Raw genomic sequence first — 137949 nt, 5'->3', positions numbered from 1 at the left:
GAAGATATTTTTTGTACAGTTCTTCTGTGTATTCTTGCCACCTCTTCTTAATATTTTCTGCTTCTGTTAGGTCCATACCATTTCTGTCCTTTATTGAGCCCATCTTTGCATGAAATGTTCTCTTGGTATCTCTAATTTTCTTGAAGAGATCTCTAGTCTTTCCTGTTCTATTATTTTCCTCTATTTCTTTGCACTGATCGCTGAGGAAGGCTTTCTTATCTCTCCCTGCTATTCTCTGGAACTCTGCATTCAGATTGGTGTATCTTTCCTTTTCTCCTTTCCTTTTAGCTTCTCTTCTTTTCACAGCAAGACCTCCTCAGGCAGCCATTTGGCTTTTTTGCATTTCTTTTCCATGGGGATGGTCTTGATCCCTGCCTCCTGTACAGTGTCACAAACCTCCATCCATAGTTCATCAGGTACTCTGTCTATCAGATCTAGCCCCTTAAATCTATTTCTCACTTCCACTGTATAATCGTAAGGGATTTGATGTAGGTCATACCTGAATGGTCTAGTGGTTTCCCCCCTTTCTTCAATTTCAGTCTGAATTTGGCAATAAGGAGTTCATGATCTGAGCCGGCCAGTCAGCTCCTGGTCTTGTTTTTGCTGACTGTATAGAGCTTCTCCATCTTTGGCTGCAAAGAATATAATCAATCTGATTTTGGTGTTGACCATGGTGATGTCCATGTGTAGAGTGTTCTCCTGTGTTATTGGAAGAGGGTGTTTGCTATGACCAGTGCATTCTCTTGGCAAAACTCTATTAGCCTTTGCCGTGCTTCATTCTGTACTCCAAGGCCAAATTTGCTTGTTACTCCAGGTGTTTCTGACTTTCTACTTTTGCATTCCAGTCCCCTATAATGAAAAGCACATCTTTTTTGGGTGTTAGTTCTAAAAGGTCGTGTAGGTCTTCATAGAACCGTTCAACTTCAGCTTCTTCAGCATTACTGGTCAGGGTATAGACTTGGATTACCCTGATATTGAATGGTTTGCCTTGGAAACAAACAGAGATCATTCTGTTGTTTATGAGATTGCATCCAAGTACTGCATTTCAGACTCTTGTTGACTATGATCGTTACTCCATTTCTTCTAAGGAATTCTTGCCTGCAGTAGTATATGTAACGGTCATCTGAGTTAAATTCACTCATTCCAGTCCATTTTAGTTCGCTGGACCTAACATTCCTTGATGTTGGGTCCTTGATTCATGGACCTAACGCTCCAGGTTCCTATGCAATATTGCTCTTTACAGCATCGGACCTTGCTTCTATCACCAGTCACACCCGCAACTGGGTGTTGTTCTTGCTTTGGCTTCGTCCCTTCATTCTTTCTGGAGTTATTTCTCCACTGATCTCCTGTAGCATATTGGGCACCTGCCGACCTGGGGAGTTCATCTTTCAGTGTCCTATCTTTTTGCCTTTTCATACTGTTCACGGGGGTTCTCAAGGCAAGAATGCTGAAGTGGCTTGCCATTCCCTTCTCCAGTGGACCACATTCTGTCAGACCTCTCCATGACCCGTCTGTCTTAGGTGGCCCCTCGCAGCATGGCTTAGTTTCATTGAGTTAGACAAGGCTGTGGTCCTTGTGATCAGATTGGCTAGTTTTCTGTGATTATGGTTTCAGTGTGTCTGCCCTCTGATGCCCTCTCTCAGCGCCTACTGTCTTACTGGGGTTTCTCTTCCCTTGGACGTGGGGTATCTCTTCACAGCTGCTCCAGCAAAGCGCAGCCGCTGCTCCTGACCTTGGACGTGGGGTATCTCCTCTCAGCTGCTCGCCTCTCCAGCACCACACAGCCACCGCTCACCGCAGTTACATCAAAGAAAAATAAATACTTGGGCGTAAGCTTAGCAAAGTGCACAGAGAATCTGTATGCTAAGAATTATGCAACAGTAAATGAAGAAACCAACAAAGACCTGAAAAAATGGAGGTATGTACTATGTCTGTGGATCAGAGGACTCGGCATAGTAAACATGTCGAATGTTTTCGGATTGATCTGCAGGCTTAATGCAATTCCCATCCAAGGTATTTTTGTAGACATAGACGGGGAGAAAATATTTGCAAGCCATGTACCCAACAAAGGACTGGTATCTGGAATATATAAAGAGGCTTCAAAACTCAACAGAAAAAAAAAAAGTGCAGTTAGAACGTGGACAAAAGACATAAAAGGGCCTGTGCATCTTGACTGTGGCGTGGACACACTCGTGTCAGGCACACACACGTGGTGAATGCGAGTGAGACTGGAGGAAAGGCTCATGGGTCGCACTCATATCTGTGCTATGGCCGTGCTTGTGGACACCCTGGCGTGCTGCGATTCATGGGTCGCAGAGTCAGACACGACTGGGCGACTGAACTGACTGACTGAACTGAGTTGGGGGCAAACTGGGCAAAGTGTACAAGGCATCCTGGTGTTATTTCTTACAACTGCATTGAACCTCAAAATAAGAAGCTTAGCTTTTAAAAGCTTACATAATGTGGAAAGTACATTCATTTGGAAACAATGGCTTTTTCTGCTCACATTTAATGAGAGAGTTTGTTTACATTCTGGACAAGTTTCTTAGGGTAAGCACCTCCGCGGTTCAGGTTTGTCTCGCACTGCACCAGCGTGCACACGCGTGTCTCTCTGTGCCTGGAATCCCGGAGCACAGCTCTGGAGCCATCACATCTCGGAAATACACACCCTTTGATCTCCACACAAGCATGCTGCTTCTGAAAATTATCTAGAAATGCTTATTTAAAATAACATTCAACACACAGAATTATGACCAAAACTGAGTTTCCATTTCTTTTTTTCTGAATCAAAGACAGACTCCTATCAGCATCCCACACAGCCATTCACTGAAGCTTCTCCAGGCCAGCGTGTCGTTCTTAAACTGTCTCTTGCTCATACTTAGGCAACTGAAGGGGTCTCTGCCAGACTGGAGCAAAGGCAGCGTCATGGTATCAGGGAAGAGACCTTGTGTTTCTCCTGCCAGACTGGAGCAAAGGCAGCGTAATGATATCAGGGAGATCTCATGTTACTCGACGAGTTGCCCCATCTCGTTTGCTCGGTGCTTACTTGGTTTTTATCTCCTCCCCTCAGGAGACTGCCAGCTATATGAGGGCAAGAACCAGTCTGTCCACACCCAAAGCCCTGGAGGGGATGGGGCCAGCAGGTGGCTGTGACTGAGGACACTGAGGGGGTGGGTGCATTTTCTCCCTGTGTCCCCCACCAGCAGCCCCTGCGTCTCCAGGCCCTAGCCTGCCTGGCAGGTTCTCCAAGGGGGCCCACGAGCTCACCGATGGGGCAGGACCTGCCAGACCATCTGGTCCTAAAGCACAGCATCCCCTCTCCTGGAGTCTGAGCCCCTGCTGCACACACACCCTAATACCACACACCTACGTACCACCCTGGCAGGGGCTGAGTAAGCAAATCAGAATCTGGGTTCTCCAGCTCCTCCAAAGGACAGTGACTTCCATGTGGGAGGCCGAGCAGGGGTCTGTCTGCTGAGAATTTTTTATAAAAATTGCCCTGGAACATGAGCTTATTGACTTAAATGCAGCAAGGCTCTGACTGCCCAGAAAGAACCCCTCAGGGGCCACCCCCCATCTACCCCCGGTCCCTTTCCAGTGTAGCTGGGGGAGGTCAGCACAGGTTCACATACACCCCAAAGTCCTGGCAAAAGTATCTGGGACCCAGCTTGCCAGCCCTTCCCACAGAGGACCCTGGGCCCCCCCACCTGTGCTTCTCAGAACCATTCAACCTGTTGAAGAAATAGGAGCTGGTCTCCTCACTTTTGTATTTGTCTGTACAAGATGGGCAACTTTCTGTGTATGCGTGGCATGAGGTCGTATCGAGTGGGCAGAGGGAGAGGGAGGGAGGGAAGTAGCTGAGTGATGCCACGCGTGGCCGGGTGTGCGTCACGTCTGTGTGTCTGGTATGACCCAGTGTGTGTGCACGCTGTGTTGTGTAAGGCTGCGTGGTTAGCGGCTACTAAGGTATGCAAGGTGTGAGATGGGTTTTGTCTTTTGTGTGTATATAGTACGTAAAAGGGTTACTTAATTTTTCTGCCTGAATGGAAACAATAGGCATCTCATTCTTTGATGTTAAATGAACAGTTAGATCAGAAACGGTGAAGGGTCTGAGACAGCTCTCCCTGCAGCTAACAGGGTGACCCAGCACAGTCTCCCATCTGTGGGACCACACCCAGGTCAGAGGCAGAGTGTTAGTTCCTTGCAGCAGCGGTAACGCCCAGACCAGCTCCTCCAGCTCCTCCCCACCTGCATGCAGAGGTGTGTGTTTCAGGAGAGCCTTGAAACTAGGAAGTCTGATCGCGTCTGGGATGGCTTGGGGACCGCCCATCCTGCCTTCCAGACAGAGAGAAGTGTTCATTGACCCTGGAATGTAAGCAGATCTTCCCCTGGAGGGGACGTTCCTGTCTACCCTGGAATGTCTCTGAGATGGACCTTCCTGACTCAGCTGTAAATGGCCTTGCTCGGAGTGCCTGGACCACACAGAAACAGAAACGAGATTTTCGTGGAGAGCTGCTAGGATCTATTTCTTAAAAATACTTATAGATGGAGATCTAAGTTTCTTACTGTGGATTTAGCGTGATGAATATTTTAGCATGGTGTTCTGAGTTGGAAAAGTATGGGTGTGTGTGTGTCTGTGTGTGTGTGTGTGATTGACTAATTTATTTGCTTAAAGTGTGAGGTGGATGTCTAACTTTTTTCTCTGTGTGACTGAAATTCATACTCATTCACACTCAGATTCATACTCTGCCCATCGTATGGCGTGGTGCTTTGTGCATGGTATGAGACAGTCATCGAATTTTCTGGTGCATTGGAAACAGTATCTTTTTGAGTGTGTGCTGTAATTGAATGTTTTGTATATGATACGAAATAAAGACGGAGAAGGAACCCACTCCAGAATTCTTGCCTGGGAAATCCCATGGGCAGAGGAGCCTGGCGGGCTACAGTCCGTGGGGTTACAGAGTCGGACATGACTGAGTGACTAACACACAGCCACGTGAAATAAAGACCCCTTTTTTATATGTATTTGGGGGGGGAGGGCATCTGACCTCTCCTATGTGTTTCTGAGATGGATATATAACTGTTCTCATTTTTTATATGTATGATGGGGGAGGGCGTCTGACCTTTCCTATGTTTCTGAGATGGAGATATAACTGTTCTCATTTTTCACATATATGATGGGCGAGGGCGTCTGACCTTTCATATGTGTTTCTGAGATGGAGATATAACTGTTCTCATTTTATATATATATGGTGGGAGAGGGCGTCTGACCTCTCATATGTGTTTCTGAGATGGATATATAACTGTTCTCATTTTTCACATATATGATGGGCGAGGGCGTCTGACCTTTCATATGTGTTTCTGAGATGGAGATATAACTGTTCTCATTTTATATATATATGGTGGGAGAGGGCGTCTGACCTCTCATATGTGTTCTGAGATGGATATGTAACTGTTCTCATTTTTTATCTATATGGTGGGAGGGGGCGTCTGACCTCTCATATGTGTTTCTGAGATGAATATATAACTGTTCTCATTTTTTATCTATATGGTGGGAGAGGGCGTCTGACCTCTCATATATGTTTCTGAGATGAATATATAACTGTTCTCATTTTTTATCTATATGGTGGGGGAGGGCGTCTGACCTCTCATATGTGTTTCTGAGATGAATATATAACTGTTCTCATTTTTCACATATATGATGGGCGAGGGCGTCTGACCTCTCATATGTATTTCTGAGATGGAGATGTGACTGGTCTGCGTGTTGTGTAAGATGGTCATTTATGTAAATCTGCGTGCATATTGGGGTGGCATGTTATCTGATTTAATGTTTCCACCATGGAGATAGACATGTAGCACTTTAATTTCTATCAGGTCTAAATATTTAGTGCTTTCTTTTGTAATCCTCTTTTTTTAAACAACAGCTGTATTGAGACAAAATCCCCATGCCAATACCCCCGTCATGGATCACAGCCTTGTGGTGGAGGGGCTTGTGTAACTGAATGAAGCTCTGAGCCATGTCGTCTAGGGCCACCAGAGACAGACGGGTCACGGTGGAGAAGTTCCACTGTCCACTGGAGGAGGGAATGACAAGCCACTCCAGCATTCTTGCCGTGAGAAACCCAGGAGAAGCATGAAAAGGCAGACAGATATGGCACGGCAGATGAGCACCCCGGGTCAGAAGGCGTCCAACACGCTGCTGGAGAAGAGCGGAGGGCAGCTACCGCTAGCTTCAGGAAGGATGCAGCAGTTGGGCCAAAGTGGAAGTGACGCTCAGCTGCGGATGTGTCTGGTGGTGAAAGTACAGTCCAATGCTGTGAAGAACAATATTGCATAGGAACCTGGAATGTTAGGCCCATCAGTCAAGATAAATTGGGCAAGAAGGAAAAGGCAAAAGTGAACACCAACAGGAGTCAGTGAACTAAAATGGATGGGAATAGGCTGATTTAATTCAGATGACCATTATATCTGCTACTGTGGGCAAGTATCCCTTAGAAGAAGTGGAGTAGCCCTCATAGTCAACAGTTCAGTTCAGTCGCTCAGTCATGTCCGACTCTTTGCCACCCTATGAACTGCAGCACGCCACACTTCCCTGTCCATCACCAACTCCCGGAGTCCACCCACACCCATGTCCATCGAGTCAGTGATGCCATCCAGCCATCTCATCCTGTTATCCTCTTCTCTTGACCCCAATCTTTCCCAGCATCAGGGTCTTTTCCAATAAGCCAGCTCGTCGAATCAGGTGGCCAAAGTATTGGAGTTTCAGCTTCAACATCAGGCCTTCCAATGAACACCCAGGGCTTATCTCCTTTAGGATGGACTGGCTGGATCTCCTTGCAGTCCAAGGGACTCTCAAGAGTCTTCTCCAACACCACAGTTCAAAAGCATCAATTCTTTGGCACTCAGCTTTCTTTATAGTCCAACTCTCACATCCATACATGACCACTGGAAAAACCATAGCCTGACTAGACGGACCTTTGTTGGCAAAGTAATGTCTCTGCTTTTCAATAGCTATCTAGGTTGGTCATAACTTTCCTTCCAAGGAGTAAGCGTCTTTTAATTTCATGGCTGCAGTCACCATCTGCAGTGAGTTTGGAGCCCAGAAAAATAAAGTCAGCCACTGTTCCCACTGCTTCCCCGTCTGTTTGCCATGAAGGGATGGGACGGGATGCCAGGACCTTCGCTTTCTGAGCGCTGAGCTCTACGCCGGCTTCTTCACTCTCTCCTCTCACTTTCATCAGGAGGCTGTTTCGTTCTCCACTTCATAGTCAGCAAAAGCGTCTGAAATGCAGTGGTCGGTGCAACGTCAAAAGCGACAGAATGATCTCAGTGCATTTCCAAGGCAGACCGTTCAGCATCGCAGTAATCCAAGTCTGCACCTCAACCACTAATGCCGAAGAAGCTGAAGCTGACCACTTCTGTGAAGCTCTACAACACCTTCTAGAATTAACACCAAAAAAAGATGTCCTTTTCGCCATAGGGGAAAAATAGTAGGAAGTCAAGAGATACCTGGAGTAACCGGCAAGTTTATCCTTGGAGTACAAAACAAAGCAGGGCAAAGGTTAACAGAGTTTTGTCAAGAGAATGCACTGGTCACAGCAAACACCTTCCGACAACACGAGAGAGAGCAGACATCGCCAGATGGTCAACACTGAAATCAGACTGATTATGTGCTTTGCAGGTGAAGATGGAGAAGCTCTATACAGTCAGCAGAAACAAGACCTGGAGCTGACTGTGGCTCAGATCAAGAGCTCCTCATTGCAAAACTCAGACTCAAATTGGAGAAAGTAGGGAGTACCACTAGGCCGTTCAGGCATGACCTAAATCGAATCCCTTACGATTACATGGTGGAGACGACGAGCAGATTCAAGGGATTAGATCCAGCAGACAAAGTGCCGGGAGAAGTATGGACGGAGGTTTGTCAACGTTGCGCAGGAGGGAGTGAGCAAAGCCGTCGCAGAGACAGAGAAGCGCAAGAAGGCAGAGTGGTTGTCTGAGGAGGTTTGACAAATAGTCGAGGAAAGGCAAGGGGGAACGGGAAGGACACACCCAGCTGAGCGCAGAGCTCCAGCAAATGGCAAGGAGACACAAGAAGGCCTTCTTAGATGAACAGGGAGAAGAAATAGAGGAAAATACTGGGATGGGAAAGACTAGAGAGCTACTCAAGAAAATCGGAGATTTCAAGGGAACGTTCCAAGCAAGGATGGGCACAATAAAGGACAGAAATGGTAAGGACCTAAAAGAAGCAGAAAAGGTTAAGAAGAGGTGGCAAGTTCTTCTTGTACAGAAGAATTATACAAGAAAAGTCTTAGTGACCTGAATAACCACAATGTTGTGGTCACTCATCTAGAGCCAGGCATCCTGTAACATGAAGACAAGTGAGCCTTACAAGCATTACTTCAAGCAAAGCTGGAGGAGGCAATGAAATTCTGGCTGAGCTGTTTCAAATTCCAAAAGATGATGCTGTGAAAGTGCTGTGTTCAGTATGTCAGCAAATTTGGAGAACTCAGTAGTGGCCACAAGACTGGAAAAGGCCAGGTTTCATTACAATCCCAAAGAGGGCAATGCCAAAGGATGTTCAAACTACTGCCCAATGGTGCTTATTTCACATGCTAGCGAGGTTATGCCCCAAATCTTTCAAGCTAGGCTTCAGCAGTACTTGAATCAAGAACTTCCAGATATACACACTGGATTTAGAAAAGGCAGAGGAACCAGAGATCAAATTGCCAACATTTGTTGGATCAAAGAGAAAGCAAGGGAATTCCAGAAAAACATCTGTTTCTCCTTCATTGATTGTGCTAAAGCCTTTGACTGTGTGGATCACAACAAACTGTAGAAAATTCTTAAAGAGATGGGAATACCAGACCACCTTACCTGCCTTCTGAGAAACTTGTATTCAGGTCAAGAAGCAACAGTTAGAACCAGACTTGGAACAACTGACTGGTTCAAAATTGGAAAGGGAGTAAGACAAGGCTGTATATTGTCACCCTGCTTATTTAAATTACATACAGAGTACATCGTGCAAAATACCTCAGGCTGGATGAATCACAAACTGGAATCCAGATTGCCAGGAGAAATGTCAACAGCCTCAGATATACAGATGCTACCATTCTAATGGCAGAAAGTGAGGAGGAACTAAAGAGCCTCTTGATGAGGGTGAAAGAGGAGAGTGAAAAAGCTGACTTGTAACTCAACATTCAGAGAACTAAGATTGTGGCGTCTGGTCCCATCGCTTCATGGCAAATAGAAGCAGGAGAATTGGAGACATTGATAGATTTTATTTTCTTCGGCTCCAAAAATGACTGTGGATGGTGATTGCAGCCACAGAATTAAAGGATGCTTGCTTCTTGGAAGGAAAGCTATGACCAACGTAGACAGCATACGAAAGAGCAGCGACAGCACTTTGCTGGCAAAGGTCCATACAGTCAAAGCTATTTCTGTCCAGTGGTCATGTGCAGATGTGAGAGCTGGACCATAAAGAAAGCTGAGTGCCAAAGAATTGATGCTTTTGAACTGTAGTGCTGAGAAGACTCTTAAGATCTCTTGGACTGCAAGGAGATCCAACCAGTCCATCCTAAAGGAAATCAACCCTGAGTACTCATTGGAAGGATTGATGCTGAAGCCGAAGCTCCAATACTTTGGCCACCTGATGCGAAGAACTGACTCATTGGAAAAGACCCTGATGCTGGGGAAGATTGAAGGCAGGAGAAGGGGACGACAGAGGAAGAGATGGTCGGATAGAATCGTCAACTCAATGGACATGAGTTTGAGTGAACTCCAGGAGATGGTGGAGGACAGGGAAGCCTGGTGTGCTGCAGTCCGTGGGGTCACAAAGAGTGGGACAGGACTTAGCAACTGAGCGCCAACAGCGAGTGTCTTTTGTGACTGCCCTGCTCACCGAGACTAATGCTTTCAAGGTTCATCTGTGTTTCTGCATGTTAGTTCTTCCTCCCTTTTTATTGTCAAATGATATTTCATTCATTATGTGGATTTACCACATTATCCATTCCTCAGCTGATGGACTGTTTCCACCTTGAGACTTTTATCAATAACAGACACTTACACGTCAGTTTTCGGTGGACATTTGTTTTCATTTCTCTTGGGTCTGACCTAGGTGTGAAACTGCTGGGTCATATGCTAACTTCATGTTTTAATTTTTTTGAGGAGCTGCCAGACAGTTTTCCAAAGTGGCTGCACCATCTTACATTCCCATCAGCAGTGCCTGAGGATCCCAACTTCTCCACATCCTCGGCAACACTTGTTTTTGCCTGTCTTTCCCTTTTTGGCCTCACCACGCAGCACGTGGCATCTTAGTTCCCTGACTAGGGATCGAGCCTCTTCCCTTCCCACAGTGGAAGCATGGCGTCCTAACCACCAGACCACCAGGTCAGCCCCTTGCCTGTCCCTCTGACTCTAGCCGTTCTAGCGGGTGAGAAGTGGAGTCTGCGGTTTCGGTCTGCATGTCCCTGCAGGCTGCTGCTGTTGAGCATCTTTACGCGTGCTTACTGGCTGACTGCGCATCTTCTTCAGAGAGACGCCTACCCAGGCAACTGGTCCACTTTCTGACTGAGTGTCTGCCTTTGTGTTGTGGAGTCGCGAGCGTTTATGCGTTGTCTGCCTTCTTGCATATTCTCTTCCTGAGGAAGATGTGTTGATAGGTCTTTATTTATTTTTGGTTGTGTTGCCATGTGCAGGCTTTCTATAGTTGCAGGGAGCAGGGCCTACTCTTCATCGCGGCATGGGGGCTTCTCATTGTGGTGGCGTTTCTTGTGGTGGAGCTCAGGAAGGAGATGCATGAGTTAATGGGAGTTAGCAGCTGTGACAGGTCGGCCCCGTGGCTGCGGCATTCGGGATTAGCTCCCTGCAGCATGTGGGATCTCCCCAGACCAGGTATCTGCCTGCGCCCCTGCACGGCAGGCAGACTCTCACCCACTACGCCACCAGGGAGGTCCTCTTACATGCTGCTCATGTGTTCTAGGCACAGATCTCTGACCAGATTACGGTTTGCAAAGCTTCGAGCTTCTCTCCACTTTCCCGATGGTGCCCTTTGACACGCACGGCTTTCATTCTGACGAAGCCCAACTTATCCGCTCTTCCTTGTGCTGTTTGCGCCTGTATGCCGTCTAAGCAACTGTGGCCTAAGCCAGCATTTGCACCCATGCTTTTCCAAGAGTATGAACGTTTGAGCTCTCACAGTTAGGCCTTTGGTGTCTTTGAGTTAATTTTTTATACATATGCAATAGCAGTCCAAGTTCATTCTTTTGCATGTGAATATTCCGTTTTCCCAGCACCATTTCTTAAAAAGATTATGCTTTCTCCATTGACTTGTCTTGGCTTCCTTTTCGAAAACCAGTTGACCCCACATGTGAGGGCTCATTTTTGCACTCTCAGTTCTAGTCCATTGATCTGGATTTCTGTCCTTATGCCAGTACTAACTGTCTTGATTACTGTAGCTTTGTAGGAAATTTTGAAATCAGGAAATGAGAGTAGTCCAACTTTGTTCTTCTTTTTCAAGATTGTTTTGGCTATTCTGGGTCTTGTGAATTTCCACACTCATTTTAGGCTCACATTATCAATATCTGTGAGGAAGCCATCTGGGTTTTGATACAGGTTGCAGATTAGCTGTGAGAACATTCAATCTTAACAACCTTGTCTCTGAACCTTGAACTGTCTCCACATTAGTTCAGGTCTTCTTCAATTTCCTTCAGAAATGTTTCCTAGCTTTTGGAATACAAGTATCATACTCTCATTACATTGATTAGTGATTTGTTTTTTAATTAACACACTATACTTTTTGGAGCAGACTCCGGTTTACAGAAAAATTGGTCACAAAATACAGAGTTCCCACATGTCCTCTGTCTTCCAGCCGCCACACATTACGTCCCCTGTTATTAACATCGGTGTGCTTGTTATAATTGCTGAACCAATGTCGATACGTTGGTATGCACTGGTCTATACTGCTACTACACAAAGTTCGCGGTTGACACAGCTTACATTCTGCGGGCCTGACAACTGTGTGATGGCGTGTGTCTGCCGTCACAGTCTCACACAGAGCCGCCTCCCTGCCCTGAAGGCCACCTGTGCTCCACCTGCTCACCCCTCCCCACCCAGACCCCTGGCAACCACTCATCCTTTCTTTATCTCCACAGTTTTGCCTTTTCCAGAATGTCATAAAGTTGTAATCATACAGTATGTAGCCTTTCCCACTGGCATCTTCTACTTAGAAGCACACACTCAAGGTCTCTCCATGTCTTTTCAGGGCGGCTCAGAGGGTAAACACTATGCCTGTCTTTTTAGGGCCTGAACTCGTTTCTTGTTAATGCTGAGTCATATTCCATTGTCCGGGCGGATCACACTTTATCCGTTTACTGAGGGTATTCTGCTTGCTCCCAGTTTGCATAGCTGTCGTTAAAACTGCTGTAAACATCTCTGTGCGAGTTTCAGCCCTTTGGGTAAATGCCAAGGAGCACGACTGCTGAACCTGATGGTGAGAAAGCCTTATTTTCTCAGAAACTGTCGGGCCGTCTTCCAACGGGACTGCCCCACCCTGCATCCCCACCAGCAGCGACGAGAGGTCCTGGCGGTCCGTGCACTCGCCAGCGATCGGCGCCATCAGCGCTCTGGGTTTGGGCCGCTGACGAGGCGTGCAGCGGCACCAGGATGCTGCTTCGGTTCGCGTTTCCCTGATGACATATGATGTGGTCTCTCTTTCCTCATGCGCACTCGCCATCGGCGAGTCACTCGGCGAGGTGTTTGTTCAGGTCTTTTGCCCATTTCCAACTTCGACTCCCAGAGGCCTAGCCCCCCTGCGGCCCCACCACTGGGGGCCTGGCTCCCGCTCAGGAGCTCACGGGGCTCCTCCTCCCCTTGCTGGAGACACCTGGGGCAGAGACTGGGCAGAGTCTGCAGCCCCTTGAGGGTGCTCGTGGGGGTGGTCAGCAGGGCCGCAGGGCCGCAGGGCCGCAGGGGCCACAGGGGCCGCAGGGGCGCAGGGGCCGCAGGGGCCGCAGGGCCGCAGGGGCCGCAGGGCCGTGGCCGAGGCACAGAGCACCCGCTGCAGCAGGATGAGGCTCGGGCTTTTAGGCGGCACTGCCTTCGATCAGGAGGCACGGACGTCTGGCCGTCTCTCTTTGAGGTCGGCATTCCCACCGCTGCTGTTGCTCAATGACTAAGTCACGTCGGACTCTGTGTGACCCCCTGGACTGTAGCATGCGAGGCCCCCCGTCCTTTATTATCTCCTGGAGCTTGCCCAAACTCATGTCCATGGAATCAGTGATGTCATCCAACCATCTCATCCTCTGTCATCCCCTTCTCCTCCTGTCCTCAATCTTTTCCAGCATCAGGGTTTTTTCCAATGAGTCAGTTATTCACATAATGTGGCCAAAGTATTGGTGCTTCAGCTTCAGCATCAGTCATTCCAATGAATATTCAAGACTGATTTCCTTTAGGATGGACTACTTTGATCACATGGCAGTCCAAGAGACTCTCAAGAGTCTTCTCCAACACCACAGTTCAAACGCATCAATTCTTTGGTGCTCAGCCTTCTTTACGGTTCAGCTCTCACATCTATACATGACCACTGGAAAAACCATAGCTTTGACTGTATGGATCTTTGTCAGCACAGTGATGTCTCTGCTTTTTAATAAGCTGTCTAGGTTTGTCATAGCTCTTCTTCCGAGGAGCAAGCACCCTTTAATTTTGTGCCTCCAATCACTGTCTGTTTTGGAGTTCACGCACATAAAATCTGTTACTGTCTCCACTTTTTCTTCCACCTATTTGCCATGAAGCAATAGCACCAGAGGCCATGATCTTAGTTCTTTGAATGTTGAGCTTTAAACCAGCTTTTTCACTCTCCTCTTTCACCCTCCTCAAGAGGCTCTTTAGTTCCTCCTCGCTTTCTGCCATTAGAGCGGTGTCATCCATCCGGTTCTAACTGTTGCTTCCTGAACTGCATACAAGCTCCTCAGGAGGCAGGTAAGGTGGTCTAGTACTCGCATTTCTTTAAGAATTCTCCACAGTGTGCTGTGATCCAGACATGGAACCATGGACCGGTTTCAAATTGGGAAAGGAGTACATCAAGGCTGTATATTGTCACCCTGCTTATTTAACTTCTATGCAGAGTACATCATGCAAAATGCTGGGCCGGATGAAGCCCAAGCTGGAATCAAGATTGCCAGGAGAAATATCAATAACCTTAGATATGCACATGACACCACCCTTATGGCAGAAAAGTGAAGAACTAAAGAGTTTCTTGATGACAGTGAAAGAGGAGAGTGAAAAAGCTGGCTTAAAACTCAACATTCAAAAAACTAAGATCATGGCATCCGGTCCCATCACTTCATGGCAAATAGATGGGGAAACAATGGAAACAGTGAGAGACTTAATTTTGGGGGCTCCAAAATTGCTGCAGATAGTGACTGCAGCCATGAAATGAAAAGATGCTTCTTGGAAGAAAAGCCATGACCAACCTAGACAGCATATTAAAAAGTAGAGACATTGTTTTGCCAACAAAGGTCCGTTTAGTCAGAGCTGTGGTTTTTCCAGTGGTCCTGTGTGGATGTGAGAGTTAGACCATAAAGAAAGCTGAGCACTGAAGAATTGATACTTATGAACTGTGGTTCTAAAAGACTCTTGAGAGTCCCTTGGACTGCAAGATCCAACCAGTCAGTCCTAAAGGAGATCAGTCCTGAATGCTCACTGGAAGGACTGATGCTCAAGCTGAAGCTCCCATAGTTTGGCCACTTGATGCGAAGAGCTAACTCATTTGAAAAGACCCTGATGCTGGGAAAGATTGAGGGCAGGAGGAGAAGGGGACGACAGAGGATGGGATGGTTGGATCGCATCACCAACTCGATGGACATGAGTTTGGGTGAACTCCGGGAGTTGGTGATGGACAGGGAGGCCTGGCGTGCTGCAGTCCATGGGGTCACAAAGAGTCAGACTTGACTAAGCAACTGAACTGAACTGAACAGCATTGGGAGGTGGCTTCTTTACCACTAGCGCCACCTGGGAAGCCCAAAATCTTTGACTGTCTTCAGTTCAGTTCAGTCACTCAGTCATGTCTGACTCTGTGACCCCATGCACTGCAGCACGCCAGGATTTCCTGTCCATCACCAACTCCCAGAGCTTGCTCAAACTCATGTCTGATGCTATCTAATCATCTCACCCTCTGTCTTCCCCTTCTCCTCCTGCCTTCAGTCTTTCCCAGCATCAGAGTCTTTTCCAAAGAGTCAGTTCTTTGCATCAGGTGGCCAAAGTATTGGAGCTTCAGCTTTAGCATCAGTCTTTCCAGTGAATATTCAGGACTGACTTCCTTTAGAATGGGCTGGTTGGATCTCTTGCAGTCCAAGGGACTCTCAAGAGTCTTCTCCAACACCACAGTTCAAAAGCATCAATTCTTCAGTGCTCAGCTTTCTTTATGGTCTAACTCTCACATCCAAACATGACTATTGGAAAAACCATAGGTTTGACTAGATGGGCCTTTGTTGGCAAAGTAATGTCTCTGCTTTTTAATATGCTGTCTAGGTTGGTCATAACTTTGTGACCCTATGGACTGTAGCCCGCCAGGCTTCTCTCTCCATGGGCTTTCCCAGGCAAAAATACTGGAGTGGGTTTCCCTATCCTTCGCCAGGGAATCTTCCCGACTCAGAGATAGAATCTCTGTCTCCTGTATTGCAGGTTAGACGTTAAAACACACTGGTTCGAACCCTGGGTCAGGAAGATCCCCTGGGGAAGGGAATGGCAATCCACTCTAGTATTCTTGCCTGAAGAATCCCATAGACAGAGGAGCCTGGCAGGCCACAGTTCATAAGGTCACACACGACTGAAGTGGCTTAGCATGGCACGACATAGTCAATGAAGCAGAAGTATATTTTTTTTCTGGAATTCTCTTGCTTTTTCTGTGATATAACAGATTTTGGCAATTTGATTGCTGGTTCCTCTGCCTCTTCTAAATCCAGCTTTTACATCTAGAAGTTTTCAGTTCACATACTGTTAAGCCAGTCTTGAAGGCTTTCGAGCATTACTTTGCTAGCATGTGAAATGAATGCAGTTGTATGGTAGTTTGTGGCAGCATTCCCATTAGGGCTTTGGAATGATAGTATTTTAACTCTGTACTTCTTCATTTATCAGCTGGGATATTCATAAAGAAAACTGATCTCACATCAGGTGTTCGGTTACCTTGAGATGCAGTTTGTATGCAAGGCCAGGAAGATAACTGATTTTCTCCCATCATCCCTCAGGTTTGAAAATTATGAGTTGGTTCCTCAGGGCCTTACACTACCGCTGCGCTGGGTTGTTAAGGAGCATCATGTATTCATAGTTTAGGTACTGTAACCCGTTGCTGCTATTATTCTTTTCGATGCTCAGTGGCCCACATGTGGCTCCTGGCTCCTGTCCACAGGGGTCTGGGCCACGCCTTTGCTTTCTGGCCCCCTTCATTTCCTGACCCATGCCCAAGAGTGCCCAGCCACCTCCCTGCCTTTGGACACGTGGATAGGGTATAACACCCACGGTAGAGCCTGTTTTCCGGCTCTGGCGCTGGCATCAGCCACCTGCCCTGCCTTTGGACACGAGGATAGGGTATAACACCCACGGTAGAGCCTGTTTTCCGGCTCTGGCGCTGGCATCAGCCACCTCCCTGCCTTTGGACACGAGGATAGGGTATAACACCACGGAGGCGGCTGGCGCGGCACCCACCCCCGCCACCGGTAGGTAACAGAGCCTGTTTTCCGGCTCTGGCGCTGGCATCAGCCACCTCCCTGCCTTTGGACACGTGGATAGGGTATAACACCCACGGTAGAGCCTGTTTTCCGGCTCTGGCGCTGGCATCAGCCACCTCCCTGCCTTTGGACACGTGGATAGGGTATAACACCCACGGTAGAGCCTGTTTTCCGGCTCTGGCGCTGGCATCAGCCACCTCCCTGCCTTTGGACACGAGGATAGGGTATAACACCCACGGTAGAGCCTGTTTTCCGGCTCTGGCGCTGGCATCAGCCACCTCCCTGCCTTTGGACACGTGGATAGGGTATAACACCCACGGTAGAGCCTGTTTTCCGGCTCTGGCGCTGGCATCAGCCACCTCCCTGCCTTTGGACACGAGGATAGGGCATAACACCCACGGTAGAGCCTGTTTTCCGGCTCTGGCGCTGGCATCAGCTGCACGTTGGGCCCGGTGACTGGCGCTCTCCGCCGCTCGCTGGCCAGCCTGCTGGGCCCGACCCAAGGCGCTGCCCTTGTGGAGTGCTTTCTGCCTGTGCTTTCTCCTCGGCAAGGTCGGACTCTGGGCACCCTGTTGTTCCCTCCACGCATCTCTGCTGTAGGCTGGTGGGGGCTGCCTTCCTGCTGAGGGTTAGGTTGTCTGGCCTGGGGCCTGGCCCACGAGGGCTCCTGGGCTGGTGAGAGATGCCCCCTGTCATGACCTCCCAGAACACGTCTTGGTGCCTCTCAGAGCTTCTGCGCAGCTCCAGACAGCTTCCTCCACGTGCATCCTTATCAGGGCTCAGCCCAGGACTCAGGTTCTCCACCCAGTTCTGGAGTGCCCCTCTGCAAGGCCCTCCTATCCTGTGCCCTCCCCGCAGCCTCGGCACCCTGGCCTCCGAACTGTGGCTTGCCCCATTTGTCCATTTCTCGGGTCACAGCCTGCATGGCCTGGCGTGGCCCCGTTTCCGGTTGTGTCTGGTGGGAGGGTGGCCGCAGTCCCTCCACGCACATGCTGGCCTTAGGAAGCAAGGCGGGAGGTTGTCTCTACCTGCTTGTCATGGGGCCTCTGGGTCGGTGTTGGCCACCTGACTGTTTCTGGGCTGCTGCACCACCCTATGTTTTATGAGGGGCCCAGGGAGACTGAAGCCCCACTGCTGCCACCATCTGCACAGATTTCTAGTCCAGACAGATACGTGGAACAGGCAGTAACCCCCACAGTCTGGGTACCCTTTTCTCCTGCTTGGCCACCTTAATGCTATGCCCTGGACACCATCCTGGAGGCAACCCCATGACAGCATGCACAGGTATCTACACCCTTATTGCAGACGCAAGAACCCCTGTGTAGAGGGTCAATGGTTTATTAAGTACTTGCATCCATTACGGACTGTTCCAGCTTTTCTGTTATAAATTACCTTGCAGTTAGCAGCCCTGTTGTATCTTTTGTACTTTGTATCTTTGGGACTTCCCAGGTGGCTCAGTGGGTAAAGAATCCCACTGCAATGCAGGAGACACAGACTCAATCTCTGAGTCGGGAAGGTTCCCTAAAGAAGGATAAGGAAACCCACTCCAGTATTTTTGCCTGGGAAACCCCATGGAAAGAGAAGCCTGGAGGGGACAGTACATAGGGTCACAAAGAGTCAGACACCAAAGAAGTCCCTGAGCACGTACACACACAGTGTATCTTTAGGGTATTTTCCTACCTGGGGACTCTGAGCCAGCCAAAGGGTGATGCCCATATTGTTGTGCTCCCCTCTTTGTTGCCACCAACAATACCTGAGAGGAGAGTCTTGCCAACAAGATAAGTTGTCAGGCGCTGTGTTTCTATTGCCAGATTGGTCAAGAGAGGCCTCAGGAGATATCCGAGCACAGGTCTGGGGGCACAGTGCCACTCAGGCCTGGGAGCAGCTCAGCCGTGGCCTTGAGGTGTGAGGGCCCAGCATGTCCCGGAGGGCCAAGGAGGCCAGGCCAGAGTCAGGGCTGGACCCAGGCCCAAGGCAGGACCTCTGGGAGCTGGAGCAGTAACTGGGGCTGAGGAGAGGCCTGGCGCACTCTGACCTGGACGCTGGGGGTCAGCTTGTTGGCTCCTCGGTCCAGGAGAGACCAGGGCTAGTGGGGTATGGCAGCCACCTAGACAGGACAGGTGGGCCCAGGCCAGGAGCTGCGGAGGCTGAGAGCCACGGCCGCATCAGGCACATGTGCAGACAGAGCCGAGAGGGCCTCCTCACGAGCCAGATGTGGGGAAACAGCAGTGGAGGAGTCAGGTACGAACCCAGGTGCTTGTGCGCCAGTAGCAGAAAAGATGGAGCCCTGCGGGCCAAGATGGGGAAGCTTGCCACCTGCAGTCACCGAGGGACAGGTGGTGCACAGGCCCAGGAGGGTCACGCACATCGGGACAGAGCTCAAGAGCATGGGGCAGAGTGAAAGCACTGGCCAGTGTGGCCGCAGAGAGAGGAGACGAGGATGGCCAGGGTCCGAGAAAGTGCCAGTTAGAGGGCAAATCGCGGGACAGCCAGCCGAGGGGCTGAGCTTCCAGGAGCAGAGAGCAGCGTGGTGGGTCAGAGGTGCTGGCAGACGTAGCTCACAGAATCTGGGGTGACCTGGGCCCACAGCATTTTTCTGGGGGAGGGCAGAAGCCTGCAGGGTTAAGAGACCAAACAGGAAGGGAAATTGGGTGGGCCAGCGTAGACGGCTCTCCTGAGGAGTTGTGTTACGAAGAGAGCAGAGAAGCACGTGTCTAGAGAGCCCATTTCATTGTGTTCTGTTCTGTTGTTCAGACAGACAGCCTCACTGGAATGGTCCATCAGGGAAGAGGAGGACATTCAAAAGGAAGGGAGCGGGCCAGGGGGAGCCTGGGCAGGGTGTGGAGGATGGGCGTCTCTGGGGGTGGCTGGGAGGCAGAGGGGAGGGGACCGCTCACCTCTGGACAAAGAGGAGGCACGGGCGAGGCGGGAGGGTGGTCTCCTCGCCCTCCTTGCGCCCTGGCTTCCGGTCCCTTCTCTCTCTCCTGCCCTGTTGAAGTTACCACACGGTGTGAGCCACACATGTCAGTGGGCTGTGACCTATGCGCACACTCAGGGGCTCACACCACCATCAACACAGCACACAGGGCCTTCACTCTAGGTGTCCTCAGGCCCCGTGACCTCTGCTCTTGTGCTTTGGCTCTGAGTGAGGCCCCTGGATGGTTTCAGGCCGAGGAGGGACATTCTGCAGCTAATGTGTCATGAGAGTTACCATTTCGTGTTGAGAATAGATCTGGGGCCTAAAGAAAGAAGCAGGCCAGTCCTGAGATGATACGCCAACTGGCGAAGCTGATGGCCTTGGACCAGGGTGGGGGGGGAGCTGCCGCAGATTCTGAGGGGTCCACCGGCAGCGTGTGTCGGGGTGGCAGGAAGGAGCCCACCTGCGATGGGGCTGTGGGAGGGTCAGGTGTGGACCTTCTGCCCTCGGAGCCTGAGCCTCTCAGGCACTGCAGCAGAGATGTGGCTGGGCAGCTAGACACAGGAGCCCAGGGTTCAGGTCAAGGTCTGGGCTGTTGTCATCAAGGAGGTTACCCTGGAGAACAGGCGGGCAGCCCAGATGTCTCGTCTGCACCCTCAGCAAGAGACCCCAGGCCTGGAACAAATCTGGGACTGTTGCTGTGCCTCACACGCCTGCCACTGGCTCTGCACAGTGTCTGAGGGCGGTCAGATGCCTTGGAGTCGCCTCCCCTACGTCCAAGGCTGATCCCAGTCTGCTGTAGCCTGGGCCCCCTCTTCCAACCTGGGTCGACTGAACTCCCATTTCTCGGAAAACAGAAGCATCTAGAATAGACCATGCATTGGGGCAGGGTGTGGACCACCCCCATGTGAAGGGCTGCCAAATGCCCCCACATCCAGGCCCCAGTCCTAGGTGGGGACTGGGGTTCACAGAGCACACCACTCTCCCCTCTACCCCATCACCACTGCTGAGGTACCACACCATCTTCCCACGCACTGTAGTCACGATCCTCTTGTACCCAGTCACTACAACTGAGGTAGGAAACTGTCTTCTCACACAAGTGGTCACTGTCCCCTTGTACCCAGTCACCACCACTGAGGTAGGAAAAACTGTCTTTTCCTTCTGGCACCCAAACTCCATGTGTGGCTTGTCTACAGCCTTGAAAATTTGTCTTTGCCCTCTTCCATTGAGCAAAGCTTTCCCCAACAATGTGTCCCCACTGCACTGGCCACGGCCCCAGAGGTGCCTCACCACCCTCATGCCTCCACCAGCCAGATCACGACACCCACTCGTGGGGGCCTCCTCCTCAGTCTGCCAGACCCCCAAGTAGGGTTCTTTCTCACTGGCTCCTCCTGGACTCCCTAGTCTCTCCACTGGGAGGGCTGCAGGGGGCTTGGTCCCTCGTCCTCACTCACCCCCTTAACCGTCTCATCATCTCCAGCCGCTGCAAGTTCCCGCTGCACCCCTGCAGCCCCCAGCCTCAGGGCAGTCCCAGTTGGGGGTCAAGTGACATCACCCTCCCCAGATGGTCAGCAGCTGTCCATCCCCGCCTCCTCTCATGCCAGCTACCCCAGCAGTCCCACCCACCCTACAGCTCCCCACCTTGTGCCGCACCCTGGCTCTCCCTTGCTCTGCCTCTCACCCCAGCCCCGCCCCCACAAACACAGGGTGGCCGGAGGCCAAGCCCAGGTGGACAGCCCTCTGCTCAGACACTCCAGGAGCCTCTCCATCTGACCTGGTCGCCAACCTCTCTGCGCCCTCTAGCTCTCACTTGGTCTCTGGAAGCATTCTCCACACTCCCTCCCGCCCCGAGGCCTGAGGTTGGCTGGACTCTCCACGGGCGAGCCGCCCCCAGCCGGTTACTTGCAGGGCTCGCTGCTCCTCAGGACCTTTCCGTGCCGGTTCACTCTAAGGTAACCATCTCCGGACACCCGCTGCCTGCCCCAATCGGCTTGTTTCCCACAGGACACCACATTTACCCTGTCCTTTGTGATTCTCTCCCCCCACTGCAGTGTGGACCCCACGAGGGCGTGGACGTCATGATCACCGCTTTACAGCTCCAGGGCAGGGCCTGCAGAAAGGCGGACCCACGGACGGGTGGCGGGGTCAGCCTTGCTGCCTACTGTCTGAGAGCTCAGAGGCCGCGTTTCTGTCTGTCCGCGGCGCCCTCGTTCCTGCCTGATTCCCAGGAAAACAGGAATGCAAGAACGAGCCTGCCTTCCTCGGAGGAAACCCTAGGTCTGGGGGCGGGGTCCTAACGCCTGCTGTCTGCGGGACCCAAAGTTCCGCAAGCCGCGCCTCCGCCCCGCGCTGCGCCTGCCGGCCCCGCCCCGCCCGCCCCGCCCCGCCCCGCCCTCGCCCGGCCCCGCCCCGCCCCGCCCCGCCCTCGGCCCGGCCCCGCCCCGCCCTCGGCCCGGCCCCGCCCGCCCTCGGCCCGGCCCCGCCCCGCCCTCGGCCCGGCCCCGCCCCGCCCTCGGCCCGGCCCCCGGGCCGGCCCCGCCCCACGCCCAGCAAGGCCCCGCCCCATCTCTGGCCCCGCCTCCCCAGCCCCTCAAGCGTCTCACGACCCGGCTTAGTCTCTGCACAGAGCCCGGCCCCGAGGCTCCCACTGACCCCGCCCTCCGTCCCCACCCACAACCTCTCACCACGCCCCCGTCCTGGGTTTCGCGGCAACCCTCGCCTCTTCAGGCCCCGGAGCCGCTCCAGCCCGGACGCGCCTGCGCCCTCTGGCTCCGCCCTTGCCACGCCCCGTACCGCCCCCTCCAGGCCCCGCCCCTGCCCCGGCCGCTGGTGGGAGCCGGGCCGCGCAATGCGCATGCTCCAGGCGCGGCGCCCCCGACTCTGCGGTCGGCTCCGCTCGGGCATTTCCGCCTCTTTGTTTTAAACTCCGGACGGGTTTTTTTCTCCTGCTCCTGGGGGGGACCCGGAGGGAGCGGCGCCCCCTCCCCCTGCCCGCGCTGGCCCCGCGTGCGCCCAGCTCGCCCGCAGCTGAGACGGCAGGTCAGTGAGTCCGCGCCCCGCCTGGCCTGGCCCGTGGCGCCCGCTCCACAGGCCGCGGCCTCGGCCCGTGTCCGGGTCCGGAAAGCTCCGAACCCCGGCCCGCGCCCCTGCACCCTCGTCGGCCCGGCCTGCGGCGCCCCGACTCCGCTCGGCAGGCCCAGGCCCGGGCCGGACCCACGGGGGCCAGACCTAGGGCAGGGCCCGACCTCGGGACGGGTCTTCGGGGAGCGACCGGGGATGACTGGATCCCAGGACCGGCCACTGGGGGGGGACCAGACCCTTGGACAGGTCACCGGGGAGGGACCGGGGAGGACCGGACTCCTGGACGGGCCACCGCAGAGGGGTCAGGGAGTATCTAACCCCAGGGTGGGTCATCAGGGAGGACTGGACCTTAGGACCCGCCGAGAAAAGACTAGGAAGTACTGGATGCCAAGACAGATCCCTTCTAAGAGAGCCCGACCCCGATGTGGGTCACGGAGGAGGGCTGGGACCTTAAGACTCAGCAAGAGTCAGCTGGACCCCGGGACAGGTCACCGAGGATGGCCAGGACTTAGGGACAGTTGGGACTAGGACAAGTCACTGAGGAGCCGTGGACCGTAGGGTGGGTCACCTGGGGGCAGTCTGTACCCCAGGACTGGCCTGTGGGAAGATCAGGACTTGAGTAACCCCACTGGAGAGAACTGAGACCCCAGGACCGCTCTCCAGTAGGGCCAGGATTTCGAAACTGGCCTGTGAGCGCTTCTGGGACCCTGGGACAGCCTGTCCTTCCCAGGATCCAGGACCCTGGGGCTGTGCCACGTGGAGGCCTGTCTTGTGACAGGCTGCAGGGATGACCCAGGTAGGTCGTGAAGAAGAGCTGGACGCTGGGCAGTCCTGGAGAAGGCTGGCTCTCAGACAGGACCGGGACTGCGATGAGAGCTGAAACTTGGAGACAGGCCCCCAGGAAGGCTGCGACTCTTGAATGAGTTGCTGAGAAGCACCCAGGCTTCAAGGGTGGTCTTTGAGGAGTGCTGGGACCCCAGGCTGGACCCCCAGGGGCCTGGGCCCTGGGGCAATTTCCAGAGTGCCTGGAATCCACTCAGCTCACTCGGCTGGACCCCAGCTGCTATAAAGGTCTGGATCATCAGGGATCCTGGGTATGTAAGCCCCACAGGTGCAAACCAGCCCTCTCTGTGAGGCCCCTGAGCGCCTGGGCCCCACAAACCTGACCTTCAGCAGTTGCTGCCTGGGCTGGCCCCGGGGGTAGGCTGGGTTGAGACTGATGGAGCTCCTACTCCCCGCTGCCCCGTGCCTGAGCCAGCAGGGCGCCCCTCCCCAGACCGAGGAAGCCGCCCCCACGCTGCTCCCCCAGCCACTCTCCAGGGCTGCCATCTCCTTGCCTGCACCCTGGCCAGTGTCGGTCGTCCGCAATCACTCCTGCCCTCCCTGCCCTCCGGGGGTGTCACAGAAGCGCCCCATTCTCCAGGTCTGGAGGTGTTTTCGGTGTCCAGGGGCTTCCAGGAGGGATGGGATCCAGAGTTGCGGGGAGGGTTTGGGGGCCATTGGTCCAGTGTGTGTCAGGTGAAACATCAGGCGCCTTTTCCACTCCAGGAAGAGACCCTGGGGTGGGGTCTCTGCTTCTCCAAAACCTTATGTCTGACCTCACCCAGACCTTGCCTGCGGTGTCCTTTACTTTGAAAGTAGGGATGGAGACGTGCTGCCTTTGGGCCAGGGAAGGCTCCAGAGTGTCCAGTGGATGAGGCTGCCCAGGTGGGCACTGTCTGCCTGGCGTGGGGCCCGCGTGCAGCGAGTACATTCAGAGAGGTTGCCCTGTGTTAGCATGGGGCGTGACTCTGGAACCCAAGGGAGATGCTTGAATGATCAGTTCACTGTTTCATTTTGTGCCGTAACTTCTCTTCTTGGTTACTTAGGAGAAACCCCCTTTGCGTTTTCAGTGTAACATTTTATAGGACCTAATCTTAAATGGAGTCCATGAATAGTCCAGCCTAGAAAGTTTTATTTGTCAATTGGAGAAGGAAATGGCAACCCACTCCAGTGTTCTTGCCTGGAGAATCCCAGGGACGGGGGAGCCTGGTGGGCTGCCGTCTATGGGGTCGCATGGAGTCGGACACGACTGAAGCGACTCAGCAGCAGCAACCATGCTTGGGACCTTCTTGCTCAGTGCTTGCTTCTGATTTTGTTTGTTTGTTTAAACGTACACTTTACTTTTTAAAAAACTTAATTTTCTTTGAAGTTTTGGAAAAGGCTTGTGAAACTGGGCATTCAAGTTTGAGTAGGCTCTTTATTTTCTCATTTTTGGATTTTTGAAGGTGTGATAGCACTGGATGGTTGTATTATTTATATATTACTGTCCTGCAAGTTACCCCAAAATGTAGTGCCTTAAAACCACATCGGCTATCTCACTGTCTGAGGTCAGGAGTCTAGGCACAGCTTAGCTGCAGAGTCTCACAAGGCTGCAGACAGGGTGCTGGCTGGGGCTGTGGTATCTGTCTGTAGGCTCAGCTGGGGGAATCTGCTTCCAGGCTGCTTGCTGGAGACATCCATAGGGCAGCTTGAGGGAGCCAGTGACTGACTGGGAGAGTGAGCAGGAGGCCGCAGTGTTCATGACCTAATCTTGGCTGGGATATGCCGTCCCTTTTGCCATGTTCTTTGTTACCACGTTCTGTGTTTCTTAGTTGCCAGGCCCTGCCCATGCTTGAGCAGGAGGAACGCCACAGGTGATTCCTGGGAGGGGCTGGGGGCCGCTGGGCCATCCTAATGCCTGGCCTCCATTAGGTGCTAGCTGCTGAGGAGTGCCCTGCAGGGTGAAGGGACGGGACTGTGCGGAGCAGTGAGGTCAGCCCGCGGGCGCAGCAGCTCAGCTGTCCCGAGCTGCCCGGGCTGCTCTCACGTCGCCGCTGCGCTGCTGGAGCGGTGCTGGAGCTTGCGCGCGCTGGGAGAGAAGCTACAAATAGGAGAGGTTTCTAGGCTAGCCTAGAACACTCGTGGCAAACCGTAAGCCCCCGCCCCACACCCAGTTAAACTGTAGACGTGTATCAGAGATGTAGTTTGAAGCTTCAAGTGCAGTGATTTCAGTTGTTTCTAGAACTTTGATTCCTGCCAGTTATTTTGCTCTGTAATTATAAACTGATGTTTCTAAGACATTTTTGAAGTGTGAGGTCCAAGATGTTGTGCATATTTGACCCTCGAAGAGAAGAATGCTCCAGGCACCCGTGTGCTGGGGCCTGGTCCTCAGCCCATACCTCCCCTCCTGGGTGCCTGGACCCCGGTGCCTGGGGCAGCGCCACAGCACTGTGAAGGCTGTGAAGGGCACCCACGTGGGGCCACTGCCCTTGACTGGTCACCATGTGGAGGGGGTGTCCTCTCTGCCACCCTGCTCTCTGGACCTGCTAGGTTTCCACCTTGCTGGGGTGAAGCAGGGTCCTTTCCAGTGATTACACTTACTTATTTGGGTTATAAACAAAGTTTGTGTTAGCCTATACTATTACACTAATTTACTGAATGACAGGATTTGTTATTTCATAGTTTTATTTGGTTAATGGTCAGATCGAACTTGAAAGTTAATTTTCTTTTCTGTTGCAATATGTTGAGGTTTGAGGACAGCTTCTTGCTGCCTTTCTGACATTTGCTGTTGCAAACATGCTGCACGGTTCATTGTGCTTCAGAAATGGAGCCATTCTTCCGTTCTGCAAGGTGATAGCTTTTCACTGTTGTAAAAAAGTGCGGTATTTTAAAAGTAACTAGACTGTCTTTAAAAACTAGTTATTAGGCTTACTTTCTTTTTTTGAAGAGAACTTCTCATGCTTAGGTGAATTTAGAGAGTGGAGGTTAACAGGACTTTTTTTTTTTTTTTTTTGCAAACGCGTCAGTATTTGCTGGACTTCGCCAAGCGAACAGCAGATTCCAGGCGTTTGACACGGAAAAGCAAAGAGCAGAAATGAGCCCACAGGCCTCCCTGAAGCTCCCGGCCGACCTGTGGGTCCTGCGCGTCTCACGGCAGCCCAGTGGGTTTGGGGGAGGTTCTTGTCAGCTGCTATGTTTGCTTATTGTCAGCAGGGCCTGGCCTGTAGAAGGTGCTCAGCTAACTAAAAGCTGGCCTGCTCCCTTCTGTGGCCCTGTTCCGGAGCTGCTGTGAGCATTAACGCCCTCCATGGATCACTCAGGAGGACCTGCTTGCCTGCAGCTGCCTGGTGAGAACACGCAGGTGCAGGGCGCGGTCACAGGTGGTGAGGGGCCGAGAAGGGTCAGCCTCTTCTGCTCTTGTTTTAAGTGATTTAGTTCTACTTTAAAAAAAAATTATTTATTTACGGCTGTGCTGAGTCTTTGTTGCTGCCCAGGCTGTTCTCTGGTTGTAAGCGGGGCCCCCTCTCCCGTCGAGGAGATTGAAGACCACTCTCCCGTCATGGGGCGGGATTCTCCATGCAGGGGCCATCTCCAGAGCACAGGTGCAGCAGTTGGGGCGCACGGGCTTAGTTGCTCCGGGGTGTGTGGAATCCTCCCGAATAAAGGATCAACCCTATGTCTCCTGCGGTGGCAGGTAGATTCTTTCCCACTGAGCCACCAGCAAGGCAACTTTAATTTTTATCAAAGTTTCTGAGGAAAAAGAAACACAGTGGAGAAAGAACGCATGAGACAATGAGCTCCCTTCTACCCTAGCCCCTAGCCCTAACCCTAGCCCTAGCTCTACCCTAGCCCTAGCTCTACCCTAGCCCTTCTACCCTAGCCCCTAGCCCTAACCCTAACCCTAACACTAGACCCTAGCCCTAACCTTAACCCTAACCCTAGCCCCTAGCCCTAACCCTAACCCTATCCCTATCCCTTCTACCCTAGCCCCTAGCTCTAACCCTAAACCTAACCCCTAATCCTAACCCCAACCCTAACCCCTAATCCTAACCCCAACCCCTAAGACTAACCCCTAGCCCTAGCCCTACCCTAGCCCTAGCTCTACCCTAGCGCTTCTACCCTAGCCCTAACCCTAGCCCCTAGCCCTAACCCTAACCCTAGCACCTAGCCCTAGCCCTAACCCTAACCCCTAATCCTAACCCCAACCCCTAATCCTAACCCCTAGCCCTAGCCCTACTCTAGCCCTAGCTCTACCCTAGCCCTTCTACCCTAGCCCTAGCCCTAACCCTAACCCCTAATCCTAACCCCAACCCCTAATCCTAACCCTAACCCTAGCCCCTAGCCCTAACCCTAACCCTAGCCCCTAGCCCTAGCCCTAACCTTAACCCCTAATCCTAACCCCAACCCCTAATCCTAACCCCTAGCCCTAGCCCTACCCTAGCCCTAGCTCTACCCTAGCCCTTCTACCCTAGCCCTAGCCCTAACCCTAACCCTAGGCTCAACAGTTACATATGTTTTCCACATTTGCTTATCAGTTTCTCTAAACACAGTTATTGTTGAATCATCTGATGGCTCACATGGCAAAGAATCCGCCTGCAATGCAGGGGCCCTGGGTTCGATCCCTGGGTTGGGAAGGTCCCCTGAAGGAGTGCTTTGGCCTGGAGAGTCCCGTGCACAGAGGAGCCCGGCGGCCCCTTAGTCGACTGAGCGACTGACCGCAGCGAGCGCCCTGCTCCCCTGACCCCAGCCCAGCGGTCGTGTACGTCTTGCCACATGCGCCTGTTGGTCTCTCTAAACACAGTCACTGTCGACTCATCTGAAGTAGCTGCAGACCGTCTGCCTCGCTGCTCAGGTGACTCACAGCACAGGACGCTGGTGAGAAGACGGTCTCCACGCGGCTGCGGCATTGCGGTCACACCGAGAAGTGGACGCCACTCCGCGTACCGGCTGGCTTCCTGTCCCCTCTCAGCTCTCCCCGCGTGGCTCAGGAAGGTCTTCCTGAGCGTTTTCCGTCTGGGAGGCGGGTAGCTCCCCGCGTGGCACTGGGGTCCTCCCACCCTTTCGGGCTCCCCACAGCACAAACTTTTCCAGACCACCCATCACTTGTGAGTTTTTCTGATTCTTCACTCAGGGTGCCGTCCACCTTTGTCTGTGTCCCCTGTTCACCCCGAGGACGGGGCCTGGGCCCCTCCTGGGTTGAGAGGGGCCTCGCGGAGGCTGCGGGGACTCCGTGCCGTGCCGGCGGGCCGTGCGTCCCGCACTCGGCGCTGCCGGCACTCCTGTGCCCGTGGACGGGGCCGAGCTCTGCCCTGGGAGCGGCACCGCTCGTGCCTGGGGGGCTGCCTCGGCCGCCCCGTCTGTGTCTGACAGAGGCTTCCGTCACGGGCGCACGGTGGCGAGTCCCACTCGGGTCAGCTGTGTTGCTTTTAGCAGACTTCACGAAAGGTTTAGTGGGTGGAAGGTTTTTGAAATCGTCAGGGGAAATATGAGTTCTGCCGTGGAGGAGCGCTTCCTCTGGGTGGAATAACTTCCTCCGGACCCTGGAGACGGGAACTGCGAGAGGCAATTGTCTTCCCTGTTTCACAGCAGCCGCCCCAAGAAGGAACTGGGAGACGGGGTCTCCACACCGCTGCCGGGACGAGACCCCACAGACAGGGTGCTTCAGGGAGGCTGAGGTCCAAGCTCAGGGTGCCAGTGGGCTTGGTTCCTGGCCTGGACGGGCCTTCTCGCCCTCACAGGCAGACTGGCAGCAGGCTGGCCCCTTCCCGGCAGGATGCTCACCCGTCAGCCCCGACTCATGAGTCAGCCTCACAGAGGCCCCACGTGTGGAGACGGGATTGGGGCTTTAACACATGAGCTTGAGGGGCACAGTTCAGTCCACACCACGGGGCTCTCGTCTCTGGAGCTGGGAGAACGGGTGCCGGCTGAGAGCATTTCCAGAGGTGGTGGCTCCTTTGATTTTCATGTGTGTGGGCAACTCGCCCTTTCTGCTAGAGGCTAGCAGCTTTCATTTCTCCAGACCCTATTGCCTCAGTTTCTGTTGCTGGAAAACGAATTGCCACGAACTTAATGGCTTGAAAGGGCAGCCACTCAGGTGTCACAGCTCCCTGGGTCAGAAGTCCGGCAGCATGCCGCTGACTCCGCTGCCCAGGGCCCAGGCCGAGGTCGGTGTGCGGGGCGGCCCTTGTCAGGGACTCACCAGCAGGCCCACCCTGGCCCGAGGCCCCGAGGTCCTTTGCCTGGGAGCCGAGGGCTGCCAGTGCGTGCTGCGTGCTGCGCGCTGCGTGCTGCGTGCTGCGGTGACCTGCTCTTCTGCCACTAGCTGAGAAAACTCGGCTCTGAAAGACGGCGCGGTTTGATCAGGCTTCTGGGTACTTGCCCTTTTGTAAGGTCAGCTGATCTGAGGCCTTAATTACATCTTCAGAAACCCCTTTAGCAGTAGGTGGGATAATTAGAGCAGAGGTGTGTGTCTCGTGGGGCCCAGGATCTTGCGACCATCTCAGAATTCTGCCTTTCATAGCCTTCCCTCTGGCCCCCCAAAATTCATGCTCCCCAAATGTGAAACCCACTTGCCCCTCCCTTCCAAGGCTCCCAGAGTCTCAGCCCCTGAATCCCCTGTCTGGTGTGACCCACCAAGGGCGTCTGTGACCCGAGTGAGGTGGTGTTCTCCCTGGGGCTTCCCGGCACCGCGGGCAGGCCGGCTGGCCGTTGTAGCTCAGACGTGGGCTGGGGTGACGAGGAGTCGTGTTGAGGCACAGGTCTGAGACCCCATGGGGAGCTCAGCCCGGTCCCTGGTTCCGCCTGAGGCGGTCTCTTTGGTGGAGGGGTCACGTGTCCTCCCCTGAGCCGGGTTTGCACAGCTGCCTGCCAGTGGGGTCTTGGGGCCTCAGCCCTGAGCCGTGCTTTCTGTGCTCCTGTGAAACTTGGACCTGAGTGGGCAGCGGGCGAGACTGTGAGTCAGGTCGACCCTCTGGCTGCACCTCCCTCCTGCCTCACTTTGCCTGCTGTCCCTGTCCTGGCCCACGTTCTCGAGGGTCCGGCCCGTGCCCTGCACCCTCCTTGGTCCTCTGTCTGCATCCCTGGTCCCGGCTGGAGGCCGCATGCTGGGCTTGTGGGGCCCCTGCCCCTGTCTGCACGGCTCCGCCTGCCCAGGTCGGAGCGGGGACGTCTCTCCACACGCCGTTCCTCGGTCACCGCCGGAGCGGCCGGCCGGCGCTCCCTGCACTTCTGCTGCCACGCAAGCCCCTGCTGGCTCGTGCCCTGCTTCAGGGCGCCCTGTGCACGCTCCTGAGGCCTCTGCCAGCCAGCAGGGTCAGTCGTGGCTGACTGGATGTAGAATTCTACGTCCCAAGGGTCTTTCCTTGGACTCCTTGGAGTCGGGCGCTGCAGGTGAGGAGGCTGGTGCCTGCGATCCCTCCTCCCGGCTCCTCCTGCCCCAGCGCCTTCAGCACTCTCCCTCGCGCCCTCGATATCTTCAGGTTCGGGGACCTGCGTGCACGTGGGCAGCACCGGGGCCCTTGCCGTCTGACTCTCCCAGCTAGGGAGGCACGCGAATCATTTTCTCCAGGTCGTGAAGTGTCGCCTGTGAGTGAGTGCGCGGATGCCCTAGGAGCGTGCGTGCTCCCGGCTCCAGACTGTCGGAGCTTCCTGTCTGCTCCCCTTGGAGCCCCTGTTGGTTGGACATGGCAGTCCTTCTGTATCCCGTCTTTTCCACCCTTCGGACAGATTTTCTCAGTTTTATCATACAGCCTGTCTGTTGGATTTTCAGCGTTCCCGGTCGCGTGCCTGACAGTGTAATCTAGGTGTGAGTAATAACAAAGTGGTCAGTTGAGGGTTGGAGGGGGAAGGCTCGGAGTCATTCGTGTGGGTGTAGATCTTAGGATGGTCTCGAAGAGCTTACTGGGGAGGGGATGCTCAAGACAAGACTTGCTGGGAGTGAGCCAGCACGTGGGCCCTGGAGCGGGAATATTCCGGCTGAGATTACAGTCCTGCAAGGACCCCAGGCGGGACTGCAGGTAGAGTGTCCTAGAACTGCAGGGGCCCGTGGGGCTGTGGAGCTCCCTGAGCTTCGCAGGACTTCACAGTGGAGGTCCCCCGAGCCTCACTGAGGGGCGCGCAGCCAACGTGGACGACCTGGGAGAGCAGCGCTGCTGTGAGTGCACAGCCCTGGGCCGGCCGTCCTACGGGACTCCCGCAGACGCCTTGCTGCCGCCAGACAGCCTTTGGGTCCCGTGACCCAACACGTGCTTGCCTGGTGACAGTTGTGTGAGTGAGGTCACCAGGGCCCAGCGTGGACAGGCCAGCCGTGGGGAGAAGGCCTTGGGGGGCCCGACAGAGCAAGGCTTTTCCCAGGCACGTGCTGGGGACTCGGTTCGGGTGGCCTGGCCTGCTCCCCCAGGTGGAGGGGTGGGAGCTGAGTATAGGGCTCCGCTTGGCGTGGCTGTTCAGGAGAAGAGGGCGTGTGCAGGGAGCAGGGGCCACACTTCGTCAGCTCTGCGTGAAGATAAATGGATAGGTTTCCTGGAGTTCTTAGAGGGCATCAGGAGTATCTCAGGCTGACTGGACACCGGCTCTGGGGCGGGCTCCCTGCTGGACGTGGCGTGCTGTGGTGAGGAACACACCCCTGTGGGGTCACAGGGCACAGACCTTGGGAAGCTGACAGCAGGGGGACGAGACGACAAACGGGCTCAGCCTCGAGCATGGGTGGCCCATCCCAGAGCCTCGCTGCTCCCTGATGGCCCTTTGAGGGTGGACTGCCGGGCATGCACACAGCTGAGAGGTGGGCGAGGCCACTGGGGACGGAGCTGGACACGGGTGGGCCCCGACGTGGATGGAGGCCCTGGCGTGAACGGGGAGACTGACGGGGAGCGTGGGGAGGGCTTGGCTCATCCACAGTCGGGCTCCTGCGATTGGTTTCTGGGGGGCATCGGGGTTGCTTTTCTGAGGTTGTCAGGCGTGCCTGTGGAGAAAGAATTGGTGGTACACGTGGTTGGGGGCGTTCTGGTGGTTCTGCCGTCCATTTGGGAGCCACAGTGATGTCCAGGGAAGGCCCGTGGGCACAGAGGCTGGTGGGGGCTCTGGTGTTGGGATGAGGATGAAGTGAAGGGGCAGAAGACTGGCCCCCCAGCGCAATGGAGGCTCGGACGGGGCAAGCGGGCACAGGTGACGTCCTCAGTGGGTGTTTCCCCAGCGGGCCATCCACACAGAGCTGTGGCCACTGCTCCTCACGGCACCCTCGGTCCCACAGCCCTGAGGGACAAGGGCAGGTGTCTGTGGGCAAGGGGGCTGAGAGTCGGGGTGGGCACCACTCACAACAGAAAGGGTGAGCTGCCCATCCATGTGGCTGCTCGGTTAGTCTCAGGAGGCTGCCTGGCCCTGTCTACACAGCGTCCAGAACCAGGGCCCACGGGGCCCTTTAAAGTATGTGTCACTTGTCAGACATTTCCCAGGGAAGCTGTTTAATACATTTTCAGGCTACTCTGAGCAATTCTGTGGCAATAAATTTGATGACCAGTTCCCTAGGAAAGTAAAGCTTGGCAGCAAATTAAAGCTTAGCAGTAAAGCTTAGACTGCAAAACAAATTAAAAAACGGTAAGGTTCTCATAAGGTATGTCAGTAGAAGGCAGCATGACCAGGGTGGGCTTGAATGGGGAGGTGGTTCTTTCTCGGGGGTCCGGAGGGCAGGGAGCGGGGACTGGCTGTGGCCAGAGCCTCCAGGAGAAGCCATGGGAGGCCCCTGGTCACACCCGGCCACAGCCACAGTCAGAGAGCCCGGACTGTGCTTGTCTTGGCACTGGTGTGGGGAGGCATCCTCGCAGCAAAGAAGGTCTGAGGATGCCTGTGAGTGTGGATGAGGCTGTGTGTGTTTGCAGTGTCAGGCGGAAGTGAGCACGAGGGTGTGTGTGTGCAGTGTCAGTGGAAGTGAGGATGAGGGTGTGTGTGTTTGCGGTGTCAGTGGAAGTGAGGATGAGGGTGTATGTGTTTGCAGTGTGAGGCGGAAGTGAGGATGAGGGTGTGTGTATGTGTGCAGTGTCAGGCAGAAGTGAGGATGAGGGTGTGTGTGTGCAGTGTCAGGTGGAAGTGAGCACGATTGTGTGTGCAGTGTCAGGCGGAAGTGAGGATGAGGGTGTGTGTGTGTGTGCGGTGTCAGGCGGAAGTGAGCACGAGGCTGTGTGTGTGCAGTGTCAGGCGGAAGTGAGGATGAGGGTGTGTGTGTGCAGTGTCAAGCGGAAGTGAGGATGAGGGTGTGTGTGTGCGGTGTCAGGCGGAAGTGAGGATGAGGGGGTGTGTGTTTGTGGTGTCAGGCGGAAGTGAGCAGGATTGTGTGTGTGTGTGTGTGCAGTGTCAGGCGGAAGTGAGCAGGATTGTGTGTGTGTGTGTGCAGTGTCAGGCGGAAGTGAGCAGGATTGTGTGTGTGTGTGTGTTTGCAGTGTCAGGCGGAAGTGAGCGAGAGGCTGTGTGTTTGCAGTGTCAGGCAGAAGTGAGCAGGATTGTGTGTGTGTGTGTAGTGTCAGGTGGAAGTGAGGATGAGGGTGTGTGTGCAGTGTCAGGCGGAAGTGAGCACGATTGTGTGTGTGTGTGTGTGCAGTGTCAGGCGGAAGTGAGCACGAGGCTGTGTGTTTGCAGTGTCAGTGGAAGTGAGGATGAGGAGGTGTGTGTGTGTTTGCGGTGTCAGTGGAAGTGAGGATGAGGGGGTGTGTGTTTGTGGTGTCAGGCGGAAGTGAGGATGAGGGGTGTGTGGTGTTGGTGGTGTCAGGCGGAAGTGAGGATGGTGTGTGTGTGTGGGTGGTGTGTGTGTGCGTGTCAGGCGGAAGTGAGGATGAGGGTGTGTGTGTGCAGTGTCAGGCGGAAGTGAGCAGGATTGTGTGTGTGTGTGTGTTTGCAGTGTCAGGCGGAAGTGAGCGAGAGGCTGTGTGTTTGCAGTGTCAGGCAGAAGTGAGCAGGATTGTGTGTGTGTGTGTAGTGTCAGGTGGAAGTGAGGATGAGGGTGTGTGTGCAGTGTCAGGCGGAAGTGAGCACGATTGGTGTGTGTGTGTGCAGTGTCAGGCGGAAGTGAGCACGAGGCTGTGTGTTTGCAGTGTCAGTGGAAGTGAGGATGAGGAGGTGTGTGTGTGTTTGCGGTGTCAGTGGAAGTGAGGATGAGGGTGTCTGTGTGCAGTGTCAGTGGAAGTGAGGATGAGGGTGTGTGTGTTTGTGGTGTCAGGCGGAAGTGAGGATTGTGTGTGTGTGTGTGTGTGTGTGTGCAGTGTCAGGCGGAAGTGAGGATGAGGGTGTGTGTGCAGTGTCAGGCGGAAGTGAGCAGGATTTTGTGTGTGTGTCTGTGCAGTGTCAGGTGGAAGTGATCGAGAGGCTGTGTGTTTGCGGTGTCAGGCGGAAGTGAGCAGGACTGTGTGTGTGCAGTGTCAGGCAGAAGCGAGCCCGAGGCTGTGTGTTTGCGGCGTCAGTGGAAGTGAGCAGGACTGTGTGTGTGCAGTGTCAGGCGGAAGCGAGCGCGAGGCTGTGTGTTTGCGGCGTCCGTGGAAGTGGGGCCAGTGGGTTTGCCTGGCATGCCGGGAGCAGCGGCGAGTGCTGCTGGTTAAGACTAGCAGGGCTTTCTCCTGAACTGCATTCAGTGAGGAGCTCCAAGCTGTGGCTAGTGACTGTGCTTACTGCTTTCCTGCTGCACAACAAGCCTGGTGTGTTTTCCTGGAGGAGGAAAGGGGATAGGTGTGTCACACAGGTGTATCATGTGGGGCTGTGGCGTCCGGGGTGTTGCAGACGGGTGGACAGGTCTGGACAAGGCAGTGGTCCGAGGTGCATGGTCAGAAGAAGGGCCTCTTCGTGCAGGAGTGAACGCTGCTGAGTTCTGGAGTGGCCCTGCGAGGTGGGTGGCGTGCGGCCTGGCCCTTCCGCAGCGTCCGGGGCTGAGGCCAGTGTCTGGCCCCTGCTGCTTCCCCCGGTGGCAGGGGCCGTATGGGAGGGGTCAGTGGCTGCAGGTGAGCAGTGGCCTTATATCCTGGGGGGCTGGGATGTCCTTGTCACCGGGACTTTGTGGAATAGAGGACAGAAGCCTGGGCGGGGAGTGACTGAGTCATGGGGTGGGGTGTCCTGTGGAGGCAGGTTCTGTCAGGAGGGAGGTGTGGAAGGTTCCAGAGGAGAAAGGCTTGCTGGGACCGTGAGAGTCCTTGAGAAGCAGGAGGGTGGAGCCTGGATCAGCCTGGAGCCCAGGGAAGGGGGTAGAGGTGCCCACCGTGCCCTGGGGGAGCAGCCGAGGGGACGAGGCCACAGCAGAATCAGGGCCCCGGGGGCAGCCAGGCCTCAGCCACCGTCTCCAGCCTGGACGGGCTTGTCTGGGCAAGACACGTAGAGGCTCAGTAGGCCCAGGGCGTTGAGAGGCTGAGGGGTGTGCCCCAGGTGTGCAGACACACGGATGGACTCCTCAGGCGCAGGGCTGTGGGTTATTTCAGCCAAAGGTCACAGCAGAATCTGTGAAGGAAGTGGCAGATGGGACGAGCCTTAGGGGACCCGGCACCGCGTCCAGAGCCCTCTCCCCAAGTAGTCAGGATGGACGTGCTCAGCGATGGGAAGGGCTGTCGCCCCAGAGACCAGGGCCCACGGGCTCTCATGGAGGCACCTGCTTGGCAGGCCCTCAGCTCCCAAGGACCCCGCTGAGCTTTCAGGGAAGCTTTAAGTCACTGGTGGAAGCTGTCACCAGCCAGGTTCCCAGGCGCCAGCCACGGCCGTCCCCACTCGCCTCTCCCTGCCGAGCCTCAGCGGTCAGCCTGGGAGCGATACGAGTCAGTGCCCCGGCCACGCTGCCTCCGCACGGGACAGCCCAGCGGACGGCGCCGGTGTCGAGGGTCATGGGGCCAGAGGACGGCGCCCCGGGGCCTCTGGCTCGAGGAGGGGCAACCGACGGCCTGAAGTGTTGCACTGTTGTTTGGTTTCGTTTTATAAAATTAGAGATCTTGTGTACACACATATCGGAGAAGGCGATGGCAACCCACTCCAGTGTTCTTGCCTGGAGAATCCCAGGGACGGGGGAGCCTGGTGGGCTGCCGTCTGTGGGGTCGCACAGAGTCGGACACGACTGACGCGACTCAGCAGCAGCAGCACACAGACAAGGCACTGTCAGGACACCCTGACACAGCGGACTCAGGAGGTGTCAGCAAGACGGGGTCGGGGCAGGGGCCTGTGCGCCTCGGGGAGCTGCCCGGCGGGACGGCAGAGCTGGGGTCGGCCAGGCAGGGTGCGTGTGTCCTCCCCAGCTCGCGTCGTGCCTCACACGTCTGGTCTCCATCCGCCTGGAGTCGGCTGTGCGGGGATGCTTGTCAGGAGATGCCTGGTTTAAGGGAGAATTCTCACCACGAGGAGTGATGCTTGTGTTCGGTGGCTTTTTGGTACAGTACGCTTTTTAGGGTGGTGTTTACCACACTGAAGTGCCCAGTTTCATGGTGCAGTTGCTGTCTTGGAGCACTTGTCCGGTCATGCATCCTGCTGGCGCTGACCTCGGGTTGCCGCTGCGTCCAGGAGACACACAGCTGCAGCTGCTCCCCACAGGCGGCTGCTGGGAAGAGAGCTCTGCAGTCAGACATGAACCTTCCAGTGGATGGAAGTGTTAGTGTTGCTTGGATGGAGACCTTTGTCCCGGTGGGGGAGTTCCTTCTGCTCTTAATTTGCTGAGAGTGTGTGTCTCTGGAGAGATCTTAGCATCTCACTCCTTTTAGCTTTTGTCACGATGGCATTCGTAACTTACACGGAGCCCCTCGGGTTCCAGGGCGCCCCTCCACACTCTGCAGGCGCTGCTGCTGCTGGTGGCCTGTGTCCCCCAGGGCCCTGGCCTGTGCTGTGCAGCCTCGCCCGCAGTCGGGAACACCGCCCCCTGTGTGCTCGGGCGGGTCTACCTGGGGCAGGCTGCTGCACGCAGGTTTGGCGGAACCCGCCTGGCTCAGCGTCCTTAGGGGTCCAGAACTCTCAATTCTGTTTCCATCCACCTCAGTTCTGGTGAGCTGTTTTCAAGCAACTTGTCAAATTCCTTAGGTGTCTTCAGCTCTGTTAGCGTGAAGGTATTCCTGATATTCTAATGTTGCTCAGAGGCGACTGTAGGGAGGTGTCCTGGACCCCCGTTCTCCCGACCTCCTCCGCTGCTCTGGCTTGCCCTGTTTGTCGCCTGCGGTGTCTGAACGGTGTGCCTGCTCGTGGCATTTATCACTTACTGTCCACCTTCTCGAGAATGTCGGCTCTGGGGATCTGTGTCCCTTGCCCACTGACCTCTGAGGTCACATGTGCAGCGTCCGCGCCTGTGTCACTGGCCGCGTCTAAGCGACGCTAAGTGCAGGTCCCCTCCCTGCCTCCCCCCAGAGCTCCGGGAACGACTCCGGCCTCCTGGCCCTTCAGCTCCGTCTCCCCGACGGTGGCTGAGTCCTGCAGGGCCTGGTTGCCCGCTTCTCTGCTGCCGCTTGCCCCAGCCCCCACTGTGCTCGCTGTCCGTGGGCCTGGCGCCACTGTCCGCACACACATGTGCCCGTTGGCATGTCTGTCCCCTGCGGTGACCCAGAACCCGCGCGGAGCCTGTGGGCATCCTCGTGTGGCTTCCCCAGGTGAGCCGCCCTGGGGACACGTTCCAGGGCGGGAACTGCGAAAGCAGCCGAGGAGTCACATGGCTGCTCTCCCAGCTTCCCGCCAGGTCACCCAAAGCCCACCGCCTCCCCGGGAGCGTCTCTGGGCCCCTGGGCACGTGGGGCAGCCCCAGCTGTCCCCGGCCTCCCCACCACCACCAGCCCCCGGGCCTTGAGCCACCAGGCTCCTGCCGGGGCCTGCCCGTGTCTCCGTGGTTCCTGCGGTGCTGGACCATCCACCAAGCTTGCTTTTCTTTCTGTTGCTCCGAGCAGGTAAAGGAGAGACCTGTTGGCCTGAGCCGCTGAAGCTGCCTGTGCGGGGCCAGGCTCCGTGGAACGGCGCGCGTGGGTGACACCCCATCCCTGTGTCTCCACAGGCTTCAGAATGTAGCAGAAGACCTGGCTCTGTGTGCAGGTAACGCTGTGTGAGCTCTGAGCCTTTGCGTTCAGTGCGTGTGAGTTGATAAGCTAACCTCGAGTTACACTTTGTTTTCCACTTACTCTATTGTAGCCGTAGAAAAAGTCAGTGCCTTGTAGCTCCTTTAAAATTTCATCTCTGACGGCTCCAGAGCAGGTTCGAACACAGTTACTCACATACATTCCAGTTTTTTCTGATCAATATTTCTGATCCGCTCCGTTTGGCTGTCTGCTCTGTGGGGCTCTTCATAGCTTCTGCCAGAAACGTAACTGCAGGGCTGCGTACGTCGCGTAAGTGACGTGACCTTGAACAGCAGGTGCCATTTCTATGCTAGAAAATGGAAACACCGCAAGAGACGCAAGGACGGCGCGGACGTGAGGAGCCACAGCACGGAGGGCGCGGCGGACACGGCGTGGGCACGGCGCACCCGTAGGCGCACCAGCCGATGCAGAGGCAGCAGGAGGGACAACGGCCTCGAGGAGGTGGGCACGGGCTTCCCGCGCAGGCCCCCGGGTCCTGGCTGAGGTGGGGCGACAGCGGGCGTTGGCTGCTGGGGAGTGTGGCTGGTCACGCACCTGACTGGCGTGGGGGGCCGCAGGGGCAGAGCTGGAGGCCGGGCCCCTCATGGGGCTCAGGCTCTGGTAGGGGCCTGTCAGACCTGATGCCGGGGCGCCCCTGCAGTGGGGTCCTCGCCGGGGTGTCACCCATCACGCCTTCGGGGACACACAGGGCTTTCTTCCTGAGGATCCTGCCCTCCTCGGGGGCTGCTGAGTGTTTGGAGACTTCACGCACCCTCGCTTCCTCGGTGGAGTCTCCCCCGCTGACCCCACTGAGGCTTCCTGAGCCAGCGCTCCTGCAGTTGTCCTCGGGTGGCGACCCTCACTGCCAGCCTGCCTTCCGTTTACCAGCTCACGTTCTGGGAGGAAGTGCGCCCCTTCCCTGCCTGTCTGTCCGTGTGGCCTCACAGGCTCCGGCAGTACTCCGCTGGCCACCAGCAGTGATGGTTGCTGTCCCGGCTGTAAGCACAGGTCCATCAGTTCCTCGCCCACCCAGGGCCGGCAGAGCATCCAGGGGCACTGGCTCCTGTGGCAGAGGCAGTGTGGGCCCTAGGCCCAGGGCTGCCCCGCCGCGGTCACTCCCGGGGGGGGGGCGGAGCTGAGGGCAAGTGGGCGTGTCCACACATGCACACACGTCTGTAAACTGGGCATGCCCACACTCGTGCACACACGTCTGTAAAGTGGGCGTGTAGAGCAAGTAGGCATGTCCACACTCATGCACACATATCTGTAGAGTGGGCGTGTCCACACACACACATCTGTAGAGTGGGCGTGCCCACACTCGTGCACACACATCTGTAGGATGGGCATGTCCACACGTGCACACACGTCTGTAGTGGGTGTGTCCACACTTGTGCACACACATCTGTAAAGTTTGCGCGCCCACACTCGTGCACTTACGTCTGTAGAGTGGGCATGCACACACGCACACACGTCTGTAGTATGGGTGTGTCCACACTTGTGCACACGTCTGTAGAGTGAGTGGGTGTGTCCACATTCGTGCACACCCGTCTGTATCTGTTTGCCTGCTGCCGTTAAAGATGAGTTCACGCTGACCTTGACCCTGGTCTGTGTGATTTGGAGCCGGTTTTGGCCTGGCTGTCGGGCTGGGGGCAAGTGTGAGCCTGTCGGGCATGTGAACAGTGCCCAGTGAGTCAGAGTGCTGTGCTGGGTTTGGTCAGGCAGGTGGTAGACTGCACCCCGGGCCCCGGCGTCCAGCGGAGTTCTCAGTCGGCCTTCCTGTCTCTGCTTCGCTTTGCTGGGCAACGAATCTGGTTCCTCCCACCTTGCGTTACCACCCGTTTCTTCCAGCCACACGGGGCGTACAGGCCCTTCTTCATGGAGCCGGTCTCAGCAGGTCCGAGCAGTCAGGCAGGCTCCGCTCAGCACCTGGTGACTGTGACACCGAGTGCCTCGCCCCTCAGACTTCGGTTTGCTTCCCGGGGCCCGCGGAGCCCCTGTGGGAATGACCCTCGTCTCTCCTGACAGCTCAGAACCACTCGGGGCTGCGGGAGAGGGCTCGCTGGTGAGGACCCCGTGCTGGCGCTCGCCTGCGAGCCTCCTGTCCTACACGCTGTGACAATCATGGGCGTCCTTGCTGGCACAGCGGCCCTCGTGTTTCCAGGTGGCCTGTGCCCAGTGCCTCAGGCTGTGTCGATGGCTGCTTCCGGGCTTGGTGTAAGGTGACGGTTTGGTCTGGTCGGGGCCTCCCCGGGGTCCAATGTGGCCTCATCTGCCCGCCCAGCTGTCTCCTTCCCTCTGCCTGTCCTCAGACAGTGCTGAGCCGGGAACATCTGCACGGGAGCCAGGAGCCGTGTGCTCTCGTCTGCAGGTGAGGCCTCGCTGTGCCAGGCGAGCTCAGTGCCCAAGGCTGCCATGGGCCTCCTGGGCCTTGGCCTCCATCTCCCAGGGCGTTTCTGCCTCTGGGCAGAGTTGTCAGTGATCCTGGTTGTGGAAGCTCCTTGCACCCTGCGCAGCATAGCATCCAGATGAGTGTCCTGCTCGAACCACAGCGAGTGTCCCGGAAGCTGGCGGCTGAGTGAAGCCTCAGGGTCTCAAGCTGGCTGGTGCTACCGTAGCCTGGGCGTCCAGGGCTGCAGTCCAGGTGTGGGCGGCACTGCTTGTCTCAGAGCTTGCCGCTCCTGGAAGCCGCTTCCCACTCACAGCCTGCAGGCGGCTTCTCCCACATCTCCTCTGAGCCTCTGGCGCCCCAGAAGGGCCCTGTGGCAACACGGCCACCTGGGGATTCCAAGGGGGATCCCGTCTCCGGAGCCTTTTGCTCTGTGAGGTGACACACAGGTTTGGGGAGGACATAGCTCTTCAGGGCTGTTTCTCCCGCGCAGCCTGCTGTTAGGGCGGTGATGACAGACCCTGCCCTCGTGAGCCTGTGGTCTGAGATCGGAGCCAGTCAGAGCCACTGCGGCACTGGGGTGGAGCGGCGCGTCCTCACTCCGACATGGTCACACACGTTTGGACTTAGGATGCTGTTGTGTGCTGTGCTTCCTTGGGTGGGGCACGGGCCCCGACTGCTCACCTGTGTCATCTTATCGGAGGAGCCAGAGCTCCAGACGGACCCTGTCCTGCCCAGCACAGCCCGCCAGCTCCCTGGCCTCCCCTCCCGCAGCTCCAGAAACCTCTCCTGCGCCACCTCGCCAGCTGACCTCGCGGGTTCTGAGCAGGAGGAGCGGTCGGGCTGCCTGGAAGGAGGGGAGGAGCACGTGTGCGGCCTGGTGCTGCCCCAGGAGGGGTGACCTGGCCCAGTGGGGGCGACTGCCTGTCTCATGGCGGAAGCAGGGTTGCAGGGTGCGGTCCTGGCCTAGTGGGAGCAGAGGGACCTGGCCTGGTGGGAGCGGGGGGCGGGGCCTGGCCAGGTTGGAGCCAGTCGGAGGAGGTGGGGGGGACCTGGCCTGGTGGGGGCGGGGGGTGGGGACCTGGCCTGGTGGGAGTAGGGGCGGGGGGTACCTGACCTGGTGGGAGCCGGGGTTGGGGGGACCTGGCCTGGTGGGAGTGGGAGGCGGGACCTGGCCTGGCGGGAACCGGGGTCGGGGGGACCTGTCCTCAGCCCTCCTCATGCTGAGCTCCTCCTGGCCACACTGGAGCTGGATTTACGTTGAACCTGAACCTTTGATGAAACATCAGACTACACCATACTTTGGCTAATATGCTTTTTTCTGTTGCAGAAGCCAAAGATGCTGACCAGAAAGATTAAACTCTGGGACATAAACGCCCACATCACCTGCCGCCTGTGTGGGGGATACCTCATCGACGCGACCACGGTGACCGAGTGTCTGCACACATGTGCGTGCAGAGCGTTCCGTCCTCTAACACTTGGGCTTCTTTCCCCAGAGCATTTACTCAAGCACAGAGCAAGACCCGGCAGCAGAAATAAAGGAGGCCCTGAAGATAAATGAGAAAAATTATCTGAAGTTAAAACACGGGGGGTAATTTCAGCATAAGAGGTATCATTTGAAAAAGCTAAATAAATGCAAGGGACACTCAGTCATTTGTATGTAACAGCTAAAGCGTTACATGTGGTGTGGCAGAATATCGGCCTCTAGTGGCCCAGAGTGTTTATTTTTGCCGTTTGCAAACGAATCCCTTAAACCTTGTGTTCCCTGCCCACCGCGGGCTGGCCTGTTGCAGGCTTTAGCTTGCAGCTGGTGCTGAACTTGGGTGTCCTCCTCCTTCAAGCGCCACCCCTCTCCCCACACCCCGCCAGTCTTTACCAGCAGGCTGGGTCCTGGAGGGCTGGCCCAGGGTGCTGAGGGCACTTCCTAAGGTTAAGCGAATCCTCTGACAGTGAGGATCTTTGATCTTGTATTTCTCACTTTAGAAGATGCTTGCCAGTTTTGATAAAAATTTTATTTTAAAGGTAATTGTATTTTAGATATTGGCTTACAGTGCTTTATGTTACATTCACTGAATCTTATCCCATTTGGTCACGCAGAGACGTTCTGGTGCTCTCTTAGGCTAACGTAGAATTTACCTGTTCCCTGCTGTGATGGGCGCCCCGTGATGGGCATGAGGGCGCCTTCCCCCTCCAGTCTGTGTCCTCCGTGGGAGGTGGGCCCAGGTGACGGGCCTGGCCCGGGACAGGGGGCCAGCGGGAGGAGGGCCCCTGCCCACTGCTGTTACCCGCCCCCCTGCAGTCTGCCGCAGCTGCCTGGTGAAGTACCTGGAGGAGAACAACACCTGCCCCACATGCAGGATCGTCATCCACCAGAGCCACCCCCTGCAGTACATAGGGTGAGCACCTCGGGGTGGGGGGCCATGCCGGAGGAGCTCTGCAGGAGGCGTGTCGGGCCCATTCCGCCCCCGTCCTGTCCTTGCGGCTCCACAGAGCTTTAGGAGAAGGCGGGGGGTCGGGGAGTAGGAGGTGCAGAGGATGTTGTGGGTGCTGGAGGCTGGCTCTGGGGGGGGGTGTGTGTGTGTGTGTGTCTCTGGTGTGCTGGCTCTGGTGTGTGTGAGTGTGTGTGTCTCTGGTGGGTGTGTGTGGGTGGGTGTGTGGGTGTGGCTCTGGTGTGTGTGTGGGTGGGTGTGTGTGTGTGTGTGTGTGTGGCTCTGGGGTGTGTGTGTGTGTGTGTGTGTGTGTGTTCCACACATTCACATCAACAGGAGTGTCCAGATGGGAGAGGTGCTCCTTGCACAGGTCCTGGTCAGGGACGTTTGAGAAAGCCCCCCTGGTCTGGCACAGCCCAAGACTGCCTGACCCCTGCAGGGCTTGAGAAGCCAGCGGGTGGGGGCGCTGGTCGCCAGCGGGCCCTGCCTGTGTCCTCTGAGTGTTCTCAGCATCTGGAGTCCACACTCTGGTGTGTCAGCTTGGACCCGGTGTCACTCTTGCTGGCACAGACATTCTGTGAGTGCAAACTAGAAGCAGAATTCAACTGAAGTTCCAGTTTGTGATTGTGGAGTGTGTTATTGTTACATGGAAAAGGTTTGAGAATTAGAGGATTGACGTTTCTGGCTAACCCACCTGTTCTGTTCTTTTGCCAGTCATGACAGAACCATGCAGGATATTGTTTACAAATTGGTCCCAGGCCTCCAAGAGGGTAAGTGTCAGAACCTCCCCCTGGACCCCCGTGTCCTCAGTAGGGCCTCCAAGGGCCTTTTCGCTTGGGGGTCCTGGCTTTGGACGTCTTGCTTGGCCTGTCCTGAGCTCCCTGCCATCTGCTCGCTCATCTTGTCCACCCTCGCTCACTCGTCTCTCTGCGTTTGGGGGGCACCCAGTGCCCGGCATGTGTGCAGCCCTGGCCAGGCCCGGAGGTGCAGAGCAGGGGGCGCCTCCTGCTTGTGCCGCCCAGAGGTGAAGCCAGGAGCCCTGTGTCAGCCAAGTTTAACAGGATTTAAACGTTAAATACAAGCTTTAAGTCAATCTTACGAGACTTGAAATACTATGTGGTACCAGTACCCTGAGAGTGGGAATGGATGTTCTCTCCACAGTTCTGAGCCCTGAGACCGTCCTGTCCTTGGTGAAGGGTGGTCCACTCAGAGTGGGTGCTGGCTGGTGGGGCGGTGCCAGCTGATAAAACCTAGCTTTCTTTCCAGATACGAGGCAGCAGTTCATTAGGGAGTGCTTTCTCACCGTTGTGTTTCAGAAGGTTATAATTTAAAGAACAGGCTTACTCTGTTAGCTCAGTAGATGTCACATCTGACTTTTAAGACACAGCTTAGGAAGCAGTACCGTTAGAGTCTTCTTCCACTGTTCACAGAGTTCATTCAGGAAAGAGCTTAAGTTTTCTGAGTAAATATTTTTAGAAACTGTCATCTTTTGATATTTGAAGGGTTTTCTACTTCCATGGTGCCTCAGATGGTAAGGAATCTGCCTGCAATGCAGGAGACCCGGTTCCGATCCCTGGATCAGGAAGGTCGCCTGGAGAAGGGGATGGCCACCCACTCCAGTGTTCTTGCCTGGAGAATCCCATGGACAGAGGAGCCTGGCAGCTGCAGTCCATAAGGTCACAAAGAGTCGGACGTGACTGAGCAACTAACACTTTCTTTTCTAGCGCTGGGGAAAGGCAAAGAATACATGGAATTAAAATACTGATAGTGTTAAAAAGTATTCTGGGGTGTCTTAAACATGCTAAGGTCTCATAAAGCACCCGGTGTGCTTACGACCTGGAGTCCAGAGCTGCCGGCTTGGCCCTCCTCCTTGTCATTTCATCTAGAGGTGTTGCCATTTGTTCCCCAAAGAGGAGTCTCCTTGAAGCAGCACCTCTGTAAGCTGGGAGGGTGGTGCTGACTCCGTATCAGCGTCAGGAGCTCGTGGGCGTGGCCGTCCTCTCTCTCACGGTTTGGCTGATTCCAGGCCCTCAGCTTCCCGTGTGCGGGTGGGATGGAGAGGCCCCTCCCAGGTGGGACAGTCCAGAGGACTTCACGGGTGTGGTCCTGCGGAGCTGCAGCTCATGAGCCCCAGTTTCTCAGCGTGTGTCCCTGCGTGTGTCCCAGAGTCTGTCCTAGGGTGCGTCCCAGCATGTGTCCTTGCATGTCACTGGTGTGTGTCCCTGTGTGTGTCCCCGCGTGTGTCCCTGCATGTGTCCCCGCGTGTGTCCCTGCGTGTGTCCCTGCGTGTGTTGCTGCGTGTATCCCTGCGTGTGTTCCAGCGTGTATCCTTGCGTGTGTTACCGGTGTGTGTCCCCACGTGTGTCCCTGGCGTGTGTCCCGGCGTGTGTCCCCACGTGTCCCTGCGTGTGTCCCCACGTGTGTCCCCGCATGTGTCCCTGCGTGTGTTTCAGCGTGTGTCCCTGCGTGTGTTTCAGCGTGTGTCCCTGCATGTGTCCCCGCGTGTGTCCCCGCATGTGTGCCTGCGTGTGTCCCTGCGTGTGTTGCTGCGTGTGTCCCTGCGTGTGTTCCAGCGTGTATCCTTGCGTGTGTTACCGGTGCGTGTCCCTGCGTGTGTCCCTGTGTGTGTCCCTGTGCGTGTCCCTGCGTGTCACCAGCATGTGTTCTTGCGTGTATCCCTGCATGTGTTCCAGCATGTGTCCCAGCACAGCAGTTAGGTTAGATTTCTCTTGTGCTCCCACGATTGGGAAGGGTGGCGGTGTCTCACGTGTGCTGTTGAGCGGGGTTCTGAGGCTCTACGGGAGGAGGCTGGCAGGGAGGCACGCTTCTGATTGGCCTAGCCCACATTACCCGGTGCTAAGCATGCAGGTGGTTTCTGATACCTCAGTGTTGGAAATAGGCTTTATCTCCTTAGGCACTTACCTGATTATTTCTTTGGGATACATTACTAGCAGTTTATGTAAGTTACCTTGATTCTGGGAAATATTGAGGGCTGGAGGAGAAGAGGGTGACAGAGGATGAGATGGTTGGATGCCATCACCGACTCAATGGACATGAGTTTGAGCAAGCTCCAGGAGGTAGTGAAGGACGGGAAGCCCACAGGCTGCAGTCCGTGGGGTCATAAACAGTTGGACACAGGTTAGCTACTGAACAACAACCTTCCTGAAAAGTTATCCCAATAGACCTTTCTATACCTGTGTGTATCTGACATCAAGTCTTGTTATTTTCAATTCTTTTTCATTTAGATAGGTAAAAATTAAATAGGAATTAAAACTAGGTACAGACAGACCTCAGAAATACCGCAGGTTCAGCTTCAGACCATTGCGATAAAGCAAGCATCGCAACAGGGTGAATCACATCAACCTTTTGGTTTCCCAATGCATGTAAAAGTTATGTTCACATTATACTGTGGGCTACTGAGTGTACAATAGCATTATGGCTAAAAAGTAGTGTACATCTCTTAGTTAAAAACACAAAACGAAAAAAAAACTAAAATAAAAACATCAAAGTCCTGATCACAGCTATCATAACAGATATTATAACAATGAAAGAGTTTAAAATATTGTGAGTATTACCAAAACGTGGTGCAAATTGGGTTGTGTGTGTTTGGTTCCAGTGTCCCCCAGCTCTGCGCTGGCCCTCGCGTGTCAGTCAGTTCTGAGAGGCCTCCCTGCTTCCGTCTTAGCCCGCTGCCTCACACGTTCGTTTTTTTCCTGCACAGTCAGGTGTTTTGCAGCATCTGCCTGGGTCTAGGACGTGACCAGGGCATGCTCCTGGCCCTCACAGAGCTTGTGGTATTTAGGGAGAGAGACGTATAGTGACTTGAGCTCTACTGGGTCACCGGCCCGTAGGTCTTTTCCACAGTGCGCCTTGCGGTTACTGGTCTGGGTTAGATTTCCTTTGCTCCCTGCCACATGGCCCTGAGGAGTGGCTGCTGCTTTGTTACCTGGGTGTCACCCGCCCCTCAGTAGCCGCCTGTGGCAGAGAGTCGGCCCTTCCCAGGGGCGTGCGAGGACTCAGCCTGGACAGCTGTCCTCTCGCCGCCCGGCCCCACTCGTGCCTGAGGCCGCCGGGCAGGAGGCTGTGTGCGGCCCGCCTCCATCGCCTCCATCCAGTGGAGACCCCTCCCCGGTGGGGGGCGGCTCAGGCACACCTGGAGGCCTGCCCTGGGGGAGCCAGTGGCACCTGCACTCACGGGGCCCGGGCCACACGGCTGGCAGCCGCTCTGAATTCCTGGGGCACGGTCTAAAGTCGTCATTTCTCGTGGGCAGCAGCCTTCAGACCTCTTCATCCAAACCTGCCCTTCTCTCGCGTGGTTGCGTGCAGAACCCTAATATGCCCTCACCTGCCTAAGACTAAGGGTCACCTGTTGCCTTTTCACAGCGGAGGCGAGGAACCAGAGGGAGTTCTACCGCAAGTTGGGCCTGGAGGTGCCTGGGGACGCCAAGGGGGAGGCGTGCTCCGCGAAGCAGCACCTGGACCCCCACCGGGACGGTGAGCGCCCGCCTCCCCTGCACAGCCCCTGCCGGCCGCTGACGGCGCCCTGGCACCAGCGCCCGCGCGGCGCTGACGGGCGCGGGGGCCGCTGCGAGGCCGGCTGCTGATGGGCGCCCTGGCACCAGCGCCCGCGCGGCGCTGACGGGCGCGGGGGCCGCTGCGAGGCCGGCTGCTGATGGGCGCCCTGGCACCAGCGCCCGCGCGGCGCTGACGGGCATGGGGGCCGCTGCGAGGCCGGCTGCTGACGGGCGCGGGGGCCGCTGCGAGGCAGGCGCCCGGTCCCAGGGCTTACGTGCTGGGCCGCAGCAGGACCTGCGGGGGCGCCGGCGCTGCCTGGAGGTGGGTGTACGGGACCACGTGAGCACGACGGGCCCCCCAGGGCTCTCTCCCAGTTTGCCTGCTTGCTTGCAGAAGGGCCAGCTTCTCCTTGGCTTTGACAGAAAATTAATGGTGCTTTGAATCCGTACGTATTGTAACAGTTTCTTCAGACCTTTGACTCCATGGGCCGCACAGGTGCCTGAGCGCTGTGGTCTCTTCTGTGCACCTCTGAACACCTGAGAAGGGGAGGCCTTGGCTGCTGACCCAGAGGAGCGGGCGCTGCGCACCTGCAGGCTCGGGGCCCGGGGGTGAGGCCCCGAGGCAGCTCGGGGGCCAGGAATCCCGTCTTTGCCGAGCTGGAGGCCTGACTTGTCAAGCCGTGCGGGACCAGCGCGAGCTCTGGGAGCCGTGCTGTTGGGCAGAGTTGAGATGGGCCGCCCTGGTGGTGCCCGGCCGCCAGCACCCTGCCCAGGACCCCCCCGGCCGCACCTGCCCCCGCGCAGCCTCGCGAGCGCTGCGACTGAGGCCCTGCCGACCGGCGCTCCTCCGACGCGGGCACGCGTGCCTCCTGTCACCGTGGGGTTTCACGGCGTGTGAGCGTTCTGTCGGGAGAAACAACAGTTTACCACTTTGGATATTCTGATTCAGTCTTTTCTGTTTTCTGCTGAAAGGAGAAACCAAAGCGGATGACAGTTCGAACAAAGAGCAGCGGAGGAGAAGCAGGAGGAAGACGGTGATTACCACCGGAGCGACGAGCAGGTGGGCACGCGGCCCAGCCTTGGGGGCTCTCCTGACAGGAAGGGCCGGGAGGCAGGGAGGAAGGGAGCCGGCGAGCTCTCCTGACAGGAAGGGCCGGGAGGCAGGGAGGAAGGGAGCCGGCGAGCTCTCCTGACAGGAAGGGCCGGGAGGCAGGGAGCCGGCCGCCTCTCCCCTGACAGGAAGGGCCGGGAGGAAGGGAGGCAGGGAGCCGGCGAGCTCTCCTGACAGGAAGGGCCGGGAGGAAGGGAGCCGGCCGCCTCTCCTGACAGGAAGGGCCGGGAGGAAGGGAGCCGGCGACAGGAAGGGCCGGGAGGAAGGGAGCCAGCCGCCTCTCCCTGACAGGAAGGGCCGGGAGGAAGGGAGCCGCCGCCTCTCCTGACAGACAGGGCCGGGAGGAAGGGAGACAGCGACAGGAAGGGCCGGGAGGAAGGGAGCCGGCCGCCTCTCCCCTGACAGGAAGGGCCGGGAGGAAGGGAGCAGGCCGCCTCTCCTGACAGACAGGGGGGGAAGGAGCCGGGACAGGAAGGGCCGGGAGGAAGGGAGCCGGCCGCCTCTCCCCTGACAGGAAGGGCCGGGAGGAAGGGAGGAAGGGAGCCGGCGGGCTCTCCTGATAGGAAGAGCCGGGGAGGAAGGGAGCAGATGGGCGCATAGCCCGGGCCTTGGCCGGCTCTCCCCTCACAGAGACGGGCCGGGAGGAAGGCACAGCAGAGATGGTCGTGTGCCAGTGGTTCTCTGAGTCTCCCCTCGACCGTTCTCCTCCTCCCGTTTCTCCTCCTTCTTCGTTTGGCTGCACAGCTTGTGGGATCTTAGTTTCTAGGGGCTGAACCCGCGCCCTCAGCAATGAGAGCGCCGCCTGGCAACCGCTGGACGGCCGGGCACTTCCCTTCTATGGCTAATTGCCAGAGTGACCCCTACCCACTGCAGAATGCTTTAGGAACGAAACAGTTAAAGCAGATGTCTTCAGTGGGGAGTGGGGGGATGGCGTCTTCCACGCAAACTGCAGTGAAAATAGCCAGGACACAGCCTGCTGCTGGTGGCACTCACTGCCAGGGGTCAAGCGAGAATCACGGGGCCCTCCCAGCGATCCTGCTGGGAGTGCGATGGTGTCGCACCTCCCCGTCGCGGGCTTCTCTTAGCGCACCTTGACTTGGCGCCTGCAGTGGTCCTCACACGCCCTGATGGAACGGTTGTCTCATCAGCGCCAGAATAAGAAAATGTCAGCCCTCACTGTCACTCAGCGTGATTTGGGAGGTCCCGGCCCCGACAGTGAGGAGATGGGAACGTGAGCTGGGCGTGCTGTGACTCTCGGGCACACACCTGTGACTCAGCTCCTCGAGGTGCTGAGACCCCTTTTCTAGTGGTAGGACCAGCGTGTCAGAGTCAGAGGGTGGGTGGCTTTGTTCAGAAAATTAATAAGAACTTTAATGCAGCCTAGCAATAAATGTGAGAGACCAAAACAAAGACACCAGAACCTTCTGGAAGAACACAGAGAAAATTGCATAACTGGGTGTTCCTGGATGGAAGGTTGACCTTAGGATTCGAGTTCTCCCGAAATTAATCTCAGTGGTTGTGATTGTAATCAGTTTTATAAATAAGAATGTAACCAACTGCTTCTGAAGCTCATCTGAAAGAGGAGAAAGTCAGCAATAGCCATGAGAACTTAGGGTCTTGGCTGTAGCAGAATATATGTGTAACATATCTGCACACACACATTTATACATATAGGCTCCTTAGGAGACACTGAGATTCAGCTCCAGACCATTGTAGTAAAACAAATCATGAGTTCTTTTAGTTTCCAGTGCTTATAAAAGTTATGCTTCCACCGTATTGTGGTCTATCAAGCGTGAGGTTTTGTTATATCTAAAAAAGGTTGTTTAGTCGCTAAGTTGTGCCCGAGTCTTTTGCAACCCCATGGACTGTAACCCTCAAGGCTCCTCCGTCCATAGGATCTCCCAGGCACAAATACTGCAGCCAGTTGCCGTCTCCTTCTCCAGGGGATCTTCCCAACCCAGGGATCGAGCCCACGTCTCGTACATCTCCTGCATCACAGGCGGATTCTTTACCACTGAGCCACCCGGGAAGCCCTCAGCTCAGCTCAGTGCAGTGCAGTCGCTCAGTCGCGTCCAACTCTGTGCGACCCCATGAACCGCAGCACGCCAGGCCTCCCTGTCCATCACCAACGCCCGGAGTTCACTCAGACTCACGTCCATCGAGTCCGTGATGCCATCCAGCCATCTCATCCTCTGTCGTCCCCTTCACCTCCTGCCCCCAATCCCTCCCAGCATCAGAGTCTTTTCCAATGAGTCAGCTCTTCACATGAGGTGGCCAAAGTACTGGAGCTTCAGCTTCAGCATCATTCCTTCCAAAGAAATCCCAGGGCTGATCTCCTTCAGAATGGACTGGTTGGATCTCCTTGCAGTCCAAGGGACCCTTAAGAGTGAGTCTTCTCCAACACCACAGTTCAAAAGCATCAATTCTTCGGCGCTCAGCCTTCTTCACAGTCCAACTCTCACATCCATACATGACCACAGGAAAAACCATAGCCTTGACTAGACGGACCTTAGTCGGCAAAGTAATGTCTCTGCTTTTGAATATGCTGTCTAGGTTGGTCATAACTTTCCTTCCAAGGAGTAAGCGTCTTTTAATTTCATGGCTGCAGTCACAATCTGCAGTGATTTTGGAACCCCCCCAAAATAAAGTCTGACATTTTCTGCTGTTCCCCCATCTATTTCCCATGAAATGATGGGACCAGATGCCATGATCTTCGTTTTCTGAATGTTCAGCTTTAAGCAAACTTTTTCACTTTTCTCTTTCACTTTCATCAGGAGGCTGTTCAGTTCCTCTTCGCTTTCTGCCATAAGGGTGGTCTCATCTGCATATCTGAGGTTATTGATATTTCTCCCGGCAATCTTGAGTCCAGCTTGTGCTTCTTCCAGTCCAGCGTTTCTCATGATGTACTCTGCATAGAAGTTAAATAAGCAGGGTGACAATATACAGCCTTGACGCACTCCTTTTCCTATTTGGAACCAGTCTGTTGTTCCATGTCCAGTTCTAACTGTTGCTTCCTGACCTGTATACAGATTTCTCAAGAGGCAGGTCAGGTGGTCTGGTATTCCCATCTCTCTCAGAATTTTCCACAGTTAATTGTGATCCACACAGTCAAAGGCTTTGGCATAGTCAAGAAAGCAGAAATAGATGTTTTTCTGGAACTCTCTTGCTTTTTCCATGATCCAGCAGATGTTGGCAATTTGATCTCTGGTTCCTCTGCCTTTTCTAAAACCAGCTTGAACATGAGGAAGTTCATGGTTCACGTACTGCTGAAGCCTGGCTTGGAGAATTTTGAGCATGACTTTACTAGCGTGTGAGATGAGTGCAGGGAAGCCCTCAGGGGAAAAAACAAATAAGGTACATTCCTTAATTAAAAGATACTTGATTGCCAAACAATGCTAGCCATCATCTACCACAAACATTCAATTCCTAAAAAACGCAGTATCTGTGCAGTGCAATAAAGCAAAGTCTGCCCACACATATTTTCTGCCGTTTTGCAGCTCAGTGGTAAAGGCCCTGTCTGCAGCGCAGGAGATGCACGGGACATGGGTTGGTCCCTGGCCGGGGAAGACCCCCTGGAGGAGGAAATGGCAGCTCACTCCAGTATTCTTGCCTGGGAAATCCCATGGACAGAGGAGCCTGGCGGGCTACACTCTGTAGGGTTGAAGAGAGTCGGACACTACTGAGCAACTAGGCACACATACGTATATAAGCACTGGGGTTCGGGACACCTCCCGGGGGTCCACGTCTCCGCCTTTCTGGGCTCTGAGAGTTACCTCCTGTTGGACTCGGAGGTCTTGCTGCGGTCTGGGTCAGGCTGCTGACCCAGCCTTTTCAGGTGCAGGGTGGGCCATCTTGTTAACCCCTGTTCTGTCAGTTTTAAACCTCCAGTGTTTATCTTTATTGTTACTAAATTTTGCCTTTTTTATCACAAACATGCCAAAAAGGTGTCTGTGTGATTGGCTGCTTTCAGAAGAGCCAGCAGGCTGTCTCGGGAACGGGGGAACGGGCCCCACTGCGCCCCTTGGAGGCCACAAGTCCACGCCAGGCTGAGCCTCGTGCGCTGGTCTGTTGTTGGCCCCAAGAAAGGTAGGGCAGGGGTGGCCTTGGCCCGAGACAGGCCTGCTGGGGCCCCCAGGCGTGAGGAGCAGGGGCGGGGCGGGCCCCCCAGGCGTGAGGAGCAGGGGCGGGGCGGGCCCCCAGGCGGGAGGAGCAGGGCGGGGCGGGCCCCCAGGTGGGCGGGGCAGGGCGGGGCGGGCCCCCAGGTGGGAGGGGCAGGGGCGGGGCGGGCCCCCAGGTGGGAGGGGCAGGGGCGGGGCGGGCCCCCCAGGCGTGGAGGAGCAGGGGCGGGGCGGGCCCCCCAGGCGTGAGGGGCAGGGGCGGGGCGGGCCCCCCAGGCGGGAGGAGCAGGGGCGGGGCGGGCCCCCCAGGCGGGAGGGGCAGGGGCGGGGCGGGGCGGCCAGGCTGGAGCCTGGGGTGGGCGGGGACCGGGCGGCAGGGCTTCGGGCAGGTGGTGGTGCAGGTGCGCGGGGACGCACTCGAAGGCAAACCTGGGGGACTTGCTGAGCTCTACCGACCTGGGCCCTGAGTCTCCATGTTTATGATGTAGCCACAAACCACAGACACTGAAAAACAGGCGTCTTTGCGCAGCCTCCTTTCCTCAGTTAAAAATGCCTTCTGAGGTGGTATTTGAGGTGCGCCATGGGGCCACTTCCTCCGGTTGCCGTGGTACGTGGCGCTGCGGTGGGCCCTGTGCTGTCCTGGGCGCTTGCATGGCTCAGGCCTCGGAACAAGCATTCTGCTGTTTCCTGTCTGGTGTTCTGACTATTCCAGTCCTCACAGACTCCTGGGTGCTGGCCTTGGTCTTCCTGGCACATCTCCATGCGCTGTTCGTGCCAGACTCCGGGGTCTGTGATCTGTTTCATTGCCCGTCCGCCTCCAGCTCCTGGGGCAGCCCTTGGTTCCTTCACACGCAAATTCTTGCTGTGTTCATGGGTATGTGTTGCATGTTCTGATGTAATCATTTCACAGGAACTGTATGTATATGTTTAGCTTTGGTACCAAGGGGAGACGTCTCAGAGCTGAAGATAGTCTCTCTCTCCCATTTTTATTCTCTAGGAAAGTTTGTATAAGATTGAGAACATCCGTTTTATTGAATATTTTGTTTAAACTTCCCATGAAGCCATCAGATCTTAGCTGTGAAAAGAAGAGAAGTGAAAAGCAAAGGAGAAAAAGAAGCATCTGAATGCAGAGTTCCAAAGAATAGCAAGGAGAGATAAGAAAGCCTTCCTCAGCGATCAGTGCAAAGAAATAGATGAAAACAACAGAATGGGAAAGACTAGAGATCTCTTCAAGAAAATTAGAGATACCAAGGGAACATTTCATGCAAAGATGGGCTTGATAAAGTACAGAAATGGTGTGGACCTAACAGAAGCAGAAGATATTAAGAAAAGGTGGCAAGAATACACAGAACTGTACAAAAAAGATCTTCACGACCAAGATAATCACAATGGTATGATCAGTCACCTAGAGACAGACATCCTGGAGTGTGAAATCAAGTGAGCCTTAGAAAGCATCACTGCGAACAAAGGTAGTGGAGGTGATGGAATTCCAGTTGAGCTATTTCAAATCCTGAAAGATGATGCTATGAAAGTGCTGCACTCAATATGCCAGCACATTTGGAACACTTAGCAGTGGCCACAGGACTGGAAAAGGTCAGTTTTCATTCCAGCCCCAAAGAAAGGCAATGCCAAAGAATGCTCAAACTACCGCACAGTTGCACTCATCTCACACGCTAGTAAAGTAATGCTCAAAGTTCTCCAAGCCAGGCTTCAGCAGTACGTGAACCATGAACCTCCTGATGTTCAAGCTGGTTTTAGAAAAGGCAGAGGAACCAGAGATCAAATTGCCAACATCTGCTGGATCATGGAAAAAGCAAGAGAGTTCCAGAAAAACATCTATTTCTGCTTTCTTGACTATGCCAAAGCCTTTGACTGTGTGGATCACAATTAACTGTGGAAAATTCTGAGAGAGATGGGAATACCAGACCACCTGACCTGCCTCTTGAGAAATCTGTATACAGGTCAGGAAGCAACAGTTAGAGCTAGACATGGAACAACAGACTGGTTCCAAATAGGAAAAGGAGTGCGTCAAGGCTGTATATTGTCACCCTGCTTATTTAACTTCTATGCAGAGTACATCATGAGAAACGCTGGACTGGAAGAAGCACAAGCTGGACTCAAGATTGCCGGGAGAAATATCAATAACCTCAGATATGCAGATGAGACCACCCTTATGGCAGAAAGCGAAGAGGAACTAAAAAGCCTCTTGATGAAAGTGAAAGAGGAGAGTGAAAAAGTTGCCTTAAAGCTGAACATTCAGAAAACGAAGATCGTGGCATCTGGTCCCATCACTTCATGGGAAATAGATGGGGAAACCGTGGAAACAGTGTCAGACTTTATTTTGGGGGGGGTTCCAAAATCACTGCAGATTGTGACTGTAGCCAGGAAATTAAGAGACACTTCCTCCTTGGAAGAAAAGTTATGACCAACCTAGACAGCATATTCAAAAGCAGAGACATTACTTTGCCGACTAAGGTCCGTCTAGTCAAGGCTATGGTTTTTCCTGTGGTCATGTATGGATGTGAGAGTTGGACTGTGAAGAAAGCTGAGCACCGAAGAATTGATGCTTTTGAATGTGGTGTTGGAGAAGACTCTTGAGAGTCCCTTGGACTGCAAGGAGATCCAACCAGTCCATCCTAAAGGAGATCAGCCCTGGGATTTCTTTGGAAGGAATGATGCTGAAGCTGAAGCTCCAGTACTTTGGCCACCTCATGCGAAGAGCTGACTCATTGGAAAAGAGTTTGATACTGGGAGGGATTGGGGGCAGGAGGTGAAGGGGACGACCGAGGATGAGATGGCTGGATGGCATCACGGACTCGATGGGCGTGAGTCTGAGTGAACTCCAGGAGATGGTGATGGACAGGGAGGCCTGGCGAGCTGTGGTTCATGGGGTCGCACAGAGTTGGACACGACTGAGTGACTGAACTAACTAGGAAGATCTTAAATTATGTTAAATTTGCTTAATGATTTTCATCCTACTCGAGTCTTTTGTTTCTTTTTAAGATTATTTGATAAGTTATGTTTTTTCTAGGAAAGTTTGTACTTGGACTTAGGTTTTCACAGAATTCTTTTGTCTGTCGTTGGGCTTTGCAAGTGCCTGGTTATTTCTCCATTGCTCTTCCTAGTATCCCACTGATGTCTTCTGCTTTTTTGGTCGTTCTTGCCAGAGATGGAGCCACATTCTTTTCTGTTAATCATTTCTTTCTGCTCTGTGTTCCCTGTTGTTCCTTCTCTACTTTCTTGAGTTGAACATTCTTTAATATATGCATTGGAAATTTTGAACATCAAATCTTACAAACAAGGTGACAGTAATCAAAACATTGTGTTGCAGGTGTTACGGTAGATTTTTTAATCATTGTGGAGTGTGGAAATAAGCCCTTAGATTCAAGGTCATTTGGTTCCAGCACAGGTGCCATGACCCTTCCTGAGGAAAGAACAGTGTCTTGGATGGTGCTGGGACAGCTGTACAGCGGCATGCAGAAGGCTCCCCCACGCCCGGCCTCTCGAGACGTGGAAAGAAAGTGAAAGTCGTACAGAAGATTCCCCCACGCCCCGGCCTCTCGCGACGTGGATGACGTGGAAAGAAAGTGAAAGTCGTGCAGAAGATTCCCCCACGCCCCCACCTCTCGAGACGTGGATGACGTGGAAAGAAAGTAAAAGTCGTACAGAAGACTCCCCCACGCCCCCGCCTCTCGCGACGTGGAAAGAAAGTGAAAGTCGTGCAGAAGATTCCCCCACGCCCCCGCCTCTCACGACGTGGAAAGAAAGTGAAAGTCGTGCAGAAGACTCCCCCACGCCCCCAGCTCTCGAGACGTGGATGACATGGAAAGAAAGTGAAAGTCGTGCAGAAGATTCCCCCACGCCCCCACCTCTCGAGACGTGGAAAGAAAGTGAAAGTCGTACAGAAGATTCCCCCACACCCCCGCCTCTCGCAACGTGGATGACGTGGAAAGAAAGTGAAAGTCGTGCAGAAGATTCCCCCACGCCCCGGCCTCTCGAGACGTGGATGACGTGGAAAGAAAGTGAAAGTCGTGCAGAAGATTCCCCCACACCCCCACCTCTCCCGACGTGGATGACATGGAAAGAAAGTGAAAGTCGTGCAGAAGATTCCCCCACGCCCCCGCCTCTCGAGACGTGGATGACGTGGAAAGAAAGTGAAAGTCATGCAGAAGATTCCCCCACGCCCCCACCTCTCGAGACGTGGATGACATGGAAAGAAAGTGAAAGTCGTGCAGAAGATTCCCCCACGCCCCCACCTCTCGAGACGTGGATGACGTGGAAAGAAAGTAAAAGTCGTACAGAAGACTCCCCCACGCCCCGGCCTCTCGCGACGTGGAAAGAAAGTGAAAGTCGTGCAGAAGATTCCCCCACGCCCCCGCCTCTCGAGACGTGGATGACGTGGAAAGAAAGTGAAAGTCGTGTAGAAGATTCCCCCACGCCCCCACCTCTCCCGACGTGGATGACATGGAAAGAAAGTGAAAGTCGTGCAGAAGATTCCCCCACACCCCCAGCTCTCACGACATGGATGACGTGGAAAGAAAGTGAAAGTCGTACAGAAGATTCCCCCACGCCCCGGCCTCTCGTGACGTGGATGACGTGGAAAGAAAGTGAAAGTCGTGCAGAAGATTCCCCCACGCCCCCACCTCTCCCGACGTGGATGACGTGGAAAGAAAGTGAAAGTCGTGCAGAAGATTCCCCCACGCCCCCACCTCTCGTGACGTGGATGACGTGGAAAGAAAGTGAAAGTAGTGTAGAAGATTCCCCCACGTCCCCAGCTCTCGAGACGTGGATGACGTGGAAAGAAAGTGAAAGTCGTGCAGAAGATTCCCCCACGCCCCCAGCTCTAGAGACGTGGATGACGTGGAAAAAAGTGAAAGTCGTGCAGAAGATTCCCCCACGCCCCCACCTCTCGAGACGTGGATGACGTGGAAAGAAAGTGAAAGTCGTACAGAAGACTCCCCCATGCCCCGGCCTCTCGCGACGTGGAAAGAAAGTGAAAGTCGTGCAGAAGATTCCCCCACGCCCCCACCTCTCGAGACGTGGATGACGTGGAAAGAAAGTGAAAGTCGTGCAGAAGATTCCCCCACGCCCCCACCTCTCGAGACGTGGATGACGTGGAAAGAAAGTGAAAGTCATACAGAAGATTCCCCCGCGCCCCCGCCTCTCGCGACGTGGATGACGTGGAAAGAAAGTGAAAGTCGTGCAGAAGATTCCCCCACACCCCCGCCTCTCGCGACGTGGATAGAAAGTAAAAGTCATGCAGAAGATTCCCCCACGCCCCCGCCTCTCTCGACGTGGAAAGTGAAAGTGAAAGTCGCTCAGTTGCACCCAACTCTCTGCGACCCCATGGACTATATAGTCTGTGGAATTCTCCAGGCCAGAATACTGGAGTGGGTACCCTTTTCCTTTTCCAGGGGATCTTCCCAACTCAGGGATCGAACCCAGGTCTCCTGCATTGCAGGTGGACTCTTTACCAACTGATCTATCAGGGAAACCCAAGTTAACTCAAAATGTAAGGGCTCAAACCTGGAAACTTTGCGGGAAAACACGAGAGAAACTCTTTAGCTTCTTGGGTTAGGCTTGTAGTTCTCAAATCCAAAACCAAGAACACAACTCAGGAAAGAAAACTGATGAAAGAAAATTCATCAGATGAAGAAATACTGCTCCTGGGACTCCCTGGCAGTCCAGTGGCTAAGATTCTGTGTTTCCCCTGTGAGGCACAGGTCAGCTACTGGTCAGGGAGCTGAGATCCCTCAAGCCATATGGTACAGCCAAAAGGAGTTGCTGCTCTTTAGAAGACACTACCGAGAAAAATTTTAAAAGCCACAGACTGGGAGAAGATACTAGCAAAGGACATTCCTGAAAAGGACTTTTATCTAGAATATGTAGCTCTTAACTCAGTAAGATGAACAGTCCAGTTAACAAAGTGGCAGACATTTCGTCAGAGAACAAATACAAGTGTTTAATAGTTACATTCCCTGGTGGCTCAGCTGGTAAAGAATCTGCCTGCAGTGTGGGAGACCTCGGTTCCATCCCTGGGTTGGGAAGATGCCCTGGAGAAGGGAAGGGCTACCCAGTCCAGTATTCAGGCCTGGAGGATTCCATGGACAGAGGAGCCTGGCAGGCTACAGTCCGTGGGGTCTCAAAGAGTCAGATTTGACTGAGCAGCTTTCACTAATAGTCACAAGAAAATGTGTTCAACATCATTAGTCATTAGGAAAATACAAATTAAAACCATAATGAAATAGCATTTTACACTCACCAAGATGGCTGTAATCCAAAAAATGGTGACAGGTGTTAGCAAGGAGGCGGAGAAGTGGGTCAGCAATGTAAGGTGCTGCCGTGCACTGGAGTCTCCGCACTTGACTGTGTGGCAGAAGTCAGATGGGAGGACTGTGCTGCGTGGTCCCATCTGTAGACCATCCAGGAGAGGCTGGTCCACAAACTCAGGCCAGCGGTGGCTGGGGCGGACTGACCACCAAAGCCGCGAGGGTCTTTATGAGGTGATGGGTGTGACCTCAGACTGGGTGGCGTGGTGGTTGCGCAACTCTTAAGTTGACTAAAAATTACTGGATTGTATACTTAAAACATATATGTAAATTGTACTGCAACGAAGCCGTTAAAAACGTACAGACGTGCTTTTAACTTAGTGTATTTAAATAGGTAATACATTTGGGGACTTCCTCGTGGTTCAGTGGCTAAGACTCCCCTGCAGGGAGTCCCCTGGGTTCAGTCCCTGGTCTGGGAAATAAGGTCCTACATGTGGCCCAGTGTGGTCGTACGGTCCAGAGGGCAGTGTTGCGTGAGAGGGTTATGTGTTACTGTCCCAAATCCTGCTTCATAGGGGTGCGCTTTGTGGCCACGCCCGTGTTTGCACAGCCCGGGCTTCCCAGAGTCCTGTGCAGCTCTGCGCCCCCTCCTCCCTGGGGGCCCACCCCACGGCCTCCTGCTCTTGCTGTTGGGGGCCCTGTGCCTGCTTTCTCTGGCCGACCTCTGCGTTTTTTAAAAGTCCAGAATAAATGCGAGTCTCCTGCCGCCTGGGCGCCTCCTTAGCCCCAGCCAGGCCGTCTGCTTCCGGCTCTTTCTTCTTGGGCTGCCGCTTCTCGTCTCTCATGCTTCTGCTGTGCCTTCGTTTGCGGGCGGCGTCGCCCCGCTTCCTCTCTCAGCTAGTGTAGCTCTCCCTCTGGCGGCATGGTGGGAAGCCCCGTGGAGCTCAGCGCCTGAGCGCCGGCCCCTCGTGCAGGCACGCCCAGCCCCCTGGGCCTGGGTCCCCTGTGCGCCAAGGGGTGCAGGTTCCCTCTGATTTCCTTCCTGGAGTTGAGGATTTAACGTCTTGCGTCATTTGGGGGACCCTTCTGCCTTTATTTTCTCTCTTTCCCCTGGTCTCTGGTGATTTTCAGACTCTGTGGTCTGTCTTCATGCGTCTTACCTTTCCTTTGTTTTCTTGTTTTAATTGATACCTTTGTGTCTATACTTCTTTTGGGTAATTTGCTCACATTGATCTTTCAGAAAATTGATCTGCGTTCAGCTGGAACTAATCTGTGGTTTGACCATCCATTGAGTTTTTAATTTGAATGAATATGTTTTTTACTTTTAGAAGTTATATTTGAATATCTTTTATACCTGCCTGTTCTTTATTCATAGTGTTATATTTTTAATTCCTTCTTTCATATCTAATAATTTTAGACGTGTATATTTCAGTTATTAGTGACTCTCTTGTTTGAGTCTGGGGGGTCTGGTTTTCTGGCACACCCTAACCATTCCTGGAGGAAGCCTCACCCCTGAGCGAGGCGAGGCGTCTCAGGTGGGGCCAGCTCAGCAGTGCAGCGTGGCCAGGCTGTCCCTCCACTGCGTCTGCGTCCGGAGTCCCCTTGCTTAGTGTGTTATCTTGAAGTTCCTTGTCACACGCTGAGGACTCTGGCCCACTGAACTCTTGATCTCCTGGAAGGCAGCTGTGAGCTTGAGACTCTGACCCACTGAACTCTTGATCTCCTGAAAGGTAACTGGCCGAGCATGCTGCCTCCTGGTGACCCGCCCTGGATGTGGGGTCCGTGGTGCCGCCATGTGTGATGTCTTTGCTGAGTCCCCCGCCTTCTAGTGAGCTGGATGAGTGTGATGTGCCCCTTGGTGGCCCTTCTGGGTGTGGGCCGTGGTGCCTGCCTTGTGATGTCTTTCCTCCTCGTTCCTGCGGGACACTTGGCCTCTGTGGCACTGCGTGTGTGTCCTGCCGGCTAGAGCTTTTACAACAGGATTTCCGCCTTTCTCAGTTTATCTCTGAGGCCAGCATGTACTGCCGCAATAAGTAAATAATCCTCGGGTTTGCTTTATTTATTTATTTATTTACTTTGTTCTTCTATTTATTTATTTTTTTAATTTTTATTTTTACTTTTATTTTACTTTACAATACTGTATTGGTTTTGCCATACATTGACATGAATCCGCCACAGGTATACATGATGGGGTTTACTTTAAAGAACTGTATTAATAAAACAGAATTAATAATGTTAGATTGTTTTTCACAAAATGGCAAAAATAAACAGATTTTAAGGTAGGGTGTTTAGGTCAAAACAGATTTATGATTTCCAAAGCGTCTGCAGTCTTAGACTGAACGGGATCGGTAGATGGCTGAGAGAGCCTCCAGGGGCAGCCCCGTGGCGACCCTCGGTGCACCTCCCCAGCTGAGCCCTCTCTCTTGCAGGTGAGCATCTGTCTGGAGTGCAACAGCAGCAAACTGCGGGGCTTAAAGCGAAAATGGATCCGCTGCTCAGCCCAGGCCACAGTCCTGCATCTGAAGAAGTTCATTGCCAAAAAACTTAACCTCTCGTCTTTCAACGAGGTAAACGGGAACTGTGATGGGTCACTTCTTATCTGTAGAAGCGACCCTTCAGAAGTTCTTTGGGTTTGTTTGCTTTTTACAGTTTTGCTTGGAGATTTTCAAGCAGGAAAAACAGTCTTGTGTGTTGCCTGCTCCCAGTTAGTGTGATAGTAGGTAGTGGTTAGGGCAGTGGAGGCCCAGAGCCCATGAACGTGGAGGCCACGGCTAAGAGAAGAGAAAGTGCCATCGGGGCGGCAGGGAGATGCATTACAGGTGCTCACCACAAGAGAGAGTCTGGACTTTAATTTCACAAGCAGATGGATGAGAGTGGGTAGGATGGGTGGGTTGACAGAGGATACTTCCAAGTTCTGATGAATGCTGAGACTAAAAGAAAACCTGTGCTTTAGTGTGCAGAGCAGGGCGGTCCCAGAGGGAGAGCGAGCATGCTCGCTAGAGGTGTCGGACGCCCTCCTGAGGGCATTCGCTTCTGCTCAAGCGTGGCTTGTCCGCAGGAGCTGGCCGTGCAGAAGCGTCAGGAAAAGGCACTGTGGGATGTAAAGCCAGGGACTCATGATGAAAACAGCCCTCAGGCTGCGAGGAAAGCGGTGTCGCGGTCCAGAGAAAGAGGCAGGAGAGGCCAGCTGGGGAGAGTCTGGCAGGAGCCCCAGGAGAGCAGGCCAGTGAGGACAGAGAGAGGAGGCCAGCTCCTGAGATGTGTGTCAGAGAAGAGCGGGGTGAACGTGGCCCCCATGGAGCTGTGTCCACACCCCAACCCCACAACCTGTAATCGTGATCTATTAGGAGAAAAGGTCTTTCAAGATGTAATGAAGTTAAGGGTCTTTAGATGGAATAATCCTGGATTGACCCTAAACCCAATGGCATGTGCCCGTACAAATGTGAGGCAGAGGGAAATACGAGACACACGAGAGGAGAAGACGGTGTGAGGTGGAGATGAGGTCGGGGTGATGTGGCCACAAGCCGAGGGAGGCCTGGAGGCCCCAGAAGCTGGTCTAGTTTCTTCTTGGTGCGTGTAGCAAAATATTAGATGAGAGGGATGAATTCAAGAATGAGCTGCCAGACAGAGAGGGGCCTGCAGCCCATGGAGTCTGCAGAAAGACGGTAATAGTAGGAATCCGACTGTTAGGAAACACTCCAGAGAGAAGGCCAAGTGTGTAGCTGTTCACCCTTTTGCTAAAGGGTTTAGTTGCTTGACTCACGGTGGCTCAGCTGTCTCATGGGAGGAGGAGAGAGAGGAGTTATCCGCGAGAGATCCACAAAGGATTTTCATGTCAGTGGCCTGGATCTGGGACATACCCGGGAGACCCACAGTGTTTTTAAGAATGTGGTATCGGCAGAACCACCACCAACTTGGGCTGAAGGGGACAGAAACAGGAAGAAATGAGAGAAGGCTATCAGACTTCCAAAATCTTACCAGCAGGAAATAGGCTGGGAAGAGCTGCTCAGCTGCCAAGGTGAGCAACCCCAGAGGGTAAGGCCAACACGGGCCCAAGAGAGCGGAACCTCGACCCGCAGTGATGTGTTCTCAGATCTTGAGACCAAATGGAATTTCCATACTGGATTTCAAATGTTATGGAGACCAGTGATGTCTTTATGCCTTCTAATATCTCTCCCTTTTGGACTAAGAATACCTATCCTGTCCCACACTTGGATTTTGGAAGCAAATAATGTGTTTTCTAGTTTCACAGATCCACAGCTAGAGAGGAATTTTTCCTCAGGATGAATCATACTCAGAGTCTCACCCATAGCTGATTCCTGTGATGCAGAAGATAAGCCCTGAGACTTTGGACTGGCGGTGTGCAGACGAGACTTGGGGACTGAGCTGACGCTAGAGTGGCTTGAGCCTCTTTGAGCTAAAGGATGCATGCAGGGTGGCTGTGGGCTTTATAGGGTCAGAGGGCAGGCTTGTAGTAGGTTAAGTGGTGACCCTGCAAAATACATTCCCTCTGTAACCCTGAGAGCATCTGAATACATCTTTATTTGAAAAAGGGTCTTTGTAGACATGCAAAGGCTGTTGGAGTGAAGAGACCTTCTGGATTATCCAGGTGGGCCGTAAATCCAGGGACTGGTGTCCTTAGAAGAGCAGACACAAATTGTCTCAGTAGATTTTAAAGGATGTTACACAAAGTGTCTTCTCAAACCACAGCTGCATGAGGTTGGAAATCAATAACCAAAGGAAAGCTGGGAAATTCACAAAATTGTGGAAATTAAGCAACCAGTGGATCAAAGGAGAAATCAAAGAGTGATTAGAAAATACTTAGAGACAAAAAAAATAAGAATCCAACATACCAAAACTAATGATGTGTTGAAAGCAGTGCTAAGGGGGAGGTTTATAGCTGTGAACACAGTGAAGCCAACGAAGATCTCAAATCAACAGACTCAGTTTACAGCATAAGGGTCTAGAAGAAGACTAAGCTAACCCTAAAGCTAGCAGAAAGAGAAGAAAATAAGGACTAGAGCAGAAATAAAATGGAGGATAAACGACGGAGAAGATAAACAGCTTTTCAAAAAGCTCGGCAGTATTGACAGACTTTGAGCCAGAGGGACTGAGAAAGAGGACTTAGGTCATGTCAGCTGGAACCGAGGTCGGGAATCACTGCTGCTGAGTCTTCAGATGCAGGTTTTCAGAGAGCACTCTGAGCAGTTGTATGCCAGCAGATTGGATGACCTAGATGAGACGGACAGATGCCTAGAAACACAAAGCCTACCACGACAGTCACAAAGAAATAAGAAATTTGAATAGACCTGTAACTGGTAAGGAGATTGAATCACCAGTCAGAAAATCTTGCAACAACAACAAAAGTCCTGGACCTGATGGCGTCCCTGAATTCTACCAAGCATTTAAAAAGCTAGTATCGGTCCTTCTCAAACTTTTCTAAAAGGTTGAGGAGGAGGACCACTTCCTAACTCATTTCATGATTTCAGCATAACCCTGAGAAAGCCAGATAAAGATACTACAAGGAAACTGCACACTATCCCTTGTTAACATTGATGCAGAAAATCCTCCGCAAAATAGTAATAAACAGAATTCAACATATTAAAAGGATTTACGCACCATACCTAAGTGGGCTTCAAGGGATTAGGTCTGATAGAGTGCCTGAAGAACTATGGATGGAGGTTTGTGACATTGTACAGGAGGCAGGGATCAAGACCATCCGCAAGAAAAAGGAAGGCAAAATGGCAAAATGGCTGTCTAAGGAGGCCTTACAAATAGCTGAGAAAAGAAGAGAGGCTAAAGGCAAAGAAGAAAAGGAAAGATAAACCCATCTGAATGCAGAGTTCAGAGAATTGCAAGGAGAGATAAGAAAGCCTTTCTCAGTGATCAATGCAAAGAAAAAGAGGAAAACAATAGACTGGGAAAGACTAGAGATCTGTTCAAGAAAATTAGAGATACCAAGGGAACATTTCATGTAAAGATGGGCATGATAAAAGACAGAAATGGTATGGACCAAACAGAAGCAGAAGGTATTAAGCAGAGGTGGCAAGAACACACAGAAGAACTATACAACAAAGATCTTCATGACCCAGATAACCACAAAGGTGTAATCACTCACCTAGAGCCAGATATCCTGGAATGCAGAGTCAAGTGGGCCTTAGGAAGCACAAAGCACGGACAAACCTAGTGGAGGGGATGGAATTCCAGCTGAGGCATTTCAGGCCCTGAAAGACTGGCTGTGAGTGCTGCACTCAACATGCCAGAAGTTTTGGAAAACTAAGCAGTGGCCACAGGACTGGAAAAGGTCAGTTTTCATTCCAGTCCCAAAGAAAGGCAATGCCAAAGGATGCTCAAACTACCGCACAATTGTACTCATCTCATAGGCTAGCAAAGTAATGCTCAAAATTCTCCAAGCCAGGCTTCAACAGTACATGATCCATGAACTTCCAGATGTTCAAGCTGGATTTAGAAAAGCCAGAGGAACCAGACAGGGTTCAAATTGCCAACATCCCTTGGATCATCAAGAAAGCAAGAGAATTCCAGAAAAAAAATCTGCTTTGTTGACTACACCAAAGCCTTTGACTGTGGATCACAGCAAAATGTGGAAAATTCGTCAAGAGATGGGAATACCAGACCACCTTACCTGCCTCCTGAGAAATCGGAATGCAGGTCAAGAAGCAACAATTAGAACCGGGCATGGAACAAAGAACTGGTTCCACACTGGGAAAGAAGTACATCAAGGCTGTATATTATCACCCAGCTTATTTAACTTATATGCAGAGTATATCATGAGAAACGCTGGCCTGGATGAAACACAAGCTGGAATCAGGATTGCCAGGAGACACATCAGTAACCTCAGATACGCAGATGACACCACCCTTATGACAGAGTGAAGAACTAAAGAGCCTCTTGATGAAAGTGAGAGAGGAGAGTGAAAAAGCTGGCTTAAAACTCAACATTCAGAAAACTAAGATCATGGCCTCTGGTCCCATCACTTCATGGCAAATAGACAGGGAAACAGTGGACACAGTGAGAGACTTTATCTTCTTGGGCTCCAAAATCACTGCAGATGGTGACTGCAGCCATGAAATTAAAAGATGCTTGCTCCTTGGAAGAAAAGCTATGACAAACCTAGACAGCATATTGAAAAGCAGAGACATTACTTTGCCGACAAAGGTCCGTCTAGTCAAAGCTGTGGTTTTTCCTGTGGTCATGTATGGATGTGAGAGTTGGACTGTAAAGAAAGCTAAGCGCCGAAGAATTGATGCTTTTGAACTGTGGTGTTGGAAAAGACTCTTGAGAGTCCCTTGGACTGCAAGGAGATCCAACCAGTCCATCCTAAAGGAAATAGGTCCTGAATATTCACTGGAAGGACTAATGCTGAAGCTGAAATTCCAATACTTTGGCCACCTGATACGAAGAACGGACTCATTTGAAAAGACTCCGATACTGGGAGGGATTGAAGGCAGGAAGAGAAGGGGACAACAGAGGATGAGACGGTTGGGTGGCATCACCGACGCAATGGACATGAGTTTGAGTGAACTCCAGGAGCTGGCTGATGGACAGGGAAGCCTGGCCTGCTACAGTCCATGGGGTCGCAAAGAGTCATACACAACTGAGCGACTGAACTGAAGAGTGAGGAAGAAGAATATGTAGAAAACTCTAAAAATTCCACAGAAAGACCCTGTCAGAACGAACCACAAGGCAGCAAAATGCAAAGTGAGCAGAGAAGTCACACGCATTTTTGTACGTGAGCAATGAACAAGCTGAAAAGCACATTATAAAACTAAATACATTTATAATAGCATCAAAGAGAATAATATCCTCAGCCATAAAGAGAGATTAAATTAGGTCATTTGTAGAGACGTGGATAGACTTAAAGACTGTCACACAAAGTGAAGTGTCAGAGAAAACAAATATATTAACACACGTGTGTGTGGAATGTAGAAAAACGGTTTAGATGATGTTATCATGTGCAGAGCAGAAATAGAGACACAAACACAGAGAACAAGCAAGGACATCACGAGAGGAAAGCTGGGGATGGAGTGCACTGGGAGACTGAGCTGGACACACGTGCACTGTGGCCGCTGTATGGGAAGTAAGCAGCTGGCGAGTGCGCTCGGTGCAGCTCAGGACGGAGCTCACTGCTCTGTGGCGACGTGAATGGGCAGGAAGTCCAAATCCGAGCAGACGTGCACGTGCGCAGCTCGTGCACTTTGCTGTACAGTAGAAACTAGCACACCATTATAAAGTGACTGCAGCCCAAGAAAAACAGGTTTTAAAAATGAAATACTTAGGAATTAAGTTAACGAAGGGAGTGAAAGGCTCGTACAGTGAAAATTACAGAAAGTGCTGAAAAGATGAAAGACAGAAGCAAGTGGAAACGTATACCACATTCATGGACTAGAAGACTTATTGTTTAAAATGTCAGCATTACCCAAATGAACTACAGATTCAATAGAATTCCTGTCAAAATCCCAAAGATATTTCTTGCAGAAATAAAAATGCATCCTAATTTTTTTTATGGATTCTTAAAGAACCCAGATGGTGACTGCAGCCATGAAATTAAAAGACACTTACTTGTTGGAAGGAAAGTTATGACCAACCTAGACAGCATATTCAAAAGCAGAGACATTACTTTGCCGACTAAGGTCCGTCTAGTCAAGGCTATGGTTTTTCCTGTGGTCACGTATGGATATGAGAGTTGGACTGTGAAGAAGGCTGAGCGCCGAAGAATTGATGCTTTTGAACTGTGGTGTTGGAGAAGACTCTTGAGAGTCCCTTGGACTGCAAGGAGATCCAACCAGTCCATCCTAAAGGAGATCAGCCCTGGGATTTCTTTGGAAGGAATGATGCTAAAGCTGAAGCTCCAGTACTTTGGCCACCTCATGCGAAGAGTTGACTCATTGGAAAAGACTCTGATGCAGGGAGGGATTGGGGGCAGGAGGTGAAGGGGACAACCGAGGATGAGATGGCTGGATGGCATCATGGACTCGATGGACGTGAGTCTGAGTGAACTCCAGGAGTTGGTGATGGACAGGGAGGCCTGGCGTGCTGTGATTCATGGGGTTGCAAAGAGTCGAACACGACTGAGCGACTGAACTGAACTGAAAGAACCCAAATAGCCAAAGCAACCTTGAAAAAGAACAAAACTGGAGGACTCAGCGCTTCCCGGTGCACTAGAGAGAGACACTGACCAAAACTGTGGTGCTGGCACCGAGACAGACAGAGTGGTGGAGCAGAGTGGAATAGAGCCTCACACACCTGGTCCACTGACAAGGCCCTGAGACCCTCTGATGAGGAGAGGACAGCCTTTCAGCAGACGGTGCTGCGAAAACTGGATTCCCACATGCAAAAGAATGAAATTTGACCCTTACCTGACACAGCATTCAAAACTCAACTCAAAGTGTATCAGGGACATAAATGTTAGCCCTGAAACAATAAAGCTCTTGAAACATAGGACACAAGCTTGGCACTGGATTTGGCACTGATTGCTCGGATGGAATACCCAAGGAGCAGGAAACAAAAGAAAAATTAGACAATTTGAACTTCGTTGAATTGAAAAAAAAAAAAAAAAGAAAGAAATTGTATGGAATGGAAGGAAATATTTATAAATCATATATCTGACAAGTCTGTCCAGAATAGATTGACTGTTTCTAAAGCTGAACACAAAAATCTCAGTTACACAAGGAGCAGTGGACTGGGGTAGACATTTCTCCAGCGATGCACAAACGCCAGTAAGCACATGAAGACACACTTGCCGTCACTAATCACGGGAGAAGCGCAAGCCGGAACTGCGGTGAGACCTACCTCCAGCCCCGTAGGGTGGCTGCTGCAAAAATAAGGAGCAAGTGCTGGTGAGGATGTGGAGAAATCGGGACACTTGTGCACTGTTGATGGGGCATGAAATGGTGCACCACTGTGGAAAACACTGAGGATTTCTCAAAAAACTAAACAGAACTAGCGTGAGATCCAGCAACGCCACTCTGGGGAGCACCCAAAAGAAGCGAGAACAGGATCCCGAGGGAGTGTCTGTACCCCCACGCTCACAGCAGCGCTGTCGACAGTGGGCAAAAGGTGGAGGCAACCAAGTGTCCATCAGTGGGTGATGGATAAGCAGAATGTGTTCCGTCCATGCAGTGGCGTATTCTGCCTTGAACAGGAAGGAAATTCTAACACCTGCTACAACACAGGTGGATCTTGAGCAGACTATGCTAAATGAAGTAAGCCGAACACAGAAGGACAGGTCTGTCCAGTTCCACTCACACTGGGTCCCAGAGGCATCGGAATCGTACAGACAGAAAGCACGATAGGAGTTGCCGGTGCTGGCGAGGGGACGGGCGGTTACTGACTAAGCGGGCAGTTACAGGCTTACCCACGCAGAGCCCGTGGATGGGCATGGTGGCAGCTGCACACTGTGGAGGTAGTAACACCACTGAGCTGTGCGCTTAGAAATGGCTAAGCTGGTAAATTTCACGTGCATCTTACCCCAGTTACTTTAACAGTAAATAAGAATGAACTGTTGGCGCACACAGAGGAGAGAGAGTTTGGGGCCACCTCGGGACGGAAGCAGGGTTGGAAGGATGCCGCCCTGTGCCAGGGAGTCCTGGCGCCTCCAGAGGGCCTGAGCCTGCGGGCTCCCAGACGGAACTCTGAGGACTGCGCTCCTGGCGTTCTCCGTCCTGACCCGCAGTTGTGCTGTTTCCACGGCAGACACAGGGAGCACACGTCGGGACCCTTCCTCCCCTGCCTTGAGAGAGAAGCTTAGAAGACCATCTGGGAATTCCTGGTGGCCCAGGGGTTAAGACTCGGTGCTTTCACTGCAGTGGCCTGGGTTCAGTACCCTGTTCAGGAAACTACAGTCCTGCGGACTGCATGGCACTGCCAAAAATAATACATTAATAAAAAGACCATCCAGGTCAACACCATTTGTCGTCAGGGAAACGTAGATTGAAACACTCCACACCTACAGAATGTCCAAAACCTAGGGCCCCAACACCACCACATGCTGGCAGGGACGTGGAGCAGCGGAAGCTCTTCACTGCCAGTGGAAACGCAAGGTGGTGCAGCCGCTGAGGAAAGCAGTTCGGCAGTCAAGCCCCTTGGTACTTACCCAATGGAGCTGAAAACTTAGGTCCACGAGAAAACTTATACACGGATGTTTATAGCAGCTTAGTCATAGTTGCCAAAACTTGGAAGCCAAGGCATCCTTCAGAGGTAAATGGATAAGCAAACTGTGGTCTATCCAGACAGTGGAATGTCACTCGGCCAAGAGAAAAGAGCTAACGGCGTGAGAGACGCGGAGGAGCCTTCAGTGCATATGACGGTGGAAGAAGGCAATCCAAACAGCCTGCACACTGCGACCCGCGCCTGTGACATCGGGGAAACCCGTGGAGACGGCGCAAGGAGCCGGGGCGGAGGGCGAGAGGGACGGGCCCCCCGAGGAGCCCTAGGGCCGCGAGCCTGCTCGGAGTGACTCGTCTCTGTGTCCGTCCAGGCCGCCAGGAGGCACAGCACCGGCCTTGAGCCTGGTGGGGGCTGTGGTTGTGGGAGGTGAGGAGGTGTTGGCTGAGGCTCATCAGGTGTAACATGTTCACATCAGGGATGCTGCTGGCGGGGAGAGGCTGTGGGGTGGGGCCAGGAGATGGGTGAGGGCTCTGTACCTTCTGCTAAGTTTTCCTGTGAACCGAAAACTGCTCTGAAAAGTCTTTATGAAAAAAAAGGGAAGAATTGTCTGTGGAGCCCATAACCTTTTTCCACTGAGGTGAGAGGGACAAGCCTGGCCAAGATGGACTGGAGCTGGGGCATGAGGTGCTTCTTGGTGACAGTAGCCTGGAGGCTGCCGTCCCACAACAGGGCTGCTGCCTTGCCATGTGTGGACAGAGGCCCCTGAGTGCTCTCCACCCTCGGGTGGGGCAGGGGGCGGCCTTCCAGGCTGCTTCCCGCCGGTGCTGCCCCAGAAGGAAGGCAGGTGGCTCTTCCCTGACGGGCGTGACTGCCTGCACCAGAGGCCCCGCATCCTGAGCACCGAGCCCTCGGCCCCACTGACTGAGGTCTTGTCCTTCCGACAGCTGGACATTTTATGCAACGAGGAGATCCTTGGCAAGGACCATACACTCAAATTTGTCGTCGTCACGAGGTGGAGATTCAAGGTGAGACTTTGCTGTGATTTTGTGTGGCTGGTTTCAGAGCTTAGGAGTAACAGCCCACCACGGGGCTGTTAGCAGTGCAGTCGCTCTGAAGCCGTCAGCCCCAGGGGGCCGGGGGCAGTGCCGTCCCCAGGCCCCCGCTTGTCTCATCTCTCCTGGTCAAGGTGACTGACGGCCTGGGGAGGGAGGGGCCACTGCAACCAGAAGGCACGCTTCCAGCCACGCTGCCTCTCTGGAGCAGGAAGCAGACGGGCGTGACCCCCAGGGTCTGCCTGAGAGCAGGGCAGAGACAGGCCGGCCGACCAATTCCTGGGGCCGGGGCAGGGACAGGCGGGGGCTCCCTCCGCAGCTGAGCCCCGCGGGGTCCCGGCCCCTCCCTCCTTGTCTTGCAGAAGGCGCCTCTCCTGTTGCACTACAGACCCAAGATGGACCTGCTGTGAGCACCACGGAGACGCGGCACCCAGGCGCCCGAGGGCACGCGCCAGGCGGGGCCAGAGCACGCAGGTGCTGCCCCGGGCGCCGTGTGGACCAGGCCTCGAACAGAGAGTATTTATCACTTTTGTACGAGAGAGAATTCACACGTGACGAGACGCTCGGCACAGGGTTACAGACGTGATGCGCGGGGACCAGCGTGAGGACGACGAGGTGGCGGCCTTCATTCCAACACGTGACCTTTGCTTGCTTTCCAGGTCTTGAAAATCTCAGTCACTTCCGTTCAGTTTATGGATTAGGTTTCACGATAGCCCCAAATACTTGTACGTTTATTGAATCCTTCCTAAGTTATTGAAAAAAATGTCTTTTCATGGTGAATGACGATATTTATGTTGCCTTTAGCTTCCTGAAGACTTAGAAGATATATAAAAATTTAATTTAAAAGCAACCAAAAGAGGTTTCCATGAGTATCGTGAGTTAACCATGGTATTTCACTTTCCACGTTAGGGAATGTGAAGCCGGGGGCCTCTGACCCCCGGGGGACCCAGAGCCCAGGGCAGGGTGCTGCCCCCCAGCACCGGTGCAGCTGCTCAGCAGAGCGGGCGGGGCCAGTCAGCGCTGGTTCTCAGAACAGCTCTTCTTCTGAAAACTTGCTTGTATTAAATAGGGCCCAAGTTGCTCAGTGCCACCGGTTAACTTCACGCTGATTCTTTCCCTTTCTCGTTTTGCTGAAGGAACTGATGGTGGTTGCGGGGGTGGGGCTGGCGCCCGGGTGTGTGTCTCCACTGAAGCCCCAGGCGTGCAGACCCCAGGGCCCGCCCGGTCCACCCTCAGCAGTGGGCACGTCCGCCCTGCCCACCGCCCTCTCCCAGAGCAGACGGCGGGGCCGGCGGGGTCCTGTGCGTCAGAAGCTGCTGTCCTCAGTTACTTAGGACCTAAATCCCAGCAAAGGCAGCACGCCCTCTGTTAACCTTTCTCCTCCCAAATGTTCGTATTTTTGTGGAATTCGAGAATAAACTCTTTGCCAGCACATCCATCTTTGTTCTTTCGAGACCGTAGTTTGGAATGTGTGGAGGCAGGAGCGAGGCGGGGGCCCCTCTGGGTGTGAGCTCGTCCCGGCTGCGTGTCTGTCCCCGTGCACGTCCAGCGGCTTTTGCCTGCGCTTCGGGCTCTTCCCTGCCGTCCCCTTGGCTCCCCGGGGTCCTGGGGCCACCTCATTCAGTAGGTGGTCTTGATGGTCTCCTGAGAGCTGGGTTTTCCGTGAAGAACGTCACCTTGGGGACTGGAGTTTTTCTTGAACTTGCTTTGGCAGAGGTGGTCAGGCTCATCGACACTCAAGTTTGTCTGCTTTCTTTTACTTCCTGTTTCATATGCATAAATGTCAGAAGCAGCTCCTTAGTGATGAGTAAAACAGAGTAACTCAGTCCAAGTGATTTTAATCTGAGGCCTTTCAGAAACCTAAAGCCAAGTTTTCCCTGGGAGTCGGTCACAGTTCGCCTCTTTATTTAAGCCCATTACTCCCAGACTGTTTGAATTATTAGTTTCCTAAGCTCATTTTTCATGCAAATCGTTTTTAAGAGTTCCTATTCAAGGGTTTAATGAGTAGATGTGTATGAGTAAATATTACCTGTCTACCTCAGATACACATTTCTGCTGAAACGTTCTATAAAACCATGTGTTCTCAATGCAGGTGAAGTATAAGACTAGAGTTTAGGTATTCTGTGTGGTCAAGGTAAGGAAAGATTAAACAGTATGAGCGTCAAAACTCAAATACCATTAATTCAGGGTCAGACTACCAGGAGCCTGACTCTGTGATCTCATAGTGTGTGCCTGTAACCTTGCGCTGTCTTTGCGATCACTTGAATTTGCCATGGTGCTAAGTTGATGCACTTAATACACGGAGAGGTGGAGGCGGGTGAGCCGGTGCCACCGTCCCCCTGGGCCCCGACCACCCTGGGTCCTGCGTGTGTAGCATGTGGTCCTGATGGAACCTCAGCAGCAGAAGTACCTGTGTTTCTAAGACGTCCCTGTGCAGACTGTCTTCACTGCAGGAGAGCCCGGTCCTGCCACCTCTGGTCCGACGCAGCCTTAAGGGCTGGCTGGGGCCCTTGCAGCAGAGGGAAGCCTGCCCTGTCCTCACGCGTCTGCTTAACATCGAAGGGAGACGCTCATCTTTTCCAGCATGAAAGCCGGGATCAGTTAGTGATTGGATCCTGTCACTTTTTTGTTCTTCTTAAACAGATGGAGTTACTGTGAAGTCGTTTTCACAACTGTTTGTGCTGGTGAAACAAACGCTGTCAGCAGCAGCAGCAGCAGCAGCAGCAGCGAGCTTGTCACCAGTGCAGGGCCTCACTAGACACAGGCGTCAGGAAAATAGAAGATTCAGATGGAATATATAATATTGAATTTAAGATTTGGGGGGTGAAAAAGAAGAAAACTTAACTTTATAAAATTATTTATTCTATTTTAAGCCCTTTATCATATTTTCCCATCCAATTGTTTGTTTTCAGTGGCCCAGCTTTATTTACAGGCATATAAAATGAAATTGTGAGGTGTTTTGCAAGCTTCTTCTTTTTACTTTGAGTAGCTTTAATCTGTGTGTTTTGTTTCTCACGGACGAAGTAGGCTCCAGCGCGTTCCTAGAGTCAGGTTGAGTGGCCCGCAGCATCTGTTCTGCTGACTTGAAGAGGGTGCAGGGGCCCCTCCGAACGTGTACACGCAGCTCAGATTCTTGTCCATTGTGGTCCTCACGAGAATGCTGTTGTCGGGAGTGTGTGGGGACCTGCATGGGGGTGAAAGTAAGGGACCACGTGGCCGAGACCGGCCTCGGGCCTTGGGCCCGCGTGCTGGCAGCCCAGGACACGCCCCCTGCTGACCACAGCTGTGACGGTGCTTCTTCCTGGGCTCCAGAGCCCTGCAGGGCTTGCGGCCTCCACGCCCCCTCGTGATATTAGAAGTCTTTAGAAGTTCATTTGTTTTTTCTCAAAGCCCACAGGATGTATTTTGCAGTGACTTTGGAATGTGTCATTGGACTGAATATCCTAGGAACGAGCCAGCTGGCCTCTCCTTTGCACGTGAATACTCGATGCGCTCTCAGAACACTGAAAATACATCTAGTGCAGATGGGTCACGAAAAGCTCAGCTCCTCTGTCTCCTCAGGAAATCATTTACGCTCCAGCACATCACGTGTGACCTTCACGTGATATACCAACGTGTTTCTTGCCTTGGTGTTTAAGCTAAATAGGTTGGGATAAGTTGTTAGGAAACGATTCGGACAACACTGAAGTCACCGCTGAGATTCTGCCCCTGCTGGGGAGCTGCCCGCCTCCTCAGCTCATGAGTCTCCACATCTGGGGCGCGTCTGAGGGCCTGAAATTTGCGTGTCCCTGAGCACGTGTGCAGCGTTCGTGTGAATGTCTATTCCAACAGCTTCGTCAGGTGCAAGAAAACCGATTTTCCTGAAAGAGGTAGCGTTCGGGGGCGAGAGCCCTTGCCGACACTGGTGTCCCACGTGGAGCTCGGGGGCTGGGGGGCTTGGAGGGGACGCTGCACACACGTGTTTCTGACTGTTTGGTTTGGAAGTTTACATTTTTTATGCTTTGTGTTGGTGTGAAATTTTTTTGTACTATTGGTGGCTAGATTTTAATCTAAAAATCTTTTTTGGAATATTGCTTAAATGTTTTGATTTTATGATAGTGAAGCTTGTATTCAGTGTTTTGCCAATTGATATTATATGCTTGTAATAAAAGCAAAAGGAAAACCTACCTAGTTCTCTGAAGCTGGATATTTGTTACCCAAGATGCTTGTCAAAGTTTAAGGTAGGTGCCCTGTCAGGGTGATCCAGTACCCTGTGTATCGGTGAAGACGCACGCACCCCGCGCCAGACCCACCCTCCCAGCCTGGACCCTCTGCCCCACGTGGCACCTGCGGCTGTGACCTTGGATGCAGGCTTCATTGAGCTAGTCTGGTGTTTGGCACCAGAGGTTTGATGGGGACCCTGGGAGCCCACGCTTGTCTGTTTGCCTGGAGAGGGAACTGTTTGGAGCTGTGTGTGCCAGGGGAGCTGTGTTAAAGAAAACCTGATTCCTGTTACCGGCAGACCGCCAGCAGACTGGCACCCTCTTCTCGTGTTAGCTGGGCTTCCCCAGAGAGCAGGCTGCACAGGACACGTGCGCACGCAGGTTTCTTGTGAGGAGGCCCTCGGGGGGCTGAGTGATGCCCATCCCCATGGGAGGACACAGACTGCCCATTCTGAGGCACGCTCACCTGAGGTACCCTCACACACACACCAGAATAATCTTAACTTGGGCACTGGGGCCCCGCCAGGTGGACACGAAATCAGCCATCGCAGACAGTTCAAGGGAAAAAGTACTATGCCCGAAACGTAGTTTCCAAAGGCTGAGTAACTCACAGCAACCTTGAAAATCGGAGAAAGCTAGAATTAAAGGGAATATATTGACCAAAATTACACTCCTTGAGTTTCAGATCCGTAGACTCTGTATTGGAGGTGATTGCTCTACAGTGCCGTGTTACTTTCTGCTGTACACCGTGGCGAATCGGCTATAACTGGGTACGACCCCTCTGTCTTGGCCCTTCCCCGCCCCCGCGCCCCAGGTCATCGCGGAGCCAGGGCTGCGCTCCCTGCGTTACGCGGCGGCCTCCCACTGCAGCTGTTTACACGGCACCGTGTGCATGTCAGGCTCCCAGTCTGTCCCCCTCCCTTCCCCCACCGATGTTTGTTCTCTGTCTGCGTCTCTGTCCCTGCTGCGCTCGTCTGTGCCACTGTTTCTGCTTCCATATATATGAGTTAATACAGGCAGATCAATAAACTTTAAAGTAAATTTAGCCATAAGAAATTAATTGTACCTATCCTGCATGGTGAGTCATTTACCCCATCTCATGAGTGTCAAGATGCCAAAGCCACATGTGAACACTCACCGAGGAGCTGGGCGCACGATTAGGTCCCGCTTGTTGGGCTCCACAAGGATGGCAAGCCGCCAGGCAGGTGCCTAGGGAAGGCGAGTCCGGGAAAAAGCCAGAAGGCGACTGGCCAGGCCCCCAAGCCAGGAGGACGCGCTTCAAGGGAGGGGCGGATGGTCGGCTCCACCTGGAGCTCTGGCAGGACGCTCGCCTCTCCAGCGAGAAGCGGGCAAGTCCCGATTTCACTGCCGGTGCCGCACCCTCCAAAGCCGCGATCCTGAGCTAGGCGGAGCACGCCCCAGGAGCCCTCCGCCCCTCCTGCTGCCCGGCCAGGTTGTCTCCTCTGACTCTTGGTTCCTAAGGGTGATCCCCCCGGTGGGGCAGCTGAGGAAAAGCCCGGGGGCGGGCCCCCCTGCTCTGTCAGTTCCCTGGAGCACGGCGCTCCCGTAACAGGCTCCTGCAGGGCACGCCACCACCTCCATCCAGGCGGACACACACCCGGGGCCCTGGGTGTGTTGTGGAGGGTGGCCCGAGAGACGCTTCCCCAGCCTTGAGGCCTGTCTGTCTCCACCACCAACAGGCTGATGTGTCCATAGGACCCTCCTAGCAGCCTCACTGTCTCTGGATTTTATTGGTGTGTGAAAATTAATCATTTGACCATCACATTGAATCCTATGGGTTTTGTGTGTGTGTGTGTGTGTGTGTGTGTGTGTTTGTGTTTTGGGTACTACGATACAAAGTTACTTCTTTAGGAGCATTTTTAGTCAAAAATCTTTTGAAGCATAGAGAGATCTGGCCGTTATAACAATAGACTAAGCCCGGAAATGCACCAAGTAAGAACACATTGGTGGTGGGAAGTGGTTTCTCTACTAACACCCTGGGCAGCACAGAGAAGCTGCTGTCCAGCGTCTCGGAAGCACTTCTGGTGATTCTGCGGTTTATAGCCTGCTGTCGTAGGACCCCTAGGCTTGGGCAGGGGCATCCTGGGACCCCAGGGGTCTGGAAGGAGGGTGGGGTCCTGGGACCCTGGGGCTCTGCAGAGAGGTGAGAGGTGTGGTCCCGGGACAGCCAGGGCTCCCGAGAGTCAGGGGTCCCAGGGACCCACACTTCTTTCTCTTCCTGTTCCTGCATGGTCCTGAGGCTCTGCAGGTGTTAGAAGTTCACCTCCTCCTGCCCTGTGTCTGTCTCTGACCCCACACCCAGGCAGCTGGAGGGGTGCAGAGCCTGCCCCTTCCCAAGACTGCAGCCGAGAGGGGCTGAGTGCTCCCCGTGGAGCTGTGGCTGGTCTGGCCCACCTGCTCCCCCAGCACCCTGGTTGGCCCTGCAAGGTTCCTTTCATTTCAGGGACTTGCTTAGCGATACTCATGGGTGGGGGGCCTGGGGCCTGCCAGAATCTCAGGGTGTGTGTCCTGCTCGTCGTCCGGCGTGGAAAGCACCTCCTTCTGCTGGGTCAGTGTTGGCTTTTCACCCACAACGTGCCACGTTCATGTGCCTAGACTCCCTTCAGGGCCTCGCAGAAACTTTTCCACGTTTTCTTCATGCAGTTCGCACAGATTCCTAGTTTGGTTCATTTCATGTACTTTCTCAGGGAGGTGGGAGCATCTGGTGTTGCCGGGTAGAGCAAACACTGGTGTTTGTGCCCAGTCTGCTGGCCTGACTGTGATGGTAGACGTCCTCGATGCCCATCCCGGCGACAGCCTCAGAACCACACCATCCCACTGCTCCTCACCCAGAAGAACGTCGATGGGAAGAGACCCGCAGGGCAACCCAACTTGAGTGGGGATATTCTTAACATTGCCATTTAAGTACGATTGTTGTGGGGGGGTTGATAAATACCAGTTATTAAGTCAAGAAACTTCCTTCTCTTAAAGCTTACTGAACATTTTAGGCTGGAATATGTGATTCCCATTTTGTTTCTTAAGTTAAAATTTTTCGGTAACCTTCCTGTTCTGCTTTTGAATTTTTAACACATACGGATTCAAGCAACCACGACTACAGTCAGGACACAGAATGGCTCCATCACCCCAAAGACCTCCTGGTGCCAGTCCTTTTTTTTACCACCCCCTGTAATTGCTGGCAGCCGCTGACCTCCAGCCTTACAATTTTCCGTTCTCAAAAATGTTGTGTAAGTAGAATTATACACATCGCTTTAGAGACTGGCTTCCTTGACTCCACATACTGCCAGGTGGCCACGTATCCTGCATTTCCGGTGACATGGATGAACTGCAGTTTGTCTTCCAGTTCACCTGGTGGAAGGTGTATTGGCTTGTGTATTTTCAGTGTTTGATGATTGCGAACTTCACGTACAGATTTCCATGTGGATGTAAGATTTATCTACAAAGCAGGATTGCTGGGTCATATTTTCACTTTAAGAAAGCAGTAAGCTGTCTGTTTTCATTCCAATCCCAAAGACAATGCCAAAGAATGCTCAAAGTACCACACAATTGCAGTCATCTCACATGCTAGCAAAGTAATGCTCAAAATTATCCAAGCCAGGCTTCAACAGTATGTGAACCAAGAACTTTAAGATGTTCAAGCTGGATTTAGAAAAGGCAGAGGAAACCAGAGATCAAATTGCCAACATCCGTTGGATCATAGAAAAAGCAAGAGGGTTCCAGAAGGACATCTGCTCCATTGACTCTGCCAAAGCCTTTAACTGTGTGGGTCACAACAAACTGTGGAAAGTTCTTCAAAAGATGGGTTATCAGACCACTTTACCTGCCTCTCAAGAAATCTGTATGCAGGTCAGGAAGCAACAGTTAGAACTGGACATGGAACAACAGACTAGTTCCAAATTGGGAAAGGAGTACGTCAAGGCTGTATACTGTCACCCTGCTTATTTAACTTATATGCAGAGTACATGATGCAAAATGCCAGGCTGGATGAAGCACAAGCTGGAATCAAAATTGCCGGGAGAAATATCAGTAACCTCAAATACGTGGATGACACCACCTTTATGGCAGAGAGTGAAGAGGAACTAAAGAACCTCTTGATGAAAATGAAAGAGAGTGAAAAAGCTGGCTTAAAACTCAACATTCAAAAAACTAAGATCATGGCATCCAGTCCCATCACTTCATGGCAATTAGATGGGGAAATGAAACAGTAACAGACTTTATTTTGGGGGGCTCCAAAATCCCTGCAAATGGTGACTGCAGCCATGAAATTAAAAGGCGCTTGCTCCTTGGAAGAAAAGCTATGACAAACCTAGACAGGATATTAAAATGCAGAGACATTACTTTGCCAACAAAGGTCCGTCTAGTCAAAGCTCTGGTTTTTCCAGTAGTCATGTATGGATGTGAGAGGTGGACTATAAAGAAAGCTGAGCACCGAAGAATTGATGCTTTTGAACTGTGGTGCTAGAGAAGACTCTTAAGAGTCCCTTGGACTGCAAGGAGATCAAACCTGTCGGTCCAGAGGAAATTAGTCCTGAATATTCATTGGAAGGACTGATGCTGAAGCTCCAATACTTTGGCCACTTGATGCGAAGAACTGACTCACTGGAAAAGACCCTGATGCCAGGAAAGATTGAGGGCAGGAGGAGGAGGGGACGACGGGATGAGATGATTGGGTGGCATCATTGACTCAATGGCCATGAGTTTGAGGTAAACTCTGGGAGTCGGTGATGGACAGAGGGGCCTACACCCCATGTGGTCACAGAGTAGGACACAGCTGAGCGACTCACCTGTGCTGGACTGAAGCCTCCCTTCCAACCCCATCCTGAGGGTCTTCCTCAGTCCATTTTTGGTACAGACAGTTCCCCCAGAAGGCACCCCAGAGACAAAGGCTGGGATACAAGTCCTCTTTTGGAGGTGTGGGGACCTCTAGGTGCAGGTAGAGAAGAAATTCGGGGGATGGAAGACAGCCAGTGAGAAAGAGGAAGGCAGCCCTTAAGTCCAGGAGATCCCTCCACTGCCTTCCACCCCCTCCCCCCATGGGATTCCGACTGCCCCTCCCCACCCCGCGATGACCCTGCCCCAGGAGCCAACTCCCCTCCCCTGGAATTGAACTGCTCTCTTCCTGCCACCCCCCCAATGCCCTCCACCCCGCCCTGCCCCCCCATGACTCAAACCCCAGGAGCCAGCTCCGCCCCCCAGGTACTGGCCCCAGCCCCAGTGCAGGTGTCCCCCTTTAAACAGAAGCATTTTCGCAGGACATGTTGACACGTCATAGTTGAACAGTTCTATGAAGACCTACAAGACCTGGAACTAACATCCCAGAAAGATGTGCTTTCCACTACAGGGGACTGGAATGAAGAAGCAGGAAGTCAAGAGGTACCTGAAAGTGAAAAGGAAGGTAAAGCCGCTCCGTCGTGTCCAACTGTTCGCGACCCCATGGACTGCAGCCCACCAGGCTCCTCCCTCCATGGGATTCTCCAGGCAGGAGTACTGGAGTGGGTTGCCATTTCCTTCTCCAGGGGATCTTCCCGACCCAGGGATCGAACCCGGGTCTCCCGCATTCCAGGCAGACGCTTTACCGTCTGAGCCACCAGGGAGTAACAGGCAAGTCTGGCCTTGGAGTACAGAATGAAGCAGGGCAAAGGCTAACAGAGTTTTGCCAAGAGAATACACTGGTCACATCAAACACCCTCTTCCAACAACAAAAGAGATGATTCTACACATGGACATCACCAGATGGTCAATACTCAAATCAGATTGATTATATTCTTTGCAGCCAAAGATGGAGAAGCTCTATACAGTCAGCAAAAAAAGACCAGGAGCTGACTGTGCCTCAGATCATGAGCTCCTTAGTCCCAAATTCAGACTTAAATTGAAGAAAGTAGGGAAAACCACTAGACCATTCAGGTATGACCTAAATCAAATCCCTTAGGCTTATGCAATGGAAGTGACGGATTCAAGGGATTAGATCTGATGGAGTGTGTGAAGAACTCTGGACGGATGTTCATGACATTGTGCAGGAGGCAGGGATCAAGACCATCCCCAAGAAAAAGGAGTGCAAAAAGGCAGAATGGCTGTCAGAGGAGGCCCTACAGAGAGCCGAGAAAAGAAGGCGAGCTAAAGGCAAATGAAAAAGGGAAGGATATTCCCATGTGAATGCAGAGTTCCAAAGAATACTAGTGAGAGATAAGAAAGCCTTCCTCAGAGATCAATGCAAAGAAATAGAGGAAAACAATAGAATGGGAAAGACTAGAGATCTCTTCAAGAAAATTAGAGATACCAAGGGAACATTTTTTGCAAAAATGGGCACAATAAAGGACAGAATAGTATGGACCGAACAGAAGCAGAAGATATTAAGAAGAGGTGGCAAGAATACACAGAAGAACTGTACAAAAAAGATCTTCACGACCCAGATAACCACGATGGTGTGATCGCTCACCTAGAGCCAGACATTCTGGAGTGCGAAATCAAGTGGGCCTTAGGAAGCATCACTACGAACAAAGCTAGTGGAGGTGATGGAATTCCAGTTGAGCTTTTTCAAATCCTAAAGATGATGCTGTGAATGTGCTGCACTCAATATGCCAGCAAATTTGGACACTCAGTGGTGGCCACAGGACTGGAAAAGGTCAGTTTTCATTCCAGTCCCAAAGAATGCTCAAACTACTGCACAATTGCACTCATCTCACACGCTAGCAAAGTAATGCTCAATATTCTCCAAGCCAGGCTTCGACAGTATGTGAACCGTGAACTTCCAGATGTTCAAGCTGGTTTTAGAAAAGGCAGAGGAACCAGGGGTCAAATTGCCAACATCCGTTGGATCATAGAAAAAGCAAGAGAGTTCCAGAAAAACATCTACTTCTGCTTCATTGACTGTGCCAAAGCCTTTGACTGTGTGGGTCACAACAAAATGTGGAAAATTCTTCAAAGATGGGAATACCAGACCACCTTACCTGCCTCCTGAGAAATCTGTATGCAGGTCAGGAAGCAACAGTTAGAACTGGACATGGAACAACAGACTGGTTTCAAATAGGGAAAGGAGTATGTCAAGGCTGTATCTTGTCACCCTGCTTATTTAACTTCTGTGCAGAGTACATCATGAGAAACGCTGGGTGAAGCACAAGCTGGAACCAAGGTTGCCAGGAGAAATATCAATAGCTTAAATATGCAGATGAGACCACCCTTACGGCAGAAAGCAAAGAAGAACTAAAGAGCCTCTTAATGAAGGTGAAAGAAAAGTTGGCTTATAACTTAACATTCAGAAAACTAAGTTCATGGCATACCGTCCCATCACTTCATGGGAAATAGATGGGGAAACAGTGGAAACAGTGACAGACTTTATTTTTTTCAGCTCAAAAATCACTGCAGATGCTGACTGCAGCCATGAATTTAAAAGGCGCTTGCTCCTTGGAAGGAAAGCTATGACAAAGCTGGACAGCATATTAAAAAGCAAAGACATTACTTTGCCGACAAAGGTCCGTTTAGTCAAAGCTGTGGTTTTTCCAGTGGTCATGTGTGGATACAAGAGTTGGACTGTGAAGAAAGCTGAGCCCTGAAGAATTGATGCTTTTGAACTGCGGTTCAAAAAGAGTCTTTTGAGAGTCCTTTGGGCTGCAAGGAGATCAAACCAGTCCATCCTAAAGGAAATCAGTCCTGAATATTCATTGGAAGGACTGATGCTGAAGCTGAAACTTCAACACCTTGGCCACCAGAAGAGCTGACTCGTTTGAAAAGACCACGATCCTGGGAAAGATTGAAGGCAGGAGAAGAAGGGGACGACAGAGGATGAGATGGTTGGATAGTATCACTGACTTTGAGTTTGAGCAAGCTCCGGGCGTTGGTGAGGAACAGGGAGGCCTGGCGTGCTGCAGTCCGTGGGGTCCCAGAGAGTTGGACAGGACTGAGTGACTGAACTAAACCGGATGCAGCTGTCCTGTGGATAATCAGAGGGTTATTTTCCTAACAGGGAGGCTTCTGATTCTCTCTTCATTTTCAGTCTTATACCAGGTGCCCTGAGGCGAGACCATGCGCTTTTTGGTCACGCTGGGCAGTTATGGGGTCTCAGTCCCCACTAGGCTCCCTGCTGCCCCAGACTGAGGGCCTCTGCCAGTGAAAGCCTGGAACCCGACCCCTAACCGCCAGGGCATTCTCCCCCGTGTCCTGTTCTGTGCCAGTCCCATGACTCGGGACTGGTTCTGTGGCCTGGTCAGCAGTCAGTGTTCGTAAATATTCATGGAGCTTGAAAAGTACCCGTGTTTATCTGTGGCTTCAGTTGAGTGCAAAGCCCAGTGTATGTGCCGTAGGCCACGTCTCCTGACTGCACTGTTTGAATCTTCTGCGTCTTTTCCTGATTTCAGCTGCTGGTTCTGTGCTCTGCTTGTTACTGAAGAGATGTGTGAAATGCTTCTCCGCAGACTTTGACGGCGAACGAATTCCTGTTCCCACTGTTGCGTTTCTTCTTTTTCTTCCGGGGGAGGCTCAGGGCCGCATTTACTCTGCTCGTTTGTAGCACGGCTGCCCCTCCACGCCCGTTCAGCTCCTCTTTGGCTAGCTCTGTTTGGAACCAGCTTCCAGCTGAGACCCAGGCGAGGCTCTGCTCCCTCCCTATCTCTGAGGCTGGTTTGCTTTCTCTTCTGCATCGGGCAGGAAGGCTGCTGGGCTTTCGAGGACCATGAACGTCTCAGTGGCCTGAGAGGTTGGCAGGGGCCGGGCAGGAGCCAGATGGGCTAGAGCCATCAGATGAACCTGCTCTGGCCGGGACGGCCTCAGGCCGCCCGGCCCAATTCACCCCCTGGGGCGGAGCAGGGGCAGCATCATCCCCAAGGCCACAGCTCCAGAGCCTCCTGGTCACATGGTCCCTTGCATAGCAGCAGTGGGGAGAGAGGCGACTCGGCCAGGAAGACTCCCGGGACAGCCCGTGTGCCCACCTGGCTGAGGCTCTGCGGTCATGTGAGCTGGCTCTGGGCTGAACCCGAACTTCCCTCTCCTCGGTCCTTCAGTAAAGGGCTGGGATTAGTGCTAACTGAACTGGATTATACCTTTTTAAAGTAAAGTTTTAGAGCAGATTTAGATTTACAGGAAAATTATGAGGCTAATGCAGCGTTCCCTACATTCCACCCCTAGGCTCCCCGCCTGTAAACATCTTCCACTGTCTGGTACTAAAGTCCATTCTGTGCTCAGATTTCCTTAGCCGTTTTCCTGGATGTCTTTCTGTTCCAGGATCTTACCCAGGATATTGTTACGGAGCCAAACTTGGGTCCACTCGCCTGCACACAGTGAAACCAGTTCACTGACTCCAGGTGGTGCTGAAGCAAAGTGCAGAATTTATTGCAATGCCGAGCACCAAAGAATGGATGCTTCTGAGCTGTGGTGTGGAAAAGATTCCTGAGAGTCCCTTGGGCTGCAAGGAGATCCAACCAGTCCATCCTAAAGGAAATCAGTCCTGAATATTCACTGAAATGACTAATGCTGTGTGGATCACAACAAACTGTGGAAAATTCTTCAAGAGATGGGAATACCAGACCACCTGACCTGCCTCTTGAGAAATCTGTATTCAGGTCAGGAAGCAACAGTTAGAACTGGACATGGAACAACAAACTGATTCCAAATTGGGAAAGGAGTATGCCAAGGCTGTATATTGTCACCCGGCTTATTTAACTTATATGCAGAGTACATCATGAGAAACGCTGGGCTGGATGAAGCACAAGCTGAAATCAAGATTGCCGGGAGAAATATCAATAACCTCAGATATGCAGACAACACCACCCTTACGGCAGAAAGCAAGGAAGAACTAAAGAGCCTCTTGATGAAAGTGAAAGAGGAGAGTGAAAAATTTGGCTTAAAACTCAACATTCAAAAAACTAAGATCATGGCATCTGGTCCCATCACTTCACGGCAAATAGATGGGGAAACAGTGGAAACAGTGACAGAATTTATTTTCGGGGGCTCCAATATCACTGCGAATGGTGACTGCAGCCATGAAATTTAAAAAACGCTTGCTCCTTGGACAAAAAGTTATGACCAACCTAGATAGTATATTAAAAAGCAGAGACATTACTTTGCCAACAAAGTTCCATCTAGTCAAGGCTATGGTTTTTCCAGTAGTCATGTATGGATGTGAGTTATCACTCAGTTGCATCCGACTCTTTGCAGCCCCATGGACTGTAGCCCTGCAGGCTCCTCTGTCCCTAGGATTCTCCAGGCAAGAATAGTGGAGTGGGTTGCCATTTACTTCTCCATGGGTGTGAGAGTTGGACTATAAAGAAAGCTGAGTGCTGAAGAATTTATGCTTTTCAGCTGTGGTGTTGGAGAAGACTCTTGAGAGCCCCCTTGGACTCCAAGGAGATCCATCTAGTTCATCCTAAAGGAGATCAGTCCTGAATATTCACTGGAAGGACTGATGCTGAAGCTGAAACTCCAATACTTTGGCCACCTGATGCAAAGAACTGATTCATTGGAAAAGACCTTGATGCTGGGAGATTGAAGGCAGAAGGAGAAGGGGACGACAGAGGATGAGATGGTTGGATGGCATCACTGACTCAATGGACATGAGTTTGGGTGAACTCCGGGAGTTGGTGGTGATGGACAGGGAGGCCTGGCATGCTGCAGTCCATGGGGTTGCAGAGTCAGACACAACTGAGCACCTGAACAACAACAAAGCGAGGGGTCCAGGGCCGCTGATGCTTCGGAGGCCTGATCTCCCCAACGTGTTTCAGGAAAGGGTTTTTGAAGACAGGGTGAGGAAGAAGGGTTGTTGGGCTCTTGATCTACTGGCGGACATTCTTCTGATTGGTTAAGATAATCGGAAATCAACATAATCTTCTGATTCCAACTGCTCTGGTGTCTCCGTGGTGTCAGTATCAGCAAGACAGCTCAAGGACATAGCTCAGAATAGTATCACAGCTCTCAAGAAGGAACTAAAGATACTTGCCTTTGTTTAATGGCTAAACTATTATTACTTTGTCTTGCTTGACTGTTTTTGTTTCTGCATTTTCTTCTCTAATTAAATGTATTCTTTGGAACTCAGGGGAGGGTTTGGAGGCTGAAGTTTTTCTACAGACAAGAGGCAGGCAGAGGACATTGGGGTGGGGGGCTCTGTCCCAGAAAGGCGCCTCAGGGCCCTGCGCATAGCATCATATTAGTCGGCGCGTCCCCTCAGGCTCCCCTGGGCTATGACAGCTCCTCAGCCATTTCTTGTTTTTGACGGCGTTGACAGTCTGGAGGAATGCTGGTCAGGGATTTTGTAGACTGGCCCTCAAATGCGGTTCGTCTAGTGCTTTCTTCAGGGTTAGACTGGGATGTGTGCTGGGGGAGGAGGGCCCAGAAGTAGGCTTCCTCTCTCGTCACAACATGGGCGCCTGCAACCAACACGACCCACTGTGACCTGGGGCCCCAGGGATCTGGGGCCTCTGGGGGTGGTGGTCTGTCCGGCTTCCCCATGTGTTCCAGGCTGTGTCCTCTGGCAGAACGTTGCTGTGTGGAGCCCACACCAGAAGAGTGGGGCGTTTGCTCCACCTCCTGTGTGGACCCATCTGCACGGGAGTTGTGTCTTCCCCACACTCAAGTGCTAAATCACGTACCCCAGTGTGGACTCGACGGTTACACTCCAGCACAACTTCTTTGCTTGCACTGGACTGGGTTTGGGGCTGAGTCGGTGGCGGCCAAGTCCCTTTTTCCCGCCTGTCATCCTGGAGCATTTCCTCATTTCCAGGCTCATCTTGTACATTTCCTGTCCCAGCCACCAGCAAATTCCTCCCGTTTGGTGAACTGTGCTCACTCACGGAACTTTATCGCCACTCACTATATGAGAATTAGTTGTAGGAGAGAGACCTGTGAGGAGTGTCCATCTCCTGTCTGAGCCTGGAGTTCCAGCCAGGCACGGCCCCAGTCCTGAGTGGCTGAGGGAGGGGCCGGGAGGTGTGACGGGGCATGTCCCACCTTGCTTGGGCCCCATGGTCAGGGCCTGGTGGATATGTGTGGCTAGAGGCCGACTTCCGGCTGACTGACCTAGAATCTAGGATTCCTTTGAGAGGATCAGAGTTTTGACTACCTGGACACGGGGCCCAGGGCCCTCCTTGTGGGTGAGCTCTTGTTGGAGCAGTTCCACTCAACTGCCAGTAGAAACCGCAGACTGAAGTAGATTAAGGGTCAGTGCTTGGGCTGGGCTCAAAGGGCAGTCAACAACCTATTAGGATTTGTCTTTCCAAGAAGCCATCTTAACACTGGGCCCTTTGAAGAGTGCCAGGGAGAAGGAATGGCAGGAGTGTGCCCAGATCTCCCCCAGCCCCGGGTCTCACCCTGTCCCATCCCGGCCTCCCGGCCTTTCCCCAGCCAGGCCAGGCCCTTCTCTTTCCTGGCACAGACCTTTGCCCTCTCCACAGCATAAACCTCAATGCACTCACTCAAGCATGCAAGAAACAGTGTTTATTTTGCAGAAATCAAACACTTCAACTCCCATGCCTCATCCTCTGGGGCTGAGAAAAGTCACTCTGGGCATCAGCGGGGCCTGGGGGCTGATGATCAGCCCTGAGCGGGGGCTCTAGGACACCAGCAGGCTTCACCCTCCGCGACAAGTGATGTGACAGCAAGGCTTCTAGGTGCCTGGGGCTCTGGTTCTTCCCCAAGCATCAGGCGACAGAGTGATGACCCACCACCTGGCCAGCACTGCCACTGGAGGCTCGGGCACCCCCAGCCCCCTCCTCAGCTCCAGCTCCCACGGGGCTGCAGGGACCATTTTGTGGTCCTTCCCCCACGGGGTCTGTCCTGAAGTACGTGCGTGCGTGCTAAGTCGCTTTTGTCGTATCCGACTCCTTTTCCGACCCTTTGGACTGGAGCCAGACAAGTGCAGACCTCCGCTTATCCAGCGTGGGACCACCAGGCCCTACACCCTCACCTGGGCGGAGGGCGGTCAGTTTAGGGAGCAGGGCCGGTGCGCGGGAGGGATGAGTCCGCCGAGAGCAGCTTCAGCTCCCGGGGCGAGGGTGGAGAAGCTCTGCCGTCGGTCCCTGGACAAGCTGTGTGGGCCAGGCCGGGCGTGTGTCTCCAGCGCCGGAATTCCTGGGCCCTGGGTCAGCGCCCCGCCTGGACCCCGCTGCCCGCCCTCCAACAGGCGGTCCGTGGGACACGGAAGTTCCACTCTTTACGCGGTCAGGCCGGCCCAGCGAGCGAGCCCGAGTGCCGAGCGCAGATGCCCGCCCCGACCTTCCGCGAGCCGCCCTTCCGGCTTTCTCGTTTCGGGGGCTCGGATTAGCCAGGCTTCTGGCACGTGACCCTCTCGGAGCCAATCGCAGCGGCCTTACCCGGCACTCGCTGATTGGCTCAGGACAGCCAGGGGCGAGGAGGAGCGGGGCCTAGGGATGGGAGGGGCCTGTTGGCGGGCGGGGCCTAGGGGTGGGAGGGGAGGGGCCTAGGGACGGTAGGGGCGGGGCAGAGGGGAGGGGCGGGGCCCAGGCGCCAGGACTCCGCACCAGTCCGAGTGGCTCTGGGTCCTACCTTGAGACCTTTCCACCCTCCGGACCGCGTAGACGTTGACCGACACTGGCCAGGCACTGACGCAGCCCGAGCCCATCCCCAGTCCCGCTCCCGGCTCGGCCCCACAGCCCGGCGTCTCGCATCCCTCCCCCAGCCCGGCCCAGCCTGACTCTCACCCCCATCCCATCCCGACCACCGCCCCGAGTTCTGCCCAAACCTGCCCCCTCGGTTCGACCCCTCAACCCCGCCCCTCGGCCAAGTGCTAGCCCGGCTCCAAGGACCCAGCCTTCACCCCAGAGGCTACCCCTCCTTTCGGACCTGACGGGAACCGCCTGAGGCAGGAGTGCAGCAGATTCCAAATTGAGTGGACAGGTGGCCCAGACCCAGGGTTCACCGAGCCCCGCTGGCTGCGACTGTGGACAGCAGGATCGTCTCGCTGCGGATTAGCACAACTAGACAAAATGGTCCTTAATTGCCAGATCTTTAAAAATGTGCCCTGAGAGCCTTGATAGTTAAGTGGCTGATGACTCAAACGAGGAGAGGCAGCAAATCCAAGCAGAGCGCTGCCCGGGGCTGGCTGCCCGCAGAGTGGACAGCTCTGGAGGGGCAGGTATCAAAGCGTGCTCTGCTTTGTCAAAACAGAGCTAAATGTCCTGAAAGGAAAGGCACTCCAGAAGAGACGGCGTGGTCCTAAAGCAAGCCCAGGGGCAAGGCCGCGGTCAGCCGGAGTCCCCATGGCCACTCTGAAATGCTCAGCCAGCTCCTGACTCGGGGCCCTGGCACTGCTGTTCCTGCCTGGGTCCCATAGGGCTTCTCCTCTCTTCCTTGGGGTCTGTCTGCACACCTCACCTCCTCAGAGGTGAAATAACCACTCTCACCATCCTCTCTGCCCCTTATCCTCCTCAGTTTCCTCAGGAACTCACCACCTACGTGTTCATCTTTTGTCTCCTGCCGTCGGAGCAGTCAGTCCCAGGAAGAAGGACCTCCACTACCCCAGGCCCTAGAGGAGCTCTGCATGCCACAGGGGCTCAGCAACCTGGAGTGAGTGAGCGCCTCTCCCCGGAGTCCTCAGGAGGACTAAGGGGTCTGCCCCCCCAGGCACTGGGGAAGGGCTGCCTGGGGTTCCCAGGGAAGGCAACTCAGGTGACCAGCACATCTGAGTCATCGCTTAGGACCAAGATGAGTCCAGGCCAGGTTGGGGGTTGGGAGGAGGAGGATAGAGGTGGGGGAGTGGAGGCTGATGGAGGGGGCACTTTGGGGTGCCCTACTGAGACCAGCCATGCTGGGGATGGTGGCTTGAAGATCCCAAAGCCAGAGCTGGCTACAAAGGCTTCTGTCCCCGTTCTGAGGTAGAGGCAAAGGGGCAGTGGGCCCAGGACAGTATTCTGGGCACAGCTGGGTGGGGAGGGGAGCAGGGCGGGTGGGGAGGGGAGAGTGTGACATTTCTTTTGCTGAGACTGGGCAGGTTTTGCTGGAAGGCGCCCATGCATTCTCATCACCCAGCAGTGTGAGGAGGGTCACAGGTACCCTCCTCCTGGATAGAAGGCCCAGGTATGGATGTCAAACAGGGCCACTCTGGGAACACAAGTGGCCACGGCCTCTCGGGGTCAGGCTTACAGAGCCAGCGGTTCCCGCAGGCATCTCGTCAGGCCTCAGCCTCTACGGACAGGACGCAGAGGCCTCTCACTGGGCCCAAGGTGTGGCCAGCACGGAGAGACCTGGGCCCCCGGCCCAGGGTGTGCGGTGCAGGAGGCCTGGGGTTGGGGGCACTGAGGGACGGGCTGCATTTCGGGTGGAGGCGACCCTGGCCCGGAGGACCTCAGGGAGAAGGGGCCGGATGTGTGTGTCTGGGGTGGCAGGAGCTCTGCCTCGGCCTCGGCGAAAGGAAAAGGTGCTCCCGTCTGGCAGGGCACGGGGCCAAGCGGCAGAGCCCAAAGGGAGCCCGGCAGCTGGCCGGGCTTTGCCCTCCTGCCGGGACACCGCCCCCATCGCCTCCCAGGGAACGGACTCCAGAGGCAAAATGGCCAAAGGCGTGACATCACTGTGGAATTTATTGGCTGTGACTCCATCCGGAGAGAACACAGGCAGCGGCCCCGACATGCAGGCGGAGGCGCAGGCGTCGGGACAGACGGACGGAGGGCGCCCACGTCTGTACTAAGCTCAGCGCGAGGGCGCCCCGCGCGCTGGGGACGGGATGCGAGTTTCTACCAGAGGAGGCCCGGACTGCTCAGAGCTGGCTTTTTAAAGTGTGGAAACAGGCATTAAAAACAGACGCGGAGCCCGGAGGGGCCGGGGCGCAGGGTGGGCGGCGGGACCACGGGACGGTGGACGGCGGGGGACAAGGGCGCCAGGGGCCAGTATTGCCGTCTAGTCATATGGCTTCTCTAAGGAGAGGGGGGAGGCCGCGCCCCTGGCCCGGACACTGGACAGGATGAAAATTTATATGGACAGAAGGGGCCCTGGGGACCCAGGTGACAAGCTTTCTGTCAAGATAAAACTCCTCACAGACAGAAGACCTCATTTACCTGAGATTCAACATATTGTGATGCAAATTAAACAAGGAGGGCGGGGGAGCGCTGGGAGGCCCACGGCTGCTCCTGGGGAGCCGGCTGGGCTGGCGGCTGGGACGCCCCTTCGAGGGCCTGCAGGGCGGAGGCGGCTGAGGGTCGGGGCTGGTCTTCCGGGCTACACACTCCGGCCGGCGCGCAGCGCTCGGCCCCGGGCTCCGGGCCGCCTCCCTGTTCTGAGAGAAGCTGCGGGTGCCCAGAGGCTGCAGGCACCCCCAGCCCCAGCAGCCTCGGAGGGACAGGAGGCAGCGGCCAGGGAAAGGGGTGGGTTCCCTGGGCCCGCGGACTCTGGGGTGGGGGGGTGGGGGAGAGGTCAGAGAGGGTCTCCCAAGCCTATTGCTTTGCCTCCCTTTGCGAGAACCGGCCCCGAAGCTCAGCCTGCCAGAGGCTTTGGCCGGGACAGACAGGCGGCTGAAGAGGATAAGGATGACATGGAGGGCGGCGGCAGCCAGGCCACCAGGACAGGCAGGCTCAGCAACCCGAGCGTGAGGGGTGGGGAGCTTAGGAGGGGCGTCCCGGCCGAACCCCCGCCCCGGCTCCCAACCGCACCCCCTACTATGGCTGTGCTCCTGAGTTGGGCTCGGCAGGCGTCCACCAACGCGGACCCTTTCGGTGGTCCGGGCCGTGGGCGCTGCTGGGTGGGCGGAGCGGGCGGAGCGAGAGGGGCTTCCGGGGTCTGGGGGCGAGTCCAGTGCGCCCGCTGCCCGAAGAGCAGGGGGCTTGTCCCCCCGAGGTCTCCGGCACAGAAGGCAGCAGCCGCGGGGGGCCGGGCGCGCCTCCGTCGGTGGCGGGGCGGCTCTGGGAGCGGGTGGGCTGCGAGGTGGGCGGAGCCTCCCGAGGCGCGAGGGGGCAACGGGGCGGATGGACCTAGGGCTATGGCTTATATCGGCGTGGGGGGCTGCGTTCTGCTCCCGGCGGCTCTTCGGGGGCCTCGCGGAGGGCGGGACCGGGGTGGGCGCGGGGCGGGCTGCTGTTCAGCCCGGGCGCTACTTCTTGAAAATGTCCTGCAGCGGCCCAGGCAGGTACTTGATGACCGTGTCCAGGATGCTCTCGTCCTCCTCCTCCGCCGCGTCCCCGCAGCCCGGCGGGATGGCCTTCTTGGGCCTCGTCAGGCTGCCCTCCGAGTTGGCCTCCAGGGCGGCCTGGGCCTCGGCCTCGCGCTCCTCCTTCTTCTTGATGCCGTACTGCGGGGAGGGCGGCGGGTCAGCGCGCGGGCCCCGACCCCGCCCCGCCCGCCCGGGACGGTGCCTGAGGCGGCGAGGCCACCCTCCGGCCCGGGCCCCGCCCTCCTGCGGCCCCGCCTCCCGGGGGCCCGGGCGGTGTCAGCCCTGCCCCACGGGGCCCAGACCCTCCGTCCGATGACGTGAAGCCACACTGTTATGCCAAGCATCCTCGGATGCCGCCAAGAAGCCCCAGCCCCTGGAGGGGCATTCTGCTTGCCCCGCGTCCCGCGGTCACTTCCAGGTGGGTGTCCTCGAACCCTACCTAGGTGTGCCCTCTGCAATGCCCCTGGGCACCGCCGAGCGCCCCCAGTCCTGGTTTCCTGCATATCTCTCTGTCCCCAACCCTTTCCAAAATCTCCCCTCAGATTGAAAGGAGTCGCCCCAAATTCATGCCACCTGGAACCTCAGCATGTGACCCTGTTTGGAAACAGGGCCTCTGCAGGTGTAATGAAGGTAAGAATGGAGAGGCCTCCCTGCACTCTAAACCCAGAGCTTCTCTGGGAGAGAAAAGCGCACGCAGGGTAGAGAAGGAAACGTGGAGCCTTGGGAGCCCCCTTGCCCCCAGCCGAGGGCACAAACAACGCCAGAGGCCCCAGAAGCTAAGAGGGGGTTCTCGCCTTCAGGTGTCAGAGGGAGAGCCGTCCTGCCAGCATCTTGATTTGGGACTGCTAGCCTCCAGAACCAAGAAAGTTAATTTCTAGGAGACTAACACCTCACCCCAAGGCCCCTCAGCACCCTCAGCAGCCCTCCTGGACCAACAAAGCCCTGAAGCCTGTGAGGAGGCCACGAGACCAGGGCAAGACTTCCTCCCCTAGGACTGGTGGGACCAGGTGGGGCCATGCTGGCCTGATGGGCTGGGGACAGAGTTCAGGACCCACCCGAGCTGAGGAGGGGGCGCCTTGGTCAGGTCTGAGGTCCCGGGTTACACAATACGGAATGTCCGGAAGCAGAGGCCTCGATGCCGGCGAAGAGAGAGCACCAGGAAGCACGCCTCGCAGGGCTGCTGGCCCCGGGAAGGGCCCCCAGGCCCGCTCATCTCTCGCCAGCTCCTCCTGAAGGAAGCAGAGGGCGCTGGAGGGGGCACCCTGGTCCTCAAGAAGACCCTTCGCTCTGCTTCCAGATCAGGGGGGTGGCTTGCTCTGCACCCATTATCTCCTCCCTCGAGGTTGTGGGGGGCTTCAAGCGGGGGTGGGGAGCAAGGGCTCTTCAGCAGAATCTAACAGGAGGAAGCCGGGCTCCTGGCCGCAGTGACCAGACTACAGCATGGGGCCCTTGGGCACTGAGGAAGGAGGGGTAAGGGGTCTGGCCACCCTCCTCAGCAGGGGCCCTAGTGGTCTAAAGGCCCCTCTGAACCCTGGACAAGTCAGGAGCTTGGGAAGGGTCTCCGGGGTTGGGGGAGGGCTCAGGGCAACTGACCAAGAGGGCCTCCCCACTGAGCACGGACGCCAGGTCAGCCCAGGGCAGAGTCAACGAGCCAGCCAGACTGCAGCCACTCCAAGCGGCACATCCCTCTTCCTGGGTCACCACAGAGGGCGGTGTCCTGACTCAGGGGGAGGGACGCGCAGGGCGGAGAGACACACTGCCAGCAATTAGGTCAGACCGGAGAGAGCTTCCCTCCAGCCAGAGGCACAGAGTCCAGCAGTTCCCGCAGCCGCAGGACGTCTGTCCCCAACTGGGGCGCAGCTATGTGCGCTGGACCTAGGAGGCCGTGGTGGCCAAAGCCCCCCCCCCACTCAGCAAAGGTGCACACACGTGCTCAGGGGAGCACGTGATGCTGGCGGAACAGGCGGGCGACAAGGGGACACACACATAAGGGCAGGAACACAGGATGTGTGGTCAGGCAGGGGGTCAGGGAGGGGTCTATGTCACGGTCCTCCCCTCTAGGGTCCAGGAAGGAGACCCCGGGCCCCAAGCCAGTCGCTCCACTGAGGCTAAAAGCCATTCTGACCCTAAGCCACTCTGGGCAGACCTGAGGGCCACTTTACTCTCTGGGGTCACTCCCAGGGCCTGGCTTTGATGTGGTCTGGCTGAGCGCCTGTTTGAAACCCCACCCCTCCCCCAGCTCCCCCAGCCTAACCCCTTCCCTCCATCCTCCTCAACCACTGAGACAGTACCACTGAGGCCCAGAGGGAGCCCAGGCTGCCAGCGCCCTGGGCAAAGCAGTGCTCCCTAACGGTGAGAGTCAGCAATGTGCCCACACCTGTTACTCTCAGCGCAAACCTGGGCCAGGGGAGCCGGGTCGACCAGGACTCGCCAGCCCAGCGCTTGCTGGAGGGTGGTTCTGGCTCAGAGTCACTGACGGCCGCAGTGTAAACCAGAAGGCGGGGGTGCAGACCAGGAAGCGGGGACCAGGTGACACAGGCGGCCAGTCTCCCCCGACCTGGACCTGCGCAGTGTGTCATGACGTCATTACGCGCGGGCGCAGTGTGTCATGACGTCATTACGCGTGGGCCAGCGGTCATGGGGTGGGGGAGGTACCACCCACCAGCCCGCAGAGGCCAGGAGCCCGGATGCAGATGAGGTTTCCCCCAGGGAGCCGGGGCACGCGGCCTGGCCTGACCCCTTGGCCTCCGTGTGAGGGACCCCCACTCTCTTCCTTGACCAGTCTTGTGAGGTCGGGGGTGGGGGCATGGGGCACCCCATGGGGCACCCCACCCCAGACACCAGGAAGGGGCTGCAGGAAGTGGGTCTGAGGCCTGGGGGCCAGCAAGGGCCATTGGGGGAACCACCCCAAAAGGTCAGGGGTCCCACCTGTGGGGGCAGGGGGGCGGGAGGGGGTCACCTTGGAAGGCCAGGTTGAGAAGGGCTCTGCAGCCACGGGGGACCAGGCAGGGCCAGGGGACGTGATGGGGGGCTTCGTCGGTGGGTAGGGGGCTCCAGGCGCAGAGCTCATCGTCAGGATGTCTGGGGAGAGAGGGCAGTGGTGACCCCCACCCTGGATGGCCGGGGCAGCCTGTCCTTCCATAGCCGCACTGTCCACCTCTAGGGTCTTGTGGGCAGAGCGGGCTCCTCTCTGTTGAGCTGGAGGCTCCTTGAAGGAAGTAACCAAATTCTTGGAGACCAACACTGAGGCTGTGAGGACCTGGGGCTTTGTGGCTCTAACATCCAGAGTGCATCAGACCCTGAGCTGCCTCCGACGCATGAATGGGGGCACTCATCATCAGCCTGTCTCCCATGAACACCGACAGGCCTGGCCCCCACCTGTCAGACTCAGCTGCGTGTGTCGGCATGCTCCCCAACACACCACACCTTCCCTGCAGGCTGCCCCCCAAGGACCAAGCCCTGGCCCCCTCGTCCCGCCTCATCCTCTGATCGCAGAAGCTGTGCTTGGGCTGGTAAGGAAACTGCGGCCCCAGCCCCTGCCCAAGCAACTGAACTCAGCAGACACCATCGTGCCCCATGGGCGGGTGAGACCAGACCCTGGACGTGCCCAGGAAGGAGGCCTGGGCCCAGCAGGGAGACCGTCCACCGTGGCTGATGGAGCCGCAGTGGGTCTGGGGACTGCCAGGGTCCAGAAGCGGCCTGGGGTCTGTGGAGGCAGTTCAGAAGCAAAGGTACTCAGCCCACCCACGGGGGTCCCAGATGGGGGTGATGCTCGTCTGGGGAAGCAGGACCACTGTCCAAGCGACCCCCGGGACACCAGGCTAGGGAGCCTTGGGGCTCTGCCGAAGGCTGCAGCCTTCCGTGTGGTCGCCCTGGAAGCTGGGGTCCTGAGGGTGGGGGTGGTGAGGGTCGCCCTGCCCCCTGGCCTCCCATGGAGCTGCCCTCGGGGTGGGGACACACCCGCCATTTTCACTGGGACTCACTTTGTGACTCGTGAGTGCCACTCGGTTCCCTGAGGAAGAAAAGGGCGCTGGAGCTGATGCCTGTTCACTCACTCGTTTGCTCAGCATACAAGGGCCAAGTGCAGTCAGAGTCCCTGCCCTCCCTGCAGGGGATGGACAGTGAACAGCAAACCAGTAAGAAGTGTGTGTCAGAGGAGGGGGGCGTGTCAGGTGGCTCAGCGGTAAAGAGTCTGCCTGCCAAAGCAGGAGGACACAGGAGACTGAGGCTGATCCCTGAGTCGGGAAGATCCCTGGAGGAGGAAAAGGCAACCCGCTCTGGCATTCTTGCCTGGAGAATCCCATGGACAGAGGAGCCTGGAGGGACCGCAGAGAGCTGGACACAGCTGGGTGCGCAGGCATGATCCCAGATGAAGGCCGGCATGGAGCAGAGTGAGGCAGGGGAGGGGCGCAGAGGGGACGGGGCGGCGGAGCCTCAGGGAGCCCCGGAGGGCAGCAGCCACGCAAAGGCCCTGGGGCAGCGAGAGCCCTGAGGGGCAGTGTCCCCATGCCCCTGGGGCTGGAGCCCCAGGGAGATGGGGTCGCTGGACAGTCTGAAGAGGGGAGGGGCAGAAGGGACTTCCTATTACAGGCAGAATGCCTGAGCTGTCTCTCTGCCTTCTGGCCCCTCCCCGCCCATGGCTGCCTCCCTCTCTGCTGTCTGTGTGCTCTTCCTGGCTCTTCCCCAAAAGGCTCTGAAAGTCTTGAGGTTGGTCCTGGGGGTGAGGGTCTCATGAGCTGCTGCCCCAGCACAATCAACTTGAACTTTCTGCCCAGAAAGGTGTCCAGTGACCAGTGATGGGACACCAGGGTGCACCCCACCCCCCATCAGCATGGGGGCCCCCGTGGGCTCAGAGACCTGCAGGCGCCTGCCTGTGTCCGCATCGCAGAGGCCCTGCGAACCAGGCAGGAGGGAGGGGCTGGGGACTGTGGACACGCCCTCTGGAGGACCCCTCTGCCCATGCCCGGTCCCCTCCCACAGGCTTCAGCCAGTGTCTGGAAACACTTCCCTCAGGGCCCAGAGATGGGAGTGTCAGGGGGAGCAGGACAGAATTGAGAGGCAGCACCCCGAAACTGAGCCCCCCTCCTAGGTCTCTGGGTGGAGAGGCCTGGCCCGTGTGGGCCCAGGAGTGGTGCTCAAGGCCCAAGACGCTGTGGCCCACGGGAGGCCACGCGCTTCAGGACATCGTGGGGCCCTGGGGAGGGCCCTTGCTTCTCCACCTGGCCTGCAGGCCGGCCCACCCTGGAAGAGGCAGGAGCAGCTGCCCCATGCCTGCCCTTCCGACCCACAGCTGGGTGGGCACCTGACGGTGGGCAGTGGACAGGCCCCTGGGGCCCGCAGCTGACAGCCTCCCATGTCTGCCCCTGCTCTGGCCTCGGGTCCCGGCCGGGTGTGTGCGCATGCGGTGCACACAGAGGAAGGTGCCAGAGGGTTCTGGAAAGATGACCTCGAGCTCCCAGCCCACCCCCCGCCAGCCCGCACAGCCACAGACCTGCCCCCCAACACCCTGTCATTCACCTCAGGGGCCTAAGGCCCACCGGGCGGGGTCAGGGGCATCCTCCAGCCCAGGACGATTCACCCACCTGCAGCCCGCCCGTGGGCCAGCCCCTGGCCGCCCTGCCTCTCCTCTCCAGAAGGGCCTGCCCTCCAAGTCCCTGGGGGCAGTCCTGGGGGCAGCCACGGGAGCTTGTCCTACAGAAGCCAGCAGGCCAGCCCGGGATCCTGGGAGGAGGGGTCCAGCCCCCGCCACCGGAGCCAGAGGCCTCGGACCGCAGGGCGAGCCCCAGGCCCGGTGAGCGTGTGCAGACGTGCGCGCTGGGACGCGGGGTCTCACCCGCCCGCCCCCTCCTCGGGGGGCCCTCCCCGAGGTCAGTCTGCGAGCCTCGGAGGAGGGCGGGCAGCGGCCCAGCCCGGCTTCGCTCGGCCCCCCCGCAGGCAGCACCCGGCAGCCCGGCCCCGGCCCCCGGCGGCAGGGGCGCGGTGCCGAGCGCGCCCACCTTGTCGCGGATGCCCTGCCGCACGGCCTCGCGCTCCGCCTCCATCTTGGCGTACTTGGCCTTGCGCTCCTCCTCCTCCTGGCGCAGCGCCTCCCGCCGCTCCTCCTCCTTCTTGGCGGCGTCAGGGTCCTTCTCCTCGTCGCCCCCGAGCATCTTGCCCATGTCCTTGGTGGCCCCTGGGCACAGGAAGGCGGGAGTCAGGCCAGGCCCGGCTTCTCCCTGCCCTGCGCCTTCGGCCTTGCTGGCCCAGCGGGGCGGCGGCCTCCAGTGTGGGTCGGAGGAGGCTGGGGCTGTGGGGGTGCGACTGCACGAGGGCTCCTGCAGGCCTCTGCGCTGCGGTTCTGTGTGTGGTGTGTGTGGTTTTGTGTATGTGGTTGTTTGTGTGCCTGTGTGTGGTTGTGGTGTGTCTGCATGTAGTTGTGTGTGTGTGTGGTTGTTTGTGTGTCTATGGGTGGTTGTGTGCGTGGCTGTGGCTTTGTGTGTGTGGTTGTGTCTGTGGTTGTGTGTGATAGTCTTTGTGTGTCTGTGAGTGGTTGTGTGTGTGTGTCTGGTTGTGTGTGTTTCTATGGGTGGCTGTGTGTGGCTGTGGCTGTGTGTGTGGTTTTGTGTATGTGGTTGTGTTTGTGTGCCTGTGTGTGGTTGTTTGTGTCTGCATGTAGGTGTGTGTGTGGGTGTGGGTGGTTGTGTGCATGTCTGTGGCTTTGTGTGTGTGGTTCTGTTTGTGTGCCTGTGGGCGGTTGTCTGTGTGTGTGTGTGTTTCTGTGCTGTGTATGTCTGCATGTAGTTGTGTGTGTGTACACCTGTGGGTGGTTGTGTGTGTGGTTGTGTGCATGTCTGGTTTTGTGTGTGTGGTTGTGTTTGTGTATCTATAGGTGATTGTGGTGGTTTGTGGGGGTCGATGTGTGTGTCTGTGGTTGTGTGTGATGGTGTTTGTGTGCCTATGGGTGGTTGTGTGTGCCAGTGAGTGGTTATGTGTGTGTGGTGTGTGTGTGGTGTGTGTGTGGTGTGTCTGTGTGTGGGGGTGGCTGTGTGTGTGCCTGTGGTTGTGTATGTATGCGGTTGTGTTTGTTTGCCTGTGTGTGGTTGGTTGTGTGGTGTGGCTGTGTGTGGTGTGTCTGTGTGTGGTGTGTCTGTGTGTGGTGTGTCTGTGTGTGGTTGGTTGTGTGGTGTGTCTGTGTGTGGTTGGTTGTGTGGTGTGTCTGTGTGTGGTTGGTTGTGTGGTGTGTCTGTGTGTGGTGTGTCTGTGTGTGGTGTGCCTGTGTGTGGTTGGTTGTGTGGTGTGTCTGTGTGTGGTGTGTCTGTGTGTGGTGTGTCTGTGTGTGGTTGGTTGTGTGGTGTGTCTGTGTGTGGGTGGCTGTGTGTGTGTCTGTGGTTGTGTATGTATGCGGTTGTGTTTGTTTGCCTGTGTGTGGTTGGTTGTGTGGTGTGGCTGTGTGTGTGTCTGTGTGGTTGTATGCTGTGTGTGCTGCCTGGGTCCCGGGTGCAGCTGGTGGGGTGGCTGAGTGTGTGGCTATGTGGCCCTGGCCCGGAACTGCTGGCGGCCGCGTGTGGCAGCCTCAAGGCCTTAATTTGTCTGCCCCGCCAGCAGCCACTTTCCTCATGCGCGCCTGATTCACAGGTGACAACAAACGCCTTCTCAGACACCCCTGTGGCTCGGCCCCGGGACAGAGACGTGTAATTACAGCTGGAGCGCCCCCGACGCAGGGACACTGCAGGGAGAGGGCACAGCGGTCAGCGCTGCAGGTCAGCCGGTCTCAGGCCGGGCGGCCGGCCCTGCAGGAGCGCCCTGCGCATTGCACGCTGCCAGCAGGAGCGAGCCCCGTGTGCTCCCTGGGAACCAGCCCGCGTTCCGAGGGGCCCCTGGCCCGGGCTGTCTGGTCTCGGCCAGGCCCACTCTGTCCTCTCATCCTGGGATGGCCCCTCCCAGGCGCAGCCGAAGGCTGGCTTAGTCCACAGCCTGGGAGTGAGGGGGGTCTGACTCCGCCACCCACCACCCATATCCAGAGGTGCCCCCCTCCAGCCCTGTCCCACCCTCTCTGATTTATCTCGGTGTCCCAAAGCTCCAGGGCGCTGTCCTGGGTACGGGGGCTCCTGTTCTGCTCTGAGGCTGCACAGGTCCACGCAGCTCAGAACTGGGAGAGACTCTGGCCTGTGGACACCTGCGGGTCTCCACCCCCACCCCCATGGGCAAAAGGAGCCTGGTGGTGGGAAGGGGGCGGCGCTCCGTCGAGTGCCCCGAGCTGAAATCTAAATGTCTGTCGGGCTAGCCTTCCCAGCTGCTGAGACTCCTGCCGGGTCATGGGGTCACTGTGGCGGCAGGGAGCCCGCCCGGCTGGGGCTCGGCTGATGGCACAGCTCCAGATGCGAGCAGAAACCAAGAGCCTCGCGTCAGTTTCCACCCACGTCTGCAAATTCTGCAAAGAAGACTGTCTGCCGGTGGCTGGAGGGAAACTGGGTCAGGAGCAGAGCCGCAGACTCGCTGTTCTCAGCCCCCAGGACAGGCGGCCGGGGTCTCTCTGCCTCGCAGTCTGTGGTCCCAGCAGGCAGTGCTGGTGGGGGCGGTGGGAGTGGCCGGGCAGGGCAGCCTTCCCAGCCTCCCTGGCAGAGGGGCCACCACAGCATTGTTGGGCGGCTTTTACACAAATCTCCCCTCTTGACCGAGCTCACTCACGCTGATGTGAGAGTGACTGACAGCCCTCTCCTGCACGGGAAGGGCTGGCGTCCAGGGCAGAGGCGTGAACAGTCTTGCCCGCATCTCTCTTCCGATGGAAAGCGCGTGGAGGCTGCGGTGGGGGCTGGAGGGGCCACACTGACTGGGTGATTCGGGTCCCTAAGCCTGCTCCTCCAACGCACCATGTGCGCTCTAGGCCTAGTGATCACATAGGCACTTACTGAGCACCAGCTGTGTGCTGAGCTCTGCGTACCAGGCGAACTGGCCCTGCCCCCACTGCAGCTCTGGGCTGGTCCGCGCCACCTGCCCAGGAGACAGAGAAGGCTCAGGGCAGCGACTCCAGCAAACCAAGCGTGCTCCAGGAGGCTGGTGGCCTCTCCCAGGCCAGGGGCAGGAGGCCAGAAGTCACCCCACCGTGGTGAGACCGCGCCAGCACTGATGCTGGGCCCCCCTGTGCTCTCTGCCCGTGGCCCCGATCCTGCCTCCATGTGGTGCCCGCACGCCGCCTTGACAGCGTTTGCAGGTGAGCTGTCCCGTGCAGTCGCACTCAAGGCCCAGACAGACAGCCGCAGCCCGAGCCTCCCGAATCCAGGCCGTGCTGGCCACGTAGGGCTGCGGGGTGCAGGAGCCGATGCCATCCATCCCTCATTCTTGTCAGAGCCTCGGGAGGCAGGGGAGTGCCAGGGCGGGGGTAGCCGATCACCCCCCGCGACAGTCAGGTAAAGCCCCTGGGGACGACTTCAGTGCAGGATGAGACACGGGCACTTTTCTCCCTGGAGCAGCTCCCATATGTGGGTGGGCAGGTTATGCACAAACCCAACAACTAGAGCGAGCTCTCTAGAACAGTGTTCACAAAGGCCCTGGCCAGGAGACACCTCGAGGGAGAAGCAGGAGGAGGTGGGACCCTCCCCCCCCCGCCGCAGTGGGCCATGTTGGGGACAGAGCACAGTGCTACAGCGGGAGGAGGCCAGGTGGTCCGCGTGAACAGGCCGCCTGCAGACACAGACACGCAGACGCGGGCCGCACACGTTGCCAGTGGCGGAGGGCCTCGGAACCTGAGAAGGGAGCCCGCTCCTGCGGTCAGTGAGCTCCTCTGGGGAAGCACAAACCTCGACTCACATAACACCACAGACTTATTAGTTATCAGCCTGAACATCAACCCAAAATAAAAGTGGGCAAAGATAAGCAGCCCTCTCACCCTCGGTCAGCAGACGCTGTCACCTGAAGTGACTGGGCACACTTTTTGGCTCCTTTATTGTCAGCCTCTGCCAACAGAAGGTCGGCGCCAGGAGAGCAGGGGTCCTGACCAGCGCGGGGCTGTCTTCCCTACTGGAATGGTGCCAGACACAAGGCAGGCGCCCACTGAATACTTGGCAAATAACGAGTTTTAAACATTTAACAGCTATGCATCATGTACTCAGCCGCATACAAAACCTTAGCAGTCCCTTCAGCTAACATCATGGTCCACGTGAAATGCTGAATCCTTGCCTCAGCTCACTAATAAGCAAAGGACATCACAGTCCCCTTGTACCGGAGGGCCCGGCTGTTGGACTAAGACAAGGAAAGACGCAGAGGCATAAAGACTGACAAGGAAGGAGTAAAAGTCTTTTTTAACAAATAACATGATCCGTGTGGAAAAGCTGGAGGAGTCTGCAAAGCCATGCTAGAACGAGAAAGCTCACAAGGCTGATAAACACCAAACAAAGGGGCTGCTGTGTGTTAGCAGCTGACAAGTGGGAAATGAGTCTGAAAAACAATTCCATCAGCAATTCTGAGGAAACCGTAAAATATCTGTGACTACATTTTTAGTAGCTGTGGAAGCCTGTTTTACCCAAGTCTACAGAATTGTTGAGAGAAATTTAAAAAGACCTAAATGAATAGAGAGAGACACCATGTTCGTGGGCTCAGCATCACTATGATGTTAATTTTCCCTAGATTGATCTACGGACTCAATGCAATCCCAACAAAATGCAAATGGGCTTTTTGAGCAAACCTGCCGGCTGATTCTAAACTTTGTATGGAAACGGCAAAAGGCCTAGAATAGACAAAACAGTTTTGCAAAAGAACAGCTTAGAGGCCCTACCCTTCCTGTTTCCAAGGCCCACTGCAGGCGAGAACGCGCAGTGTTGACAGGCGCCCGGACGCGTGGACCCACGGAGCAGGGCAGGTGGTCCAGAAATAAACCCACCAGTGTGCGTTCAGGTGGGTTTCTGACAAAGCCATGGAGTTACTTGTGAAGAAAGGCCAGTCTCTGCAGAAGCAGCACTGAAACAATGAGGGATTCCTTTGCAAACAAGCAAACACACAAATGTCTGCTCTAGACTCGCACCTTCTATAAAGCTCAGTAACAGACCTAATGGAAAAGAGAAAAATATAAAATTTCAAGAAGAAAGCATAAGAGAAAAATCTTTGTGACTTTGGCTTAGGCAGAAATTTCTTACATAAGTGACAAAAATGCGAGCCTTAAAAGAAAAAAATGATGGATTCAACTTCATCTACAAAAAACTTTAGTTCATAAGACACTGTTAAAAAAAAAAAAAGGAAGAAAAGAAAAAAGGCAAGACTGAGTGAATATATTTGCAGACCATTGGTCTGATAAAACCTTATGCCCAGTAAAGAACTCTTACAATCCAAGGATAAGTACACAGACCACCTGATTTTAAAAACAGACAACAGATCTGAGCAGACACTTTACCAGAGAAGAGATGCAGATGGCAAGTAAGCTCCTGAAAAGATGTGCTCTACAAAAAGCTGACCAACAGGGTGAAACCGAACTCAGGGGCAAGACTGCCAGGCGCCCGCTTGAGCATCCGGGACTGAACACGGCAGGTGCCGGGAGGCCAGGGAGGAGCCGAGACCCTAGCCCGCCCCCGCTGGGCTGCTGCTGGTGCGGCAGCTGGAAGACGGGCTGTTTCCTGCGCATCGCCCCTGTGACCCAGCAATCCCGCTCCTTGGCGTTTGCCCAGAGAAACAGAGACGTCGGTTCACATGCGCGGGTGGCCCGATCTGCAGGAGCCCAGACAAGAGGCCCCTCAACACCCGTCAGCAAGCGAATGGACGCGGAGGCCAGGCCGTCCGTCCAGGGACACCGGGGTTCTCGGCCATGAGGAGGAGTCTCACAACCTCTATGGAGTATGAACAGCCAGGCACAAGTTACATGATTTCATTTATATAAACAGAAGTGCGAACTGGTATATGGGGACCACAAGCGCATCAGGGGTTCCTGGGCCCAGGGCTGGGCCGGGGCTGCAAAGGACCATGCCGCAGTCAGAACCCAGGGAACCGCCCGGTCTCGGGCAGCGCTCAGCCAGCGTCAACCACGTCGCAGCGAAACTGAGGGGAAAACCTGGCAAATGACCAACAGGAGCTGGTGCGCAAAGCGCCTTCCCAGCCATCGCCCGGTCAGGTTACAGACACTGAAAAGATGGCCAGATCCACAACTTTGTAAAGCTGAGTATTAGAAATACGTACTTAATTAACCCTTAAGTTGAAGAGGAAATAAAAGCTGAAATTGTGAAAACTCTTAGAAAGCAAAGAAAAATAAGCACTTTCTGTCTCAACTTGGGATCCGTGGCTAAAACTGGTTTTGGAGGAAAAACTATAACCTTTAATTTTAAAGATGAAAAAGAGAAAGTTTAGGAACTTCGTTATTCCCTTTAAATAATTAAAACAATAACCAACCCAAAACAAGGCAGAGAGGATTAATAAAAACAATAGCTGTGACTACAGAAGCAAACAGACAAGGTGAGTAGATAAACCTGCTCCCGTGAGATCAGCAGCGCACAGGCCTCCTGCAAATGGCCAGCGCTGCTTTGAAGGGTTGACCGAGTCTCGGAGGAAATAAACCAAGGAGTATTGCACCATAAAAAGAGATGGAATTCTCTCCCTCCCCTCACCCACCTCTTTTGCCAGTGATGTGATCATGTAAGTGTTAGTCACTCAGTCATGCTCGACTCTTTGCAACCCCATGGACTGCAGCCCACCAGGCTCCCCTGTCCATGAGATTTCCCAGGCAAGGATACTGGAGTGGGTTGCCATTTCCTTCTCCAGGGGCTCTCCCCGACCCAGGGATCGAGCCCGGGTCTCCTGAACAGCAGGCAGATTCTTTACTGACTGGGCTACAAGGGAAGCCCAAAGAAACTCGTGACCTGCAGAGAAAGCCCACCAAAACTAACCACAGGAAGTGGCAGGATGGTAAGTGCAGTGTTTATGGATAACAATTAATTTAAAACTTCACCTCGTGTATCAGCAACAAGCTGGAAGCATCAATGGAGACAGTGGTCCACTTACAGTAATTCTATAAACTTCAGAAGCACTCAGGAGTACGCTCAACAGAGAACTCTACGGTGGGCTTCCCTGGTGGAGCGGTAGGTAAGAACCCGCCTGCCGATGCAAGAGACGTGGGTTTGATCCCCGATCCCAGAAGATCCCACAGGCCACAGAGCAACTCAGCCTGAGAGCCGCCGCGGGAGCCGCCACGAGCACCCCGTGTGCTGCAGGGACGAGGCGCCCCCACTTGCTGCAGCTGCAGAAGCTCACGCATCACAGGAGACCCAGCCCAGCCAAAGACAGACAAAGAAAGATTAAAAGAAAAGGAAACCTAGGGCTCCTGTTCCCCCCTAAAAGTGACGCTCCGCACAGACGCTCGAGACCCTGGGGGCCCAGGGAAGGCGCGTCAGGAAGGGCCAGCTCCTCCCACATCAGCGCAGGACCGTGTGCAGCCTGTTCACACTGCCACAGAAACGCCGCAGTCCTCCTCCCTTGGGGGTCGGCACAAAGTTAAGCTTCATGCAGCAGATCGGACGTCAGAAGAGAGCTGATCCAGGTCCCTTTAGGATAGAAACTGTCTCTGCCGTGGTCCCGGGGACAGCAAGGCGGTCACTGACTGGAGACGCTTTAAGTGGGGAGCCCAGGAAGGTGCCCCAGGGTCTGTGGGAGGCGTGCTCCTGGTGGCACAGGCCGATAGGCACACTCTTAAGCCCCTTCAGGGCCCGCCCACCCGTCCACCCACTGGCCTCCTCCTACCTCCTCCCAACAAGCCATATCCCTCCCTGGGGAGCCACTGCCCGTGGCTGCTGACTGGCTGCTTTGTTTCGGCCGCGGCCCCAGCAGACGGTGGGACACGAGGCTCCATCTCGGGAGAACGGCCACGCAGGCCCGGTGCCCCATGTCAGGGGTCCCAGGGGCCTGCGAGCAGGAGGAGCGCCATGCATCACGAGGGCCCGATGCAGACGAGGAGAAAAAGGCCTACGTGTGGCTTTAGACACTTCTTCATTGATTGTCTAAAGATAGAAAAAGAAAGGCAAGTTACAAACCAGGTTCATACCAAACCGAAATCCTCAACAAACAAACAAAAACCAGCCCATGTTTTTTCCAGACTCTCGTGGAATGTTCACCAAGGGCAGCCAGGTGTTCGTCCGCATCACGATGAGCAGCCGCCTCACACAACTGGAGCGGCCCTCACTTAAAACACACACCAAACCCAAACCGTCCCAGGAAGCAGCGAGCACTGGCCGGGGCCTGGAGCACCTGGGCCTGTGCGCTGTTGAGGGGGCATGAAGCGGAGCAGCTGCTAGAGAGCAGTGCGGAGCGTCCTCAAAGATTAAACTCAGAACTGCCGCAGGGCGCAGCAAAGCCACTTCCGGGCATAAACCCAGAAGAGCTGCAGGCGGGAGACGCACGCGCCCCGTGCTCACAGCAGCAGGGACACAGCAACCGAAGGCGGACACAAGGGAGCGCCCACCCGCAGGTGAGGGGCAAACGCGACGCGGCCCACCCGCACGTGGGACGCTGCTCACCCCTGAACGGGGATGAGGTTCCGCCGCACGTCACGGCACAACGCACTGAAGACACCACGCTGAAGGACACACCCCAGGTGCAACAGACAGACTTGCCCGATTCCACTTATGCAAGGGCCCTAAAGCAGGCAAACTCAGAGACAGAAAGGAGAGGGCTGCCGGGGGCCGGCGGCCAGGGAGTCAGCGTTTAGTGGGGACAGGGTTCAGTCTGGGAAGACGGAGAAGCTCTGGAGTGGATGGCTGTGGTGGCTGCTCGGCAACGGGAATGTAGGTGACGCCACTGAAGTGTGCGCTTAGGAAGAGCTAAAACGGCAGGTTTTATGCAGTGCCTGTTTTACCACGATAAAAAAAGGGGAGTACAAATTTAAACTGAGTCATAATCCCACATCTCAAAAGGAATATCAGGCTGCAGAAGCAACCTGGACACAATTTCAGAGTATTAACAGGAATGACACCGAGCGTCTGAAGGCCTCGGGCAAACAGCAGGAGCAGCAGGGAGCCTGGGAGCAGGGCCCCCAACCCTGCAGATGAGCCCCAGCCTGCAGACCCCCCAGCCTGCAGACCCCCCACCTGCAGAACCCCCAGCCTGCAGACCCCTCAACCCTGAAGACAACCCCCACACTGCAGACCCCCCAGCCTGCAGACCCCCCCCCAGCCTGCAGACCCCCCCAGCCTGCAGACCCCCCCACCTGCAGACCCCCCCCAGCCTGCAGACCCCTCAACCCTGAAGACAACCCCCACCCTGCAGACCCCCCAGCCTGCAGACCCCCCAGCCTGCAGACCCCCCAGCCTGCAGACCCCTCAACCCTGAAGACAACCCCCACCCTGCAGACCCCCCCCAGCCTGCAGACCCCCCAGCCTGCAGACCCCCCCAGCCTGCAGACCCCCCCAGCCTGCAGACCCCCCCCCCAGCCTGCAGACCCCTCAACCGTGAAGACAACCCCCACCCTGCAGACCCCCCAGCCTGCAGACCCCCCAGCCTGCAGACCCCCCACCCTGCAGACCCCCCAGCCTGCAGACCCCTCAACCCTGAAGACAACCCCCACCCTGCAGACCCCCCAGCCTGCAGACCCCCCAGCCTGCAGACCCCCCAGCCTGCAGACCCCTCAACCCTGAAGACAACCCCCACCCTGCAGACCCCCCCACCCTGCAGATCCTCCCACCCTGCAGACCCCCTACCCCTGCAGACCCCCCAACCCTGAAGACAAACCCCACCCTGCAGACCCCCCACCCTGCAGACCCCCTCAACCCTGAAGACAAACCCCACCCTGCAGACCCCCCCACCCTGTAGATCCTCCCACCCTGCAGACCCCCCACCCTGCAGACCCCCCACCCTGCAGACCCGCCAACCCTGAAGACAAACCCCACCCTGCAGACCCCCCACCCCCTGCAGACCCCCCCAGCCTGCAGACCCCCCCCACCCTGCAGATCCTCCCACCCTGCAGACCCCCCACCCTGCAGACCCCCCCAACCCTGAAGACAAACCCCACCCTGCAGACCCCCCCACCCTGCAGACCCCCCACCCTGCAGACCCCCCCCAACCCTGAAGACAAACCCCACCCTGCAGACCCCTCAACCCTGAAGACAAACCCCCACCCTGCAGACCCCCCACCCTGCAGACCCCCACCCTGCAGACCCCTCAACCCTGAAGACAACCCCCACCCTGCAGACCCCCCACCCTGCAGACCCCCCCAGCCTGCAGACCCCCCCAGCCTGCAGACCCCCCAGCCTGCAGACCCCTCAACCCTGAAGACAACCCCCCACCGTGCAGACCCCCCACCCCTGCAGACCCCCCCAACCCTGAAGACAACCCCCACCCTGCAGACCCCCCCACCCTGTAGATCCTCCCACCCTGCAGACCCCCCACCCTGCAGACCCCCCAACCCTGAAGACAACCCCCACCCTGCAGACCCCCCCACCCTGCAGATCCTCCCACCCTGCAGACCCCCCACCCTGCAGACCCCCCAACCCTGAAGACAAACCCCACCCTGCAGACCCCCCACCCTGCAGACCCCTCAACCCTGAAGACAAACCCCACCCTGCAGACCCCCCACCCTGCAGACCCCCCAACCCTGAAGACAACCCCCACCCTGCAGACCACCCCACCCTGTAGATCCTCCCACCCTGCAGACCCCCCACCCTGCAGACCCCTCAACCCTGAAGACAACCCCCACCCTGCAGACCCCCCACCCTGCAGACCCCCCAACCCTGAAGACAACCCCCACCCTGCAGACCACCCCCACCCTGTAGATCCTCCCACCTGCAGACCCCCCACCCTGCAGACCCCCCAACCCTGAAGACAACCCCCACCCTGCAGACGCCCCCACCCTGCAGATCCTCCCACCCTGCAGACCCCCACCCTGCAGACCCCCCAACCCTGAAGACAAACCCCACCCTGCAGACCCCCCACCCTGCAGACCCCTCAACCCTGAAGACAAACCCCACCCTGCAGACCCCCCACCCTGCAGACCCCCCAACCCTGAAGACAACCCCCACCCTGCAGACCCCCCCACCCTGCAGACCCCCCACCCTGCAGACCCCCACCCTGCAGACCCCTCAACCCTGAAGACAACCCCCACCCTGCAGACCCCCCACCCTGCAGACCCCCCAGCCTGCAGACCCCCCAGCCTGCAGACCCCTCAACCCTGAAGACAACCCCCACCCTGCAGACCCCCCACCCTGCAGACCCCCCAACCCTGAAGACAACCCCCACCCTGCAGACCCCCCCACCCTGTAGATCCTCCCACCCTGCAGACCCCCCACCCTGCAGACCCCCCAACCCTGAAGACAACCCCCACCCTGCAGACCCCCCCACCCTGCAGATCCTCCCACCCTGCAGACCCCCCACCCTGCAGACCCCCCAACCCTGAAGACAAACCCCACCCTGCAGACCCCCACCCTGCAGACCCCTCAACCCTGAAGACAAACCCCACCCTGCAGACCCCCCACCCTGCAGACCCCCCACCCTGCAGACCCCTCAACCCTGAAGACAACCCCCACCCTGCAGACCCCCCCACCCTGCAGATCCCCCCACCCTGCAGACCCCCAAGCCTGCAGACCCCCAAGCCTGCAGACCCTCCACCCTGCAGATTCCCCCAAACCTGCAGACCCCCCCAACCCTGAAGACAAACCCCACCCTGCAGACCCCCCACCCTGCAGACCCCCCACCCTGCAGACCCCTCAACCCTGAAGACAACCCCCACCCTGCAGACCCCCCACCCTGCAGACCCCCCAACCCTGAAGACAACCCCCACCCTGCAGACCCCCCCACCCTGCAGACCCCCCACCCTGCAGACCCCCCAACCCTGAAGACAACCCCCACCCTGCAGACCCACGCGCTCAGAACCCTCCCCCACCGCACATGCAGCTCTCTCGCGCAAGCACAGGTGAAGTCACAGCCCCTGTGTTCTGGGAGCTGGAGGGTAAGGTGGGGTCTAGTGAGGGCAGCCCCCTGCACCCAGCCCTGGACTGCGGCTGAGGGGCAGGCGAGGGACAGCAAGTCCCTGCCCTGAGGACGTGGAGCTTCAGATGCGGGTGTGGCCGTGGCCGGGTGGGCTGCCGGGAGCAAGGAGGCGGGGAAAGGGCAGAGACCTGGGAGAAAGGCTGCAGCTGGGAGGACATTAGAATGGCCAAATGACACCTTTACCCTCTATGCCCACACATGTGGAAACCTGAATGAAGCAGTTTCTTCCAGAAATGTCAAAATCTGAGAACCATGTCTAAGAATTCACAGATGGATTCTTTCAGTCAAGAAGCAGATCATTCCGACGATATTTGGGCTGTTCTTGGAAGGGAAAAAGAAAAAAGAGGGAAATCCTCCCGGTTATTTTTGTGAAATCAGCACGAGAATGACGCCAAACACAGTCGGCTGAGTGGGGCCGAGCTCCCACACGAACAGCTGAGAGACAGGAGCCAAGTTTGGCACTTCTCACAGGATTCTGCAGGAAGGGCTCATCTTGGGGAGTAAAAGGCGGTCCGACCAGTGCAGGCGTGTGCGGGTGCGGTCCGGACCCCATGAGAACAGAGCAGCACGGATATCGGGCTGTCCCCAGGCGCCCCCACCCCAGACGTGGGGTCCTGGCACCAACCCTCCTGGGCTGAAGGGCCTCCTCCCTGCAGCCGCGAGGACATGGGGCTGCAGCTCCCGCTGTGCCCATCACTGCCCGCTCCCCGGGCCTGCCTGGAGCCCGGTCAGGAGCTCAGGCGCCTCGGTCCACATGAATACCATCCCAGTGGCAGCCATCCTCGGTGACACAGACGGTTTCAGAACAGCTTAATGGGAGTGCAGTGAGCGTGCTCCAAATCACGAAATCTGACGGACACATCCATGAACGCATCGCACAGTCAGGATGCAACACACGTCCGCCCCCTCAGTTTCCTGGTGGCCCCATGTAAGTCCTCTCGGCAAGCCACCCATGGGTGAGCAGACAGCTGACTCCTTTCTCTGCCTGCCCGTCTCCACGTGTCGCCCAGAGCCCACAGAGAGGCAGCCGCAGGACAGGCGGCGATCGTGGGGAGGGGCGGGCCGCCAGGGGGACGCTTTGCTGGCCGCCCGCCCTTCCTCACCCTCCAGGGCGGAGAGGACGAGCGAGGGCGTGTCCCGCCGGCAGGTGGCAGGCACGGGGGCACCTCCATTTGCGGGCGCCTGCCCTCCGTGTCTCACGAGCGCACACCAGGAGTGGGCGCTGAGCGGTACTGGCAAGTGGAGGTCTGCTTTCCCGGAACTGCAGACTGTTCTCCACAGCAGCTGTGTGACGTGACTCGCCCGCCAGTGTGTCCGGGGGCTCCCACTTCTCTGTGTGCCCACCAACACGGCTCCCGCCTGTCCCTGTGGTTCCAACCACCCCCGGGGGCCGTGACGCGGCCACTGCGCTTCCCTCCTGACCACAGATGTGAGCATCTTCTCACGCGCTTGTGCCTTATTTGGTGGAATCCCTAGTGAAACCGCTTGCAAACCTTCAAAAATAAACTTTCCATTTTGGAACAGACTTAGACTTACAGAAAAGCGATGGGGCAGCGCACAGAGCCCCCAGCAGGGACGACGGCTCCCTTCGCACGGCGCTAGACTGGCCCGCCTGCCACGCCGACAGACGGCGGTAACTGGCTTCTGAGACGTCCACCCGAGGCCCGCTTTCTGGGCCAGGATCCCGTCCAGGGCCGTACGCGACAGCCATCGAGTCTCCTCAGGCACCTCTAGGCCGGGCTCCTCAGTTGCTCAGCAGTGTCCGACTCCGGGACCCTGTGCACCACAGCACGCCAGGCTCCCCTGTCCTCCAGTGTCTCCCAGAGTGTGCGCAAACTCATGTCCATTGCACCAGTGATGCCTTCCAACCATCTCCTCATCCTCTGTCACCCCCTTCTCCCGCCTTCAGTCTTTCCCAGCATCAGGGGCTTTTCTAATGAGTCCGTTCTTCCCATCCGTGGCCAAAGCATTGGAGCTTCTGCTTCAGCATCAGTCCCTCCAGTGAGTACTCAGGACTGATCTCCTTTACGATGGACTGGCTGGATCTCCTTGCAGCCCAAGGGACTCTCACGTCTCCTCCAACATCACAGTTCAAAAGCCTCAATTCTTTGGCGCTCAGCTTTCTTTATGGTCCAACTCTCACATCCACACATGACCACTGGAAGAACCACGGCCTTGATTAGATGGACCTTTGTGGGCAAAGTGATGTCTCTGCTTTGTAATAGGCTGTTTGTCATAGCTTTTCTTCAAAAGGAGCAAGTCTTTCCATTTCGTGGCTGCGGCCATCGTCTGCAGTGATTCTGGAGCCCAAGAAAATAAAGTCTCTCACTGTTTCCCGTTTCCCCATCTATTTGCATGGGACTGGATGGGACTGGATGCCATGATCTTAGCTTTTTGAATGTTTAATTTTAAGTCAGCTTTTTCTCTCTCCTCTTTAACCCTCATCACAAGGCTCTTTAGTTCCTCTTTGCTTTCTGCCATAAGGGTGGTGTATCTGCATATCTGAGGTTGTTGATGTTTCTTCCAGCAATCTTGACTCCAGCTTGTGATTCCTCTAGGCTGGCAATTCGTATGATGTACTCTGCGTAGAAGTTAAATAAGCAGGGTGACAGTATACAGCCTTGACGTGCTCCTTTCCCAATTTGGAACCAGTCCATTGTTCCAACCAGTTCTAACTGTGCTTCTTGACGTGCATGCAGGTTTTTCAAGAGACAGGCGAGGTGGTCTAATATTTCTTCTGGTTAAGAATTCCCCACAGTCTGTTGCAGTCCACACAGGCGAAGGCGCTAGCACAGTCAATGGCGCAGAGGCAGGTGTTTTTCGGGAGACCCTCTGCTCTCTCCGTGACCCAGTGGGTGCTGGCAATATGATGCCTGGCTCCTCTGCTGTTTCTCAATCCAGCTTGAACATCTGGAAGTCCTCAGCTCACATACCGCTGGAGCCTAACTTGAAGGGTTTCGAGAATTACTTTGCTAGCGTGTGGAATAAGCACAACTGTGCGGTAGTTTGAGCATTCTTTGGCATTGCCTTTCTTTGGGACTGGAATGAAAACTGACCTTTTCCAGTCCTGTGGCTGCTGCTGAGTTTTCCAAATTTGCTGGCATATTGAGTGCAGCACTTTCACAGCATCATCTTTTAGGATTTGAAATAGCTCAGCTGGAATTCCATCACCTCCACTAGCTTTGTTCGTAGTAATGTTTCCGAAGGCCCACTTGACTTCGTACTCAAGGATGTCTGGCTCTCAGCAAGTGACCACACCATCATGGCTATCCTGTGATTTAGACCTTTCTGGTATATTTCTTACCACCTCTTCTTAATCCCTTCTGCTTCCATTAGGCCCTTACTCTTTCTGTCCTTTACTGTGACCGCCTTGCATGGAATGTTTCCTTGATGTCTTCAGCTTTCTCGAAGAGCTCTCCAGTCCTTCCCACTCTCCTTCAGCCCTTTACTTCTTTGCACTGTTGATTCGAGAAGGGCTTCTTTCCTCCTCCTGCTATTCCCTGGAATTCTGCATTCAGACGACTACGTCTTTCCTTCCCTCCTTTGCCTGTCATTTCTCTTCTTTTCTCAGCTATTTCCAAGGCCTCCTCAGACAGCCGCTTTGCCTGCTCCCCTTCTTTCTCTTTGGGCTGGTTTTGGCCACTGTCTCCGTTACAGGGTTACACACTTCTGTCCACAGTTCTTCGGGCCATCCGATCTGATCCCTTGAATCTATTCTCCACCTTCACTGTATAGTCCTATGGAGTTTGATTTGGGTCGTACATGAATGGCCTAGTGGTTTCCCCTGTTTCCTTCCATTTAAGCCTGAATTTTGCAATGAGGAGCTCATGAGCTGAGACACAGTCAGCTCCAGGTCTTGTTTTTGTTGACTATATAAACTTCTCCATCTTCAGCTATGAAGAGCACATCATTCAGACTTCGGTACTGACCACCTGGCAATGTCGGTGTGCAGAGCCGCCTCTTGGGTTGTTAGAAAATGGTATTTGCTATGACCAGCATGTTCTCTTGACAAACCTCTGTCAGCCTTTGACCTGCTCCACTTTATACTCCCGGGCCAAGCTTGCCTATCATTCCAGGCGTCTGGACTTTCTGCTTTTGCATTCCAACCCCGTACGATGAAAAAGACATCTCTTTTTCAGTATTTAGAAGATGTTGCAGGTCTTCATGCATGCATGCGTGCTAAGTCACTTCAGCCACGTCGCTCTTTGAGACCCCCTGGACTATGGCCTGTCAGGCTCCTCTGTCCACTGGGGGAAACGTGTAGGTCTTCACAGAACCATTCGACTTCAGCTTCTTCAGCATCAATGGTTGGGGCATAGCCTTGGATTACTATGATGTTGAATGGTTTGCCTTGGAAACAAACTGAGATCATTCTGTCATTTCTGAGGCTGCATCCAAGTACTGCATTCCAGACTCTTGTTGACTATGAGGGCTGCTCCATTTCTTCTAAGGGATTCTTGCTCATAGGAGTGGGTGTTAATATAATGGTCACCTGAGTTAAATTTGCCTATTCCCACCCATTTTAGTTCACTGACTCCTAAAATGTCAGCATCCACTCTCGTCATCTCCTGCCTGACCACGTCCAGTTTATCTTGACTCATGGACCTGAGATGGCTTTCCTGGTGGTTCACATGGTAAAGAGCCCGCCTGCAGTGCAGGAGACGCACGTTCAATCCTCGGTCAGGAAGATCCCTGGAGAAGGGAATGGCTACCCACTCGTGCTCCTGCCCGGAGAATCCCATGGACAGAGGAGGTGAGCCTGGCGGGCCACAGTCCATGGGGTCCCAACGAGCTGGACACGACTGAGCAACTGAACGTGCACACACACGGCCCTGACATTCCAGCTCTCGTGCGCAGACAGGATGCAGAAGCTGTGCGCTCACCTTCTCCTGCAAGAACTCCACAATTGCCCCTGGCTGCTGGACAGCTGTCGGCAGGGAGATGCCGGGTCCCACCAAAAGGAAACCCCACATCCAAGGGCAAAGGAGAAGCCCCAGCAAGGAACCCCACATCCAAGGGCAAAGGAGAAGCCCCAGCAAGACGGTAGGAGGGGTGAATCGCGTTAAGAGTCAAACTCCATGCCCACCAGGGATGCTCGGAGGGCTCCAACAAACCTTGTGGGCACAAGGACCCAGAGACCCACCCAGAGCCTGAGCCAGAACAGTGTCTGAGCGTCTCCTGCAGAGCGTGGTCAGCAGTGGCCTGCCGCAGGGGCAGGGCTCTGGGTGCAGCAGGCCTGGGTATGGCACAAGCCCTCTTGGAAGAGGTCGCCATAAACTCCACCACAGAGCCTCCAGAACTTACACAGGATGGGGAAACCGACTCTTGGAGGGCACAAACAAAACCCTGTGTGCACCAGGACCCAGGAGAAAGGAGCAGCGACCCCACAAGAGCCTGACCCAGACTTGCCTGTGAGTCTCCGGCGGAGGCGTGGGTCGGCGGGGGGCCTGCTGCAGGGTCGGGGTCACTGGGTGCAGCAGTGTGTGTGTGGGACCATTTGAAGGAGGCTGCCATTATCCTCGTCACCTCCACCATAGTTTGGCCTCAGGTCAAACAACAGGGAGGGAACACAGCCCCTCATCAACACATCAACAGAAAATAGGACTAAAGATTTACTGAGCACGGCCCCGCCCACCAGAACAAGACCCAGTTTCCCCTTCAGTCAGTCTCTTCCACCAGGAAGCTTCCACAAGCCTCTTACCCTTCTCCATCAGAGCGCAGAGAGAATGAAAACCACAATCACAGAAAACTAACCAACTGACCACACGGACCACAGCCTTGTCTAACTCAGTGAGACTATGAGCCGTGCCGTGTGGGGCCACCCGAGACAGACGGGTCACGGTGGAGAGTTCTGACAAACGTGGGCCCCTGGAGAAGGGGATGGCAAACCACTTCAGCATTCCTGCCTTGAGAACCCCATGGACAGTATGAAGAGGCAAAAAGACCACTCCAGTGTGACCTAAATCAAATCCCTCACAATTATACAGTGGAAGTGAGAAATAGATTCAAGAGATTAGATCTGGCAGACAGGGTGCCTGAAGAACATGGATGGAGGTTCATGACATTGTGCAGGAGGCAGAGATCAAGACCATCCCCAAGAAAAACAACTGCAAAAGGGCAAAATGGTTGTCTAAGGAGGACTTAAAAATAGCTGAGAAAAGAGAAGCTAAAAGCAAAGGAGAGAAGGAAAGGTATTCTCATCTGAATGCAGAGTTCCAGAGAATAGCAAGAAGAGATAAGAAAGCCTTCCTCAGCGATCAATGCAAAGAAAAAGAGGAAAACAATAGAATGGGAAAGACTAGAGATGTCTTCAGGAAAATTGGAGATACCAAGGGAAAAGTTCATGCAAAGAAGGGCTCGATAAAGGACAGAAATGGTATGGACCTAACCGAAGCAGAAGATATTAAGAAGAGGTGGCAAGGATACACAGAAGAACTATACAAAAAATATCTTCATGACCCAGATAACCACGATGGTGTGATCACTCACCTAGAGCCAGACATCCTGGAATGTGAAGTCAAGTGGGCCTTAGGAAGCATCACTATGAACAAAGCTAGTGGAGGTGATGGAATTCCAGTTGAGCTGTTTCAAATCCTGAAAGATGATTCTGTGAAAGTGCTGCACTCAATATGCCGGCAAATTGGGAAAACTCAGCAATGAAAAGGTCATTTTTCATTCCAATCCCAAAGAAAGGCAATGCCAAAGAATGCTCAAACTACCGCACAATTGCACTCAGCTCACACACTAGCAAAGTAATGCTCAAAATTCTCCAAGCCAGGCTTCAACAGGACATGAACTGTGAACTTCCAGATGTTCAAGCTGGATTTTAAAAAGGCAGAGGAACCGGAGATCAAATTGCCAACATCCGCTGGACCATAGAAAAAGCAAGAGAGTTCCAGAAAAACATTTCTGCTTTATTGACTATGCCAAAGCCTTTGACTGTGTAGATCAAAACAAAATGTGGAAAATTCTTCAAGAGTTGGGAATACTAGACCAACTGACCTGCCTCCTGAGAAATCTGTATGCAGGTCAAGAAGCAACAATTAGAAGTGGACATGGAACAACAGACTGGTTCCAAATTAGGAAAGTACATCAAGGCTGTATATTGTCACCCTGCTTATTTAACTTATATGCAGAGTATATCATGTGAAATGCTGGGCTGGATGAAGCACAAGCTGGAATCAAGACTGCCAGGAGAAAGATCAGTAACCTCAAATATGTGGATGACATCACCTTTATGGCAGAAAGTGAAGAGGAACTAAAGAACCTCTTGATGAAAGTGAAAGAGGAGAGTGAAAAAGCTGGCTTGAAACTCAACATTCAGAAAACTAAGATCATGGCATCTGGTCGCATCACTTCATGGGAAATATATGGGGAAACAGTGGAAACAGTGTCAGACTTTATTTTTTGGGGCTCCAAAATCACTGCAGATGGTGACTGCAGCCATGAAATTAAAAGACACTTACTCCTTGGAAGAAAAACTATGACAAACCTAGACAGCATATTAAAAAGCAGAGACATTACTTTGCCAACAAAGGTCCGTCTAGTCAAAGCTATGGTTTTTTTGTCAGTCATGTATGGATATGAGAGTTATACTATAAAGAAAGCTGAGCGCCGAAGAATTGACGCTTTTGAACTGTGGTGTTGGAGGAGACTTGAGAGTCCCTTGGACTGCAAGGAGATCCAACCAGTCCATCCTAACGGAGATCAGTCCTGAATATTCGTTGGAAGGACTGATGCTAAAACTAAAGCTCCAATATTTTGGCCACCTGGTGCAAAGAGTTGACTCATTAGAAAAGACCCTGATGCTGGAAAAGATTGAAGGCAGGAGGAGAAAGGGACGACAGAAAATGAGATGGCTGGATGGCATCACTGACTCAATGGACATGACTTTGAGCAAGCTCTGGGTGCTGGTGATGGACAGAGAGGCCTGGCATGCTGCAGTCCATGGGTCACAAAGAGTCGGACACAACTGAACGTTGGAACTGAACTGAACTGATGCAATCCTGCTCTTCACAGCACTGAAGGTTACTTTCGCCAGCAGACACACCCACGTCGAGTGTCGTTTCTGCTTTGGCCTCTCCATTCTTTTTGAGCTGGTAGTAATTTCCCTCCGCACTTCCCCAGTAGCTTACTGGACACTTTCTGACCTGGGGGGTTTGTCTTCCAGTGTCCTATCTTTCTGCCTTTTCATACTGTTCAGGGGGCTCTCCCGGCAAGAACACTGGAGTGCTTTGCCACCCTCCTCCAGCGGACCACGTTTTGTCCGAGCTCTTCACTACTCCTGTTGGTCTTGGGTGGCCCTGCACGGTATGGCTGATGGCTTCACTGAGTTATGCAAGCCCCTTCACCAGGACGAGGCTGTGATCCACAGCGGGGCTGCGACCATTTCTCAAGCTTTCCTTTTCTTGACGACCTGCTCAGCTTTGAGGAGCGCTTTTCAGGAAGTCTGTGTATCTCTCGGTCAGGATTTGCCTGATGCCCTCCTCTTGATTATGCTGGGTGCCGGGTTCGGGCAGCAGGACCCCAGAGGGTGGGGCGCCTTCTCACGCCCCCCTGCCCCAGCCGGGACACGCTGTTGAAGAGACGGTCCCCTTGCTGTCCTGGCTGGCCCCCCTGGAGCTGAGGGCTTTGGTGCATCTCTTTCTTTTTTAAATAATTGAATTTATTTACAGGCAGTTATGCTGTGCCGGGCCTTTGTCACTACGCAGGCTCTTCTGGAGTCGTGACAAGCTTGGGGTGCGCTCCAGCTGCGGCGTGCACTCTTGTTGAGCACGTGCTCCGGGGAACAGGCTCGGGAGTCGTGGGGCAGGGACTGTGTTGCTCTGCTGCTCGTGGGTCTGTGTGAACCAGGGGTCAGCCCTGCGCCCCCTGCGCTGGCAGGCAGGTTCTTACCAACTGAGCCACCAGGGGAGCCTTGCCCATTTCTTAATCGGACTGTTGAGCACCTTATTATTAAATGGTAACTGTCCTTTATATACTCTGGATACGAGTCTGATTTTATTGATCTTCTTAACTGACTTTTTCCATCCCCAGCCCTCATTTCAGCAATTTCCATCCTGATCTTTATTCCGCTGTGGACCGGACTCTGAACGTTCGCTGAGGCTGCTCCGGTGGCTGAGAATAAGGTCTACTCCAGTCGACAGTCTAGAGCGAGAAGCGCCCTGAGTATCTGCACAGTCAGTTGGCTGTGCCGGTCGGCAGTTTGCTCCAGTTTCTAGGTCCTTCTGATGTTATCACCAGAATTTGCGGGTCGTCTGTTTCACCTTTAAGCGCCACCTGTTTTTGCTCACATGTCTTGAAACTTTCTATGAGTAGAAATGGTCAGGACTCATCGTAAGTAGAAGCGGTCAGGACTGCTACGTCCGCTTGATTAACTGGTTCCTTCTCACTGGGAAAGGACCATCTTCCCCTTGGTCCTAATCTCTGCTCTGACATCTACTCTGTCTGGCATTAATGTGGCCCCTCCAGGCTTCTTTGGATTAATATTAACATGACTTGTCTCGTTCCTCCTTTGTAATGTTCCTTTATTTGTGTCTTTATATTTCAGGTGCGTTTCTTACAGGTGTGATAAAGTTGGGTCTTGATTTTCTACCAAATCCAACATCTGCACCTTTTATGAGAATGTCCCCAGAAAAAACTGCCAATCACGGAGCCTCCATCAGAGTAAGAAGTGGACGACCTCAGCTCTGGTTGTGGGGAAATTTTCCTCAGACTAAACCTTACTTTGATCTCACCAAACAAAGTTCAGACAGGACAGGAAAGAGTCAAGCTTTGTCTAAATAATGCGACCCCAGACTGAACAAAATGAGTGTATTTAGGGAAACAGGACCGTGCGGCAGCACCAGGGTGAGCGGGCTCACCATGGGCGGCATCTGTGAGAAGTCCCCAGGCCGGCGAAGGCCTGGCAAGCAGCTCCCAGGAGGAGGGAGCCGCTCTGCAGCCGGGCGAGACGGCCACAGAGACCGGGGCAGGGAGGGCGCGCAGAGCGTCGGAGAGGCAGATGGGGCGGTAACAGAAAGTACACCTAAAGTGAGTAAGCCACAAACGGCGGCAAGCACTGGCTATTCAAAAGTGTGGCTGAGTGGACAAAGAGTGTTAAATCACACTAAGACTCCAAAATGTCATTAGAAGTGAGATCAGCTTTAGCCCTGGAACCACCCACGCCGGGAAGCGTGCCCGGCTGGGGTGCAGACTTGCCGGATCTGCATAGAGGGCAGTTTGGAGATTTGACAGACCAGCCCTGCACACCCTTCGTGCTGCGTTCCTGACAACAGGGATTGCGGGGTTTCCTGAAGGCTGGCTCTGCAGCCTCAGCACTGCCGCCAGCGCCCCAGCAGCCTGGAAGACAGAGCCCCGAGCGGCTTCGCTCCGCGTGGCTCCTCTCGCAGCCGCACGTTTAGTCTGTTTACTGGATTCTGTCTGTCTGTTTCTGACACTGGAACCCACACTTCATCAGACAGAGACCGTCTGTCTGTGTCCAGCTCACAGGACCCACTCAGTGAACACACAACCTACCGGATGACGGGGTGACATCCCTAACTGACGGTGTAGGGGCGCCCGCAACGTTGTTTATGAGAGTGGAGAGCCCGGGTGTGAGATGGCACTGGTTAAGTCAGTGGTGGTGAGTTCATACATGCCCCCTACACACAAATGAGTTCTGTTCCAAGGGCACGTCCATGAGTCTGCAGGGTTAGCCTAGGGGCCCAGCTAGCACAATTCTCCAGGGCACGTCCATGAGCCTGCAGGGTTAGCCTAGGTGCCCAGCTAACACAATTCTCCAAGGCGAGTCCATGAGCCTGCAGGGTTAGCCTAGGTGCCCAGCTAACACAATTCTCCCGGGCACGTCCATGAGTCTGCAGGGTTAGCCTGGGTGCCCAGCTAACACAATTCTCCCAGGCACGTCCATGAGCCTGCAGGGTTAGCCTAGGGGCCCAGCTAGCACAATTCTCCAGGGCGAGCCCATGAGCCTGCAGGGTTAGCCTAGGGGCCCAGCTAACACAATTCTCCAGGGTGAGTCCATGAGCCTGCAGGGTTAGCCTGGGCGCCCAGCTAACACAATTCTCCAAGGCGAGTCCATGAGCCTGCAGGGTTAGCCTAGGGGCCCAGCTAGCACAATTCTCCAGGGCACGTCCATGAGCCTGCAGGGTTAGCCTAGGGGCCCAGCTAGCACAATTCTCCAGGGCACGTCCATGAGCCTGCAGGGTTAGCCTAGGTGCCCAGCTAGCACAGTTGGTATACAGCCCCGTATCGTTGCTGGTCTTTAGTCGCTCAGTCGTGTCCGACTCCTCGCGACCCCGTGGACTGTAACCCCCAGGGCTCCTCTGTCCGTGGGATTCTCCAAGCAAGAATGGAGTGGGTGCCATTTCCTTCTCCAATAGCACCGTATAATAGGGTTATAACATTAGTCACACAAATACATAAAAGCAAACACATACCATACAGAAAGCATTGTGACTCTCACAGGGCAGTGCCTTGAAAAGGATGGTAGTGCAGGCCAGGAGCTGCCACCCAGGGGCTGGCATCTCGCGAGAAGGGCTGCTGATGCAGAGGGGTGGGGTGGGACGGTCCTGCTGAAGGGCCATCAGCAACAGGCGTGGTGGGCAGGCTGCAGCCTTGCACACGCCGGAGACTGACGGAGCACACGTCCGCGTCTCTGAAAGCTCACAACCTAGGGGCCGTACGGTACCAGCCATCCCAGCGTCAGGGCCACACACCTGCGGCGCTCGTGCCGGACGTCGCGACACTGCTTGTCCTCACACCGCCGCACCTCGCGGGCCCTGTGACCCTCAAACTGAGGGCCTGTGGTGACCCTGCACTGAGCCTAACCCTAACCCGACACCCTAACCCTAACCTGACACCCTAACCCAACACCCTAACCCGACACCCTAACCCTAACCTGGCACCCTAACCTGACACCCTAACCCAACACCCTAAACCTAACCTGACACCCTAACCCGACACCCTGACCCGACACCCTAACCCTAACCCGACACCCTGACCCGACACCCTGACCCTAACCCGACACCCTGACCCGACACCCTGACCCTAATCCGACACCCTGACCCGACACCCTAACCCTAACCTGACACCCTAACCCGACACCCTAACCCGACACCCTAAACCTAACCTGACACCCTAACCCGACACCCTGACCCGACACCCTAACCCTAACCCGACACCCTAACCCTAACCTGACACCCTAACCTGACACCCTAACCCGACACCCTGACCCGACACCCTAACCCTAACCCGACACCCTAACCCGACACCCTAACCCTAACCTGACACCCTAACCCTAACCTGACACCCTAACCTGACACCCTAACCCGACACCCTAACCCGACACCCTGACCCGACACCCTAACCCTAACCCGACACCCTGACCCGACACCCACCCTGACCCGACACCCTAACCCTAACCCGACACCCTAACCCGACATCCTGACCCTGACCCGACACCCTGACCCTGACCCTAACCCTGACCCGACACCCTGACCCTGACCCTAACCCTGACCCAACACCCTGACCCTGACCCGACACCCTGACCCTGCCAGCGCCGTGTTGCCGGCAGCGTTTACCCCCTTCCCGTCTCACGCCACATCTGGTGACTCTCACCTCTCAGCCCCTCCACCAGTAGAAAGACTGCGTCCCTGAAGGCGGCGATGATTTTCTACCGCACAGCTTCTAACCCAGATATAAACACTGTCTTTTTTAGACAAAACACTGCTGCACACTCAGGAGACCACATCGCAGCGTGAACGTGCCTCTGTGCGCACTGGGGGCCCAGAAAGCGCGCGCGGCCACTCTGTCGCGGCGCTGCCTTTACTGCGGGGGCCTGGAACCGGCCCCACACCGCCTCCGAGGCCTGCCTGCGCTGGTCTCCCCAGCACACTCGCTCCAGCCACCCTGCGTTTCACATCCTATCCAGGTGCTCTAATCCCGGGTGTCTGAAAGCCAGTCGTCCTAACAGCTGGCGGTACCGAGTTATAGCTGAACAGGCTGGATGGAACACCCGTGCTTGTCTACACCACTTCCACAAACCCACTAAAATGGGAGCAAAATGCAAAGCCGTAATTCCACGAGGCAAACAGGGCGGGAGCAGAGAGAGCGAGGTGACTGAGACTCCCGGCTCGGGACAACGGGACAGAAGTGCAGGCGGGGGCGGTGGGGGGTCAGCAAGGAGGCAGAGGAGCCCTGCCCAGGGCACCCGCAGCGGGGGTGGGGTCGAAGGTGACCGAAGCAAGGTCCCGAGGGCAAGAAATTTCACAGTGCCAGGTCAAAAAGGAAACCGAGAGCCTCCAGAGAGAAAAGCACACAGGTCACGGAAAAGCAGGTGCGAGCGAGGGCCGAGTGGGCCACCAGCAGCTTCAGAACCGCAGCAGACACGAGGCTGCGGAACCCAGGGAGGGGTCCTTTAGAATCCGCAGCCTTACACCCAGCCCACCTGGCAGCTGTGCACGAAGGCAGAATGGAGACCGGCTTGCCTGGCGCCCGCTGTCGGGAGGTTCCCCAGGGCCCAGCAGGAGGGGGCGGGGAGAGGCCTGGGCACAGGGCACGGTGCCAACGGGGCGGGAGGTGCTATGTCCTGGGGCAGTGGCCCCGGAGGAAAGGAAAGCTGCAGCCAGCTGTCTGGGACCTTTACCGCGTGAGCGGCGGCTCAGGGTGAAGAACCGCCTGCCAGAGCAGAAGACAGCGAAGACGAGGGTTCGGCCCCCGGGTCGGGAAGGCCCCCTGAAGCGGCAAATGGCAGCCCGCTCCAGCATTCTCGCCTGGACAAGCCCACGCACAGAGGAGCCTGGCGGGCCACAGTCCTTGGGGTCGCAGAGTCGGACACGGCTGAGCCCGTGCACAAACACTGCTGGGCAGGAGCTGCTGCCGGAAGGCGGGCGAGTTCACGGCAGGACAGTCAGACACGCAGAAGGCGAGACGCGGCACCTCGGCAGCCCACGGGCTCTGGAGGAAAGGGCGTCACCGGGGCGCTCGCGGGACGCAGGGCGCCGGGGGACGTGTCGGGAGGGGCAGGAGGTCTGTCCCGGCTGAGCGCTGACATGCTCGTGGGTGCTTTCAGCTCCCGCTTCTGCCCGGAGGACGGAGGGCAACAATGCACAACTGTTCCGGAAACTGGAGTCAAGTCTGCACGTCACCCGCAGGACGAGTTTCTCCTCAGTCTGTCTTCACGGCAGATGGAGGCCCCTCTGAAACCTGCACTGCTCAGGGGGCTGATGTCAAGGAGCGGCAGCTGCCAGGGGAGGCTCACTCCCCTCCCCCCGGTGGGGGCAGCCGGGCGGCCCCCAAGCTAGCTCAAACGAATGGCAGCATTGAGAGCTGCGCAGCCTTTTACAATCAGAGCTGGGTCTGGAGGGACTCATTTCTCCCTGAAAAAATGCTTTCAAATACTATCATTTCAGGGAAGCAATGAGTGATTCTAATGGGTGAGTTTGAAGGCGATGGGGCATCTCAGTTTTCCGTATCACCTCTTCTTGCTTTTCTGTATTATTTCAGTTCCCTACAATGAACACCTGTAATTTTCACGTGAGGAACAAAGGTCCACTTTCATGCTAAAAAATAAATGTGGACAAATACCTCTTATCAAATTGAAGGCAAAGATAAAATATTTTTATAGATTAAGAAAACATCGACAGTAATACCAGTCCTCCAGATCGAAACCACAGACCCGAAGGTGGGTGTGTGGGGGTGCCAGACAGAACTTGCTTGGCCAGATCTGGAGACACGCAGCTTTGCTCCTGACGACAACAACTAGATCCTGAATGGTGTTTCCAAAGGGCACATGGGTTCCAAAACACTGCAGAAGATTTTTAAAAGAGAATCGAGTCCGTGCGCTAGGGTTAAATAAGTGCCGTAGCAAGAACGCATGTAGACAGGTTAAAGTGAGGAGAACACAGGCCAGAGCAGACGGTACCTGTGATGAGACACGTTAAGCGGTGAACGTTCTCACAAAGCATGCAGTGAAGCCCCTCGCAGATGCCCACCCCGCTGCCCAGTGGAGGGGCTTGGCCTGTGGTCCCCGGCGGCACCTCCAGCCCTACGTGTGGGGGAGGCAGCCACACCCGCCTCAGGCCGCCATCTGCTGTCCGTTGCCCCGGGCCCAGCATCCCACATGCCCACTGGCCCCGCCGGGACAACCCAGAGGCGGGAGAGGCGGCTGCCCACCCCGTCCTCGCCTGTGCCCTGCTGCAGGCTGAGACCACCCCGCCTGAGGTCACGGCCCAGCTGGGGCGCCCACGCCCTCGGGAGGGAAGACTCAAAGCCTGGGGCCTGTCACCCTGCTGAGGGCCGTGCTCTGCCCCGGGCCTGGGCCTGTCACCCTGCTGACAGCTGTGCTCTGCCCCGGGTCTGAGGCCTCTCCTGAAGCTGGCCGAGGGCCTGGCCAGGGGCTGGCTGCATGGAGGGTCTCTTGGGAGGTCCCTGTGCCCAGTTTTAACCAGCTGAGTCAGGCCTGGCCTGCCCTGCCTTCATCTCCTGGAGAGCTCAGTGCTCCCTTGCTTCCGTGGCCTTGCCTCCCTCGCTGGCTGGCCGGGGGCACCGGGCAGGTGCTCCACACCCATCGGGGAGGGGTCACGGGCCACCATTGTCCCTGTCTGCAGTGCCAGGCACCAGGCGGAACCTCTGGCCTTGGTTTCAGGAGAGGGTTCCCCGAGACAGAGGCGAGATGAGGCCACCCGTGGACAGAGCCCAGCCGGGGACAGACGGCTGGCCCCCAGCCCCCTGTGCTCGCCAGGGCCCGTCTGCAGCGGGGGCAGCAGCCCAGGGCCCAGGAGAGGGGCCTGCCCGCCCCAGCCCGCCCCAGCCCGCCCCAGCCCGAAACTCCTGTCCTGAGGCGGAGCAGAGGCTCCTTCCAACCCTCCACACAGCCCGACACAGCTGGAGGGACGGGGGCTGGGGAGCCGCTGCTGCTGGGAGCAGGGTGGCCCGCTGTGTCCGCTCCGGGGCGGGGCAGGGGGCGCCCCACTGCAGAGGCCGCCTTCTGAAGGGTGCGACGTGCAGCGGGGTCCTGCTGCCCAGGGACCCTCGAGGGCCCAAGGACAGAGCTCTTTCCCTGTGTTGGGGGTCCCCATTCCCCCTGCCCCTCCTGCCACAGCCCAGGCCTTTCCCTGTGTCGGGGTCCCCATTCCCCCTGCCCCTCCTGCCACAGCCCAGGCCTTTCCCTGTGTCGGGGTCCCCATTCCCCCTGCCCCTCCTGCCACAGCCCAGGCCTTTCCCTGTGTCGGGGTCCCCATTCCCCCTGCCCCTCCTGCCACAGCCCAGGCACCTCCTCTCCCCAGAGGCCCCTCGACCACAGTCTTCCCACGCAGCCTGGGAGGCGGGGGCCAGAGGACAGGCAGAGGCCTGAGGCTGCGGTGGCCGGGGTGCCTGCCCTGCTCCCAGCTCAGGAAGCAGAGCTGAGCACGCGGGCCTGGCGTTTCCCCTGGGACGCGGCCCCAGCGGCCCCGGGGATGCCAGGGGCAGCCATCACACCAGCAGATGCTCCCAGGCCGTGCCACCAGCCGCCCGGCCCCAGGAGTCCTCGGCCTCCCGAGTTCAGTCTGCACCAGCACCCAGATTCCAACACTCAGCCCAGCACACTCAGCCTTCCACTGGCCCTCAGGGAAGACATCCGCCCTGCCCAGACACCACAGCTGGTGGGCTAGTCCACGGGACCAAAGGGGCCTACAGGGTGAGATGGGGGCTCCCCTGGCCCTGCCAGGCTGTGCCCCCGAGAGCAGCTGGAGGTCCTGCCTGACCGTCGCAGGGCTGAGAGGAGCCCCCCCTGCCCCCCCACCCCCCGTCAGAACAGGAGAAAAGTGGGGTGACGCCGGAAAATGGGCTTGTGCAGAGTGTGAGCACAGGTGGGCCCGGAGGAGGGGCTGGAGAGGCCCCACCTGCCCCCAGAGGGATCGGAACTCTCAGCAGCCAGTGGCAGGGGTCTCGGGGGACCAGCTTGCCCCAACGTGGGGCCGCAGCCCCACAGGGGCTACTCGGAGCTTCCAGGAGCCCCCTCCCTGACCTCTGCTGACCCCAGCTTGGGTTCAGGAGGCCAAGGACTCTGAGACTCGCCTGCAGCGGGCTTTACCAAGACATGACGCTGACTCAGGGTTTTGCCAAGTCCCTGCTCTGTGAGAGGTGAAAACGCACAGAGAGGCAGACCCAGCCCCGCAGGCTGGCCGTCAGCACGGGTTACGAGAGCCCGCCACGCGGAGCCATTCACACAAGCACCTTAACCTCAAGCGGAACCGCTCGCCGACCAACAAGACGAAAACTAAGCGACCTGAGGGCTGAAGTGCATTGCGGGCAGTTTATTCCCCGGTTGGGGCTAAAGCATCTCTGACTGAGTGTCGGCTTCACCGACAGGAGGGCCTCTCCTAGGGAAGGGCTGTCCAGGGCTTCGGGAGGAAAGACAGCTTCTCTGAAGTGTCCTTTTAGCCTCTAAGAGATGAGGAGTAAGAGGTGCCTCTGCCGAGCCCCACGAGGTGAGCTAGCGCTTCTTCAGTCCAACATGGCACCTGGGAGCCCACTCTGAGTGAAAACTGGTATTTTATCAGCTAGTATTTGTTGCCTGCCTGCAGGGGAGGAGCCCAGCTCTCCAGGGAAGGAGGCGCCTCCGCGCTCTGGGAGTGTGTGGTCCGGGGGCCCTGCTCCTGGAAGTCGAGAGCTCCCAGGCTGGTGATGGGCTTGCTCGGCCCTCACCTTCCCAGACCTTCTTGCCTATGACGCACAGCGGAAACCTCCACGAGATTTCACAGACGTCCTTGCCAAGCAAACAAGGTGCTGCTCCCTTCTTCCCCTCCTCACGGTGCATGGGACGCTGGGGCAGCAGCAGCCACTCTGCGACTGCGAGAAGCGAGCTGACCACTCCACTAGGGGCACAGAGCACAGCAAAAGCGGGAGCCAGGTCCCTGATGGTCTGCTGAGCAGCTGAGCTACTTCCCGACACCGCATCACATGCGGAAACAGTCTGGCCCTCTGAAATCTGAGTCAGAAGTAGTCTCCCCAGTGCAGAATTCTAGAGTCCCCAGCCCAGTCTGTTCCATCCCCTGCAGTCCAGCTCAGCCTGTGATGCTCATCCTCCCAGAGGCCACAGGACCCAGCCGGCCCTGGCCAACGTCCCGCAGAGCAGCCCCTGGAATGTGGGAGGCCCCTGATAGAGTGAACCCCCAAACAGACGGAGGCAGCAGGGGAGCCCGCGGGAGCAGCCCTGCCCTCAGGCCCTGGGTCTGGACAGGAGGGGGATGCCTGGCCTCATCCTTGGTGTGGAGCCGGGGGCAGTGTGGTGCGGGGTCTGGCTGCTGCAAGGCAAGCACCTGGGGGAGTGCTGGCTGAGGGGCTCCCTGCCCAGGGCGCTTGGCCCACAGAGGGGAGCTCTGCCTCCTGTGAGCCCTGAGATGGGCTGCCCCCTTCTCCTGGACCTGGAACCCGTGGCCCCTACACATCTGGGGCCTGGGCCCTATAAGACCCCCAAGGCGCCCCGGCCAGCAGTGCCCAGCCCACACCCTCAAGGTGTGGCAGCCCCGGGCCCAGGCTCTGTCCAGGGAGTCCCTCCCTAGGGTCCTCCCTCCACAGAGGTCTCAGTAACGCGGTGCCCCTGGCGCCCACACACACGCAGACGTGCAGGCCTCAGGACAGTGGCTGTCCATTCCCTCATCCCTTCCATGCACGGGGCACAGGCCCCCTGATCTCCTGCCCCTCAAGAGAGGATGGCCTCTCAGCCCAGACTCCCTGCCTGTAGGACGGGCCCAGGGCTGACTCACCAGAGGACACCGTCCACACCAGCCAAGCCCCAGGACGTGGCCAGGGCAGGCCTGATCTTGGGGAGGAAGACCCCTCAGGCTTCGGCTCTGGGCTGCCTTCCAAGCCTGTGCCAGCGCCCAAGCCCCTGGGCCTTTGCACGTGCGGCATTCCAGGCTGTCAGCTCCTCCTTGGAGCCCCCTTCACACATCCCCTCCTCCGTGAAACGCTCCCCGGCCCCGCAATGCTCTGAGAACCGAACACATTTCAGACACAGAACACACCACACCGAGCAGGAGAAGACCGGGTCACTCGGGGCAAAATAGCCGTGTGCCCCCAACACAGCACAAAGAGTGCCTGCAGCGGGCACGCCAACCCGACGGCGCCCACCTCTCCTCCGACACGTCCGTGGGGCTCCGGTGCGCTCACCACCGCCTGGCCCTGGGGGAAATCAGCTTCTTCAAGTTACACCCTTGAGGACCCCGAGTCCCTGGCCCGGGCAGACGCAGCCGGGCTCCCAGCCGCCACACGACCCCCGTCAGTGTTCTCTTCTCTCGGGGAAGGAGCGTTGGCTCACTGAAGTCTGGCAGCGTCTCGAGGGATCTCGGGAGGGCCCAATGACGCTCTCCCGGACGCTCTCCTGGTGAGAACAAGTTTGCCAACAGCTCGCACCTTCCTCGACTATTGGGCCCCAAGAGCGTGGTCCCCAGCCGGCCCCACGTGCCCGCTGCAGCCCCGGGCCCCTGGCCTCAGGGCGACATTGACAGCATCGAGGGCGGGGGCCACGTTTTCTAGCCCGGCCCTAAGAGCAGAGGCTCCCGGCCCGCCGGGTCTCACGCAGGCTGCAGGGAGCCGGGGCCTCCAGGGTCCACGCCAGGGCCACGCTGCCACCTCAGGGGGAGCCCGGGGCCCACATCCCTTCCTCCACAGCCCACGGCTGCCCTCCTGCCACCAGAGAAACACCCGGAACCCAGAAGCTGCGTGGAGCCGCTGTTCGGGGCCACAGGCCTGCTGGGACCAGCGGGGCGGGAGGGCCTGTGGGCAGCCTCCACGCTCCCCCTGCCGCCCTGTGGGCCTCCCCTCGCCGCCCGCCTGCCCAGGGCAGCCCTGTCCCCACTCGACATGACAGCTCCTCATGGACACCCCCATTCCCCCTCCCCTGAACAGGGGCTCCCAGGCCCGCGCCCAGCTCCCAGGTGACCTGCGGTTCCCAGACAGGTGGGCTTGGAGTCCACCAGGCAGCCCGGTGGAGGAGCGCCCTCAACAAGGCTGCGGGACCACGGCTCAGAGCCAGAGGCTATGCCGGGCATGGGACGGGCATCCAGAGGCCCACGCCAGGCACAGGGCAGGCATCCAGAGCTACGGGATGGCCACAGGGTGGGCATCCACAGAGCTACAGGATGGGCATAGGGTGGGCACAGGGAGGGCAGGCATCCAGACAGGCCAACGCTGGGCACAGGGCAGGCACAGGGCGGGCATCCACAGAGGTCCACGTCGGGCACAGGGCGGGCATCCACAGAGCTACAGGACAGGCACAGGGTGGGCACAGAGAGGGCAGGCATCCAGAGAGGCCAATGCCAGGCACAGGGCAGGCACGGGGCAAGCACAGGGCAGGCATCCACAGAGCTACAGGATGTGCAAAGGGTGGGCACAGGGCGGGCAGGCATCCACAGAGGCCCATGCCAGGCACAGTGTGGGCATCCACAGAGCTACAGGATGTGCAAAGGGTGGGCACAGGGCGGGCAGGCATCCACAGAGGCCCATGCCAGGCACAGTGTGGGCATCCACAGAGCTACAGGATGTGCAAAGGGTGGGCACAGGGCGGGCAGGCATCCACAGAGGCCCATGCCAGGCACAGTGTGGGCATCCACAGAGCTACAGGATGGGCATAGGGTGGGCACAGGGAGGCAGGCATCCAGAGAGGCCAATGCCAGGCACAGGGCAGGCACAAGGCGGGCATCCACAGAGGTCCACGTCGGGCACAGGGCGGGCATCCACAGAGCTACAGGACAGGCACAGGGTGGGCACAGAGAGGGCAGGCATCCAGAGAGGCCAACGCCAGGCACAGGGAAGGCACAGGGCAGGCACAGGGCGGGCATCCACAAAGCTACAGGATGGGCATAGGGTGGGCACAGGGTGGGCATAGGGTGGGCACAGGGTGGGCAGGCATCCACAGAGGCCCATGCCGGGCACAGGGTGGGCATCCACAGAGTCATGGGGGGGCGCCTGGGCTCGCCTGGGGTTTCAGGGCCTGCCAAGTATGAACTGGCCCTCCCTGAGCAGGCCCTGCCGTACCTCGCAGAGGTGCCCAGGATGTGCAGGTGAGCAGGATGGACAGGGCAGAGGCTGCTGGTGGGGTCAAGACCAGACAACTGAGGGAGTGAGAGGCATGTGCACCCCAGACACGTCAGTTCTCCCCTAAACACAGTGCTCAGGAGGGCTGGAGGGTGGGGCATGCATCGGGGGAGATGGGTGGGGCCAGACAGGTGGGGGCCGGGCAGGTGGGGACAGGCTGGTGGGGGCAGACAGGTGGGGCGGACAGGCTGGTGGGGGCAGACAGGTGGGCGCAGGCTGGTGGGGGCAGACAGGTGGGGGCCGGGCAGGTGGGGCAGGCTGGTGGGGCGCGGGGGGGCCGGGCAGGTGGGGACAGGCTGGTGGGGGCAGACAGGTGGGCGCAGGCTGGTGGGGGCAGACAGGTGGGGGCCGGGCAGGTGGGGACAGGCTGGTGGGGGCCGGGCAGGTGGGGACAGGCTGGTGGGGGCAGACAGGTGGGCGCAGGCTGGTGGGGGGCAGACAGGTGGGGGGGCGCAGGCTGGTGGGGGCAGACAGGTGGGGCAGGCTGGTGGGGCAGGACAGGAGGCAGAAGTGTGGAAGGCATGCACCTGTCTGCCGCCCAGCAGGTCCCGGGCTGGCTCCTCCCAAGAGCCCCAGAGTGGACAAGGCTGGGCAGGCACAGCCATGTGTCCGAGGCACCGGGGGCGCCCCGTCTGTCTGCCTGTCTGTCCGACGCTGGGCCCCTGAGTCCTGCCGCTGCTGGCCCTGCCAGACAGTTACCCAGAAACCTCTGCCCAACAAAGAGCTTGACTGCGGCACGGCCAGGCAGACGGCCTGGCTTAATTAGGCTGCACAGAGTCTTGTCCCCAGCGCGGCGAGCAAGGCCCGCCGAGGGCTCCCTCCAGCCTGTGAGCCGTTCTCTGAGGGCGCGCGTGTGCACAGGCCTCTGCTTTGGCCCCGACTCAATTTCTCAATCTCTTTCTGATTGCCCCTGTGTCTGCGGGCCTCTCTGCTTCTCTGGCCGTCCACCCACGCCTGCCTGTCTCCCTGTCTATGTCAGTCTCTCTCTGTCTCTCCCTGTCTGTCTCTCTCTCTCTGTCTGTCTGTCTCTCTACGTCTGTCTGTCTCTGTCTATGTCAGTCTCTCTCTGTCTCTCCCTGTCTGTCTCTCTCTCCCTGTCTATGTCAGTCTCTCTCTGTCTCTCCCTGTCTGTCTCTCTCTCTCTGTCTGTCTGTCTCTCTACGTCTGTCTGTCTCTGTCTACGTCCGTCTGTCTCTCAGTCTCGCCCTGTCTGGCTCTGTCTGTCCCTCTGTCTGCCTGGCCTGCTCTTGCACTTCCTGCCCCGGTTCCTCGGGTCTCCCAGGCTCCGTCTCAGCCACCCCGTCTCCGCTCTGAGCCTCTGACCCCCTGACCCCCTTGCTCCGCCCCTGCCTGCCCTCCAGCACCTGCGCTGGGGCCTCATCAGCCTGCCCCCAGCCCCGCTTCCCCAAGGCTCCACCTCAGCCCAGGCACGTGCTTTGTCTGTCTGCCTCTCACCCACACTCACCCTGAGAGAACGGGATGCTGCCCGCCAGGGGAGGGAAGGCACAGGAAACGGAAGACAAGGTCTCTCCCGGAGCAGCCCTGGGGCGCAAATGGGCTGGGGGCGGGGTAACGCCAGGCTGGGGCGCCCCCCAGCTCCCCGGCCCCTCGTCGGGGGTGAGCCCGCCCTGTCACTGTGACAGGAGGAACTTCGGGCGGCCACGGAACAAAGACAATCCAGGCTGGCAATTACCCAGCTAATTTCAGCCATGCAGACAGCCAATCAAACATTTCGGTATTCTTCCAAGCCCACCTCAGGGCCTGAATTAGCCGCCTAATTAATTATCTGTAGCAGCCAGGGGCTGGCTGGGGGGAGCAGAGAGCCGCCTGCGCCTGGATCACGTCCCGTGACGTAATCGTTATAATTAGACTCAACCTGCAGCCCATCCATGACCGCAGAGCCTGGAAATGTGGCCCCGGGCCATACCCAGACAGCTTTCCTCTTGAGTCCGGGGGAGACGTGGCCCACTGTGGGGCCCCGGTCCGGGGCACGGGGGCCCTAGGGCCTCCATCCTGCCCCTAGCTCCTAGTGCCAAGCCCCGTGGCACCCTGCCTCTGGTGAAAAGAGGCCTGTCACCCCTGCCAAGAGGTGGGCTTGCCCTGCAGCACATGACCCACACCCGGCTGTGAAAGGCATCAGGTCAGGGTGGGGCCCACGGAGGCCACCGTGGCCCAAGGTGGGGCTGACGCACAGGAAGACGCCTCGGACCGCAGAGTCGGCCGGCGCCCGTCACGAGGGCTCTCGCGGCTGGCACCCACCGGGGAGCTGGGTGCACAGGGCTGGCCCCGGGGCCAGGCTGACCAGACCGCTATGTCAGGACACATCTCTGTCAGTGTGGACTGAAGTCCACAGCCCTGCCCACCTCCTGGGCCAGGGGCTCAGCTCACTGTGAGGTGCCACCTGCCTCTCCTGGCTGTGGTGGCAGCCTTGAGCCAAGCCACAGGGCTCCTTTCAAAACAGTCAGCGGGGGCTCCTTCCCCCAACACACACATGGGAGAGCACTGCGGCTGTGGGTGCCCATGAGCTATTCAGAGCCTTTTCCCTTATCCTTGCGCCAAGCTGGCCCTGAACCCTGTGCCCAGCCAGCCCTGGCCCCCTGTGCCCAGCCGGCCCTGACTCCCTATGCCAAGCCGACCCTGAACCCCTGTGCCCAGCCGGCCCTGGTCCCCTGTGCCCAGCCAGCCCTGGCCCCCTGTGCCCAGCCAGCCCTGGCCCGCTGTGCCCAGCCAGCCCTGACTCCCTATGCCAAGCCGACCCTGAACCCCTGTGCCCAGCCGGCCCTGGCCCCCTGTGCCCAGCCGGCCCTGGCCCCCTGTGCCCAGCTGGCCCTTAACCCCTGTGTCCAGCCGGCCCTGACACTATGCCCAGCTGACCCTGACCCCTGTGCCTAGCCGGTCCTGACCCCTGTGCCCAGCTGGCCCTGACCCCCGTGCCCAGCTGGCCCTGACCCCCTGACCCCTGTGCCCAGCTGACCCTGACCCCTGACCCCTGTGCCCAGCTGACCCTGACCCCTGTGCCCAGCCGGCCCTGGCCCCCTGTGCTCAGCCAGCCCTGACTCCCTAAGCCAAGCTGACGATGACCCCTGTGCCCAGCCGGCCCTGATCCCTGTGCCCAGTTGGCCCTGACCCTATGCCCAGCTGGCCCTGACCCCCTGTGCCCAGCCGGTCCTGACCCCCTGTGCCCAACCAGCCCTGGCCCCCTGTGCCCAGCCGACCCTGGCCCCCTGTGCCCAGCCGACCTTGACTCCCTATGCCCAGCTGCCCCTGACCCTAAGCCCAGCTGACCCTGACCCCTGTGCCCAGCTGGCCCTGACCCCCTGTGCCCAGCCAGTCCTCACCCCTGTGCCCAGCTGACCCTGACCCCCTGTGCCCAGCTGGCCCTGACCCCCTGTGCCCAGCCGGCCCTGACCCCCTGTGCCCAGCCAGCCCTGGGCCCTGTGCATGCTCCTGGCCCTTCCCTGGTGATGCCTTGAAGCCCTTGCTGGCTGCCCCAGGCCCAGCTCCGTCCCTTACCCCTTCTCTGGCTGCCGTGGCCAGCCTGTGGCCTCCTGCACCCCTGCTCGCCAGAGGCAAAGTCCCCGTGGGGCCCCCAGATCTGACCAGTGAGACTTCCCCAGTGCCCCTTGGGTGGGCTCCACCCAACCGCAGCACGTGGCATGCACCCTTCCCCACCCAAAGCCAACCACGGTGACTCGGGGTGCTGCCTGTGGTCCGGAGGAGCCTGCAGCTGTGCTTGCGGGCTGTGCGGCGGTCTGAGGGCGACCCTGTGCGACAGCGGCTGCACGGGATGCAGGGGTCCCCTCGCCCTACCTCCCAGGGCCTGTTTCATCACGAACTCCATGCCGACGGTTCTGCGTCCTCAGCAGCTCCTCGGAGGGTCGAGCTCACATGCGAGTGTGGCCAGGAGTCCTCTGCCTGGGGGAGGACGTGGTCACAGGTCACCCGACGGGGCTGGGGAGGACACGTTCCGCACTCCTGATCAACTTCCCCGAGAAGCGGATCTGGGGTCTGAGACAGCATCATTCACGGTCCCTGCACACCTGGGGGCCAGACCTCAGCATGGGACAGGCGCCTGGGAGGGTCTGGGAGGGTCCCTGTGACGTGGTCTCATCAAGCTCCTGGGGTCTGTGAAGGTGGCTTTTGGCTGCTACTGCAGGGGAGGGGAGGGTGAAGCTCGAAGGAGGTGGCCTGGGTGAAGCGAGGGCAGCCCCAGGGGCGTTTGGAGGTGACTGGCTTAGTGACTACTTGCTGGATCCCTGGCCCACAGGGGCAGGGATCTATCTAAGGACTGGAAAGGTTAGTGTGGGTGGCACCTGGGGGGAGCGCCTTGGGTCTGATGAAACTTGGGAGACCAGGTTCCACCCGGGGAGAGGCCGGCAGTCACTGCCACTCGCCCAGAGACGGGGGCGGGGGGGGCAGGGAATCCAGCCTTCAGGGAACAAATGGAACGGGGAGTGACCGCTGCAGCCCTGTGTGTGCCGGTGGGCCTCTCCAGGGCAGGTCAGCTGCAGGTCTAGTGGGGAGGGGCTTCTTGTAAGATCAGTAACTGAAGTGCCCACCCCCCACCTCCTGTGAAGTCTCTCCTGGCAGAGAAACCCGGGTCCCTGGAGATCCTCTGTTTTATGGGTGTAAATTGTTTTCTTCCCAGATGAAGGAGACCTGTGTTTGTGCGGGTTGGGGAAGGAATGCCCTCGCCTGCCCACAAGGCACTGGCGCGCAGGGGCACCTTTGCCGCAAAGCAGATCTTCTTCCAAACTTCTCCCCGGCTCCCAGAGGAAGGAGTCTCAAGGCCACAGAGCGGCCAGGGTGCTGCTGGAACTCCCCCAAGCCTCCCACTGCCGCACCCCTCGGCTTTGCGGGCGGGCTAGTTGCCCGCTCTGCCAAGCGGCCCTCAGGCGGGAGCGCGCCAGGAGAGAGAAAGAAAGAGACGGAGGACGAAGCAGGGGAAGGGGGGACGCGAGGGGCAGGAGACTCGGAGAAGCAGCAAGGAAGAGGGAGGGCGCTGGCCGGGACCGCGGGGCCGCTTCAGCACCGCTCCGGCGGACAGCGCCCGGCGGGGCCCGGGAGGGGGCATCGCGGGCGAGGAGAGGGCATCGGGGGCGAGTGCGCGCCCAGCCCGGGCAGGGGAGGGGGCATCGGTGTCGCGGAGGGGGCCGGTTACCTTCCTGGGCCGCGGCCGGGGCGGCGGGCGGGGGCGCGGGCGGTCAGCGGCAGAGTGCGCTCGGGCCGGCCGGGTCCATGTGGCGCCCCGGGAACTGCGGCGACAGCTGAAGGGCACGGCGAGGAGGGAGCGTCACACGGAGGCGCTCCCCGCCCCCCGCCCGCGTCCTAGCGTGACGACGAGGGCGGGGCCGCGGCGGCCGGGCGGGCGCCCGGGGGGGAGCGGGGAGGAGCAGGGCCGCGCCCCCCCCAAGCCTGCTCCTGGGCCGGGCCGGGCTGGGGGGCGTCCCTGGGAGCGAGCTCGCAGCCCGGCGCACCACCCCGGCCCCCCGCTTAGGGCAGAGCCGCAGACGCCGCCCGCAGCCGCCTCCGTCCGATCCCGTCTGCGTGGGCCCGGGCGGGGGCCGCCCCCCACCCAGCCCGAGCCAGGGACCCGCGCTCTCATCCGCTTCCGCCCGTGCGGAGCGCCTGGCGCGCGGGCGGGTCGCCAGGCGCTCCGCAGCCGGGTGGGCAAGGCCTTTTCTCATCCGGGCTCGCGGCTCGCAGCGGGGGTCGGGGGAGGCCCGGGGTCGCAGCCCCGCCCGGCATCCCGCTCTCCAAGGGGGCACGGAAAGCGCTTCTCAGCGCGGCGGGTGGCCGCGGTCCCCACCGGGCCGAGTGCCCCTGAGCGCTGTTCCGGTCTCGACCCCCGCTGCTGGGCGGGAGAAGGGAGCCCCCAGACCCCAGAAAACCCATCCAACCGTTGGCGGAGGGCAGCCCGCAGACCGACTCGGACCTATTTGTCTGCGTAACAGGGTTGCAAAGAAAGAGCCATGCCGTTTCCCTTTGGCGGGACGGAGACGGAGCAGCCCCCGCGCCCTCGGCCGGCGGCCCCACGCAGGGCAGGGACGAGAGAAGGTCACTGCGGAAAGGCCGCTGGGCT

At 56.2% G+C, this 137949-nt stretch overlaps 2 protein-coding genes across 2 annotated transcripts; one reads left to right on the top strand and one right to left on the bottom strand.

The window, feature by feature from the left end:
• On the top strand, positions 22480 to 75727 carry PCGF3 (polycomb group ring finger 3). Its single transcript, XM_018049886.1, is given in 12 exon segments — positions 22480 to 22677; positions 38495 to 38532; positions 38870 to 39017; positions 42272 to 42389; positions 43241 to 43337; positions 44085 to 44140; positions 47754 to 47864; positions 48857 to 48889; positions 48892 to 48944; positions 61812 to 61949; positions 71454 to 71534; positions 71924 to 75727. Coding segments are annotated over 9 exon segments (726 nt in total). The 5' UTR covers positions 22480 to 22677; positions 38495 to 38532; positions 38870 to 39017; positions 42272 to 42280; the 3' UTR covers positions 71972 to 75727.
• CPLX1 (complexin 1) lies at positions 91267 to 137045 on the bottom strand (the record flags this gene model as incomplete). The annotated part of the gene is given in 4 exon segments (XM_018049885.1): positions 91267 to 92996; positions 98855 to 99030; positions 135678 to 135782; positions 137029 to 137045. Coding segments are annotated over 3 exon segments (405 nt in total). The 3' UTR covers positions 91267 to 92798.

The sequence above is a fragment of the Capra hircus genome, chromosome 6 (genome assembly GCF_001704415.2).
Source record: "Capra hircus breed San Clemente chromosome 6, ASM170441v1, whole genome shotgun sequence".
In the NCBI taxonomy this organism is placed as follows: Eukaryota; Metazoa; Chordata; class Mammalia; order Artiodactyla; family Bovidae; genus Capra; species Capra hircus.
This window is presented reverse-complemented; position numbering and strand designations above follow the sequence as displayed.